The sequence below is a fragment of the Hyaena hyaena genome, unplaced genomic scaffold, assembly GCF_003009895.1.
Source record: "Hyaena hyaena isolate Hyena2069 unplaced genomic scaffold, ASM300989v1 scaffold_156, whole genome shotgun sequence".
Lineage (NCBI taxonomy): Eukaryota > Metazoa > Chordata > Mammalia > Carnivora > Hyaenidae > Hyaena > Hyaena hyaena.
The window spans coordinates 1,162,839-1,288,624 of NW_024080788.1; the positions used below are offsets into that span (position 1 = coordinate 1,162,839).

At 39.0% G+C, this 125,786-nt stretch overlaps 2 protein-coding genes and 1 non-coding gene across 4 annotated transcripts in view; 1 reads left to right on the plus strand and 2 right to left on the minus strand.

Moving 5' to 3' along the window:
- Positions 1-6,321, plus strand: part of GLRX (glutaredoxin) — an 8,581-nt gene extending 2,260 nt beyond the window's left edge. The window contains exons 2-3 of the mRNA XM_039239361.1: positions 2,393-2,512; positions 5,073-6,321. Coding sequence (XP_039095292.1) covers positions 2,393-2,506 — 114 coding nt within the window. The 3' untranslated portion in view covers positions 2,507-2,512; positions 5,073-6,321. The remainder of the gene's footprint in view (positions 1-2,392; positions 2,513-5,072) is intronic.
- A 22,124-nt stretch (positions 6,322-28,445) lies between these two features.
- RHOBTB3 (Rho related BTB domain containing 3) lies at positions 28,446-89,950 on the minus strand. Of its 2 annotated transcripts, none has more exons than XM_039239400.1 (12): positions 89,614-89,950; positions 89,205-89,430; positions 84,443-84,629; positions 75,001-75,152; positions 64,881-64,992; positions 61,320-61,685; positions 53,458-53,570; positions 50,372-50,492; positions 45,439-45,612; positions 42,224-42,390; positions 35,675-35,771; positions 28,446-30,657 (listed from the first exon to the last, which is right to left on the minus strand). In XM_039239400.1, coding segments are annotated over exons 1-12 (1,833 nt in total). In that variant the 5' UTR covers positions 89,616-89,950; the 3' UTR covers positions 28,446-30,541. The 2 variants fall into 2 exon arrangements, with proteins under 2 accessions (XP_039095331.1, XP_039095330.1); XM_039239399.1 differs by having other exon boundaries at positions 75,001-75,155; positions 89,614-89,949.
- LOC120236550 lies at positions 39,467-39,615 on the minus strand. Its single transcript, XR_005529699.1, has one exon. It is a non-coding gene; the product is annotated as a small nucleolar RNA SNORA62/SNORA6 family (small nucleolar RNA).
- Positions 89,951-125,786: the final 35,836 nt, after the last annotated feature.

A 125,786-nucleotide genomic window follows, 5' to 3' on the forward strand; every position in this document is an offset into this window, starting at 1 on the left:
TGGCGTGTGGTGACGTGCGTGCACACAGTAAGGGCCGAGCAGGACTTGACTGATTACAGAAACCTGGGTCTTCAATCAGGCCCTGTACTGAGCAATGGTTTCCGTTTTATTCTGGCCAAAGATCCTAGATCAGCACCTTCATTTATTCTTTCTCGAATGCTCTTCTTTTCTTTAAGTAGATCCAAGTTCGTAGCCCGGATCATTTTCCTTCTCTCTGAAGAACTTCTTTGAATGAGTCTTGCAAGGCAGACCTGTTGGCAACACATTTCCTCAGTCATTGCTTGTGTGAGAGAGTATCTCTCCTTCACTTTTGAAGGAGAGTTTTGTTGTGCACAGCAATTTTTACAACACCGACTACATTCTAGACACTCTACTGGACATTGGAAAACTGTCATGAACAGAACAAACAAAAACTCCTGCCTTTGTGGAACTGACATTCTGGTACACACGAGAAGTAAAACAGTATGGCGGAAGGTGGTCAGTGATAAGTGCTATGGGGAAAAAGTAGGTGGGAAGGGAGGTAGACAGTAGGCAGCCAGGGACAGCTTTAAATGGAGCCATCGGGGCCTCAGTGATGTTAGTAGATCTCTAAAGGAGGTGAGAGAGCAAGGCATGCAGAAATTCAGCAATAGAGTATTCCAGGCAGTGGTTGAACAGCACATGCAGAGGTCCTGTGGTGGTCACGTGTCAAGGACGCCTTTGTGGCTGGAGTGTTGTCGAGTTAGTAGGAAAGTAGGAGGAGAGGAGGATGGAGAGGTGATGTGTGACAGGCTGGGAAGGCCTTTTTAAGCTGTCATAAGAACTGTGGCTTATAAAGCGCAATGAGATTCCGCTGAAGAGTTGTAAGCAAAGGAATAACCCAATCTTCATTTTGAAAGGGTCACTGGTGGCCATGGGGAAAAGTGACTAGGAAGGCCAGCATGGAGGGCTGAAGCTCCGAGACATGTGGAGTCTAGAACAGTTCCTCAGATGAGAAATAATGGTGGCTTGTCCCAGGGACATAGCCAGGGAGGTGGTGAAGAGTTTGGACAGTTGCCGAGCTGGCTCGGAGCAGCCCGGAGTGCAGAGGAAGTGCCTAGCCGGGGCTGGGCCCCTGGAAAGGTTCACCCGGAGAGTAGGGGCCCCAGCAGTAGCCAGCTCGCCTTTATGGTGGCAGTTCACCTTCTACTTCTTGACAGTGAGGGGCTGTCAGGTTCCTGGAAGAGGCGGCTGGGGCCAGGGGGGGAGGGCACAGAGCACGTGTTTCTCCTTCCCCAGCTGAATCAACAGACTGTGGTTCTGTCAACCGCTGCCCCCCACGGTGTCACGTGCAGCCTGCAGTCGGCTCCGCCTGGGCTTCCAGTCACTGCTGTGCTGTGGGTGGTTCTGCTCTTACCTAGAGCGCGTGCAAGGGCAGAGGGGCCTTCCGGCTTTCGCTTCTCTGCCAGATGGCGTGCAAAAACTCTACCCTGTGGACAGCCCGATCCTATTTCAGGACCTGTCTCAGGTGGCTGGGGGCCATTGTCCAGCTTTGGGTTTTTCAAGACCTCAGTTACTGGGGAGGAATAAACTGCTCAGTGTCAACCGGTGTTTTGCCAAACACAATCCCTGAAGCAGCAGAGTCCACATTACTGGAGAACTTGTCAGAAGTGCAAATTCTTGGCCCCAACCCTAGATCTTCTGTATCAGAAACTGGGGCAGGTGGGGAAGGGTTACTACCTCTGTTAAAGCCTATGTTTTAACCAACCCTTCCGGCAGTTCTGATGCCTTGAATGAGTACATATGCCAGAGGTGATACCAAAGCAGATGAACACCCTTGCCCCCAGAACTACAGCACTTAAATATCTTCTGAAAGGCCAGGAATGAAAGGAGAGGCAGATACCGCCACCCCTTCCTGCCACCCCTTCCCCAGCTGAGGACAGAGCTCACAAGAGAGAGGGAGGACTCTAGTATTCTGTGAATCTGAACATCAGACACAGAGATGTAATGCAAATACTTTTCCAGCTGTATTTAGAAAAAACTCCTTCCTGGTTGTCCTGGTTCAGCCTAAGGGCTCAGGTGTGGTCCCCCTAAGGGCTCAGGTGTGGTCCCCGCCTCTGAAGAGACCAGAATTCACTCAGGGTGGGCTGGCAGCAGCCAGCCAAAATTCTTTTCCTGAAATGGGTGTCTGTGGAGTGAAATTTGTAGGTCATGTTGACAAGTTAGACAATCCCATGCACAGCATTATCCGTGTGAAAAACTTTTTGGCTTAAAAACATTCTTTAGTGAATAATTTCATGTTTAAAACCGAGAGGTTGTAAAGTGATTTTAAAAGCTTTGGGTCATGGGAAAATTTTAGAGGAAGGATAAGATGTCATTCTTTCTAACCTAATAATGAAGGGCCTTACATATCTAGCTTGTTTGCTTTCTTTAGGTACCTCGGGTCTTTATCGGTAAAGACTGTATAGGCGGATGCTCGGACCTAATGGAAATGCATCAGAGTGGGGAGCTGTTGAAGCGGCTAAAACAGATTGGAGCTCTACAGTAATTATAGGTGAGTGAAGGGTAGCACGCCCAGCCAGAAACGTTGACAGATGGTATAATTCTACTGCTGTGAGTTTTTTAAAATTAAGTTTACTTATTTATTTATTTATTGAGAGAGAGAGAGAGAGAGAGAATGTGCGCATGTGCACCAGAGGAGGGATGGAGAGGAGAGACAGAATCCCAAGCAGACTCAGCGCCATCAGCGCAGAGCCTGCCACGTGGCTCACAGGGGCTCAAACCCACAAACCCTGAGATCATGAGCAGAGTGAGTGGAGATCTAGAGTTCAATGCTTAACTGACTGAGCTACCTAGGCACTCCTGCTATGTTTTATTATAATCCAGAAAGGCACTTTGGCTAGAGAAAGAGTGATGTGGGGTGATTAAAAGAACTGTCATGTCGTTGAGCTTCCCATTTTACAAAGAGATTGTGTCAGTGGGAGGAAATGTTTTCACTCACCCTTCATTTAACAAATACTTGTTGAGCACTTCCTACATGCCAGACACTGTACTAGGTCCTGGGGATATGGTGACAAACAAAAAGATAACATGGAACATATATTCTCGAGAGGTAGACTGACCAAAAACAAATAAGTAAATAATTCCTGAAACAAATTAATAGAATAATATGATAGAATGAGGAAGGAGGTAGGGAGCCAATTTAGCTAATATGGTAAGGGAAGGCCTTTCTCAGCTGGTGGAGCTGAGACCTGGTTGACAAGGAGACAGCCATGGAAAGATAAAGCCAGAAAGCTTTTCAGGCAGCGGGAACAGCAAGTGCAAAGGTCCTGGGGTGACAAAAAGTATGGAATATTCAAGGAGCAGAAAGCAAGGGAGAACAGATTGAGTGAAGTGCAATGAGAAGGAGTAGCAGCAAGAAATGTGGGTGAGGTCAGGGTGCAGAGGCCATGGTAAGGAATTTGATTATTCTACGTGCAATATGAAAGCAAGGGTTTTTTGTTTTTTGGGGGTTTTTTTTTTGGTTTTCGGTTTTGTTTTGCATTATTTATGTCCACACTGAAATTCAGTTCGATCTAATTGCTTCCCAAACATCAAACCAAAGTTTTCTATAGATGTCCCCCAAAGGAGATCATTTGCTGAATGGAAAGCCATAGAGTAACGAACTCTTGAAAAAAGGAACCAGGGTACTTGTGGGGTCTGACAAGCTCCTCTTTCCTCCAGCTCTTGTTACTGTTAACTAGCTGTTAAGGCCACACGGAGAGACTCCTTGGTTTTTGTCAGTCAAAGGAGACTTTGACTAATGTATAGTTCTTGGACTAAATATTCTTTGAGGAGTATTTATTGCCCATTAATTAATAACTTAGACTTGAGCAAATGTACGAATGTAATTTGTGGTGGTTACTCAAAATAGCAACAGAAGTTTTATTTAAAAAGCTCTGGGGTGAGGCGCCTGGGTGGCTCAGTCTGTTGAGCGGCCGACTTCAGCTCAGGTCATGATCTCACAGTTCGTGGGTTTGAGACCGGCGTCAGGCTCTGTGCTGACAGCTAGCTCAGAGCCTGGAGGCTGTTTCAGATTCTGTGTCTCCCTCTCTCTCTGACCACTTCTGCTGTCTCTCTCTCTCTCAGAAATAAAACGTTAAAAATAAATATAAAATAAAAGTTCTGGGGGCACTTGGGTGGCTTAGTCAGTGAAGAGTCCGACTTTGACTCAGGTCATGATCTCGCAGTTTGTGAGTTCAACCCCCATGTCTAGCCCGGAGCCTGCTTCAGATTCTGTGTCTTCTTCCCTCTCTATGTCCCTTCTCTGCTCAGGCTCTGTCTCTCTCTGTCTCTCAATAATGAATAAATGTTAAAAATTAAAAAAAAAAAAAGTTCTGAAAAATGTAATACCTTGAAATAAAGTAGCCAATATCATAAAGCTCCTAATCACAATTCTACCACATCACCACAGCCAGTGAACACTCCGTCTGTTTGTTAGTTTTCTGGCCTCACCCTGTGTACCAAAGCACTCAAAACCCGGTTAACTGTGCTGCTACATGTATCCTATTCTGGAACACTTTTCAAAAATGTAGGCTTAGATTAAAAAAATAGAAGAGGGGCGCCTGGGTGGCTCAGTTGGTTAAGTGTCCGACTTCAGCTCAGGTCGTGGTGTCGCGTTTGTGGGTTCGAGCCCCACATCGGGCTCTGTGCTGACAGCTGGCTCGGAGCCTGGAGCCTGTTTCAGATTTTGTGTCTCCCCCTCTCTATCTGACCTTCCCCTGCTCACGCTTTCTCTCTCTCTCTCTCAGAAATAAATAAAACATTAAAAAATTTTTTTAAAAAATAGAAGAAAAATAATGATTTTTCTGGGGGAGATAGGAAAGATGACTGACTACCCCAGCTACATCTGTGTTGGGGTGGGGATTCGAGTCCCCCTTATCCACAAAGTTTCTTTATTTGCATTGTCCTTCAGCATTATATGATCTCAGCATTTTGCTGCCAGCTGCATCTCAAGGCCATCTGTAAGAGCTTCGCTTAAATAGCAAGAGTAAATGTTCTGGTAATGAAAGAATAATGAGTGAGATTTACCTTTCCAAGGAAATCCACTTCTTTGTGTTTTGTGTTTCTGGCAGGGCAGACCCCAGGATGATATTCCCCTTGACAGCTGGATGGCATTTCAAATGAAGACCACACTTCCTGGCGGATGGATCTGGGGCTAACAGCCACAGCAACTGTTTGCTTAAAATTCTGAAATGTGTTCACCAAAAAAAAGGGGGAGGGTGAATTTTTTTTTTTTTTTTTGGCAAAAACAGTTTTTCCTTCTTTTGACTCCATATTAAAAGCAGACCAACTTGCCCCAAACCACAGGTCTGAGAAAGTTGAAGGACATCTTGAGTTTCTTCTCCATTGGCCCTTTGGGTTCCAAAAGACCATGACAAGTTATGACTTAGGATTCACTCAACCCAAAAGACGTTCTTTCTCTTGGGCACATGTCTCTTACTGTTCTCCATATGCTAGGACCCCTCGACCTCTAAGCCCGTGTTTCTCAACCAAGATTACTCCAAGTCCCCTAGGATGAATCTATAATTGGTTTCCTGCTATTGCCTCAAAGTTACTTTGTTGAGTTTAACTCGACAGAATTTACATTATGAAAACAATAAGTATTTGGAATGTTCTTTTTCAAGTTATATGTGTCTCCCCAGTCATCCCCATCCCACCCCATCCTATTTTGGGAATCACTGCTTTGAATCCATGTTCTTAACCCTGACAACTCACAAATCTCCTAGAAAATGTTCAACAATTCTGTGAAGGGTCTTAAGGACCCAACTTGGGAAATGCCATGTGAAACATTAAGCACAGTTGCCATTGCTGCAGGGATCAGAGCTATCAGTATAGCAGCTGCAATCATGGGGGTCCTCAGTTGTGTAAGATGGTCATCCAGGCAATCCGGAAGAACCATGTATTAACTGGCCTAGGTTATCGAACAGAAGTCAAATGCAGCATTTAAAATGTTATCACAGAAAACTTGCAAACCCCTTCCCCAAAAGTATGTCTGTAAAAGGGGCCAAATTTGAGAAACATGGTCCTAAATGATGGTCTCTCCCTCCTTTTTTCTTCACTCTGAAAACTGTACAGTTCTTTATTGTGAAGTTTGATCTAGAACTGCAGTATTAATTTCCTTCTGTGGTCTCTAGTGGGTATGGTTAATTTCTTTTCTAATAAATACCCAGAGGTGACAGTGATTTTTTTGCCTAATTCTTTTCTATGTTCCTAGTACCTTAAGGAATGGTATTAATGTAAAAGACAGCAAATTAAAACTTGATTCATGTTTGTTCCCAACCATTATAAATAAAGGCACATGCTATTGTCCTTCATTAAGTACAAATGGTTGATGTGATTTTTAAATTTCACATTGAAATGACAAATCGTTTGAATATATCAACACTAACCTATTGAATAATGTTTCGAATTCAAAAACAGTCTTTTTCATTTCACATTCTCTTTTTCCATTTCTTACCTAATACCTTTCAACCAGATTGCTGTGCATGATTGTGCAGGTTACACACTGCACAACACGGTAAATACCCCTTGGAGATTGTGTAGTATTCAACTTGCATTCTGCGATCCACTGCAGACCATTTGCCCACACTTTCTTTCATACTTCATCCTGAGATGCCCTTTTCTTCACCTTTGATTTATTTTCAAATTTCTCCTTCAAAGTCTGATTTACAGACCATCTCCCCTGCACATACCCTCTCTTCTCACTGCTTTTTGACTGTAAAAAGCTATTACTCTCCTGTATACCAAAGCACTATGAATATAAGTACCTCAAAATTCTCATTGGGTTGAATCGCAGTTAACCCTCTATATTTGTCTTATGAGATTCAGAAATACCCAAAGGGTTTCAACTTAAACATCTTTGTATGCCTGGACTCTAGCACGGAAGATCTATTTTATCAAAGCAATACATGCATGAGGTTTAAAATCTCAAATGATACTGGGGACACTTGGGTGGCTCAGTTGGTTAAGTGTCCAACTCTGAATTTCAGCTCAGGTTATGATCTCACAGTTCATGGGATTGAGCCCTGCATTGGGATCTGCACTGACATTGAAGAGTCTGGTTGGGATTCTCTGTCTCTATCTCTGCCCATCCTCACCTTTCTCTTTCTCCCTCTCAAAATAGGTAAGCTTAAAAAAAGTCCATACTGAAAGTACTCCCGACTCCACCCATCTCACCACACATTTATCAGTTTCATTTAAGCCTATCTAGAAATACTGTAAGACCTATTAGACATATATAAGAGTGTCTAGAATGCATAGCTCTGTTTAAATTAACAGCCATGAATCTGCCTCCTAGGTTAAGAAATAAAGTGCCTATCAGAGAGTACTTCTAAGGTACTGATAAAACACCAGAGAGGCCCATGTGTCCCTTCCCAAAATACACCCTTCCCCCCTCTACAGAGGTAATCACTAGCTCACTTTTGTTGTAATTGTTTTGATGCCTTCCTATGGTTTTCCTCCCTAAATATCCCTAAGTGACACATTTTAGTTTTGAAAAGCGGTAACAAACACAGACCCCAGCTGTGTAAGGCAAGGGCAATATTATCATAATCAGGTGAATGGCCCCAGGAGAAGATGAGCTGAATAGAGACTCCGGGTCCTAGACTGGCTTCAGCTTCCCTAGGAGTTTAGCAGAGGGGTGCCGCCTGAACACAGGGCACCTCATGGTCAGGAAAGCTAGTGTGTGAACAAATACTAGGCATCCTCCAGAAATAGAGTCAATGGAAGGGGTCTGCTCTGCCTTCTCTCCTTCGGAGGCCCAACTCCAGTTGTCAGGAGCAGGTCGAAGCACACCACCTCAATGGGAGTGAGTCATGCCTGTGCCCCCTCTGCTAGCCAAGTGTGTGGTCTGAAGAACAGAAATGTCATCAGCACAAGGCAAGCTGAGTACAGATAAGGATCTGCTTCAGGCTCATTTGGGCACTCTGTGCTCAAGTTAGAAAAAAAAAAAAAAAAGGATACAAACCAGAGAGCCACGAAATGGATAATTATACTGCTCTGGTCTGGGCTGGCTGCCCTATATATCTGGGCACAGCTCTCTCCCCGGTGAAGGAAAGATCTCCTTCACTGTCATTCTGGGTACTCTGTTTCTCTCCTGAGAGGACCTCCTATTTCTCACTCCCCATACATACTTGTTACAGCTAAGCTGCTTTAACAAAGACGTAATATTATGATAGAGGCTTGTTTCTCTCTCTCATGACAGTCAAGAGGCAGGCAGGTGGCTTTACTCCACAAAGTAACAACTAACCAAAGGTCGAATGCACCACTTCTGCTCACATTCTTTCTTTGGTCAGAACTTGGTCTATGGTCCCAGTTAGCTGGAGGGGAGGCCAAAGAGTGGTGTCCCCACTGGGAAACTCCTTGGCCAGTTATAATTCAGAGAGGTCTACACCAAAAGAAAGAAGGGGAGAATGGATATAAAAGGAAAGTTAGAAGAGCGTGTCTTTCTTTTTTTCGTCTTCTTTTTTATTTGGAAAGGCCATATATCCTCCATGGATTTTAAGAAAGAAAATGGGAAGTAAAGTTTGTAAAACCTTGCTTGGCCAACACTGTTTTTATCATACCCTTATATTTGATTGATAGTTCATCTGGCTATAGCTGCTACTTGGAAATCATTTTCCTCCAAAAGTGTGAAGACACTGCTCATTGTCTAATGCTTTTGGTGCTGCTGTTAAGAAGTTAGAAGTCAATCTGATTCTTGAACCTTTATAGATGCCTGTTTCGTTTTCTTATTTGTTCTGTACTTTGGAAGCTTATAAAATCTTCCCTGTAAGCCCTGTGCTCTGAAATATCACGGTGATATGCCTTGGTAAGGGTATTTTATCTTCATTCATTTTGGGGGCTACTTGCAGGTTTGGAGGGTCCATCTGCAATTTTATTGGATTATTTCATGGATACTTACCCCCCCCTCCCCTCCATTTTCTCTGTATTTTCTTTCTGGAACTCCTAGTAGTTGAATATTGACCTTCCTGGACTGGTCCTTTAATTTTTGTTATAGTTTTTTTTTTTCCTCTGAGGGATTTTACTCATCTTTATCTTATTTTTCTATTAATTTTTCTGTTCAGTTTTAATTTCTGATATCATGTTTTTAATTGTCAATAGCTCTTCAGTATTGTCTGAATGTTTCTTTTTTATAGAGTTGTTTTTGTTTCACAAATGCAATATCTTATCTCTCTGAGGTTATTGCCGTTTTTTAAAACATTTTTACTGAACTTTTTCCAGCTATGAGTTTTTTCTTATTTCCCAGAGTTCTTTCTTGTTCTTAGTTGTGTTTGTTTTTTATTTTTCCTCTGTTCTTGTTTATGAATGCAAACACTTTTTTAATCTCTCAAAGATACCATTTATAGTTGTGGCTTATTTATTTATCTATTTATTTATTCATTTATTTATTTATTGAGAGACAGTGTGAGCTGGGAGGGGCAGAAGGAGGGAGAGAGAGAGAGAGAGAGAGAGGGAGGGAGAAAAAGAGAGAGGGAGAGGGAATCTTAAGCAGGCTCCATACCCAGCATGGAGCCCAATGTAGGTCTACATCTTACAACTATGAGATCATGACCTGAGCTGAAATCCAGAGTTGGACACTTAACCAACTGAGCCACCCAGGTGCCCCCAGTTGGGGCTTTTTTAAAAGCTGCCTTCTGATTCTAATGTTGTATCTTTTTCTCTCTGAGTCCCTATTTCCCGTTTCTGCTTTATATTTGAAGGCCATTCAATGTTCTGCTCTGAACAGGTGACATCTGGTCATCTGCACATATTTAAGAATGAGACCCAAAAAACTGGTTAGACGATTTGTGTGCACAGATTGGGCTCGTCAACTGATGACCTTCACCACAGTCTTTGTTTAAATAATACCTTCTCAACAAGGTATCTGACCAACACCCTATTTAGAATTTCACATGGCATTCCTTATCCTTCTTCCTTGTTTTGTTTTTCTTTAAAGCATTCATCCTCTAGTATATTGTATAATTTATTTTGTTTACAGTCTGTCTTCACTAAAATGTAAGCCTCTTGATGCCAGGAAATTGTGTCTGTTGATTTACTGCTCTATCTACAGCATTGAGAAAACTGGCTGTACATAGTGAGCATTTGATAAATATCTGTCAGATGTTTGGATGAATGCATTAATGAATGAATGACTCCATCAATCAATCAATCAATGATCATGTGCAGAGCTCTCAATGGTTAGTTCCTGGGTGTTTTTCTTTTAAGCCGTTCATTTTCCCCAGTGTCACAGCTGGGGCGTCAGGTCTTGCGGCCAGGTGCTGGCTGCCCAGCAGGGGAAAGGCATTTGGCAGTTCCTGGGCCAGTGTGCAGTGTCTCATGTCCTCTCCTAGTTTCCGTCAGCTCCTGGCTGAGTAATTCTGTGTGATACATAGGGAGAAAAAGGACTATCATCCAAAGGGCACTGAGACGTTGGTACAAGAGGTTGGCAAAGAAGGCAACAAGAATAACCAAGCAAAAAAATCAGAGTCAAAGCTCTACTCCTTCTGTTTACTTTAAAAAGAAAGTGATTCAACCCCCTGCACATGTCTCATGATGGCCTTCGGTCTGCTGCTTCCAGCCTGGCCCCTGGACAGGGACATCTAAGAGCCATTCTTCCAAATTCCAGGGCTGTTCAAAGATGGCCCTTATGGGGAGACAACTCACAGGGTGATAAATGGGTCTTCATGGCCCAGACCACACTATTTATATCCCCAGTGAATATTATTAGGCCATTATCTTAACATCTGGTTGTAAGAGAAAGCCATGCACTCTGATTCCCTGTGCCACAACAACTGTTAGCAGATCCTGGGATATATGTTAAAGAACCAGGTTCCTGAAACATTTTAAGTAAAATTTCTTCCCTTTCTTATTAGTAGCAGTCTTTTCTTATTAAGTACATTAAATATTTGAAAGACTAGAATTCAATCTTGCTAATTAACGGGAGAGAATTCTAGCCTGGTCCCTTTAAACACAGGTGATATTTAAACTCAGGTCTATATTTACACACAGATTTCTATTTTCTGTCCTCAGGGGATTTTTCTGGAGAGCTGTGCAGAGCTGAGTGGGAAGAGGAGAAGAAGGGGTGTTAGGAGAGCCAATGAAAGCGCAGAGCTTCGTGTCACCTCTGGGGTTGTCCCTAGTGCAGGCAGGGGATTCTTTATGGCTCTTCCTGCCCACTCAAGGCCCTCTCCTTGCTAGCAGGGTCAAAGTAGCCTCTGTGTGCCTGTAGCTGAGCTCACTCGGGAGAGAGAACCGCCTTCTCAATTTTCTCTTGTGTGCCTCGTGAGGCTTGAAACACTTTATACATAAAATTAAAAGTTGTTTTTAAGGTGGAGATTTCCTATTGTCTTTCTTTATTCTTGAAAAAAAATTTTTTTAATGTTTATTTTTGAGAGAGAGAGATAGAGCACAAGCAGAGGAGGCTTAGAGAGAGAGAGGGAGACACAGAACCCGAAGCAGGCTCCAGGCTTTTAGCTGTCAGCACAGAGCCCAACATGGGGCTCAAACCCACAGAGGTAAGATTATGACCTGGCTAAGCCGAAGTTGGACACCCAAATGACTGAGCCACCCAGGGGCTCCAACTGTGTTTCCTTATTGTTCTTCCAAGTCATCCTGAGGATTGAGCATGAATGTTTTTTAAGACAATGTGCCCTGCCTTCTAACCAGAGGCATCAGACAGGGATCAGAGGATCCACTCTAGGAAGGAAAAACCGACAACTCCTGGGAAGACCAAATCAGAGACTTCGGCTGGAAACTGTCCCCTAGCACCTAGAATGCAATCGCCCTGTGTGGCAAGAGCATGCGCACAAGGCTGACTCTGATTGCCTTTAACCAGCCACCTGTGTGGAAGATGTCACTCACAAACACACTCACTGGATGACCAGAGAGTGCCAGAGAGTACAAGGGAAGAAAAGGATGGATTACAGGCTGCCCTCTCAAAAGGGACGAATGTGAGTAGCCTGAGACAGAAAAAATGTAGGCAAGAGAAATATCCCTTTGTAAGAATCTGAGGAGTGACAGCTATGTGTTCCCTATCATGAGTTGATCTTCAGTATGAAGACTCTTCTCTCCATTGACCATTCTTTGGCTTGTGGAGATTGGACCCTGAGACCTGCAGAAACCTGGCATGGTCTCAGGGCTCTTGAGAGGGTCAGAGAATATCCACAGATATTCCCATTTTCCACAGGTATACACAAAGATGTACTTTTCTATGCATCTTGTTTTAAATGTTTTATTTATTTTTGAGAGAGAGAGAGAGAGAGAGAGAGACAGTGTGAGCAGTGGAGGGTCAGAGAGAGAGGGAGATACAGAATCTGAAGACAGGCTCCAGGCTCTGAGCTAGCTGTCAGCACAGAGCCCGACGTGGGGCTCGAACCCAAGAACCGTGAGATCATGACCTGAGCCGAAGTCGGACGCTTAACCGACTGAGCCACCCAGGCGCCCCTCTCTATGCATCTTTTACTGCATCTATTTTTTTGTAATATTTTTAAAAAGGTGAGCAATTGGTTTACATAGTTAGAAGTTTTTCTTGGCTTATTTTCTTGGATGGCAGCAGCAACACAAAGAATAAAATACAAATTCATTTAAAGGATCACTGCATGTACACAGAATGATCTCTTCAAAGCACTTAATTTACTTTAAAAAAAAAAAAGAAGAAGAAGAAGAAGAAGGCTCCCAGCAGTTATAGTAGTTTTTGACCATTACTGTTTACTCAGTCAGTGGTTAAAACACACCCACTGCATGTGGAGGGGCTGTGGTCTGTCCCATCTTTTAATATTGAAAAAAAAAAGGGGAAGGGAGATGCCTACAAGTTTAGAAATATTAGAAGCTATTGTCCTATACCAAAGAGATGGCTACCACCTGGCTCTCAACTTTCCTACTTACACAGATCAGAATCTAGAAAACAGCTGCAGGCTAAATGTAGTAGCAAACAATGGTTAACTCATATTGAAGTCAGTGCATAATGAATTTTATCCCGTGTTTCCTAGACATTTTTAAAGGGTTATAGAATCTCCCCATTGTCTGGAATAGGAGGATATAAAAGTCTGCATGCTATGATGAAAGCAGCTTAGACAAACCCAGCTGCTCTCACCGGATGGCAAGCTCATGCCAAGTTCATTCCATGTTTTGAACATGTTTTCACTCATGTGATGTTCCCAGTAGCCTTATAACCCTACTAGTGTTGATGAGAGTGCGTGAGGCAAGCTGAGGGCAAACCACAGGCTAACAGCACCCAACACCCCCAGGTGGAATATGTGTGATAATCCTCAGACACTCCTGGCTACCCAAGAACAAAGGAAAGGAGTTTCAGTGCTTGCCATGGTGGTGCAGGAAACAAAAGGAAATGAAAAATTAAATTCCCTTACTGCATTTGCATGCGGCTCATTGGCAAGTCCTTAAAACCGGCCAGGTGACCTCCCTTTAGGAGCTCAGCTGCCTCAATGATGACACTTTGCTAGGGGCAAAAGAGAATCTTGGCTTAGCATTATCTAACCTTGAGAATCCTGTAAGTCTACTTTAACATAAAAAAAATTCCACTGGAAACTTCCTTTATCTCAGCTCCCCCAGGGTATATGCTGGAAAACACACTCTAAGCCCACGGCCCCCTGTTATACATCTGAAGGGTCTTATGACTGAGGTTTTGCTAAATGGTAATAAATGGTGTTTCCCTAACAACAGCTAATCCCTCAAGGTCCTGGAAATTGTGACCCCAGTGCAGCCCTTCCCACCCACAAGTCCGTCCCCATGCTTTAACAAAATCACCTTTTTGTATCAAAGACATCTTCAAGAATTCTTTCTTGGCTCTTGGCTCCAGACCATCCCACCGGCACCCCAAAACTTTGTCACTTTCACCATCATTTCTGTTCTAAAGATACACCACACAGAGAGGTTAAGTAAATTGCCCAGGATCTCTCAGCAGAGCCAGGATTTGAGATCAGCAGGCTCTCTGGAGCACACATGCACATACTTAAAACCTCACGGCCCTTCACTGGGCCCTTCACTGTGAGGAAGACCTACTGGTGTTCAATCAGTCCAAAGGAATGAGTGAAGGGCCTTTGCAGGCCTCTGGGAACTGAGCCACAAAGAAATGATCTGATACTTCTCCAGCATGGCTGTCTCTTAGCTCAGGGTTTCCCAGAACAGTTTCTTCAGAACACTGGCTTCATGCCACATTAATAAATGTTACATGAAGGGTTGTGATGGTCAGATGAGTTTGGGGAATGCTGGGCTACACAATGTGCTGGCCGCAGGAGTTGCACTCATTTTGAGAGTCTATGTGTTTTATCTGCTAAACTTTAAGAACTTACGCACTTGAGAATTTCCAGTGTCCAATTCAATATGTAAGAGGCTTATAAATTGACACTCCATCTCAACAAGTAAAAAGCTGAATAAACTGAAACAGCAACAGTGTTCCTTAGATCCGCAAGAGGAATGAAATCACAGGTTAAATCACTGCCCCCTACACTGGAGAGACTACAGGCAAATACAGAGAATCACAACTGACCAGAGCAGAGAGCTCCATGAGAATTAGTGTCCGGGTAGAGAAACCTGAACTGTTAACTGGTGAATTGCTGGAGGCTCAGTGTGGACAATCTAAGAGTTAAAAAACTCCAGGGGCCCCCAGTCATCAGCCCCTGCCCCCCTCCTTACTTTTGTGAGGTTTGCTTCCTATTGTTCTAAAGAGGTTCTCACAGTGAATATTGGAGAAAAGTACCCTCATGCTTCCAGCAGCGAGAGGGGTGAACAAAAGACCTTTGATATATTCCAGAACATTCTGTTTTTCTTAACAAGGTCTATTCTTGGGAGTTAACTCTTTAACTAGGGCCTAAACTGCTGGGGAAAACCCACCGGTACTCCCTGTAGTCTTCCACAAGGAAAAAAGGAAATACCAGCTCCTCTGGCCATCCTATCCTACTTGACTAGGGGATGACATGTGAAGCTTACAGTCCAGAAGCACAGGCTCACTAAAATCTGATGCCTATCGAAAGGACCGTGAAAGGCTTCCCCTCCCTCCACACATCATACAGCCACATCACTGAAGTCTTATTTATAGCATTTACTCAGTACCTTGTGAAAAAATTATAAGGCATATTAAAAGGCAAAAAGCACAGTTGGGAGAGAGAGAGAAAGCCTCGGAACCAGATTTAGATATGGCAGGGATGTTGGGATTATCAGGCTGGGAATTTAAAACAAGTATGATTAATATGCTAAGGGTTTCAGTGGATAAAGTAGACAGCATGCAAGAACAAATGGCAGTGTAAGCGAAGAGTTGGAAATCCCCAGAAAGAACTGAAAAGAAATGCTAGAGATCAAAAACACTGTAACAAAAATAAAGAATGCCTTTGATGGACTCATTAGTAGACTGACATGTGCTATGGTCTCAATGTCCCTATCTCCCAAATTCACACGTAGGAATTCTTATGCCCAATGTGAAGGTGTTAGAAGGTGGGGCTTTGGGGAAGTTATTAGGTTGTGGAAGTGGAGCCCTCATGAATGGGATTTGTGCTCTTATAAAAGATCGCACAGAACTCACAAACCCCTTCTACCATATAAGGACACAATGAGAAGCCACAAATTAATATCAGACACCAAGCCACAGATCCAGGAAGCTCAGAGAACATCAAGCAGGATAAATGCCAAAAAACTGTCTCTAGGCATATCATTTTCAAACTACACAAGTATAAGATACAGAGAAAATCCTGTAAGAAAGCAGAGGAAAAAACATCTTACCTATAGAAGAACAAACATAAAAATTACATCTGACTTCTTTTCATAACCCACACAAGCAGTAGAGTGAAATACTTAAAGTGTTGAGAGAAAAATCCCATAACTTAGAATTCTGTGCCCTGTAAAGTTACCCTTCAAAAGTGAAAGAGAAATAAAGATTTCCTCAGACACACAAAAATGGAAGGAATTTGTTGTCAATATTCATAACTGAACCAAAAAATAGCAATTTATTCAAAATAATAACTAAATAAATGGGGAGATATTCTATGTTCATGGATAGAAAGAGTCAATGTTGTCAAGGTGTCAGTTCTTCCCAACTTCATGATCTCACAGATCTCACATGATCTCTCATGATCTTCCATGTGGGTTAGAACCCCACAGCAGGCTCTGTGCTGGCAGCTCAGAGCCTGGACTCTGCTTCAGATTCTGTTTCCCTCTCTTTTTGCCTCTCCCCTGCTCACGCTCTCTCTCTCAAAATAAATAAACATTAAAAAAACTTATAAAAAAGAAATCAATAACAGAAAGATACCTAGAAAACCTCAAAATACATAGGGATTAAATAGCATACTTCTAATAACACATCATTCAAAGAAGAAATCTCAAGAGAAATTTAAAATATTTTTGATATATATAAAAATGAAAGAGAAAAATGATTCATCAAAACTTGTGGGATGCAGCAAAAACAGTATTTAGAGGCAAATTTATAGCATTGAATTTATATATAAAAAAGGGCAAAGATCTAAAACCCATCACCTAAGCTTCTACCTTAGGAAACTAGAAGACATTATCAAATTAAAGCCAAATAAAACAGAAGATAAGAAACAATACAAATCAGAGCAGAAATCAATGCCATTGAAAACAAAATCAATAGTGAAAAACAACAAAACCAAAAGTTTTTTTTATGAAAAGATTTGTGAAATCAATATGCCTCTAGCCAGCCTACCTACAAAAAAATTAGAGAGGACTCAAATTACTAATACAAGAAATTAAAAAGGGAACATTACTACAGATCCCTTGGGCATTTAAAGGGTAAAAAAGGAATACTATGTATGACTCTATGCCTGCACCTTTGATAATCTAGATGAAATGGGCCAATTCCTTAGAAGACACAATTTGCCAAAATTCACGCAAGAAGAAATGGACAATCTGAATAGCCTATATCTATCGCAGAAATTGAATAAAAAATTAATAATCTTCATAACAGAAAGCATCAGACCCAGATGGGCTCACTGGTGAATTCTACCAAACAAGTTTCTACAATCTCTTCTGAGCATAAAAACAGAGGGAATGTACTTCCTAAGTCATTCTATAAGGCCAGCATTACCCTAATGACAACATATACATCAGAAGGAAACTACAGATCTATATAATTCATGAACACAAAAATGCAAAAGTCATCAACAAATTATTGGCAAGTCGAGTCCCATAGTGCATAAAAAGAATTATACACTTTGACCAAGTGGATTTATCTATCCCAGATATGCAAGGCTGATTCAACATCTGAAAATCAACTAACATAATCAATCACATTTACAAGCTAAAAGAAGAGAAATCACATGATCATATCAATAAATTCAGAAAAAGCATTTGGCAAACCCAGCAATAACTTAAGATAAAAACTCTCAGTAAACTAAGGATAGAGGGGAACCTCCTCAACTTGATAAACAATATGCACAAAAAGCCCACAGCTAACATACTTAATGGTGACAAACTTGAAACTTTCCCACCAAGATCAAGTACAAGACAAGGATGTCCCCCTCACTACTCCTTTTCAACATCTTTCTAGAAATTAAAGCTAGTTCAGTAATACAAGAAAAGAAATTGAGAGTATACAGATTGGGAGACCCAGAAACTCCTGAAACTAATAAGCAATTATAGCAAATTTGTATAGCAAGATTAATATAAAAAAGTCTATCACTTTCCTATATACCAGCAATGTACAAAAGGAATTGAAATTAAAACCATAATATCATTTATATTAGCACCCCTCAAAAAATACTTATGTATATGTGTAACAAAATATGTAAAAATCTATGTGAGGAAAACCTCAGAAGTCTGATTTAAAAAAAAAAAAAAAAAACTAAACAAATGGGGAGATATTCTATGTTCATGGATAGAAAGAGTCAATGTTGTCAAGGTGTCAGTTCTTCCCAACTTCATATATAGATTCAATGCAATCCAGTCAAAATCCCAGCAAAATTATTCTTGGATATCAACAAACTCATTCTAAAAGTTTCTGCAAAGAGGCAAAAGACTCAGAATACTGAATACAATATTAAAGAACAGGGCTGGAGGACTGACACCATTTGACTTTGAGACTTACAAAGCAAGAGGAATTAAGATGGTATTGTTGAAAAAAGAGACAAGTAGATTAATGGAACACAATAGAGAGCCCAGAAATAGACCCACATAAATGTAGACAACTGATTTTTGACAAAGGAACAAGGGTGATGCGATCAACAAAAATTGTCCTTGAAGCAGACGGTGACAGGACAACTGGACATTGTTTTTTGCACATGCAAAACCAAGAATCTCGATACAAACTTCATAACCCTGACAAAACTTAACTCAGAATGGCTCACAGGCCTAAATGTAATATACAAAGTTATAAAACTCCTAGGAGATAACATTGTAGAAAACTAGATGATCCTGGGTTTGGGTATGACTTTTTATTTTTTTATTTTATTATTTATTTTTTATTTTTAAATATTTTTTAAAATTTATTTCTGAGAGAGAGAGAGAGAGACAGCATTAGCAGGAGAGGGTCAGAGAGAGAGGGAGACACAGAATCCGAAACAGGCTCTAGGCTCTGAGCTAGCTGTCAGCACAGAGCCCAATGCGGGACTCGAACCCACCACCGGTGAGATCATGACCTGAGCCGAAGTCAGATGCTTGGCCGACTGAGCCACCCAGGCGCTTCATGTATATATATTTTTTAAATTTTTGTGAGGGGGGATGACTTTTTAGATACAACACCAAAGGCACAACCTATGGGGAAAAACTGATAAGCAGGACTTAATTAAAATTAAAAATTCTGTTCTGTGAAAGACACAGTCAAAAGAATGAAAAAGCAAGCCACAGATTGGGAGAAAATATTAGCAAACAGTATATCTGATACAAGACTGTTACCCAAAATATAGAAAGAACTCTTAAAACTCAGTGTTTAAAAAACAATCTGATTTTTAAATGTGCCAAAGAACCTAACAACTGCTTCACCACAGAAAACATACAAATGGGCAATATGCATATGAAATGATGCTTCACATCATCTGTTATCACAGCAATGCAAATTAAAATGAGATACAGCTACACACCCATTAGAATTGCCCAAATCCAGAACTGCCGGGAGCCACACCAGCCTCTCTGGATGGCAGTCACAGCAAGGAAATGGCAATGTTTGCACAGCTTCTGCCATGAGAAATGAAGACTAATATCTCCTTCTGCTACTACTGGCTCATGTTGGAAATGAGCCTGCTGGTATTGACCAGGCCTCACAATATTCCATATCAAACCCATATTCTGAACACAGTTACCTCATAGGAAAAGCATTTTCCTGCCTTCACAAAAGAGACTTTAGATGAAAGCTCTATGGGCGATTGTCAAAAGGCTCTTCCTATGGGCCTTGCAGATCCAAGACTTAGATAATAAAGGGGGTTAAGAACACAAGAGTTACTATTGAGCCTGGTCCCATATCAGAAGAGCCTAATTTATAGTTAAAGTACAGATAAATACAGAACATAACTTACTAATTGGTGATGTATGGCAGTCCCTTCCTCAAGGCCTACATTCCACAAACACCCTCCCTTACACTGGCAACTGGGATGATGATTGGTAAGAGTAGCTAAAACATAAACCCAGGTGCCAAGACGGACACATTTAGGGCCCCCATGAGGACTTCCACACACAAACCAATTCAGAAACATTCATCCTCTTGAGAGCCAGACGGAATGACTCCTAGCTTATCTATATACAACCTAACCTATATGGCATCCTGTCTTTCACTAAGAGCATCCTGTTATTTCCTTGGTTGTAAATTCACCATGACTGGGATAATTCTGCAGTTGATATCACAAAAGACCTCTCATTGTAAGAAATTACTTTTCTCTGACCTCATATGGTTGTTGAACCTTTAAATAAAGACACCAAAACCGACAGGACAGAGATGCCTGCCTGGTGATCAGAAAGAATCTTGGGGCTCTCTCACTCTCTTTCGCCGACACCATCCATCCTTCAGGGACCCCTGGACCTGTCGGAGCCGGCGCGGCCTCCGACACAGAACACTGACACCACCAAATGCAGGTGAGGATATGGAGTGAGAAAACTCTCAATTCATTGCTGCTGGAAATGCAAAGTGGCCCAGCCACTTTGGAAAACATTTTGGTGGAGTCTGACAAAACTAAATATACTTGTAACATATAACCCAGTAATTACACTCCTTAGTATTTGCCCACAGATGAAAGCTGATGTCCACACAAAACCTGCACATGGATGTTTATGGCAGCTTCATTTATAATTGCCAACATTTGAAAGCACTCAAATGTCCTTCAGTAGGTGGTAGTGAAAATAAACTGTGGTACATCTAGAAAATGGAATATTACTCATTACTAAAAAGAAACAAGCTATCAAGCCATGAAAAGACGGAGGAACTTTAGAAGCATATTACTAAGTAAAAGAAGCCAATATGAAAAGGCTATGTATTATAGGATTCCAAATATATGACATTCTGGAAAAGGCAAAACTATGAGGCAATAAAAATAACAGTAGTTGCCAGGGGTTGCAAAAGAAGAATGAATAGGCAAAGTGCAGAGGACTTTTAGAGCAATGAAACTATTCTGTATGATAGGATAATAATAGGTACATATTATTACATATTTGTACAAACCCACAGCAAGTACAATACCAAGAATGAGTCCTAATATCAATGTAGGTTCATCAATTGTAACAAATGCACCACTCTGGTGAGGGATGCTGATAATGGCGGAGGTTGTGTATGTGTAGAAGCAGGGGTATATGGGAAATCCTTGTACCTTCTGCTCAGTTTTACTGTGCACCAAAACTAGCCTAAAAAACAAAGTGTATTAAAAAAAAAAATATGCTCTTAGCCTCACCAAATCCCACCTACATACAAACTTACAACTCTCCCTTTACTGAGCTATAGTAAGAGGGCAACAAAGGAGAAACAGCCTTCCTGGGAGGCATCTTCAGCTTGGAGGGATGATGAAAGGTAGGTCACTTAGGGTCATAAGTAGGTGGGCTCAGTCTGACACTCTGGACCACCCAGATGTACTAGGTCAACATGTGTGATGTGTTAGACATGAAAGTTTGATTTGTCCTGGGCATTAGCAGCAGAGCAGTGGCAGCAGCATGGAAAGGCTCTAAGGCTGTCAAATCTCCCCCAAGAGACACCCATACAGATGTGTGAAGACGCTGCCAGCCCTCATCAGGCTGGCAGCTTTACCTCAGAGCTTGTCAGAGCCTGTAATGTACCAACGTACATTTTGAATTTGCAAAGTAGTAATAAAGTACCCATTACTTCTCAAAGCTTTTAACTAGCAGTCCCTTCCTCAAGAAGCACCTCTCAGATTTTTTTTTAAGAGTCACCAGCATTGAGAATGCTGATTTATTACTCTTTCACTTCCCTCCCCTAACTCATGTTGCAAATTCTCATGTGCTTTTCTGTGCATTGCATGTAAAGGATGCTCAACTGGTACGTCACTTCAGTGGTATCTTCCATGTTAGTGTCCTCTACCCCATTTATGGCTTTAGCTGATAAGTGACATAAGTCCTGAAGTTCTCAACAGTGACACAAAATAGTTTACAGTGGTTACTAAACCAGTTGGAAAACATTTTTCTAGCTACTCATGTTTTATTTTCTTTCCTTCCTTCCTTCCTTCTTCTTCCCTTCTCCCCCTCCCCTACTTAATTCTTTTCTGCCTTTTCCTTTCCTTCTTTCTTCCTCTCTTGTTTTTATATGACTTTATTTAGGCATATTTTATAGCCCATGTAATTCACTCACTTCACTTGTATAGTTCAGTGAAAGAAGGTTCATCAAAGTTTTAGAGCTCCTGGGGTGCCTGGGTGGCTCAGTTGGTTAAACGTCCGACTCATGATATTGGCGAAGGTCATGATCTCTAAGTTGTGTCCTACAGCCCTGAGTCAGGCTCTGCACTGACAGTTCAGAGCGCTGCTTGGGGTTCTCTTTCTCTCTCTTTCTCTCTCTCTCTCTCTGCTCCTCCCCCACTCGTTCTCTCTCATTCTTTCTCTCTCTCTTTCTCAAAATGAATAAACATTTTTTTAAATAGCATACATAAATCTTATGAAAACTGAAACTGAGAAAACTAGTTATTTTTCTCCAGCTTTAAACTTATTAAAGTAAAAGTAAAAGTAAGACTTCCAAATCAGGAGGAGGAAGAGAAAAGAGCTGAGAAGTCCAAAGTAAGCCCATGTGATGGGGACAGTGGTTACTCAGTAACTCCCTGCCACCTGTGGTAAAAATTCCTGGGGCCCATAAAACTGGTTTAACCAAACTTTGTCCTTCTAGGACCTTCAGTTTAAAGTAGATTATTTATGATTATGCTCCAGTGTTGTTTCCAATTCTTACAGGACAACTGAATACTTTTTTTAAAAATCAGAAGATAAAACAAGGTAGATCATTTTCAGTAAAAAATGTATATTGAGAAACTAGAAAAATCTGTCATTGTAAACAAACTAGATCTAGGGACTCACATATCATATTTAAACTATTTCAAGAGTACACATACAGACCATGTCTAAGGCCTTCTGGAAGTTCATTTTGCTTTAATTCATTGAGAAGTCAGAGCCCTGTATCATCTCTTGGGTAAGAGGGTCAAAGGCCCAGCACACAGCATAAACCCAGAGAAACCCTGAGCTCAAGAGGAGACTGGAAGGCCAACAGTTGTATGAGGTGAGGCCTGCAGGCCTAGTGTGTGACCCTGAGTGTCTGCGTCCAGCCTCCCTCCCCTGACTCACCACCCTTAAACCCACCCCCCACCCCCCAGTCTCTGCTCTGCCTGGCTGCCCCATAGGCCAAGGCCTCAGGGTAAACTGTTGGCTTTTGGTCAAACTCTTGCGAAGCAGAAACAGAAAAATGAGGAAATGGTGACAAAGCTAGAAAAACTATTGAGAAGACAGAGGAGGGACTTGGGTCTAGAGGTCAAAGTTCAAACTGATAGAGGAGGGGGAGGAGGCTGGCCCTGGAATAGTCAGCTGCTTCAGACCGAAGAGAAATGGAATTGTTTAATGAGTTCCCAAAGTGTGTTCTGTGGACTAGCAGTATCAGCATTGCCTAGGAACTTGTTTCAGATGCAAAGTCTCAGGCCCCAACCATGACCAGCAAAGACAGAACTTTGGAGCTGAGGCCCAGCATTTTGCTTTTCAAAGCCCTGCAGGTAATTCTGGTGACTGTTACAGTTTGCGAACAACTGATTTAATGAATTACTAAGTTAAAGGTACTGAGACCTCACTCAACCCCCCCTTAAATGGTCTTGAGAACAAAGGATGTAATCCACGACACCTTTGTATGAAGGAAAAGGCTGTATTAGTTTCCTACTGCTGCTGTAACAATGGTCACAAACTCAGTGGCTTAAAATAACACAAATTTGTTTTCTTATAGTTCTGGAGGTCAGAAGTCTAAAATCAGTCTGACTGGGCTAAAGTTGTCAGCAGGGCTGGTTCCCTTTGAAGGCTCAGGGGAGAATCCCTTTCTTTACCTTTTTCAGCTTCTAGCGACTACCCTTCTCCCTTTGCGCATGGCCCTTTCCTCACCTTTAAGTCCCTCCTCCCTACATTGCCTCCTGTTGTAACTTACTGTACTGCCTCCCTCTCATAAAGGCACTTGAGGTTATCAGGGACTCATTGAGGATAATCTCCCCATATCGAGATCTTTAACTTAATCACACCTGCAAAAATCCCTTTTGCCATGAAAAGTAACATTCTCAGGTTCTGGGTGCTGGGAGCCACACTGGCCTCGCTGGATGACAGTCACAGCGAGGAAATGGTAGCATTTGCACAGCTCCTGCCATGAGAAACGAAAACTGGTATCTCCTTCTGCTACTACTGGCTCATGTTGGAAGTGAGGCTGCTGGTATTGACCAGGCCTCACAATATTCCACATCAGACCGATATTCCCCACACAGATTGCTCATAAAGGAAAGGCATGTCCCTGCCTTTTCCAAAGAGATTTCAGATGAAAACATTGTGGATGATTGTTAAAAGGCTCTTCCAAAGGGCCTTGCAGATGAAAGGCTTACATAATAAAGGGGGCTTGAGTCTGGTCCTGAGACAAAGGGCCTAATTTAGAGTTAAGGGCAGATATCTACCCCCACCCAATTGTTTCTGCTTGGGGCACTAGCCGCCTCCCCCCAAGGCATTTATTATCAAGTATTTGGAGTGACTTATTCTGGCCTTGAATATGCTGATTGCTCCCTGTGAAGGAACCTATTGAGGAACTCCTTCTTTTGTGATTATGGGAGCAGAGGTGTTTCCTGAAAGACCTGTTTGATCTCTGCTCACAGAGAAGTAACTTCACCCCTTTATGCTAAAAACATTGTCTGTTATACTAAAGATACCTTCCTTCCCCATAGGATAAGCATCTAAATCCCCTACCTCAATCACTATTGATAAAGGTTATGCAGGAGTCTTCTACAAATCTATGTTCTGGGAAATTCTTACATATCAAAGAAGTTTGTTATCAGAAATCATTGTCTAAGGCAAATGCCATTTCTGTGCCATCCCCTAAACATTTAATGACAAAATAAAGTTGAGCCCTAGTCAAGAGTGGAGATGCCTGCCTGGTGACCAGAAAGGCTCTCGGGAATCTCTCACTCTCTCTCTCTCTTGCCCACACCGTCCATCCTTCAGGGACCCCTGGACCCTGGCTGGAGCCGGTCTTCAACATGTGGGGTTAAGAATGTGGATATTTGGGGGGGCGGGGGGAGTCATTATTCTGTCTACCACAGAGGAAAATGAGAATGTGCATTTTCATTGCTCATATTCACATAAGTAAATACTGTAATGATGCCTAAGAAACTAATGTGAGTGATTACCTATGGGGAATGTGGGAAATAGGATAAAGGGAAAGAGATGGGAGCAAGGGCTCTTTTCCCAAAGTATATTGTTTATGTTGTTTTCAACTTTCAACCCCACAGACATGTTACCTGTTAGAAAAAGTTAACAATAAAAAAGTAAAAAGAATGAGAAACTGTTGAATAACGCTTGGCTGTTGAACTGTTCTGTTTGAACATGGGACGTCAGAGACTTAACCATGGCAACTCTGGGATCACAGAAGTTGTAAGTATTAAGAGAAAGGTGTTCTAGTGGTGATGTGGCTGCTAGAGGAAAAAAAAATAAAACAAAAGGACACTCATTCTTGGAAACAAAAATAAGAGGCATGAAGAAACAAGATAGGCATAGATGAGGGACTAAGCTCAGCCTCTAAGAACATCAAGCTCTGACACTTCAGTAGGACAACCAAGAGTTTGAGAACAGAGCTTCACCACCCAGGGAAATCACTTACATGCAGTTATAGGATCATCTGCATGCAAACATGTGCAGCACTGGGAGCAGTTTCCCCTCTTATTCACAACAGAAACCTCTCTGTCCCCCCAGCTCATCTTTCTGCTGACCTCCAAAGGTGACTCCCAGGCAGGTGTCACCAGGATCATTTTGTATATGTTCTGCATCCCTCTCAATGGTCCAGCACTTCTCACTCTTTCATTCTGTTCATCAAGTCCCCAGAGAGTCAACCACAATGGTGGTTCCAAGTCCCACACGCCAGTTAACTCTGGCTACCCCTGACACAAGACAAAGAAAGCCTCAAGTGTGAGGGTATTACTCACTTGCATTAACAAGTTCTTGATTATTGTTCCAAAAGAAGCAATCTGGCCTGTTTAGGGCTATTTATTTCACAGAGTCTATGTCAGTCCCATGCTTATTGGAGGGTTGGGAAGGTGGTCGTGAAGAATAATCAAGACATGGTCCTTGCCCTTAAATTATAGCCAGAAACCACCAATATATTAGTATCTAAAATGCAAAATGTGCCATAAAATGGGCATGAATAAAGAGCTAAGGAAAGACACATGCAGAAGCAATTCATTCTTACTCACAGGCAGAAGCAATTCTTGAGTCCTACAGAGCAAAAGAGATATGATATGTAAGTGGGGTTTTACAGGATCTGCAGGAGTCTGCAAAATGTATAGGGAATGGCAATCCAATCCAAGCCATGGGAAGAGTGAGTGGTGTGCAAGTACATAGTCGATGCGGCTGGATTCCACGTGTCCAGGCAGAATGGATGGGGCTAGTTATGAAAGGCCATGCAGGCCGTGCAGACTGTGGAAGTTCTTCTGTAGGCAGTAGGGGTCATCTGGGAGAGTGTGTTGCCAGGTCATATTTGTGGGAGGACCATAATTCCAGGGGAACTGTAGAGGCCTTTATTTGTTTAGTAGACTTTACTGGCAAGTTGGTGACTTGGGGAGGAATTGTATTACATAACGCACACTCCGTTTTCACATTATGTTGCCTCATCTTTCTTCTCTTCCTATCTGACCTCCTTGGCCATGGAAAGTTCCACACTTTTTTTTTTTTAATTGAGATATGGCTGATATGTAACATCATTATTAGTTTCAGGTATACAAATAATGATTCAATATTTGTATATACTACGAAATGATCACCACAGTAAGTCTAGTTACCATCTATCACCACACGGTCACAATATTTTTCTTGTGACTAGTTTCCATAATTTGCATTACATCCGATGATGACATGTTATAACTAGAAGTTTATACTTTTGGGCTTCCCTTTGCCCTTTTCACCCATCCCCAATCCCCAGCCTCTACCTCTGGTAAACACCAGTCTGTTATCTGTATCTATGAGCTTGGTGGCTTCTGTTGTTGTTTAAAATTCCACATATAAGTGAGTTCGCATGGTATTTATCCTTGTTTCAATTAACATAATGCCCTTAAGGACTATCCATGTTGTCACAAATGGCAAGATTTCATACTTTATGGCTGAATAATATTCCACTGTGTATATACACTACATTTTCTTTATCCATTCATTCATTGACACTTAGGTTGTTTCCATGTCTTGGCTGTTGTAAATAATGCTGTAATGAACATGGAGGTACAGATATCTTTTCAAGTTGGCATTTTCTTTCTTTTTTTTTTTTTTTTCAGATACTCAAATGTGGAATTGCAACATCATACAGTAGTTCTGTTTTTAATTTTTTCAGGAACCTCTACACTGTTTTCCACAGCAGCTGTACCAATCTACATTCCCACCAGCACTGCATGAAGGTTACCTTTTCTCCACATCCTTGCCAATATTTGTTATCTCATCTTTTTGGTAATAGTCATTCTGACAGGTGTAATGTGATACTTCAGAGTGGTTTTGATTTGCATTTCTCTGATGATGAGTGATGTTGAACATCCTATCATGTTCCTGTTGACCCTATGTCTTCTTTGGAAAAAAATCTCTATTCAGATTCTCTGCCCATTTTTCAATCACATTGTGTTATTTTGTTTTGTTGGTATTGAGACATAGGAGTTCTTTACATATTTTGGATATTAACTCATTATAAGATAAATGATTTGCAAGTATCTTCTTCCATTCAGTGGCTTGCCTTTTCATTTTGTTGGAAAGTTCCAAGTTCTTAACTCTATTTTATGCAGAATGGCTTCTTATTTCTCAAGTCTTGGCCCCAGCCAACACTCAAGCCCACCGGGCTCACTTGTGTGCTAAATAATTACCAAAGCATTCTTCTAAATAAAAGCAGTTATTTTGGTAAGAGAAATGCCAGCACCAGCTGTTAAAGGCAATATAATTTTTTTATCTCATCATGGGCATCAACAACATAAGGGAAATTATCTGTGAAACGTAATTATGCTTGAAAAACATAGGCAGTATTCCCAAATTTATTTCAGCATTTCAACATCCAAGGTAAAATAACTGCAGGACACTGTGTTAAACTTGTTTTAAAAAAAGTTTATTTGTTACAAAATGTTAAATACTAAAACTAAAAACATATAAATCCAAGTCAGGCTATATTAAAATACACACATACCCTTCTTAGCAAAATTATTAAAGATTGAGTTAAACAGATGCTTTAAATAAAATAAAGTACTCTTGAGGAAATTTTTTTTCTAATTAACTATGTCAGTGTAGTGTAATTTTTAAAATTACAATTGAAAAGTTCATTTGCCTTAGAAATTAAATTTCATCCAATTCTTCAGTTTTCTGCTACTGTCCAATATGAAGCCACCATGCTGGCTTGGACAGAGAGAATTTCAGTTACATTACTGAAACATCTATTTTATAAGCCTACTCTCTTATAATATGAACAGAGAGTAGTCAGAAGTATACAAAGGGTTATATAAGGTGGAAACCTGGCCCACAAAGAAAAGGCCTTAGTTCTACCACACAGTATCTTCTCTAATTAAAATGATTGGTAAATATGTTGAAGCAGAGATGAGCACAAAGCATACATTTGTCTAGAAATAATCTTTCAATTAAAAAAATTCAAAAACAGCATTCATTTCTCCAAGAGAGCTCATAAGTATTTTTAAATTTCTTGTTATTTTAAATTGAATTAATTCAATTTCAAAGGTTAATTCAAAGGTATTGAAAACTCTAGGTTTAAAAACTAATTTGATTACTGTTCTGACTAGCTCTGAGGAGCCATGACATCAGTGTGTTTGAGTCACTCACACAGGTGGGAAAGAACTTTCATAATAAAAACTACATGCTCAATACTCCAGAGCACCAGCTTCAATCCTAACTCCCACTCAGGTCAAACAACCTAAAAAGTATCTATGGTCTTTGTAAATGTTAGACAGTAGTTTCGAGAAATACTTTATTTTGCTTTAGAACTTAATATTTTTTCAATTTTCTAGATTAAAAGTTACTAATTTAGAATTTTAAGTGCTGTAATTCACACAGGGGTAAAACTACACTTAGGAAGAACATAAGACTATCATTGTGTTTTAAAAGACTTTAAATATGAATTTCTAGATATCTACTATAGTATTTATTCTTTACAATGCTTATCTTTGCCAAACGGGATTTGCCAATAGTTGATTAACTCAACTGATCAAAATGCAAAAAACATAAAATGCATTCCAGTAACCTTCATCAATACAATCTAATTAAAATCAGGTTTCTTAGAAGATATATATATATAGGGCATTTTTACGGTCTTACTCTAACAGTGCTGATATACATCCAAGGACTAACTGTATAGTATTATGTCTAATACTATGGTATAAAACTGTTTAATTAAACCTTTGAGTAGCTGGAAAAACTAGGTGTCCTCGAAAGTCATTAGGAATAAAAAGAAAATTATATACCAATACGGAATTACAAATGAAAATGATGTTGACAGTAAATAGTAATCTGGTATTCCATCTCTCGGCTTGTGAGCTTCTGATGTAATTATTTCTGTTGACATGTGATACAAGAGAAACTATAATCCTATCCTAGTACTAGTTTCTCTACATGTAATGAGTCTGATTTATAGCCTTTCTTTTAACTTACTAGGTTATCTTGAAGGACAAGGTTTAGGCTACTCCTCATTAAATAACCTTCGGTCCTCAGAATTCAAACAATTCAAGCTGCTGACATCCTAAGCTTAGTAAGTTATTAAAAAACTCTTGAGTCTTTGATTACAAATTCTCTAGAAAGCATCTCTTCCTATGAGCATCTTTATAAATGTGCATTAAAGCCACACCGGTCAGTCACTTTTACTCACATCCTGGTCTCAGAATGATCAAGAAAGCATTTGTTCAGCTGTTACGGAGCCAGAGCTGTGAGTGTTCCAACACGGAGACAACACAAGGCACGCCTCCCTTGCCCATGGAGGTGGCAGCAGAGGCCCTCAGTGATATAGACTTCCTCAAGGATGGGAAACCCCATGTGATCTTTTCCTTCCAGCAAGCCTCCTTCTCTTCCCTTGATGTCAATGACTCTTTTTTGCTTTCAGAGAGAATGACGTTTGAGCATGAAAATACAGTACATATCCTACCAGGAGATGCACATAATTTGGGGGCCTAGTGCAAAGTGAAAATGCAGAGCCTTTCTTTAAATATTATTAAGAATTTCAAGATGGCAATGGCAGAGCATTGAACCAAGCATGGGCCCTTGTGACTACAAAGGTTACATGGCCTTACAGCCAGCCCTGTGTAGGTTCTCCTGCCCAGTCAGAATCCAGAGAGGAGACAAGGTGGCTCAGCTGGGTTATCCACAGAAAAATAATTTTTTTTTCACGATGGTTCAAAACTTGTTAGTGATTTGAAACCACATGGCATTTCACTTTCAAAATTCCATGCAACTTTCTATTTCTTAAAATTTCAGACTGATCAGCTTTACCCTAGATTTTTCATTATTGAAATAGTCCTACTGGGTCTTTAAAATGCCCTTTATTTTAATAGAACAATTAATCAGACATGATGAAATTTTAAAATTAATCCTACATGATTTTTTTTCTTAATTTAAACATTTCTTAACTGGGAAGGGTACTAGTATCACTAAAGCAACAGGGCATCTTAAAGGGAAAAAGTAGCTGTACAACAGCTTTATAGACTAGGGTGATGATGCCTTAGTTTTAGCCTACAGTATATTTTGTTCCCTTTTAAGATCACAATAGTAGTTTTTTTTGTTGTTGTTTTGTTTTTCCAGAGAACAAACACATTGAGCTGTATGGTAATTATTTTTAACGCCCATATCGGTTTCAGTCACAGAATCTTACTGGAACACAGAGGTATCCCATTCCTCTTCATAATAATAATAATAAAAAGTGTATGTATATAAAAGCTCTGGGTTACATTACTAAGCAACGACATTTCCGGGAGTGAATATACTTCCTGTATTCCGCAAGCTGCTTCAAGTACATATTCGATGGCCATCTGTGCTTTTCAACAAAACTGCGTTCTTCCACTAAAATTTTTAGAAAAAACAATGTTAATTGCAAATACTTTATTTTGGATCAAGTTTAGATAGTAACTATTGATTCCTTATTTAATCAACGGGATCCAAGTTCTGCTATACATCCTCGGCCTTTCCCTCAATGCTTCCAAAATTGTTTAGCACAATTTTGGTTAAATCAGTCATCAGGATTTATATTATGTGATTTACAATAATATACATCTTGCCCATGGCTTCATCAAGTAGTATTTATGTTCCTTTCTTTACCCTCCCAAATAAGACTAATTTTTCTTGGAGAGGATAACAGACTTGGTTTTCATTTAGTTAGTTTTCTTTATAGCTGACTTTTCCTTCCAAACTCTTTAACATCCACTCAATTCCATTCTCCCCCAACCACAGTCACTAGATAATCTAACCACTCTGGTACCAGCTGCCGGTCCTGTGGTTGCCCTGGAGATCTCCCTTCCTCAGAGCCCTGCCCTCAGGGCTCAGAGAGCCCTCAGTGCCCTGCACCCTCTTGCCTTCTAGGCCTGCTTCATGCTTTTGCATTGGATCCCTCCACTCTTAGACTCTAGGTCCTTCATTCAGTTTATTTTCTAGTTTTAGTGAAGCACAACCTTTATTAGCTCCCTGAAAAAAGGGGTACATATGAAGTATTTTTGAAGCTTTGCTTGTGATGCAACATCTTGATCCTCTTTATCCTATTATCATACACAACTGATAATTAGGTTTGGTACAGAATTCTACGTTGAAAACTTCCCTTAGGATGTTGAAGACAGAATTCCACTGTGTTCTAGTTTCCAAAGTTATTGAAAACTCTACTACCATTAAGATTCATAGTTCTTGGTAAGTCCTCTGTGTTCTTTTAAGAGTTTTAGATTTTTCTATTTGTAGTCGGTGTTCTTGCATGTCCCAGTGATGGGCCTTGTTCACTCAAAAAACCGAGCACTCAGCAGATCCTTTCAATCCGAAGAGTTGGGTCCTTTGGTACTAGGAAAACTCCTTGAATTATTTCTTTGCTAATTTTCTCTCCAGTTTTATTCTGTATTAACTTCTATTACTCAGATACTTCGTCTCCTGGACTGACCCCAGTTTTGTTTTTTTTTAACTTCCTCTCTTGTCTCTTTAACTGTTTGTCCTGCTTTCTGGGAGATGTCCTTATCTTTATCTTTCAATTCGTATGTAGTTGTTTCAACTCCTTTATTTTTTGTTTTATTTTCCAAGAACAATTTCTTATTCCTGTATTGTTTTTTAAATTATGGTAGAACACACATAGCATAAAATTTATTATCTTAACAATTTTTAAGTATACAAATAAGCACATTCACACTGTTGTGCAACCAATCTCCAGAACTCTTTTCATCTTGCAAAACTAAAACTCTACATCCATTAAACAACTCTCCCCTACCTGTCCCCACTAGTCCCTCACAATCATCGTTCTACTTTCTGGCTCTATAAATATTGTTTTTTAAAATAACACTGTATTCTGCTTTATGGATTTATGTCTCTTATTCTTTCAAGATATTAATTTTATAATTTTTAAAGGGTTTTTTTTTTCCTATTCTTTGTTCCTCTAAATCCTTTCTCTTCTGTTTTTATTAATTTTATTTTGGTTTTGGTATCTATCTTCCATATTGGACACTGCCTAAAATACCTGCAGATCCTCGGATGTCTCCTTACATTTAAGAGTGAGATATTAGAAAGCTGTTTGGATATCTTGTGGTCATGAGAAGGACTTACTGACTGGTGGAATAACTGAGCAGATACTTGTTGGGTTCACTGAAAGAATTCCCAAATGAACGTACCTATAAATTTGTTCTCTGAGACCAGAGAAAGATGGTTCAATTTCATGCCTAGAGTATAGGAGTCAAGGTGGCAAACACCCAGCTTCCAGAAATTCTAGGAAGAGGCTGGAGGCTTACTGTACAACATGCACAATTACACATGACTCCTTAAGTTTTCAGTCTAGCTCCTTAAACCAATCTCAGCTATACCTGGAGTTTGTGATTCTATGACTTTTTTGGTTTAATTTCTCCAGGAATAAACCTCCCATTCCAGGATGATGAGGGAAAAGGAGTTGCCTGCCTGGGTGGGATGGAGTGCAGCAAAAGCTTCTTCATCAACTTTCAACTAATTCTACTGCTTTCAGCCCCAAGCCTCATTCTGCTTTCTGAAATACCTGGTCCCTGAGATTTCTAAGGCTTCTTGATATTCTGCTGGGTGAACCAGCTTGTTTCTCATAGTATTCCCATCCGTGGGTACTTAGATTTCCTTCTGCTAAGTCAGTTCCCACTTCTCCATCTACTGTTTGACCTTATATATCATAATTCAGATTAATGAGGACCTGATCCAGGCTGCAGGACCTGGATATAAAGAAACAGTCTAGCAGCTCAAGGAAGTTAGTTGTAGTTTCATTACGAAGAAAAGAAGACCTGAGACTACTCCCTCAGTTACAATTTAAAAAAACAGAGAGAAAAATTATCACAGGTGAGCTCTGGCAGCCAACAAAAACTAAAATAAGACCAAAAAACTTCGTAATATATAATATGTAACATAATATTGGGCTAAATTAAACTGTGGGAATAATGAATCCATAAATGTCAAGGGTAACTCATATTCTTGTGTATTGCTATTTGTTTTCAAAAGAGTCCAGCATATAAAATGTATCTAAAATTTAAAGCTATTTGACTAAGTTTTGTTGCATCAATGCCAGCATTAACATAACATCTTGTCTACTCTTACTTTTCAATTTCTAAACAACCCCAAAGAAGAATTCTTACTCAAGAGAAAAGAGTTCACATAATTCCAATAATAATTTGATACTTTTCTGAAACCAGAAATGGGAAATTATTTAAGGGACCTGTAAATTGATGGTGACAAGAACCCTTCCAACTTCAAGTGACCCTGTGAAAGAGTTGAAGTATAAGGCAACAAGGAGGAGGAGAGGTGACTAGGATACTCTGGAGGGGACATGCTCCTTTAAAAGGGCAGCTACTTGCTCAGTTCCAGGTTGTGGCCATGTGGGAAGAGGGGTCCAGAGTAACCAGATCTTCCAACTTTTCAAAGAAGCCAGAAGTGTGTCATGTTACAATTTTTACATGGTGACCACTAAAAAAAAGTAACCCAAATAAAACCGCTGACAAACTATATTCAGCTGCATTCAACCCACAGATTTCTAGTTTGTGACTACTAAGTTAGACTAGCAAATTCTCCCTTATCCACCAGAGGCTTTGTTCACTGCCTACAAGGACACACCACAGCAGGTCCTGAACATAAACAGGTATCAGTGAATCAGAACACTCCTGATACCTTTTTAACTCCCATTCAAGGATTCTAAGACCATCACTGACACAGCCTCATCTTCTCACCCTGCCTTCTCAAAGGACACACTGGAGTCCTGCTTCTCACTCTGCCAGGCAGTCATAACATAATTCACAGTCAACTGTATAATAAAATAAGATAAAAATGTATAACCCAACAGATTTATGGAGCATCTTTCTCCTAAGGATGTTAATAGTACTCCATGTGTGGCACATTTCTATACAAGACAGTAAGTGGAAAATAATCTTATTCTTTTACAAATGAAGGGGACCTAAGGCAGCATGATGAAAGTGGCTCTAAAATCACAATATTCGTTCCTTTCACTTTGAATGGACTTCTTACAGAATAACTGTATAAGAATGTCTCTGCTAACACCAAGAAGCATGCCTTATCTTTATGAATGGAATGGTTTATTTCTTTCTTGCACAAAGTATACGGTTAGTAAATATGTATATTCGACTTCAATTTATTATGTTGCTCTACTGCACTAATAGCTAAATTCTATGTAAGGCTCCCAGTAGGCATACAATGTTTTTGACTAACTGAATCTATCTGCCAAAAACAGACTCTGTGTTTCCCGGTTTTCTAAACTGTGCAAGAAGCTGAAAGAAACCAGGGATTTTCAAATCTGTTAGCAGCAGATTATCTTTTAGAAGTAAAATTTTATGGAAAACTCTAAGATATAAAAGCAGGGGCATCCATGAAGTACAAATTTCAGCCTGCTCTTCTTTCCTTCTTCCCTCAGCTACTCCCTGGTTTCTGCCCCCACCTCAGAAAACCTTCAGGCATCTATCTCCAAGGACGTGTCCCTGTTTAGAGTTTGAAACTACTTAACTAGGTGATCTTTAATTTCCTTTGCCTTTTAACTTGATTACTCCTTGAGCCTATTCTAGGTAACATGAGGAAAGCACTGTATCTAAACTGTTACTCTGATGACTATTTTGTTCTCATTTTCTTTTTTCTTATGCGGCACTCAGAAGCTCACACTTTGATTGGTTTTTAATGTTTATAATTTACCTTACAGATCACATTATATATACTCTCTGTCGGGAAGTTTTGCAACATTCATCAATAAAAAACCTGTTATTCCCAAGTAATTTAATGGATTCCTATACATACTTAAATAGATACAGATATCAGAACAATAGAACTGATATAAACACTAAATGATAGTTTCAATTCTTTCACAAAAAAAGCCTTTTGAAATCTGTACTATTTAAATTTTGCTCCTGACTTAGGTGATTAAAACCAAGATCTCATTTAATCACAATCAAATGCCACCTGAGGTCACCTTATCTCTCTACTTCAGAAAAAAAAGGTGCATTTAAAAATGGATGGAAGCTATAAAACAATCATTAGAAAACTTCTTGTGTGACATAGGTCAAGCTACTTGTATAGCCAGCTGATTCTAAGGTAGAGAGTCCTCAATTACCACACTGAGTATTTTTTTTGTAAGTGCTTCACACTCTGTGCAGAGCCCAATATGGGGCTAGAACTCACCATCCTGTGACAAGACCTAAGCTGAGTTCAAGAGTCAGATGCTTTACCAACTGAGCCAGCCACCCAGGAGCCCCTGCACTATTTAAAGAAATGTATGACGCTTTTTTATTTTTACTTTTTTTTAAACAACTACTATCCTACAAATTATGTCTCAAATGTAAGAACCAAGAACTCAATTTTCTTCTCCAAATGGTAACTGCCAACCTACCTGAAAGATCCTGAAACTCAGGCTTTTGGCTGAAGATGAGGTAGTTCGTGGCGATGAAATGGAGCAGCCAGGTTGAGAGGCACTCGGAGTGGTGAAACTGCAAGAAAAATGAAGCGTGAGACCGTGCAGGGCACGACAGCCATCTACAGGGGGACCAGGCTGGGAGCGCAGTCTGCGACAAGAGCCTCACTGTGCGCTCACTGTGGCCGTGTTTCGGGCTGCTCTGAGAGCAGAAAGGAAGGGGGGAATGACCAACATGTAATCATAAGATTACAGCCGTGAAGAAACCAAATCAAATGGACAACAAGCTCCTGCTGCTGGAGCGGCTAAATGCCTGAAGCAGAGGCACCCACAGCAGGGGTTAACAAGACTAGCTAAGGCTCTGGGGGATTTGGTTTAAGCTTTTAATCTAAGATCCCAGCCTTCACCAACTGCACTTCTGTCTGGGTTACAGAGACAAGATTATGGTTAACAAAGGTACACACTTGGCCAAATCTGTACACGTTCACCTGAGGAGCAAACCTAGAAAACACCGTGGAGGAAACGTCATCAACCTAAGGGTATGGGTCTCAATGTATACATATTTCTCTGAGAAGGTTATGTCTGAACAGTTGGTTTTAACTAGGATGTTCTGTGACAGTGAACAGCATTTCCAGCACATTTCTCATTCTGAGTTTCAATAGCTAATGGAAGGGAAACTTGAAGCACCATGGCCATGACATCTTAACCTTGGTGCCAGTCCACTGAGATCCCTCTAACCACTCAATTCAGATTACAGTAACTTTGTGGCAGGCAGCTTCGATACAGGAGTGTAGTTCTGTTTGTTATTACTGCGGTAAAATAGATGTAACATAAAATTTGCCATTTAACCTTTTTTAAGGTCATCAGTGGCATTAAGTACATTCATGTTATTATGCAACCATCACCACTATTTCCAGAACGTTTTTATCATCCCAAACTCTGTAGTCAGTAAATAATAACTCCTCTTTTACCCCTTCCCCTAAGCCCTGGTAACCACTATTCTTTTTTTTTTTTTTTTTTAAATATTTTTTATTTTATTTCTAGGAGACAGAGAGAGACAGCGTGAGCAGGGGAGGGTCAGAGAGAGAGGGAGTCACAGACTCTGAAATAGGCTCCAGGCTCTGAGCTGGCAGTCAGCACAGAGCCCGACACGGGGCTCGAACCCACGAACTGCGAGATCATGACCTAAGCGAAAGTCGGATGCTTAACCGACTAAGCCACCCAGGCGCCCCAGGTAACCACTATTCTATTTTCTATGATTTTGTCTATTCCAGGTAACTCATAAACACTGAATTATACAGTAGTTATGCTATCTCTCTTTATTTTACTTAGTATAATGTTCTCAAGTTTCATCTATGTTGCAGCATGTATTAAAATTCATTTTCCTTTTTTCGTAATGTTTCTGACAGAGAGAGAGAGAGAGAGGCAGTGCAAGCAGGAGAGGGTCAGAGAGAGAGGGAGACAAAGAATCTGAAGCAGGCTCCAGGCTCCGAGCTAGCTGTCAGCACAGAGCCCGATGTGGGGCTCGAACCGACGAACTGGGAGATCATGGTCTGAGCCGAAGTCGGAGCCTTAACTGACTGAGCCATCCGGGCGCCCCTCATTTTCCTTTTAAAGCTGAGTAATATTCCACTGTATGTACACACCACATTTTATTTATTCATTCATCTATTGATGGACATTTAGGTTGTTCCCACCTTTATGCTAAATACAGCTCTTTTAAGAAATTCAAAAATATAGGCAAGAAGTAATGAGAAATTGAAGAAAAATTTATAATCTTAAATCTTAAGGAAGGAACTCAAGTATTGCTCTTCTAAAAAGTTATAATGTGGGAATATTTTCACATACAAATTCACAGGTCCCTCTGATTTCCATTATACAAAATCACAATTTCTGACACTTTTCATAAGACATTTTAATTCAGCTAATCCCAGGTCACATTTTAACAATTTTAATTCACCTTATCTTTTAGCTGACAAATGTGAGTGATCTTAGAGATGGAATAAGAATGTGCAGCTATTTTTTTTTTTTTTATTTTTAACAGAAGCCAGCAGCGCTATCAGAGGATTAACCCAAAGCAGATAACCTAGAAACAACCTAAGTTCAGAACATCACCTAAGGGCTGTGACTTTAAATAGAAGGAAGATCATTGAAATGAATAGCTGGCTACAAAAACATGGTTATAATGCAAAATTTTATTTTTGACCAAGATTTGAGATGTCACAATTACAGGCTCTTAGCAAGAGACTGAATGCATTTTACTGTAAGAACTACTTTTTTGGAAGAATATGTACTAACCTGAGAAAGCAGGCTTAAACTGAAATAAATAACAGAACAAAAATACTATAAACCAAATGCTATAGCATTTAATAGTTCTGTGAAGAATAATAATGGTGGAGAAAACACCCAGAAACTCACAAGGAAAAGGCCAGAAACCAAACTGGTGGCCTGAAGCAGTCAAATATTAACACATAAATCATAAGTAAGATACTGACTTTAAAACTTTAATATTAGAGTTAACAGGACTTCATAGGAATCATCAACATTTGGCCAGATAGGATTTAAAAGGGAGTAGAGATAAGGAGATCTTTACCTCACATGAGAGAAATTAATCTAATTAAGGGAAAGAAGCTTCTCTTAGATGTTAAAGAGTTAAACTTGATGGACAAATCTGAACCTGAAGGTGGAATTACTGTGATGAACTGAGAAAGGTTAGAGGGCCAAAGTCATAGAACACCAAACTGCTCCACCCCATGGAAGGTATGAAGGATGCTTTCTTGATAAACAGTACAAAACTAGCAGAGATGACAACAGAGTATTCAGAAACTGATTATTCAGAAATCTACTCAAAGTCTAAGTCTATTAAAAGTTTTAGGGCGCCTGGGTGGCTCCGTCGGTTAAGCCTCCGACTTCGGCTCAGGTCATGATCTCACAGTTTGTGGGTTTGAGCCCCACGTTGGGCTCTGTGCTGACTGCCAGCTCAGAGCCTGGAGCCTGTTTCAGATTCTATATCTCCCTCTCTCTCTGACCCTCCCCTGCTCACGCTGTCTCTCTCTCTCTCTCTCAGAAATAAATAAAACATTAAAAAAAAGACAGTTTCTCCTTCTATTAGTCGGAGAAACAATGAAGGAAAGGTTGAATTACGACCAACAGTATGAACTGGTTGGTAAACTAAAGCCTCAAACTAGGAACTTCAAAAGAGAACTGAGGAAGCGAATTATCCTATTACCTTGGATTTGTAAATCGCCAAATTAGGAACCACTAAGAACAGAATAAAGGAAGACTGGTAAATGGGGACTTAATCCTAGAAAATAGAATAGTCTTCAGAAACAATGAATAGAATTTAAAAAGAGCTGATATCTTACACTTTTAAAATTGAAGATAAATAAATAACGATAATTGCATAATCAGGAAGCACAGAGTCAGGGAGAATTTCTGACAAGGCAATCATCAGTGACACTGGTGAGGAAACATGCATACGTGCATGTGTGCAGGAGGCACCTAAAAATCCATGGGACCACACAAGAAGTTGTCTGAACTGACAGGGTACTACAGGAATAAGGAAAGAGAAGCTTGTGAGACAAGTCTGACAGACTTGTTAGAATAGTATGAAAATAACACATCAGAAATGAACTGAGGTTGTGGAAGGAAATATTAGAAAGAATAAAAAATAGTTTTTAAACTAAATTTAGAAGGTATTTATCCCAAACTCAATGTAAAGATTATTACAAAGAGAGATCAAGGTTAATATTTTTTTGTTTTGTTTTGTTTTCTTTTAACTAGAATTACTACCAAATTCTACTCATTGGGCTAGAGACCCTTGTGGTGTCGGCAAAAGACTTGCGCCTCATATAGCACACTGCACTTGTAAGTCCATTGGCCAGCCAGCGGCTCAGCTTTGAGCTCTAACCATGTGCAAACGGTTACTCAGTTTTTCTAATTTGTTTTTATTTTTAAAATTAAATACGTAAGATGTTTATAAAAGAAAGAAACTCCAAAATAGTTAAGGAGAAAGTAAGAAAAGACCAGATGCTTTAAATGAATTCCCTTCTACACCCAGAAATATACACATTGCTTAATGAATTTGTCTCAACCTGGGGGCAGGCTTTTAATTGTCAAGAGTCTGTCCTTGGCCCCATTATGTGGCTCTGTTTTAGCAACCTGAAAACAAAGTTGTTACATTTTTCTAATTTTGGATGTCAAAACTGATCAGGATAGCCAATGTGTTGTATGCCAAATAATATTTTACAAAGTCCGGACAGTCTCCAATGATGGATCAAATATATTCCTGTAAAAAAGACCAGAAGGTTCAGCTTACTGCAAGTTCAATATACACCATTATATTCCATGACTGCTGTCAGCCCTGAAAATGTCATAGGGCTGGGGATGGAATGGTAGAATAACCAAGGATAGGTTGACACATCTGGATACATTTCTTGCTCCAAGGAATAAAAGGGTGGGAATGAGGAAATAGCAGATTTCTGGCTGGAACAACATCTCCAAGTTCCAGAAGGAGAGTTCCAGAGCCAGACCAAGTTTATTTATAGATGTGGCCCAGTCCTTTGTCAGATTCATATTCTAGGATCTTTTGCCGGGAGCCACACCGGCCTCTCTGGAGGGCAGTCACAGCAAGGAAATGACAATGTTTGCACAGCTCCTGCCATGAGAAACGAAAACTGGTATCTCTTTCTGCTACTACTGGCTCATGTTGGAAATGAGCCTGCTGGTACTGACCAGGCCTCACAATATTCTATATCAGACCCATATTCTGAACACAGATACCTCATAAGGAAAAGCATATTCCTACCTTTACAAAAGAGATTTTAGATGAAAGCTCTGTGGATGATTGTCAAAAGGCTCTTCCTATGGACCTTGCAGATCCAAGACTGAGATAATAAATGGGGGTTAAGGGGCGCCTGGGCGGCTTAGTCGGTTAAACGTCCGACTATCGCTTGAGTCATGATCTCACGGTTCGTGGGTTCGAGCCCTGCGTCGGGCTCTGTGCTGACTGCCAGCTCAGAGCCTGGAGCCTGTTTCAGTCTGTGACTCCCTCTCTCTCTGACCCTCCTCTGCTCACGCTGTCTCTCTCTCTCTCCTGAAAATAAATAAAACATTAAAAAAAAAAAAAATGGGGGTTAAGAACACAAGAGTTACAATTGAGCCTGGCCCCGAGACAAAGAGCCTAATTTAAAGTTAAGGTACAGATGAGGGCAGAACATAAGTCATTACATGTATTTTTGCTAACTGGTGAAGCATAGCAGTCCCTTCCTCAAGGCCTACATCCCACAAACCCCCTCCCTTACACCGGCAGCTGGGATGAGGATAGATAAGAGTAGGTAAAACATAAACCCAGATGCAAAGACTGACACATTTACGGCCCCGATTGTGCTTGTACATTCAGCATCAAGGAGAAGGTTTGCTCAAGCAACTTAGGAACAAGCCTAATATACATTCTTCCTCTTGTGATTAAAAAATGTCTAGAGGCCTATCCATGCAAAGTAAGATAAGTTTGTTAGTATCTTAATCTGGGGGACTGACGTCAAGAATATGGGGAGGTTCTGCAAGAATACTTTTGTAAAGCCTGTTTCTGTACACCTTCCGTTGATCAAAGCATATTATTACAAATAATTAGCCCCTGTAAAAATTCTGTCTTCTGATGTCATGTTATTGTTGAACCTTAAAATAAAGACACCAAAACCGACAGGACAGAGATGCCTGCCTGGTGACCACAAAGAATCTCGGGGCTCTCTCACTCTCTCTCTCACCGACACCGTCCATCCTTCAGGGACCCCTGGACCTGCCAGAGCCAGCCTCCAACAATCTTTGTACCTGCAGTTACTCATAATTAGCTTAACTGTATAAATGCTGTTCCCTAGAATGTGCAGGAATACAATCCTTAAAAATAAAATGGCTCGAAGCTTGGAAGAAGCCAGAAAGTACAGTGTGCTGCAGTGACTATCAACTCAAATGTTTTTACTGAATATATTCAATGATACCACGAGACAGATCAATAAAAGGCATTTGAAAGGATTTATGAAGTACATCCATACCTCCTACAAACAACTGGGAACTTCAAAACATGTCCATGAAGTAGAAAAATGGGTGAATGAACAAATAAATGAATTTAGCCTAACCATCTCTATCAGTGTGTACAGACCAATTATATCATTTTTCTTTCATGAACCCTAAGATGTGATTGGGGGAAATTCAAAGTAATCTATTTCCTATAATGCTTATATGGCATAGTAAAGCAACATACTCAAATGACTCTAATACAGGCCGTCATTAGTTGAAACATTTCCTATCAGCAAATTCAACCTCCTCAGAAAAGGACCGTGTAAAAATCATATTCTTCAAAATTGTCTAGCCACAGAAATTGCCATGAGAGCACTTTACCCTCATTTCGCCAAACTTCCAAACTAAGACAAACACTAATAAGTCTCTTGATAAACAGAAAAAAAATTTTAAAGTAGAATTTTTAGAAGATTTTTTTTAAAATTAAACAACCAGATGCATAGGGCCAATTACCTTGGCTTTTTTTAGCAGGTCAACTATATCCAGGTTCATTGAGGCCAGTTCCCTGCTCGGCATGCTCTGCAGCTGTGTGATGATGAACAGCTCGCAGATGTGCTGCAGTCTGGACACCTGATACATCTCAGCACAGATCAGGAGACACATAGCCTGAAAAATGCCAGCTGATGATGGAGGAGAAAGAAGAGAAAATGGACAATGAAGCCATTTCTTTTATGACCTGAAACAAAATAACAAAAGGCAAAACACCACCACCAACAAAAAAATGCTGACTGTATCATCCAAGGTATAATAGAATGCACAGAAAAAGCCGTGAGGAAGTGAGTCAGCATTATACACTATTATGCCATTTTAGTTATCTTTTTTAAGATTTTAAGTAATCTCTATGCTCAACACTGGGCTTGAACTCACAACGCTGAGATCAAGAGTCACACGCTCCACTCACAGAGCCAGCCATGCACCCCTATTAGGTCATTTAAAAAAAAAATTAATTTAAGGGGTGCCTGGGTGGCTTAGTCGGTTAAGCGTCCAACTTTCGCTTAGGTCGCGATCTCGCGGTTTGTGGGTTCGAGCCCCGCGTTGGGTTCTGTGCTGACTGCCAGCTCAGAGCCTGGAGCCTGTTTCAGTCTGTGACTCCCTCTCTCTCTGACCCTCCCCTGCTCGCGCTGTCTCTCTCTCTCTCTCTCTCTCCTAGAAATAAATAAAACATTTAAAAAAAATTAATTTAAGCCTTCACACTCCAAAGTGAATCTTTTCAATAATTTTTTTAAGTTTATGTATTTATTTTGAGAGAGAGAGCACCAGCAGGAGAAGGGCAGAAAGAGAGGGAGCGAGAGAATCGCAAGCAGGCTTCGCAATGTCAGCACAGAGGCCCCACAGGGCTCCATCTCCAGAACTATGAGATCACGCTCTAAGCCGGAATCAAGAGTTAGGTGTTAAACTGACTGAGCCATCCAGGCGCCCCCACTGTTTTCTGGTTTTGCTTGTTCTCTTAATTCTTCAGACTAGGAGAATCTACAATTGCCCTTAATAATCAATTCTAAGGCTACTGTGTAATTCTTTCAGCTAGCTAAACTAAACCCTTACACATTTTTCTTCTTCCGGCTTTAGTCCCAGGTTTGTTTGTTTTTACTGTGGCAAAACACACAGATCATAACATTTATCATCAACCATTTTAAAGTGTACAGTTCAGTGGCATTAAAGTACATTCACATTGTTATGTAACCACCATCATCGTCCTTCTCCAGAAGGTTTTTCTTCTTCCCAAATTGAAACTCTACACCCATTAAGCAGTAACTCCCATTTCCCCCTTCCCTTGGCCCCTGGTAATCACTCAGGTTCTTTATGCTTTTTTTTTTAAAAAGTAATTATTTATTTATTACTTTTTAAAAAAATGTTTATTTTTGAGAGAGACAGAGTATGAGCAGGAGAAGGGCAGAGAGAAAGAGGGAGACAGAACCCAAGCAGGCTCTGAGCTATCAGCACAGAGCCCAATACGGGCTCGAACTCATGAGTTAGCACTTAACCAACTGAACCACCCAGATGCCACTTTTTTTTTTTTAAACTCTTCCTTCTAAGTGATTTTTCCGGTAATTCTCTTTCTAACCCCTCCTTAAATTCCTTGCATTGTTTTGTAGCTAGGAACCAAGAAAACTGCATGATCAATACTTAACATAATGATTAGATTACCTTTCTTTCCCAGTGCAAACATTTTAGTATCTGATCTACGTTTTGATTATTCATTTTGACTCACTTTCTCCCCATACCTTTTACCAATTTTTAAAGTGCTCTGTCCAATAGTTAATAGTGTTTCTCTGAGCATTTTTTGTAATTAGCAAGAGAAAACCTATAATTTGAATCTTCAATTACTCTAGTGGGAGGATGACTGAGAAATTAAATTGTCTTATTTTAAATCTGGGTCCAAATTTTTATTTAATATACAAATTTGGCAGTTTTAAAATAATAAAATAAACAATAGCACACATTCTGATGAGAACTGATGCTTTCACTTTTATTAAGCAAAAAGGATAAGCCAGTCTTTAACACTCACAGTAGCAACTGTAACTGGCTCCACAGTACTGTATATAGCTTGCTGCAAGACCAAAATTAATTCAGTTAAAAAAAGGAATTTCTTTTTTTGATCTTCTAAAACCTTTCACTAGAGGGCTCATGACTTGTTTAAAACAAGAGATTTTAATGACAAACTTGGAAATCTTCCAAATCTAAAAATGAAAGCAATAAATCTGAAGAGAGGGATGGTCTGAAATGTGTGTTTTCTTTTTATCTTTGCTAGAGTGCCTGGCCAGGTTCTATAATCAAGGTCATGGGATCCTGAATGAAGTAAACCACGGGAGATTTACTCTGGTCCTGTTTGTGGTGGGAGCCATCTGGTGGCCAGAGGATGAAGACTAATTAAAGGGGCTTCCACACCTGCATTCCCAGGCTCTAGGCCTTTTGAAAGGATTTTGCAATTTCTCTAAGGCCCCCAACCCCTACCCTCCCAACATCCCCCACACACACTGCCACCACAGCTGGAAAAAACCTGCAAGATATGTTCCAGCTTGTAGCTGCCAAAGATGATTAGTTCTTAGTCAGAGATAGTCTTAAGTCAGTGAATAGGGAAATAAATCCTATAGTCCACCAGGTATCCTAAACTTCTTAGATAAAGCTTTTGGAGAAGTTAGCTTAAAGAGATTATGACTTTAAGAGAAGTCAAAATAAGGCCTTAAAAAACGCTACATTCTCTGAGCCACAGAGATGACTAATGGGGGGAGGTGTCTCAGAATATCCAAAGTCCTTAAAAGTACCTCAATCAGAAGTTAGAGCCATAAAAGCAACTACCTAACCTTCTTCTCTTTATGGAAGGATAGTCCTTCAAGAAGGTCTCTGTCCCAATCTATAGAATTATAGTAGTCACTGGGGACCATCAGTCACCTCCATTTCTAGGGTGCCCACAGAATCGCCACACTATTGGTGTCGGCTGGGACTCACGCCTGAGTCTGAAAGCCTGAAAGAGGTACCCAACCACTGTTCCTCCACTTGAACTGACTGAAAATTCATTGTTATCCCAATACCACCTCCACCTGATTAGCACATTCCATGATGTCAACTGTGATAAGTCTTACGCAAAAACAAATTTCACAGAAAGTAATTTATCAAGTGATAAGGAAACAAGGAATCAGGAGATACTCCCCAATATTTATGCTGCTCACCTGGGCAACAGGAGTCTGTGTATAGATATTCTAAGAATGACAAGAAAGTCTCTTTGGAAACACCATAAACTGGAATCAGAACACTCTTTGCTTCCATGTAATTCCCATTAAACATGGCTGCCATCACTTCACAACGGGCCACCAGGATGGCCCTGTGCGCTGGCACTGTTGTACCTGCAAGGTTCAAAAGGGAAACAAAGGTAAGTTACATAAACATGCAGAGTTGTTATTCTAGCAATTTCCCTTTAGTTAGAGTGGCTTTGTGTGATGCACAGCTAAGCTGATGTCAGAAAGCAAATTTTGGAGAGATGATCAACATTAATCAGAAGCTTTTTAGTTTTTAATTGAAAAACAAAGAGTTCAAAAGTTGACTTTGAAACCAACAATTAGAAGACAGGAAATTAAGACTGGCAATTAATTGCTACTTAGTTCATATTTTCTGAAGACAGAAACATTGAAATGAAATATTTTGCTTCCTATTTTTATAATGAAGCATGTATCCTTTACAACTGGCTTGAAATTCCATCACCCATTTATACCTATGTGCCTCCCAAGAAAACACTGCCATTACCCTTCTTGGACACACCTGGCCAGGCTTCCCCTTACCAGAAACAAGAGCCTGTAGAAAGTGAACTATCCCTCAGCCTAAGCAGTCCATGTGTCACAGCAAGTATGGTAAAGGGATCTTTTGTGGAGTCATTTCAGACCTTATGGAAGAGTTGGACAGGGATGACCTAGACCCCAGGTGTCTCTCCAGTGTACCACCTCCTCAGGGAACATTGCTACTTCTGGGAGAGCCCAGAGCTCCTTGAACTTTTAAAGGCCCCTCAGCCCATACCGTTCACTGAAGCTCAGCAGACTAACCTGGCTGTCTAGTGAACGCCTGCTAATGTCTGCAGCTACTGTGCCATGGCACCAAGGCTGCACCAGGTGGCACGTGGGTGGAGAAGCAACCACCACTCCCACCACCTTAAGAACCCACGAATCCACGGCAGACCTCAGTTCAGTCTAGATCAGTTTCACACACCATTTTCGAGCACCCGCCACATGCCAATCAGTGTGTTAAGTATTAAAGATACAAAGATGAGAAAGACAAACCCACCCTGCTTTGGGGCAGTCAAGGGTTTAGTTTGGTGCAAGACACCACAGCCGGTGTGAATGACAAAGCTTTCCAAAAAGTAACACTATGCGCCAAACCACTCGTTCTGCCCAAGAGTCTTCACCTATCCATCCTTAAAATCTCCTACCTCTCCAGAGCATATATTCGTCTCTAAAATATTTACAATGATTGGATTCTTCAGCCTCTCTAAGTCCAAACAAGACACTTTCCGGTTCAGAAAAGAAGGAAAGAGTTCCACCTAAGTCCAGTGACTTTCTCCAAAGCCAGTAATCCCTTACAATTCACAAGCAATGCCCAACACTGCCAGTTCTGAGTTCAGCGCTTGGAGCTATGATTTGCACAAATGCACCTCCCACAGGAGCAGGGAGAAGAGGCTACATACAGTGAGCACTGCTACTGGGTCATCACGCACCTGCTAGCGGGCATCATCCCCTCTTCGTTCTTTCCATTCCCTGCCCTTTTACCATTAGGCGGCCTGCCCTCAATGGAACAGTGTCCACTGATGGGGATGACCGGTTTCCATGATGAAGCATGCTGAGCAGCTCTGTGCACAGCAATTGACAAAGAATTAAAACAGGTCATGCAATTGGACTTAGAATTCTAAGGTTTTGAAATCTCAAAGTAGGGTACTATTAAAGAAAAAGAAAAGGCTGGGGCGCCTGGGTGGCTTAGTCGGTTAAGCGTCCAACTTTCGCTTGGGTCATGATCTCGCGGTTCGTGGGTTCGAGCCCCGCGTCGGGCTCTGTGCTGACTGCCAGCTCAGAGCCTGGAGCCTGTTTCAGTCTGTGACTCCCTCTCTCTCTGACCCTCCCCTGCTCACGTTGGCTCTCTCTCTCTCCTAGAAATAAATAAAACATTTAAAAAAATTAAAAAAAAAAAAGAAAGAAAAGGAAAATTAGAAGCATTGTTTAATTTTATAGCCTGTTATTTGGGTTGAGAGGAGGGATTTAAGATTGACCCAAAATGCCAAACGGACAGGAGAAAGAATGGGGGAAGAATCTGACATGTAACCTTGGAATTTTAACAAAAAATTTCCATTGACAATATAGTTACAAGAGAGTTACAAAACCAGCAACAAAACACACATTAAGACATTTTCAGCCCATTTCAAGCTTGGAATTTGGTTTGGACAACTGCTATACCTTCAGTTAGGAAAACCACAATTTCTGTTTCTCACCTTTTCAAACTACTGTTTGGTATTATAAATTGTTCTATTGTGAAACTGTAACACAACACCGCAGTACAGTCACATTTTTCAACACAGTATATAAACTGTATAAATATAGAAACACTGTATAAAATATGCTGAATGAACACAATCCAGTTCTATTATACCAAACAGCAATAAGATAAAGCTGAAGAATTAAAGGAGAAAAAAAAAAAGCATCAATTTTCTAGTTAAAAGATAAACATGTTCTTTGAAAATGTCAAGGCCTAAACTATTCCTTTTGTAGTAGTTAGTTTTGGTTACAGTTTTAGAAACTTAAAATAATTGTTTTAATGTTTATTTTTGAGAGAGAGAGAAAGACACACTGTAAGTGGGGGAGGGACAGAGAGAGAGGGAGACACAGAATCTGAAGCAGGCTCCAGGCTCTCAGCTGTCAGCACAGAGCCCCCTGCGAGGCCTGAACTCACAAACTGTGAGATCATGACCTTAGCAGAAGCAGAATGCTCAATCAACTGAGCCACCCAGGTGCCTTGAAACTTTTTAAAAGAAAGAATGTTTAAGAGTGATATAAAATTTAAAAGCCCAAGTTTTCTAATAACATAGATTATCAAAGATCTTTGTTTTTATTACATATTAGAGTAAAATCCTACATTTGTCATGCCTTCTTCATATCATTTCTTCACTATTTCAAATTACATATGAAGTAATTATCTTCATATATTACTTTCCAAGTTTCAAAAATGAAATTTTTAGAATGTTTTTGTTTTACTCTGAAAACAGGAAACTTGTCTAAGACAAGAGAGATTTAGAATATGTACCATCAGGCCTTTCAATATACCTTTATAGTAATGTACCATCTCAATTCTCATGACCACTCTACCAGGTAGAAGTGAGTATCCCCTTTTTACAGGCAAGGGAACAAGGGAGCAGATCTAAAGTAAGGCAGCCACACCAGTATGACAAATATGCACCTGCGCAAGATCCCAGCCAGGTCTTTCTAGTCTTGGCCACTACCACCTCCATAAGCTTAACACAAAAAATGACCTTTTAGAACCTTACGGTTCACCTTCATCACTCTAGAAATGAGACTTGAGAACACAAGCCACATTACGTGACTGGCCTAAGGACACATGCTCCTGGGAATGCAGAGCCAAGGCTAAAGCTCGAGTTGCAGACCTCAGGCTCAGCCTTCCTCCTGAGGGGACAACACTGTTCCCTTCTGCACACTAGAGCTCCCCTCCCCAAACTCTTCAGAAGGTAAGCTCGCTTCTCCTCCTGCAGGTGGCCAGATGACCGAGAAGCCCTTGCTAGACCCTGCTTCCACCCATGCCTGCTTGTCTCAGCTCCCGACTCTTTGGAATGCCTTGGTTTGTGAGCTGAGGAGCGACAAAGGGCAGCCCAGGAGCTGAGCATCAGCACAGCCCACAGCGGGCCCTCCCACACCGGCCTCCGCACAGGTAGGGGCCACAGGCAGGTGCCTGCAAAAGGGCTGGAAGGTGAAATTGTGAGGGAAAAGCAAGAGATTATAAGGGGAAAGAATTCTCCACAGCACTGCTTATTTCTTTTCTATTAACATATGCTTTCATATGTTGTATATTCCTTTTGAACATCTCTTCAGTGGGTTACATTAACATGATGTTTGGTGTGAAGGCCTCCTAGGCAAATTAGAAGCAAATATGGTCTCTTGTTAGCTTCCCCACCCAAATCACTCTTTATGTATTTCAAGGTCACTCTTACAGTCCCATTCTCAATGCTTCATGGTCACATTTCAAACAGCGCTGACTGTAGCTTATCTGAAGGCACTTGGGAAAGTTTCCAATTCACTCTTTGGCTTGGCAAGTGGCCAAAGTTAAAAAGGCAAGTGACTGTTAGCTGCCTTCCATTTCTATCATAAAATTAGCATTATATCTTGCTTTTGGTAATAGCCCACCTGAAGTTCTATTTAATACATCTGGAAACAACCCCTAGCCTTCTTGCAGAGTTGAAGGTAACTGACAATTCATTTTTAAGATTATGCTTTTAATCTACTCAAGTAGCAAAATTATCCAAGTGAATAATCAATAATGGGCATTAAAACAACTTGTTATTAAAATTAGGTAGCATTATTTTCTTACAGAGATAAAAACCAGCTCTCAGTTGCTCTGGTGATAATTCTCAGAGTGCTGTGAAGAATAAGTGTAGCAATATCTACCAATGCCTAATGTAAGCCGGGCATAACCCTCAATGCATAGTTAGTTCCTTTTGCTAAAATAAAAAGAGAACTGAACCAGTGACAGGTTATATAATGTAAAGAGGGCTGATTTCAGATGATTTAAGAACTAGTGTCTTAAAGAAATACACAGATAAAAATATAATGAGGTGATGTTACAATTCACTCCACTGCATGCTCGCCCATAAAAGTCAATGGAGTGTAAGGTAAGGGTAAAAAAAAAAAAAAAAAAAAAGTAGGAAACTATAAATTTCTTTCCTTATTTTAACAACATATTGCATTTCCCTAAATTCTGCTGCAATTTGGTCAGTATTAATCTACATCTGCATTAGAGAACAGTCGTTTCTTCATTCAAAATATTCAAAGCTGAAATATAAAGTTAGGTTAGAAAATAAGAAATAAAATGAGTAATGAACTTTGCAAATTTGAACCATACCTTGTATTTCGAAGACAACATCAGCAAGCATTGGTTTATTAAGGAAAAATTTCAGGGAAGTGTTATAAAACCACAGAGGTTTTCTGGCTTGATAAGTTTTGCAGTTCCTTAGACAATTTATCTAGAAGGGAAGACAAAAATACAAAAAGAAATGTACAATATGCTTTGATAATATATATAGGTTGGTTAGAGGATCTGGAAAACTGTACTGAAATGTTTGAAGAAACAAGGATTACCTAGTCTATGGCATCTCTGATCCTAGCTGTCAGGGGAACGTGCCCTCAAGAATGACATGTGCTACATAAGAATAAGCACCACTGCCCTGTCCAGTGTTCTCAGCAGTGAGTGAACCGGCTAAGTGAAAAATCATTTTGCTGGCTGAGACATGTGGGGTCCCAAATCCACGCAGACCTCTGCTACCTAAGAAACAGACAATAGTCCAACCTCCTATGAATGCCTAATAAAATATGTTTACAAAAACAACCTGTGTGTTTATTCACTAATTAAGAAGGTACACACATAAAAATTTAATTTTAACTTAAAATAATATGTATTTCCCCCATCACATCATGGTCTACTAGGATCAACATTAAAATACCTGAAAGTAATGAATTGATTCATTTCCATCTTAATGTATAATCTTATAATCCTAAATGTCTTTTTACCCATAGCTGGGATTCCTGAAATCTATAAAAGGTTGCCTGGATCTCTGATCCAGAGTTTCAGAGAACCTCTTCCATGACTGCACCTATCTGCGCTCTCACATCTGCTTAGCCTAGATGGTGGCCTCCAGTACGAGCGACCGTGTGACTTAGCAATCTCCAGCCCATCTCTACCCTCCACCTAGGATTTGGTGCTTGGTTTATCTTTCAGACAATCCTTTGTTCCAACCCCAGAATTCAAGAGCCAGCCCCTTTCCCTTACCCTTCACCCGTTTCCCTTGCTGAATCTCAGGACTTCTGCCTGGGTCAAGACTCTGACCTCTGCTTAGCTATCTAGGGAATACAGAAAGCTTTATCCCAAAGAAATAACCAAGCATACAACTGGAGCAATAAGAATAAATGGCACCTATTCTCCATCCTGGATTAATCGACTACGGTGGGAAGTTAAAATCTTTGGTAAGAGGAAAACAAAACTATTATCCTTACTCACAAAAAGAAAGAAATCATTCCAGAATGATTTCCATGAGCAAGGCAGAGAAGCAAAACAGGATCATACAAATCCTAGGCCCATACCATCTATTCTCAGATCTGTACACAACATACCTTAATTCACATCAAAGGAACTGGTGGAGAGGACTCAGATGGGAGCCACACACGAAGCAGAGCAAGTCAGAGAGCATCACAGAATTTGAGAACTTAGCAAGGGCTTCAGAAATCATCATTTATACCTCATTGTAAGAAAGTCCTGAGGAGACCCAGGGATAATTCATGGCCAACTCACAATTTAAATGTACATTTCCTGATTCCTAACTCAGGATTATATCTCTGTGTTATACTCAGTGAATGAGAGAGACCCTTATCCCAGGAAAGCACAGCAAGAAAGCACAGAACTCTTCTCTCCTCCTATGCAAAGGAGGAAATTTAGTTCAATATCATGGAATCGTACAGCTACCACCTCCTCTTCCCCAACAAAAATTCATTTTTTTTTTTAACCTCAGTACTCAAAGGAATGACTGTGTTCGGAATCACAACCAAGGAAAGGCTTGGGTTTAGAACAGAAGGCAACACTTTGTCCTAACCATTCATATAAAGGTTATGAGTCTATATATCATGAATAATATGTAGATATATATTATATATGGATGAATGGATAGAGATAGATAATAGAAAGAGATAGATAGATAGATAGATAGATAGATAATCTGTATAAACAGATTCCTGTGTTATCTATGCCTTGAATTTGAAGAAAAAAAAAATAGAAGGATAGTTGTTTGGACAGAATGCTGATAAACATACATTTTCACTGATCTATAAACAAGTAATCTAGAGAACTTTTGAAAAACAGAATGCAGGCTTATGTGAACATTTCTACAAAAGCGTTATTTAGTTGTCTTAGACTGCAAGACAGCTACCACTTTGCCATAACTCTGTAGAACTGGGCAGCTTCCGAATACCAGCTTCAGTGTGATAATCAAGAGAAGTCTTGCTTCTTAATTCCACATTACTTTGTTTAAAAAATTTTTTCCATTTAAATAAGTCAGGAATCTTCATTAAAAGCTAGTACAGTTTTAACATAACAGCTTAAAAAATAAAATACTAACCTAAAACATCATTAACTTAGGTTATAGAATTGACAGTCATCTGTACAAAAAAATTAAAGGAATAATATTTTATCTCACATTTAACATGTCTATATTCTGCTAGGCATTGCATATAACTTACCTTTTTAACTACTGTAGCCAATTTGTTTATCACAGAATCTGAAATAAGAATACACTGGCTAAATTGTATAATTTGTTGTCTTAAAATAAACAAGTTTATTTTTAAGGCCCTTCAGACTCTGCAGTCTAAGTGACTGGAGTTTTAACATGCACATGTTTATGACTCGATACAAAGTCTGCATTTTATAACCTTTGATTTCACTTATAATTTTAAACCTATGTAAGATGAGAAACAAATCCTTAACTGTCCACCTGATCAAAGCAATTTCTCGGGACTCTTGAAAAGAGTACACAAAAAAACTGCCTTGCTCCAGAAAACTATCTGAACTTAAATTCTGAAAAGCAAGAAAGCATGCCTTTTAACAAGCTTAACTATAACTGGACAAATTCAACAGCGCTTCATTCTTGACATAGATTGCATATTCCTGGAGCTCTAGGGGAAAGTTTCAGAGTATGGAATTCACAAGTCAACATTTTAAAGATATGACTCACACATATTTTAATTCTTATGTGAATTAAAATCTGAGATAGTGAGAAATAATACAAGTTTGTGTTTAAAATATTTAATGGCAAAAACAGACGCAAGAAAACATATTTATATACTATTGACTCTTCTAATGACTCAATATTATTATCACAGTAGTATATCTGTTAAAATTCAGAGAACATCAATGTAAACTGATTTTCAATAAAGTAATTTTACCTTCCCTGGTGTTTTCAAAATGCATTTCACTTTCTCAATTACATTTGAAACATCCCCAGAATCTTTCAATTTCTTCCTGATATCTTCTTCCAATTCTTCCCACTGAAAAGCACCTGTAAACAAATTAATATATGTTGGATTTTTAGGTTAAAACAGGAAGTACTGAAAGTAAATCTCTTATTAGATATCATGGTTCCTTCTTTTTTTAGTATTTGCTTTTAATTTTTCTTTACCAAATATATATCCTTGTAATTACATTAATACTTTTAAACAATTCTCACATTTTTAAAAAATCACTTTGCCTTCCCCTAAGGTATTTCTCCAAACCTGAAGTCTTCCTCCCTGAATAGATGCCACCTCTTTATAATAGACAGTCAGCTAAAAATGATAGCAATGCCCAGAATATCAGTGGCCATCACAAGTAGTCCTTCCTACACTCAAATTATTTACTTGCTCTAAGTAAGAAAGCAGATGGGTTTTTTCCCCCAAGATTGAATTAAATCATACTAATCATGGATGGTAGTGACTACCATCAGTTAAAGAATAAGCAGCAGGAACAGAATGCATTCAGAAGGTCTCACACATTGTCAGGGTCAGATAAGGATGTTCTGTAGCCAACTCTACAGAACCAACCTGAAGAAGAAAGGTAAATAATGACCTGATGAGCTAAATGACCATGGCAGTGGAGAAAATCACTGCACTTGGTCCCCCCTCTCCTTGTGCTCACCCCAAACCACTTCCAAGCTATCTCTTCCTAAACTCATTTCACATCTGTCTCACACTGTCAGCCCCTTTCCTCTGTATCTTACAAAATTCCTGTTTGATGGTCAGCAAAAGTTCACCTTTCTCTTAGCACTCTCTTGCTTGGCTTATAGCAGTCTCCGATCCAGCCTACCTGCTCCTCCATGGCTTTCTCCACATTGAATCGATCCCAGTACTCAATGCTGATAAGTTCCCAAGAGTATTATTCTGATGATGATATCTGAAGAAATGACCTCTATCTTTGACTTACAGAAAGTCCTAACTCCTTAAAATATAATTCACTACGGTGTAGTGAGAGAGGGCATGTTGAGAAACGCAGGCTCTGGTTTTATCTCTGCCATTACTGGTGTGACTTTAAGGAACTCATTTCACCTCTAGGTAAGCTGAAATCCTTTTCTACTTGCTCACAATCTATTTCTTCTGATGTTTCCCTTTATGTATCCAGAACTTTGCCAGATGCCTCCATAGACATTAGGGACGGGGAGAGCACATGATAAACATTTACTGAACGAATGAGATTGGGCACTTGCAGCCAGCCTGAACAACCAGATCCAAAGTTGTTCTGAAGAGTCAGCTGATAGTCCAGCAGCTCTCAGGCATCACTACAGTTGAGTTCTGCGGCACTTGGCACTCTTGAGTATCTTTAAACTTCTCCTCACCTGACCTTCATCATTACTACAATGTATCCTGAGGAGAGAGGAAGCAGGAAGGAGAGCGCTGATCAGGGCAATCTACTACCTCTGTGGTGTAAAGACTCCCACCATGGCCACACTCAAGCCACCAACATGACATCACAGAGCACAGAGTTGGGCATACACATAATCGGCTCTCACAGGCTGGTGCCAGACAGCTCCAGCACATCACTGCTTCTTCCTACCTTTGATGCTCTTTTTCTGACTTCACTGTCAACTTCCCTTCCTCTTCAAATTTTCAAAGGTTTGCTGTCTAGAAAAGTCCACGGTTTTTGTTTTCATTTTCTACACTAAGGATTTTTAAATTTAAAGTCACATACTCTTTGAAAATCTGAAATTCTTTGGTCTCTTCTGAAAATTTCCCATGCACACATAGACATTACAGTCCATATTAAAATGTCAGAAGTAGAAGAACTTCTGAGAAGCCAAGAGACCCTGGCTCAAAAGGATTTACTCTGTGCCAGTGATTCTCAACTATAGCTATGTATTACATTTACCAGGAGATCTTTTATAAAATGTCATTGAGGAAGTCTCATTCTCAGACCAATTAAATTAGAATTTCTGGGGCTGGGCTGAGACATCATTTTAAAAGCCACCCCCCTCCCGCCCCCAGCGATTTTAAGGTGCACTCAGTGCTGACCATCACTAGGCTCTTTCTTTAAAATTTTCATTCATTACCAAAACCCAGGATCAGTGGTATGCAGCAAACAGAGGGTCATTTTTATTGTCTACACTCATGCATGCTAAAGGAGAACACAGATATGATCTATTAAAAATAAACTGTATTAAACTAATTAATACTTACACAGTGTCTCCATTTAGAATATTATCTGAGAGAAAGCAAGTCTATATACATGGGATTAGTAATAGGTAAATCCCTATAGACCACTCATTTGTCTGACAGTAAACACAGAAGGATCCAATAACTAAAACTGAAAGTAAGAATAGTTCACAGGGCACTCTAAAGATTGGGCTGTTCTTACAATCAGAAATGCTAATCGAGTCATCTTTGACACGTTTTGTTCCAATAAAGCAATAATCCTTATACTGGGATTTCTTTTCTTTTTTTTTTTAGTTCTGGTGAAAACATTGAACATGATATCTATCTTTTTGACAGAATTTCTTAACAATAGCCATGATATTGTACAGAACTCTAGAAATTATTCATCTTGCATAACTGACTGGTATTTTCTATTTAGCTGACCTCTCAGAGCACTGACTGACTTAGGTTCTTAGAGAGCATGGTATACTCATGCATACAAGCTGTGTTTTGGGGCAGTGTACAAAAGAGCATACCACAGAAGAATTCCAAGAGCTAGAGGATTCTAGGCAAGTTGCAGATGAAAGCTCATTTCCACATGTTCACTTGCTCTGGCAGCATTTCAGTAAGTGATGTGAAATTCTAAGGGCCATCTGTGATAGGAAGAGCCCAGAGCAAAATTCTTGAGGCCCTTACATGTATTTCAGTTCCTAACCATCTGAAACTGTGTGAGTCAGAACTTTGCAAGCATTAAGACTATCAAATATGGTTAAGAATGTCAGAGGGGCGCCTGGGTGGCTTAGTCGGTTAAGCGTCTGACTTTCGCTTAGGTCATGATCTCACGGTTCGTGGGTTCGAGCCCTGCGTCGGGCTCTGTGCTGACTGCCAGCTCAGAGCCTGGAGCCTGTTTCAGAGTCTGTGACTCCCTCTCTCTCTGACCCTCCCCTGCTCACGCTGTCTCTCTCTCTCTCTCCTAGAAATAAATAAAACATTTAAAAAAAAAAAAGAATGTCAGAACTGTATGCCAATAAAGGATTCTGGGCTGATGAAGACCCAGAAACTACTAGCCTCACTCCTTCTCTTTGAGTATTAGTCTTTCAGTACTTATATATTGTTAGCTGTTATCCAACAGAAAATTAGCATATGCAAAACACATACTTTTCCTGTGTCTATTTATTTAGAAATTTGAATAGAAAAATAAACCATAGGCTTCTGTTAACCAGATATTAAACAGACTCTTACTAAAAGGAGAACCCAAATATCCATGGTGACATAATACATACACAATGTCAAATTCCTAAATATTAAAAATATTAAAATTTAAAAAATCTTAGAGAAAAGACTTTCTTTGTAATTTTGTTTATTAAAAAAATCAGGAGATAGATTTAATATGGTTTTTCAGTCCATGTTTACTCATAGCAAATATTCCTGAGCTTGCTGGGTCTTGGGTCCTGCCTCTGCATTAGCAACCAACGGACACACATACAAATGGCTCCTGTCTTCACTGTCCCCCAAATATAACTGGCGGGTAGGTCGGGGCTTCTGTGAGGAAACCATTGCATAACTAGGTCTTAAAACTTGTGCTCGGTTCCAAAGTTGTAAAATACTCAACAGCAGCAAGAAGAACAAGCAAAACAAAACACCCAATAAGCCTGTCCTCTTTAATGAAGTCTCAAAAATGTAGGCTTAAAGTTTTTCTTTGATTTGATAAAAAATATTTTCTTTTTTTCTTTTTAATTTTTTTTAATGTTTTATTTATTTCTAGGAGAGAGAGAGAGAGACAGCATGAGCAGGGGAGGGTCAGAGAGAGAGGGAGTCACAGACTGAAACAGGCTTCAGGCTCTGAGCTGGTAGTCAGCACAGAGCCCGACGCGGGGCTCAAACCCACAAACCGTGAGATTGTGACCTAAGTGAAAGTCGGACGCTTAACCGACTAAGCCACCCAGGTGCCCCAATAAAAAATATTTCCTAAATAAATGGTAACAGGGGTGACTGGGTGGTTCAGGTGGTGACCCGACTTCAGCTCAGGTCATGATCTCACAGTTCATGGGTTTGAGCCCCGCATCGGGCTCTGTGCTGACAGCTCAGAGCCTGGAGCCTGCTTCAGATTCTATGTCTCCCTCTCTCTGCCCCTCCCTAACTCATTCTCTCTCTCTCTCTCTCTCTAAAATGAATGTTAAAAAATTTTAAAATAAATGGCAACGTATGCACAAAGACCATAGGATGAAATAAAACGTCAGTAAGTGCTTAGACATTTGAAATAGGAATTCTGTTGATTTTTTTCTTGTAACAAATTTTCTCCATTTTTCAAAATTGACTTTACTGTACAAATACAGCTTTATAATGTCTTTTTAAACATAATAAAACTTTTGTTTGAGTCGGAGCTTACATTCTATAAATAAAGAATAGGTAATAGTGAAACATTCAGTTTTGCTTCTCCTCAAAGCATCAGGGTCTCCCTGCAGCCCCAGGTCAATGGCCTGTGGCCCAGCTCTTACCGGACACCACCTCTTCTCTGGGCTCTGACATACAAAGAGAGATCAGAGCAGAAATGCAACAGCTCGGTGTCAGGTTAGGAAGCCTGTGTCTGAATCGGTAGAGGGCTTGTAGCTTAGCAAGCTCCTCCTGCCACAACTGAGGGCGGGGGCTACAACACAGCACTGACCGCTCCAGCTCCGAGGAGCTCACATCAGTCAGTATGGCTGTCCCCATTTTAACTTGGGGCCCTCAGACTGATAACTGGACTCCTCTCAGCCCCTGGCTGTGGCCGGCACTCAGTTCTTCCAAGAGCAGGTGTTGCAGCTGCTTACAGTCCAAAGTCTTAGCACTACCTGGGAGACTGTGAAATGCAGAATCTCATGCCTCACCCACTGGCCCTACTGAATCAGAACAGACACATTAACAAGGTCCCCAGCTGATGTGCATGCATATTAAGTTTGAAAAGCACTGGTCCAAATGATAGACAAGCACCAACCACATAATATCAGAATAATGACCTTCCTGAGGTTGATCTCCAAAGCAGTGTAGCTTCCTTACTAAACTCCTGTCCAGCCTCCTCTATTCCATCCCCGACTATCACCAGAGATGACCTTGCCCAAGCCCACACTGAGAATGCCTAAAATTCTAGAACAGCTTCTACGGACAGCTTACACCTGGCTTGCCAGCCTCGTCTCCTGCAAGCCTTCACCTCTTACGCTATGCTCCAGCCATGGGAAACCATGTGTGGTGCCTGGAAAATAGCAGTTCCTAAAGATTATATTTTCCTTAGTGCCTATTTCCCAATACATTAATTTCTTTCAAATAGCATCGGAGTGAATGCATAAGGGGGTTGAGGGATGGGAAGAACTTTTTTCTTTTCCTTGTTTTTTTCCATCTGTATGTATTAATTTTGCTACTAAAAACAAGCAGGTTTTTGGAGATAGCTGGAAATACAACTAGCTCTTTTACTGCTACCTTATCAAAGAGGATATAACTAACTTCAAAGTGCTAATGTGCCTTCAAAAGTATTCAACAGATATTAAACTTGCTGAATAATTTCAACAGTAACATTATCGAAAATCAAGGCAAAACACTTCCTTCATAGTTCTCTAAACTTCATTAAAGACTTTTTCTTTTACCATGTAAACATTGTGGTTTTTCAGAATCAGCCTTAAATTCTAAACTGTGAGACTCAACATTTAAACATAAAAATCTGGAGTAGTAAATGAAGTCTAACTAGTGTGGTTTATTCATATGATGATTCATAGCTACTAGAGTTTACTCATTAATTCACCCAACACAAAACCTGCCATGTTGGAAGGCACTGTACTCTGTAGGAGTGGTTATTTATACCTTTTCCAAGCCAATATTCATTAAACAATGGACTGAATTAAGACTATCATTACCATTCTACTCCTATGTATTATATGCATATACAAATATGAAGATTTTTAAAAACTTTTTTAAAAAGCAATCTCTACACTCAACGTGGGACTCAAACTAATGACCTTAAGATCAAGAGTTGCATGCTCTGCTGACACTCAGCCAGCTAGGCACCCCCATATACATCATTTTAATCCACTTAAATCTTCATGCTGCAACTGCATTTTTCAAAACCATTGATTTTTATTTTAACTTACAAAATTATATAACCACAGCTCAAATGAAAACAAGTAAAATCTTATTTTAACATCAATTATTTCAACTGAAGGCTATCCAAAAGTTTCTTACAAATATGGAACAGCACTTTCTTTATTTGCAAACCTTGACAAATTTATCTGTCCCTCATTCTGAAGTCTAAAAATAGATCATAAATGTTACTCCTGACACATTTCCAGAGAAGGAGTGACCTGAACTTACTATTTCATGAGTACATGATTCCAAGTGGAAAATTAAAGAAGAGAGATCTCGGAAAATTTTTAATTAGATGCTTACTTTAAAAATCATTTAACACTGGGGCACCTGGACCTGGGTGGCTCAGTTAGTTAGTGTCCAACTCTTGATTTCACCTCAGGTCAGTTGTGAGATCGAGCCGCACACTGAGCCCCACATCAGGCTCCACTCTGGGCATGGAGCCTGCTTGGGATTCTCTTTCTCCCTGTCTCTCTGCTCCCCTCCCCTGCTTATGCTCTCTCTCTCTCAAAAATAAACAAACAAACAAACAAATAATCATTTTATATCAATTCTTTTCCATTCTTATATGGGAGATTTAGATGCAACACCTTCAATTCATTGGCTAAAATGACTCATATAAAATATCTATTTTTCTTTAAATATAGCTACTACAGTATTTAAAAGGAGAAGAAGAAAAAAAACCAGATAAGCTCAATGCTAAAAAGATTAAGTGCACAGTAAGAGGAAAAAGTAAAATCTAAAATAGTCAAAGTTGGTGAGGCTGGATGGCTCAGTTGGTACAGGATGTGACTTTTGATGCTGGGGTTGTGAGTTCAAGCCCCACACTGGGTGAAGAGATTACTTAAAAATAAAATAGTTAAAGGGGCACCTGGGTGACTTAGTTAAGTGTCAGACTTTGGCTCAGGTCATGATCACACAGTTTGTGGGATCGAGCCCCGTGTCGGGCTCTGTGCTGACAGCTAGCTCAGAGCCTGGAGCCTGCTTCAGAGTCTTTGCCTCCCTCTCTCTCTGACCCTCCCCTGCTCACACTGTCTCTCTCTCCCTCTCAGAAATAAATAAAAAACATTTAAAAATTTTTTTAAATTAAAAAAATAAAATAAAGTTGATCAGATCTCAGCTTAAACTAACTTTAGATACTGTTTCCAGTTCCTAAACTGAATGTAAGGACCCTGCTAATTTCTCTCAATTCCCTCCAAAATCTAAGTAAAACAGAAGAGGGAATAATAAACAGCCAGGTTTTAAGATGCAGAGATTTATTTCCATTCATACTTTGAAAATTTTGTTTCTTTAAACTAGATAATAAATTCTTGTATTTTCACATTTTAGATATTTAAAACCCAAGCAAGTAAACTTACAAGGAAGATGGAAAGTGTGAGCCAATTCCTGTTTATAAAGTAAATACTCTTTTATGTATAATCCTTACCTCAGATGGTAGGAAGAAGAGAAATGTGAAACTAACAAGTACACCTGAGGACCCCAGGTACACTTCACTTCAGAAGCTTACGAGAACGTAGCAGAACCATTTAACAAGGTACCTGAATAAATGAAGCGCAGAATGTCCGATAAACAAGAACAGAAGAGGGCGTCCTTAACGACAACACGTAATGGTGGGTTGCCTGGAGAATCCTGGCTAGCACCTGGAAATGCAGTATCTCTGTTTATAGCAAAGAGGTCCTGGGTGGTACGGATGATACTGGAATCCTGAATGTCAGTGGGACTCTTCACATTGAAAAGCAGCATGAAAACATGGCTTACGGCACAGAGAACAATCTTGTGGGCCTCGGCAACTTCCTTTAAATCTTGGTTGTAAAATACCACATCCACACACTGGCAGCAGAACAGCAAATTATTTAAATCAGAGTTATAATGCGATGCTTCAGCCTTTAAGACAGGCATTTTTTCTATTTCAAAAAAGAAAACAAAAATGATAAATTATTCTTGAGGTCTACAGACCCAAACATTTCAGGTTCCTTTTAAACACAATGAAAGAATTCTTTTTTAATATTATTAAGTTGAGCCATATGAAATTGCCAACATATGGCCATTTTTGACCTACAAAAACAAGCAGTTTAATTTAACTTAGCCTAATTATAAACATATATAAATTACTCGGAGTTAAAAGTCACAGAAATATTGTAATTTTTATAGTGAAAGTAAAAATTGTATTAATGCCATAAACAGCAATAAAATAGTACTTCTCACTATATGTGTGTCCCCAAATAAGATATTTCTACAAATACTGAATTTTAGTATTGGTAGTTAATATTCTTTACTTTCACCTGATAAAACATTCAAACAAATTATTGAATAAGTTCTGAAGAACTTAACCTCACATTTAAAGTCCTTTTCCTCTCGGGGTTGGAAATGGAGGGGAAGGAAATTGTTAAAATTAAACTTCAAATATCAACCTCTCAAAGCCAGGGCTCAGAGTCCTGGACTCCATTGTCTGAAACCGTCTTGACCATTTTATTTTGATCCTAAAATTAATTTTTGTTTTCTTCCTGGTAAGACAAAAACCAGCTTTTTCTCCTCAGCACACCTCAGGTGGAATGCTAACTAAACTCCCCAATTTCTAAAAAAGGATGTAACCTTCCATTTCCTAGTCTGATCACTAACAAAGACAGATTAGCCCTCAGTCAATTCAGGATACCCCTAAAGAGGATCGTATCCTAGGCCCTCATCACAGACTCGAACTACAGAATGTCTGCTGTCTAGCTTTTATCCAAAGCTGAGCCAAGGAGAGTGTCATCTGGAAAGTGTTGCCTGAAGGATATGCAATCTTCTAAATCAGTAGAAGTCAAACTTCTTTAGGAATGACAATTTTTTCCTCTAAAGCAAATCCCCAGTCTATAAAACAGATAATAACAAGGTAATTTGGTGGCTAGGCTCTTCCTGAACTATACCCCACTCATCCTTCTCTCCACTGCTTCAGACAGCTTCACAGACCCTTCATGGCTAAAAGCAATCTGAAAGCCACATGCCCCAGAGCCCAGGATCTATCCTTAGAACAGGTCAGCACCAGAACAAATGTTCAGAGTGATAGCTTACAGAATGGCACAAGGAATAGCCTGTCTAAACTGAGGCTGCGTTTGCTGATGGGACACTTCTGAAGGCCGTGTCTACTACATGGTCACCTACTATCCCCAGCAAGACCCACATGACAAATTTATTTTAGTCATAAATGGCATGAAATGCTTTGCTTTCTCAGAGGAACTGTTGTGTTTTCCTTCCTGGAATAATAGGAATGAAGAAATTATCTATCTATATACATTGTTTATTTGACTATTCCCCACTCATCTTCTCATCCAGAAAGTATTTAGAGCAGCAGGCTTGCTACACAACAGACAACGTCTCCTCTCACTTTTCACGCCAGGAAGTTCAAAGCAAACGTGTATCACTCATGATTTGTATATCTGCATTAAAAAAACAAAAACAAAAACCTGGAATTGCCTTCCCATACTAATTTATTATTTTCTTGATTTTTAATTTATATTGATTTACTTAACAAATACTTATAAAGTACCTGCTTTTTATTTTTTTATTTTTTTAAACTTTTTTAAAAAATATTTTATTTATTTCTAGGAGAGAGAGAGAGAGAGAGACAGCGTGAGTAGGGGAGGGTCAGAGAGAGAGGGAGTCACAGACTGAAACAGGCTCCAGGCTCTGAGCTGGCAGTCAGCACAGAGCCCAACGCGGGGCTCGAATCCACGAACCGCGAGATCATGACCTAAGTGAAAGTCGGATGCTTAACTGACTAAGCCACCCAGGCGCCCCAAGTACCTGCTTTTTAAAACAATATCCATAACAAATGGATCTCAGAGAGTACTATTATTCTATTTCTATCACAAAATTAGACAAAAATTTTGGGGCATCTGGGTGGCTCAGTCAGTAAAGCATCTGACTCTTGATTTCAGCTGAGGTCATGGTTTCACAGTGTGTGAGTCTGAGGCCCGCGCTGGGTCCTGTACTGACAGTGTGGAGCTTGACTGGAATTCTCTCTCCCTCTCTCTCCCTCTCCCTCTGCCCCTCCCCTGCTCGGTGCTTATGTACACTCTCACACTTGCACTCTCTCTTTCTCAAAATAAATAAATAAACATTTTTACAAAGGCAAAAATTTTGATAAAATTTAATTTTGAGAAAAATTGTATTTATTTATTTTTAACTTTATTTTCCTCTAACCTTGTGTTATGAACATTTTCAAACATTCAAAAAAGCTGAAAGAATGATACTATAAGCACACACATGTCCTTCAATTAGAATCTGCAATTATTAATTTTTTGTCATGTTTGAGCTGCCTGGGTAGCTCAGTTGGTTAAGCCTCTGACTCTTGGTTTCAGCTCGGGTCATGATCTCACAGTTTTGTAGTTTGAGCCCCATGTAAGTCTCTGTGCTGGCAGCATGGAGCCTGCTTGGGATTCTCTGTCCTTTCTCTACCCCTCCTTGCTGGCACTGTCTCTGTCCCTCTCAAATAAATAAACTTAAAAAAAGAAAACATTTTGTCATGTTTGCCTTATCTCTAGATAGGCACACACTTACACATTCCTATTGCTGAACCACTTAAAAGTGAGTTGTAATCATCAGGATACATCAGCTCTAAACGCTTTATTCACTTCCAAAAAATAAGGACATTCTTCCATTAATCACAGAACCATTACCATATAGGAAAATTAACAACAATTCCATCATCTCATCTAATTTCACAGTCCATATTAAAATTTTACCCAACTGTCCTAAGAGTCTTTTAGAGGTTTTTATTGAACCAGTATCCAATCAAGGTTCATACGCTGTATTTGGTTGTTATTTCTCTTAAATTTTAATCTAGAACAGCTCTTCAGCACATACACTACTTTTTCAAGAATCTACAGATTCAAGTTTAAAACAGCATTCCTCAAAATGTGATCCAAGTGCCACCTGTTTCAGAATCACCTGGAAACTTATTTTTAAAAGCAGTTTCCAGGCCCTTCCCAGATTGACTGAAATAAGAATATCAGGTAAGTCCTCAACATACTCAAATTTGGGAATAATTGCTCTAAGAGTTGTGAAGTGATTGATAATAAGTCTCAATCGAATATGTAGACATTGGTTAATAAATGCACCTGGTTGCTCAAGCTGAGGTGGTCTAATTCCATGAAACGAGTTGCTCATTTTCCTTTTCTTCATTTTTTCACTTGTCTTCTGATTTAAGGCTTGAATCATAAAATACTCCAACTAAAACATAAATCAAATTTTAAGTAAAGCTTCAACACATAAATTATGTATCTGACATGATTATTTGTACCCCAAATCACATCTGCTAAATATTCAAATGCTCATACCCTCTACATGTACGCTTTAGCAAACACTGGTAAACAATTTTTTTATTTAAAAAAAATGTATCAAGGAGAACAGACTGTGCCTTGTCTAAGCATAAATAAACTATCCATTCAAGAAGGAACTGTTCATTCTCTTGAATAATCAAGAAAGCCAAGCAGTACAACGTGAGACTGTCAATAACCGTCTCGTGGGCGACCGCAACCGTTATATAATACTAGAGACATTCAAGGCAGGACAGACCTGGCTCTATGTCACAGATGCTCATATCAACTAGGGCTGTTTACATATGTTTTATTCTTTTCATGAATAAATCACTTTGAAATACATCCTTTATATGAGAAATTACAAATCCTAACCACATACACATGCACAGCTCCCACCCTATGCCTTGATGCTGTGAGGCTTGGGGCAAAAATACAAACGGGTCCACATACCACATACACAAATATTGAAACTTTGTAAATCAAGAAAACAAACTATTATGTAAAAGATATTCTATTCTGCTTTGACAGAGGTATCATCATAAAAGGATATAAGGCCAGGTGTGGATTTAAATTCTCAGACAACTCAGAGCTTCATGTAGATGTAGCCCAAGGAGAACTGTCCTCTAACCCCTGGGTGCCAGTACTGCCCCTTCTTTTCGCACCCTCTGCTCCATCCCACGCCTCAAGCAGCTTTATGCATACAAGTAGATATCCAAACTCTGCTCTCCCCTCCCCCATTCCTCATAAGCAGTCACCCTTCGGCCATCTTTCAGACCTAAGAACATATATGCTAGCAATGCAGTCCACCTTCAGAAGGACTCCACAGTATTCTCCACGTACCATGCAGTCCTACCATTGTAGAGTAGATTCTGTGGGCTAAGTGGGGACTCCAAATGCCTACAGGACCCAATAAATGCCAGTGCAACAGAGCAAACAAATCCCACATATCCAACAAGCTATTTGTAGACACAGTTTCTATGGATACTTTCAAGTTGCATCACTTAGGAGCATATGAAATATACTCATTGGCCTTGGAAACAGACTGAGTGCCACTGGTCAGAGAATTCTGGGGTCCTGGGTTTTGAAACATGGTTACGACACTGTACAACAGAACCTTCTGCTCTGTGTTGATGGAAATGCTCTGTAATATCTGTGCTATTCGATAGAGTAGCCACTAGCCACATGTAGCTACTGAGGACCTGAAATGTGGGTAGTACACCTGAGGAACTGAAATTTCTTTAGTTAAATATAAACAGCCACATGTGGCTAGTGGCTACCATATTGGATGGTGCAGGTCTAGAAGGTGCTACCTAGCTCCAAGTGGGCATACCCCCTTGGCTCCATCATCTCGTGCCATATGTGGGTACAGGGATGGGGTGCAACTGGAGGAGGGCCAGATGGGGCTCCATAAAGTTCAAGGGCATATACTCCTCTTGCCCAGGTCTTCATTCTCGACTCTCAAACACAAGAGTTTTCCTTCTTCCTTTTTAAAATTTTATTACTTTATAATATACTCTACTGTCAAGCTGGCTAACATATAGTGTATACAGTGTCCTCTTGGTTTCAGGGATAGATTCCCATGATTCATAGCTTACATACACACCCAGGGCTCATCCCAGCAAGTGCCCTTCTCAATGTCCATCACCCATTTCCCCTCTTCCCTGCCATCCCATCAATCCTCAGTTTGCTCTCTGTATTTAAGAGTCTCTTATGGTTTCCCTCCACTATTTTTTCAAATGCAAGATTTTAAATGCTCCTTTCACTCTGACATTATCATCTCCATCTATATTCCTGCAAATACCACAATTTTTTACAATCTCAGCTATACTTCACTATTCAAGAATCTGAAAAGGGTCACTCTGACCTTATTTCCATATTCTCACTAAGTCTTAATGAAAAAATAAATTGTCATGTCTTTCAACCAACCTTGACCACATATTCAATCCTTATCATGCCTCCAACCCTAAATGGAGCACTACGTGTTAGGAACAAAGAGAAACAAGGAGGACGAAGAGGAAGAAGCAGAGAAAGTGGGAGTTGGAGGTGGGAAGGGTGACCATGAGAATTTTAGGTTCGGGAAGTGGAGCAGAGCACAAAGGAGATCTACATACCTCAAGAGAACCAGCCCCCTCACCTTCAACAAATGAAACCAAACTATCATTTTTCCCCCCACCTCCATTTCCTAGGTATTTCAGGGAAATGTAAGATTCTCAGACTAAATTAAGATTTTTAAAAATCCACTACAATATTAGATTTGAGTCACGTGTACCTTTCTACCCCTTTATACTTTTATTTGTCACTGTAAATAAATAAGAAAAAAGTTTCTCACAGTCATTGATAATATCAATATTATGAGCATATCTTCCTTAATGCTGCTACATTACTGTTTCTTTACATTACGGGGTTGAAAATAGCCACTTACACATGATAGATATGAGGACCATTTATACTTGGTTCTTATTTTAACACTGTTTCTTATTTGGAGTTTAGTAACTTCAAAACAAATGAAATTTCTATAGTCATCTGTGGAGACCTCAACATTTGGACACAAATCTACATAATGAATAATCTGCCATATTGGAAAGAGTACTTGATGAAGAGCTGGGGACCTAATGGAGAAGTCCAAAGTGCTTCTGCTCAATGTTGGGTTTACACTGGTTTAAACCTCTTATCCATGTTTACCAAACTTGTCTGCTGAAAGGAGTCACCTGTTAGAGAACTGAAAGGATAGTTCCAAAGGCAGTTTTAAATGGCACGACTCCGGGAAGAGGCAAGATGGCAGAGATGTAGGGAGCTCTATACATTTCATTTGCCTGCATCTCTCAAACACAGAAGACCTGAAGCCATAGGACACTGAACCGCAGGAGTCTTGGAGGAAAAGAGACAGAGTCCACTAAGAAGACAGTCTCATAGGTGCGTGATTGAGAACTGAGGAAGATAAAAACGGGCAGGGACCTGGAGACACAGGTCCCCCTCCATTGAGAACCATGGAGAGCCATGGAGAGACAAGAGGAAGAGAAAGAGTGGCTGAAACTGCTCATAGAACTGTCACTGGAGAAGAGAAACCTCGGCCTGGGATGGAGAGGGATCCTATTTCTAGCCATGGTGCTTTCTTTTGGCTGGGTGCCCCGGTACCAGGTGGCACCAGGAGAAACTGCTCTGCTGCTCTCCCAGCTCAATCCCAGGCCAGGAAGTGGCCTGGACTGCAGGATTATATTTCGGTCAGTATCATTAAAGTGTGTGGACTAAGATCTGGAAACGAGGAGGGGATTGGGACATAGAACACAGCCCACTTTGGCTACGCCTGCAGCACAGGGAGATCGGACCCAAAAGAGTGATTTGCAATGCTTGGTTTGAGAAGGAACTGGGGCGCCACCATTTTTCTCCCCACAACCACCAAGGCCAGGCACCAGGGAGTGGCCTGCTAGAACGCAGTAGAGGCGAGACCTGCCTATACCAAACCACGTCCATCTGTACTGGAGAGCTGCTTTTTTTATTTACTGGAGCCTGGGGCAAGACCAACATTGATGCACTGCAATCATTAATTCTAGATCAATTCTTTCTATTCAGATATATTTTCCCTTGTCTCATTCTTATCCCTCCCCTCCACTGAATTGGGCACACCGGTCATTGGTATGCTTAAACAGTCACACTTAATTCATTCTCTAGATGCATATTCTACACTTCCATTGTTACCTTCCTTTCTCTCTCTGGAATAATCAGACTATATAGTTTCTTTGGATAACATTGTCTTTGTTTCTTTCTCCTTGCTTCCTACCATATTCACCTCTTTCTCTGAATTAATCCTCTCAGTCTCTCTGCCTGGTCATCATCCAATTTCGCTTCCTCCAAGCTCTGTCATTTCTCTCTCTGCATATGCTCTTCCATCAGCACTGTATACACGTAGCTGGGAATTCTGGTTTTATGCTTTTAGACTGTCTTTCGTCTTTTGGTTTTTCTTTCTTTTCTTTCTTTTTTCTTTTTCTCTTTTGGTATGCTTGTTTGTTGGATTTCTCTGTACATGTGTGTGCCTTTGTTCTCTGTGTGTTTGTCTGTCTGTTTTCCTTTCCAGGGCTACCTCAAGAAACAAGCCAAAGTACACATGGTGGAGAGTCCCAATACCACTATGAGTAGGGAAATAAAATAACCAGTCTCAACAAGAGAGACCAAGAGACACCATTCAAAGAACACTTCCTGAACGGACAGGCCTGGACAGTCAATGAGCCTTCTTTAATATAGCAGTACTCACAGGTGCAGAGCATATAACAAGCTTTTAAAACTAACAAGAGACAGAAAGCTAGCCAAAATGATGAAACGGAAGAACTTTCCTCCAAAGAAATTCCAGGAAGAAATAACAGGTAAAGAACTGTTCAAAACAGATATAAGCAACATAACTGAACAAGAAATTAGAACAAGAGTCATAAAATTAATCGTTGGGCTTGAAAAAGGCATAGGATACACCAGAGAAGCTACTGCTACAAAGACTATGGACCTTAAAAATAGTTGTGATAAATTAAAAAATGCTATAAATGAGGTGCATAATAAAATGAAGGCTTCCAATGCACGGATTGAAGAGGCAGAGAGGAGAATAGTTGAATTAGAAGACACAATTATGGAAAACAAGGAAGCCAAGAAAAAGAGAGATAAACTGATCCAGGAGTACAAAAGGAGAATTCCAGAACTGAGTGATACAATCAAATGGAACAATATCCTTAACATAGGAATTCCAGAAGAGGAAGAGAGAGAGAAAAGTACTGAAGGTGTACTTGAACAAATTATAGCTGAGAACTTCTCTATCTGGGGAAGGAAATAGACATTGAAATCCAAGAGGCACAGAGAACTCCCCTCAGATGTAACTTCTGCACAACATATCATAGTGAAAATGGCAAAATATAAGGACAAAGAGAGAATTCTGAAAGCAGCTAGGGATAAAAGGGCCCTAATATACAAAAGGAAACCTATCAGAGTGCTTACAGACCTATCTACTGAAACTTGGCAGGCCAGAATGGAATGGCAGGAAATCTTCAATGTGATGCACAGAAAAAAATATGCAGCCAAGAATCCTCTATCCATCAAGCCTGTCATTCAGAATAGAAGGAGAGATAAAGGTCTTCCCAAATAAACAAAAATTGAAAGAATTCATCACCACTAAAACAGCCCTAAAGAAATCCTAAGGGGAACTCTATGAGGGAAATGTTGCAAGGAACACAAGGTACCAGAGACCCTGCTACAAGTAGGAATCCTACAGAGAACACAATGACTCTAAATCCATATTTTTAAATAATAACACTGAATGTAAATGGACTAAATGCTCTAATCAAAAGACAGTGTAGGAGAATGGATTAAAAAAAAAAACAAAATCCATCTATTTGCTGTCTACAAGAGACTCATTTTAGACCTAAGGACACCTTCAGATTGAAAGTAAGGGGATGGAGAAATATCTATCATGCTACTGGAAGTCAAAAGAAAGCTTGAGTAGCCATATTCATATTAGACAAACTGGACTTTAAAGTAAAGGCAGTAACAAGGAATGAAGAAGGGCATTATATAATAATTACAGGGTCTACTCATCAGGAAGGATAACAATTATAAATGTCTACCCACTGAATTTGGAAGCACACAAATACAGAAAACAATCACAAACAGAAACAATCTTATGGCTTAGAATGTGCTAATTACAGGGGGCTTTAATACTCCACTTACAGCAATGGATAGATCAACTAGACAGAAAATCACTAAAGAAACAATGGACTTAAATGACACATTGGACCAGATAGATCTGACAGACATATTTAGAACTCTACATCCTGAGGCTATGGAATTCACTTTCTTCTCAAGCGCACATGGCACATTCTTCAAGATAGATCACATGCTGGGTCATAAAGCAGCCCTTAATAAATATAAAAGAACTGAGATAAATGCACACTTTCAGATCTCAATGCTATGAAACTTGAAATCAACCATAGGAAAACGTGTGGAAAACCTCCAAAAACATGGAGGTTAAAGGACACCCTACTAAAAGATGAATGGGCCAACCAGGCAATTAGAGGGAAATTTAAAAGTATATGGAAACAAATGAAAATGAAAATACAACAAACCAAACTGTTTGGGATGCAGCAAAGGAAGTCCTAAGAGGAAAGTACATTGCACTCCAGGCCTATTTCAAGAAACTAGAAAAAGCACAAGTACAAAATCTAACAGCACACCAAAAGGAACTAGAAGGAGACAACATGAGCACCTCAAACTCAGCAGAAGAAGAGAAACAGATCCAAAAAAAAAATAAAATAAAACAAAAAACAACAGCTAAACAGATCAATGACACCAAGAGATGGTTTTTTGAAAAAAATAAACAAAATTGATAAACCTCTAGCCAGGTTTCTCAAAAAGAAAAGAGCACCCAAATGGACAAAATCATGAATGAAAATGGATTTATTACAACCAATCCCTCAGAAATAGAAGCAATTATCAGGGAATAATATGAAAAATTATATGCCAACAAACTGGACAACCTAGAAGAAATGGACAAATTCCTAAACATACACCCTACTAAAATTCACACGGGAAGAGATAGAAAATCTGAACAGACCCATAAGTAGTGAAGAAATGGAATCAGTTATCAAAAATCTCCCAATAACAGCCCTGGGCCAGATGGCTTCCCTGGGGAATTCTACCAGACATTTAAAACAGAATTAATACCCATTCTTCTCAAACTATTCCAAAAAATAGAAATCGAAGAAAAACTTCCACACTCATTTTATGAAGCCAGCATCACTTTGATTCCCAAGCCAGACAGAGACCCAGCAAAAAAAGAGAACTACAGGCCAATATCCTTGATGAATACAGATGCAAAAATCCTCAACAAGATACTTGCAAATCGAATCCAACAGCACATAAAAAGAATTATCCACCAAGATCAAGTGGGATTCATTTCTGGGTTGCAGGGCTGGTTCAATATACGCAAATCAATCAGTGTGATACATCACATCAACAAAAGAAAAGATAAAAACCATATGATCCTGTCAATAGATGCAGAAAAAGCATTCGACAAAATATAGCATCCCTTCTTAATAAAGACCCTCGAGAAAGTCAGGATAGAGGGAACTTACTTAAACATCATAAAAGCCATCTATGAGAAGCCCACAGCTAATATCATCCTCAACGGGGAAAAACTGAGAGCTTTCCCCGAAATCAGGAACACGGCAGGGATGTCCACTCTCACCACTGTTGTTTAACATAGTGCTGGAAGTCCTAGCATCAGCAGACAACAAAAGGAAATAAAAGGCATCAGAATTGGCAAAGATGAAGTCAAACTTTCACTTTTCACAGATGATATGATACTCTACATGGAAAACCTGACAGATTCCACCAGAAGCCTACTAGAACTGATCCATGAATTCAGCAAAGTCGCAGGGTAGAAAACCAATGTACAGAAATCAGTTGCATTTTTATACACCAATAATGAAGCAAAAGAAAGAGAAATCAAGAAATTGATCCCATTCACAATTGCACAAAAAACCATAAAATACCTAGAAATAAACCTAACCAAAGATAGAAAAGATCTGTATGATGAAAACTATTGAAAACTTATGAAGAAAATTGAAGAAGATACAAAGAAATGCAAAAATATTCCATGCTCATGGATCAGAAAAATAAGTATTGTTAAAATGTCATTACTACCCAAAGCACTCTACACATTCAATGCAATCCCAATCAAAATTGCACCAGCATTCTTCTCAAAGCTAGGACAAACTATCCTAAAATTTGTATGGAACTACAAAAGACCCCAAATAGCCAAAGTAATATTGAAGAAGAAAACCAAAATGGGTGGCATCACCATTCCAGACTTTAGCCTCTACTATAAAGTTATCATCATCAAGACAGTATCTTATTGGCACAAAAACAGACACATGGACCAATGGAACAGAATCAAGAACTCAGAATTTGGACCCACAAATATATGGCCAACTAATCTTTGACAAAGCAGAAAAGAGTATCCAATGGAAAAAAGACAGCCTCTTTAACAGATGGTGCTGGGAGAACTGGACAGCAACATGCAGAAGAATGAAACTAGATCATTCTTTCACACCATACACAAAAATAAACTCAACACGGATAAAGGACCTGAACGTGAGACAGGAAACCATCAAAACCCTAGAGGAGAAAGCAGGAAACAACCTCCTTGACCTCCACCGCAGCAATTTCTTACTTGACACATCCGCAAAGGCAAGGGAATCAAGAGCAAAAATGAACTACTGGGACTTCATCAAGATTAAAATCTTCTGCACGGCAAAGCAAGCAATCAAGAAAACTAATAGGCAATCAATAGAATGGGAAAGATAGTTGCAAATGACATATCGGATAAAGGACTAGTATCCAAAATCTATAAGGAACTCACCAAACTCCACACCTGAAAACAAACAATCCAATGAAGAAATGGGCAGAAGATATGAACAGACACTTCCCCAAAGAGGACATCCAGATGGCCAACAGACACATGAAACGATGCTCAGCGTCTCTCATCATCAGGGAAATACAAATCAAAACCACATTGAGATACCACTTCATGCCAGTCAGAGTGGCTACAATGAACAAATCAGGAGACTCTAGATGCTGGTGAGGATGTGAAGAAATGGGCACCCTCCTACACTGTTGGTGGGAATGCAAACTGGTGCAGCCCCTCTGGAAAACAGGGTGGAGGTTCCTCAAAAAATTAACAATAGAACTCCTCCCTGACCCAGCAATAGCAATGCTAGGAATTTACCCAAGGGATACAGAAATGCTGATGCATAGGGGCACATGCACCCCAATGTCATAGCAGCACTTTCAACAATAGCCAAATCATGGAAAGAGCCTAAGTGTCCATCAATGGACATTCTATACAATGGAATACTACATGGCAATGAGAAAGAATGAAACCTGGCCATTTGTAGCAACGTAGATGGTACTCAAGGGTGTTAGGCTGAACGAATAAGTCAGACAGAAAAAGACAGATGCCATATGTTTTCACTCATAAGTGGAATAGGAGAAACTTAACAGAGGTCCATGGGGGAGAAGAAGGGGAAAAAACAGTTGGGGAGAGGAAGGGAGGCAAACCATTAGAGACTCTTGAATACTGAGAACAAACTGAGAGCTGATGGGGGTGAAGGAAAAGAGGAGGGGGGTGATGGGCATGGAGGAGGACACTTGTTGGGATGAGCACTGGGTGTTATATGGAAACCAACATGATAATAAAATATGAAAGAAAATAAAAATAAAAAACTCAAAAAAATATGTAAATGGCATGACTCCACAGTATTCTCCAAGCACTATGTCGTCCTAAAATTTAAGGGTAGATTTTGTGGGCTAAGAAGGGCCTCCAAATGTCTGCAGGACCCAATAAATGCCATTGCAACAGAGCAAATAAATCCCAGCTTCTCACATATTCAACAGCAAGCTATTTACAGAAGTATTTTCTATGGATATTTTCAGGTTGCATCACTTAACAGTATATGGACTATTGCTGATGCACATACAGAGGAAGAAAAATAATTCTTTTCAAATAGTAGATATAAATGAAGAACTTTCAGGGCCCAAACGTTCAGGTTATAAGGCTCAGTCAACTGTATGAGGCATACTAATAAAATTGACATCACAGGCTTGTATAAGTAAACATGAATTGATATGTACAACAAAAACTAAGCAAGTGTCACCAAGTGGAAAATTCCAAAATATTTTATTAGACAATAGAAAATGTTTAATTTGGAGAGAAAAATAAAATTATAATTTGACTCTGACAAAACCTTTCTTCTACTTTCATTTTATTTCTCAAAGTTAAAATCAACCATGTTTTCAAAACTAAAGTTCTAACTGAGGTTCTAGAAAATAGCTACACAGTCAACCTGACAAGACTTTAATTTACATAACAGGGATTACCACTTACCACTCCTCCAAAATACTTTCCTATGTAGAAGTCATCAAGGCTGTGCAGTTCAAGGTAGGTGGCTCCTAGTTCTTTAGCAAGTTGGATCCCTTCGGTTGTACTGACACAACTCCCTCTGTCTGAGGTACACAGCGGGCATGTACAAGGTAGTTCTTCTGAGAAAATAAATACAAGTAATGAAGAGCTTTGAAATTAAACAGGAAAAAATATACATAGGCAATCTGAACGTTAAACAAGAAAGTATGAGCTCATACAAGAACCACAGTTCAGGGACAGTTTAGTACATCCACTATCCGCTAGATTCTGAATAAGAAGCATCAATGTTAATAGAAAGGTCCCCAAAGTAAACAAGCTCTAAGTGCAAGAAGAAACTATATTTTGGAAGAGAAGTTAAAAATAAGTGAATACGTATTACCAAGGCTATTATAGTAATTAAACCAATCAGCTAGTAATGGAGGCCATGTTTCTTTTTATACAATCCTGACATCTTGAGTATCACTACAAATTTACCAACTTGATTGCCCACAGAAACTATGAAAAACAGTGGGTTGGGTCTTTTTGTCTTTTCTTTTCTTTTGTTCTTTCTTTCTTTCTTTTCTGATAAACTTGAAATATATTCACCAAATTGATTAGATCTGAATTTTCAAGGCTAAAAACTTGTTACTCTCTTTGGAGATTTTATATAAAGTACATTCTTATTAACTCAAACATTTCAATTAAACTCTGAAGTATTCAACTACAAAGACCAAATTCAATCAGTTATCTTTATCTTCAAGATTTAAAAATCAGGGGTGCCTGGGTGGCTCAGTTGGTTAAGCATCTGACTTCGGCTGAGGTCATGATCTAGCAGTTCGTGGGTTCAAGCCCCACGACGGGCTCTGTGCTGACAGATAGCTCAGAGCCTGGAGCCTGTTTCAGGTTCTGTATCTCCCTGTCTCTCTGACCCTCCCCTGCTCATGCTGTCTTTCTCAGAAATAAATTTTAAAAATTTGTAATAAAACAATTTGTAATAAAAAATATTTTAAAAATCACAAACTAAAAGAACAAAACATTTTTATTAAAAATGTGAACTATCCCAAGAGTCATGGTTGTACCACATACAGATCTATGGCTGGGAAGGTGGTAGATCAACCTATCTATAAGAATAATCCTTAATAAAGTTAAAAATGTATGTTCAACTGTGGATGCATCAACTAGCTTTGTTTTGATTCATGACACATCAGATATGTCATTGTATAAAAGGCAGCCAGGTCAAAGGGGGATAAATCTACTTCTAGAAATGCATTTTGTTATAGATTAGCTTCCCTAGGGAATCAGACTCTGCAATGGAGACTGGTGTGTAGGAGGTTTATTGGGGAGAGGGGTCTTGCTCTTGGGATCAAATGGGTTCAGGGGTGAGGGAAGTGGGACTCGGCAGAGAAAAAAACTTGACCTGCAATACGGCAACAACAAAGATCTCAGCAGATCCTACTGGGAGGTCTGGAGCTCAGATGGGCCTTTAAAATGGTTCCTCATTTGGGGGAAAGACAGCTGGCCTTTGTGTCCCCATATCAATTAAGATAAAGAGTAATTAGATGTGGGCTGCCATGGACAGGCCGAACCTTGGGTAAGCAGCTTCTATCAGCACAAGGTAATTCTCAGGCCCTAGAAAGGGACTCAGCTGTGGGAAATCAGCAGCCAACAGTTTGGTAACTGAGGGAGGAAGTAAGGTGGCCTTCTAAGGATACTTGGGCAACTTTCCAAAGCATACATAGCAAAATCCTTACCCATGACCTGCATATAGATGGAGCACATATATATACATATGGAGGGTACTTTAAGGATATTTAGTGTATGTGCCTGCTATGTACATGACTATTAATAATTTTAGGTTGACTGAAAGCATTTTAGAGCTCAGAGACCAGGAATTTACATCCTCCTTTAATAGAGGAAAAAAAGTGAGGCTCAGGGAAGATAAGTGACCTGTCCCAGTCTCCTGGTGTGTCAGAAATGGAAAAACAATGATAAAACTGTTAGTTACTCTACCTGATAAGATAAAAATTTAGTTTGAGTAAAGAATTACTGAGTAAAGATATAGTGATTTAAAAGTTACGTGTGGGTTCTCAAAATTAAGCCATGAATTCTGAGTTCTTGCTTTTATGTTTTCGAAGATCATTTTGGTTTTGGAGCACATAAAGTTTTGATACAGAATTTAGCCTAACTTGAAAAATAACACAGTGGTATTTCACATTCTTTACAAAGATTGACAAACAGTGCCTTTGATTTTCTGAAGACAGAGGCCTTCTTATGTCTACAAAGCTCTCCTTATGTTGATGGAATGGGGTGAGTGGGCAGACCATCTTATTAAACTGTATTTCTGAACAAAAATAAAACAAAGTGTTTCAAGTGGAAAATTAAGTGAACATAATGTAAAAAATGTTTAACAAGTAATCTTGATTTCAAGGAAAATCCAACTAATTTCAGTTAACCCAACTGAGTAGGTTTTCCGTTGTGTGTAGCCATGACCCTTACTGACACATATGCCTAGAAAACTCCTCTTCGCATCTCCCTGTGTCACAGAACACCTCTTTTTGTTCATATGCACCCAAAAGGAAAAAATGTCTCATCATTATGTGTTGGCCATAGTGGGAAAGCCAACAAAACGTTTATAGAATAAGTAAACCTACATTAAGCATTTCATCAGGAACAATTAGAGGACCCAAAATAATTTTAAATTGTGGTGCCTTCTTCACTCCTGTGAGCCTACCTCAGGGTCACAGGAACTCCGTGAGTCAGTGTTAGACTTCTCATTAACACTGTAGTCTTTGTTCATTTTCTTATGTGATAGTCTTTCAAGGTGTTATCACAAATGTCTATTTTTGAAAGCAAACACAAAGTAACTCTAGCATTCAAATGAACTGCATCTCTTTCAAAGCAGTGGCTTTCAGAACCTGAAAGGTGATTCTTATACAATGGTGCCAGTGCTTAAAAGTTTTAGAAATCCTTTTAAGAATTCTAGCTTAGCAGGGTGCCTGGGTGGCTCAGTCAGTTAAGAGTGCAACTTTGGCTCAGGTCATGATCTCACGGTTTGTGGGTTCGAGCCCCACGTCGGGCTCTGTGCTGACAGCTAGCTCAGAGCCTAGAGCCTGCTTTGGATGCTTTGTCTCCCTCTCTCTCTGACCCTCCCCTGCTCATGCTGCCTCTCTCTCTCTGTCTCAGAAATAAATAAAACATTAAAAAAAATAATAAAAAAAAAGAATTCTAGCTTAGCGATGTACTTGGCTCTATCAGAATTTCAAAAAGAAAAGAAGATAGGATGCCCATTTAGGGGAGCTCAAGGCTATGAATACCCCAGGCATGTTCAGAAAAAAAAATTCTGTTTTAGAGATAGATTCAATATTTAGTAAAACGCCAAAAATTTGTTCAAAGCCAAATGTGATGAAGACATACACAGTCAAGCTTGTCAAAACACAAAGGAAACAATGAGAATGATTGTTTTTGCTGAACTATTTCTAAAAAGAGCTCGAGAGAGGAATTACCAGAACACCCACCACAGCCACATGTATTGCAAGGGACTAGCGGAGGGAAGCAGTACTAGTCCTTGATCTGAATATTAGATTTAGCTTGGTAGTTACTTTGCAATCACATCTATATGTGAAATTAATTTCATCTTGTTTAAGACCACTCATTCACTACATGAACTAATGTTTACTGAGCACCTATCATATATCAAATAAGAAATCTAAAGATACACGGGGCACCTGGGTGGCTCAGTCTGTTAAGCGTCCAACTTTGGCTCAGGTCATGATCTCGCGGTCTGTGGGTTCAAGACCCATGTCGGGCTCTGTGCTGACAGCTAGCTCAGAGCCTGGGGCCTGTTTCAGATTCTGTGTCTCCCTCTCTCTCTGCCCCTCCCCAACTTCTGCTCTGTCTCTGTCTCAAAAATAAATAGACATTAAAAAAAAAAAAGAAATATAGAGATACACAGACAAATGCTCATGGTCAACTGAGCCAAAAGAGATAGGAGTGCATAGAATTATAATAAATAGTAAAATAAAGGTGTACAAAATCACCATGGGAACAACAGAGAGGAAATTAACTCTGCCTGAGGGATTATGGAAGGCTTCACAGAAGAGGCAGTGATTTACTACACAAGGATGAAGTTGCCATGCAGATGACAGGAGTTGTGCAGAAGGGCACTCGAGTCAGGGGAGGGGAGCATTTGCACAGGTCTGGATGTGAGGAAAAAACACAACACGTTAGCTTCCAGTTTCAAAATAGCAAGCTAACCTCACATTGCAATCCTGAGAATTCTCCCTGAGAAATCACAGAAATGATTAAATAAAGAGGGGAGGGAAAAGAGAGGAGGAAGTAAGAAAGGAGGGAAGAATAAAGGGAGGGGCTGGGGAAGGAGGAAGGGAGACATGGATATACAGTGACACTCCAAAATTAAGAGGAGAGAATCTCATCAGCCCAGAAACTATGAGTGCCTAAAAGCTGAAGGCAGATGGCATAGGACCAAAGAGGGAAAGTGAGGCTCAGGAGACAGGTGGGAAGTCATGCACTGGGCAACATCGAGAGTACTCACTGCTCAGTGATGGGGGCACAACAAGGAGGCCCAAGCACAACCGAGTGGAGATTAGTTGGAGACCACCAGGTAGGCCTGCAGATCTCCTATGAACTCTCTCTCCTACCCTGACCCCAGAGAGCATCTGGGCAGAGGAGGAGAAAGGCATTAATCCAACAGAGGATCTAAACTGAAAAACTAGGCAAATTAAAAATATCCAGGGGTGCTTGGGTAGTTTAGGTGGTTGAGCATCTGACTCTTGATTTTGGCTCCGGTCATGATCCCAGGGTCATGGGATCGAGCCCCAAGTTGGACTCCATGCTGAATGTTGACACTGCTTGGGATTCTCTCTCGGTCTCCTCTCCCCCCCATCCCGCCTGCTCACATGGGTGCACACACATGCATGCCCTCTCTCAAAGTAAATAAACTTAAAAAAAAGAACTATCCAAAATTTAAGAAACATCCATACCATGAAATAAAATCTCATCAGATGAAAGGACTTAGAATGCTCCCCTCAAAACAAGACTTAATAGATAATCAAAACAGAATCTTAAAATAAGTATAATTAATTGAGAGAGGTTTTCTTCTTAAAGTATTTACATTCTTAAAACAGGAAGAAGAAATTAACCTATTAGAGATCTTGGATATGAGAAGCTATTGAAATTTTAAAGAAGATGTAGTGATGTAAAAGAGGAGAGATGCAACAGAAGTAATTTGTGATCTGGGAAAAAAGACCAAAGGATTTTCCCATAATACAACACAGAGAAATAAAAGGTTAGGAAATATAAAAGGAAGATAAGAGAAACAGAGGAGAGATCCAGAAGTCTCATCATCAGTCTTATAAGAGAACACAAAAGACAGAATAGAGAAAATGTAGGGAAGGTGATATCTGAATAAATCATGAAGTTGAGACTTCTAAAGAAAGACATTAGGTTCATTAAGCGGTTTCGTCCGACAGGTACATAAGACACAAAAGATTATGCTCTACAAGGCTGAAGCAGTAGTCAGGAGCTACATCATGAAGAATCTTGTATTTTAGGTAGGACTTACAAGAGAAAATTGTTGAAGTGAGATACAAATACTGGATGAAAATAAGGGTATCAGTGGGAACCCATAATTAAAAGAAATATATGGCTCCATTCATTGAAAGGGTCTTGAAGCAATGACACTTAAAGTTATGAGCACCCCTAAAGCCTGGATCTTGGTTTCTAAATATCATTGCTCACCAAATAGAACCCGGGCTTCCTGAAGAAATTGATTCCAGGGCTGGACCAGGCAGTATAAGGTCTACCTGGAACATCTTATGTCAGAAAATAAGGAAGCACTCAAATATTAATTGGAACTAGATTAAAATGACTTCCTTCATACAAATTTGGGGTAATATGAGCAACAGAAAGAATAATGAGAAGATTATAAAATATGGAGTTTAAAAAAACAAATCCATGAATCATAATGATTCTAAAGGATGTGGGAGCAGAGAGAAGGGAAAGCTCTATTTACAGAAGAATACCAACTAATAAGTGTAGGAGGAATGACAGAAAATCACTATTTTGCAATCACAATGATCCCAATTGAAGGAATTATGCAAAATAATGGGCTTAGATTCTTTATAAATGTCAATGTTATGAAAGATTAAAAAAAAGCTGAGGAACTGTTCTGGATTTAAAAAGACTAGACAGACATAACAATTAAATGCAATGGGTAGTCCTTAATGATTAAAAAAAAAAAAAAAGAAAGAAACAGCTTTGGAACAACTGGGAATGTGAATATGGATTATATTTAAAATAATAATATAATAGATAATAGTAAGTCACATTTCTTGAATGATGTTTGCATTATAGTTGATAGAATGGCCCTGTCTTAAATAATACATGCTGAATTAATTAGAATTGAAGAAATCCCATAATTTTATAATTTACTCCTAAATGAAAAAGACAGAGAGAGAATGTGTGTGTGTGTACGTGCGTGTGTGTGTGTGTGTGTGAGCGCGTGTGTGTACGTGCGTGTGTGTGTTTGTAATCTCTGGGATTCATTGTTCTCTTCTGGTCAATTTTCTTAGGTTTGAAATTTTACAAATAAAAGGAAAAAAGAAGAGCGTTTTTAAGGAATTTAAACGCAATGGCTATCATGATCTGACTTGTATTCTAGGATGTTTATTCTGAGATTTATATCAGAAAGAAGCAAGGCAAGAACAGAAGACCAGAGGTCAATTTACCATAAAACAGATGAATCCTTATCTTGTGGGTCCTTTCCAAAGCTCTGGGAGAAACCTAAGCAATAGATTCTTTAACATATTTGTTTGCTTTTGTAAAATTTGCAAAATAAGATATTCTAACTATGTCTGGTTAAGACCACTGGCTCTTTTCCATTCCAATTCCCTTCACCTTCCATCAGGCAGCTCTGGAGTAATGACAGGGATTTTTTGGGATGCTGCTAATGGGACTTGAAATTTAAGTTTAGTGAGATATTATTTGTGGTTTGCAGTCACTTCCTTGTACAGTTAAATGTTTGACAACTGTCTCGGTACACGAATAGCCTTCCGGAATGCTTCTGTCACCCAATGTGCAGACGTGTTTGGCGTCTTGAAGACAAAGATGCCAAGCTGAAAGAGGAACACAACACAAACTATAATGCCCAGCACTGAAAAGATGTGAATAGCAAAGAAATACGCTGGAAGAAAGACTCAGTCTCATCTTCTTCTCTACGGAGAAAAATAACAACAGCAGTTATCTTAGGAAGAAGTGGTCAAAGATTGCACAGTCAGCAAATATAAGGAAAATTAAAGAAAAGTCAAGCTGTTAAATAATAAAAATGTTTTTGCAATGTTTGTGGTATTTGACAGCTTTTTAGATTTGCAACTCATCATGCTTCCTTTTCTCATTCTAAATATTCCTGAGTATGTGTGTTGTAGTTTTTTTCCTGACAAGTACCTCTAAAGTTGTGTAAGTTTCAGGCCCTACAAAATCAGGAACTACCCTTTGAGGCCAAAAAGGCCACTATGACAGATAATTACATGACTAGGATCTGAAACCCAATGAAGAAAAAGAGAAAGCACTGAGTTTGAGGTTTATTTGAAATGTAAAATGAAAATGGCTCTTTAGTCAACCAGATATGGGAAATGGGAGGAAAATTGGGTTGGATGATTCTAGTTTGGGTGAATGGAAGGGTTTGACATCATTCACCAAGGCAGGGAATTCAGCAGAAAAAGGAAGATTCTGTGGAGATACTGGTTAGGAGAGAGACTAGAGGCAGAGAAACAGACTGGGTATTCATCAGTGTCTATAGAGGGAAAGGTAAAGCAACAGATTAACAGATTCAAGGTCAGCCTAAACAGCAAGAAGTGAGGCCAAAGGATGGAATCCTGGGCAACAACTAGGGCTGTGTTGGTTCAATATGTGTATGGAGCGGGGGTGGGATGTTGACCAGTAAGAAGACAGAGAATTAAAACAACCAAGAAAAAAAAGTAGCTTTTTTAAATGAAGGGAGAGATGTGTTTGAATAACTTCAAAGAATGAACTGTTATTAAAATATAAATCAAAGGGTAAATTAAATGTAAATGGATATCAAATTTGGTAATAAGCATATAACTGGTAACCCTGGGTGAGAACAAATGCAGTTTAATTGTGAAAGTCAGACTGGAGTGGACTGAAGAATAAATGGGGAGTCAGGAAGTGGACTCAGGAAGTGTGGATGACTTTCAAGAGGCTTGCAATAAAAAGAAACTTAGGGACATAGAAGGGATGTGGGGTCAAGGAAGGGTGAAGCCTGCTTTATTTGTGTCTTCTAATGCTAAACATACACCTACTCTACAACTATGACCCCAAATCCCATTCATGGGAAACAACTTAAGAATCAATAAAAGGAGAATGAATAAATAAATCACAGCACATTCACACAACTGAAAAATATACAGGAAAATAACAAACTATAGCTAAGTGCAACATGGATATATGTCAAGAATATTATGCTAACTGAAATTAGACACAAGATACTACATATGGAATAATTCCATTTGTATAAAGTTCTAGAATACGTAGAACTAATCTAGACTGTTAGAAGTCAGAATAGCAGTTATCTCCAGGGAGAGGTGGTATTAACTGCAAGGAAGCATGAGAGAGCCTTCCAAATGGAGGCAAATGTTCTCAGCCTTGACCTGTGAGGCAGCTGCATGGATGTATGTATATGTAGAAAGGCATTAAGCTGCACTCTGGGATTAGGGAAATTTACATCTTTTACTTTCCTATACCTCAATGAAAAGGAAAAAAGAATCGATGAATAAAATTTTAAAGATCGCATCACTGAGGAAATACCACTAAAAAGAACTATCAAAATACCACCAAATCAAAGTGAATTCCAGGTTGGCCCTAGGAGATCTGACAACGATTTGCGTAGTAGCAATGCTGGCACTGGGTGACCCAAAGGAATCCAGCGGCCTCGGAGTCAACACTCCTCTCTCTCAGGTGGTGTTGACACTGACAGTGTATTATACAGCTCACTCATTACCAGCTACCTACAAATCCTGCACCTAAGCCCAATTCCTTCTGCCGACACTCTATCCTTCCCACTGGACAGAGCTTTAGAATGTCAGAATCTTCCAGGACTCAACGCCAGCCTCATACTTCTCCTATATCAAAAGAACACAAGTACTGACTTCCTTCACTACTGAAGAACAATTTAGAACACAAATCTGTACCCATCAGAATCACAGCAGCAGTCAGTGACACTTTCCTTTGAGGTCTCACTATCATATCCTGCGATGAAGACATTAACAGCTGGCATTGAACGCAGTGATTTTATTCTTCCCAAAAGCCCCGTATTAATCATTAATAAACTTAGCACCATTTAAAATTAACATGGTACCTGCATTCTTATCATACAAAAAAATTAAATACTTACCATTTTGTCTGGTGCCAACAGCAGCAATGATTACAGGAACTGAATTTAAGGCCCTTTTAATGACTGGAATATAATTATCCTTTACTTCGTGGAATGAAAACTTGTCATTTACGTTGTATTTGATCACAATGATGTCGGCACTCCCAATAAGATTTCTAGAGGTATACCAATCACTGTCAAAAATGTCCTAAACCAAAATGCAAAGAGCTCTCTTTAGTCTACTGGTCTTCAAATCAATCATCAAGTGCAATGTAACACAATAAAATTTTTGCTACAATTTTCAGAATTCATAAAAAGAATTTATTTTTAAACAAGTAACTACCTAAAATTAAAAATGTTTGAAACCTACCAACTCTTCAATTTTTATGTATTCATTCAGGCTAGACAACAGTGTAGATGTACTGTAAAACAGATCTAGGAATCACAGTCTATCTGATGAAATAAGCAATCTCTTTCAACATTTGTAGTTTAAAATAGGCACTTTTGTTTCAAAATTATGCCATACTTTTATCACCAAAGAAGTGTAAAAATGTTAACACTATGGCATTAGATGCCAGAGCATCAGGATGAGTAAGGAAACTTCAAAGGATTTTCTGTGACCCAATTAGACACTGCAGGAGTGTTTAAGTGTTGAAAATGGCAATGCATTATGAATTCTGTGGAGTTCCATATATTTTATTCATATTTTCAAAATTTATAATATACTTTTCAACTTTATCCATCCTTTGGGCCATACTGTATATGTATAGTGTATGTGTGTACATAGTAGGGACGTATGTTTCATAAAAAGATACTACGTATCATACAGTGTAAACATGGTAAAGAATAGATTTTCAATTCCTGTATTTGGCTTATATAAACTAAAAATTCAGGATAAACCTTTCAATTTTTAAATTTTTACTTTTGGACTACAGTTAATAATACTTCTATATAGAATCAGGGCCAAAAGTAGTTTATTATGAACCCTTCTCCTTAAAAACTTTAATACTTTAAAAGTATCTTTCAAGTTTTTTATGGGAATAGTAGCATCAGAAAAATATGCTTATACATCTTAATACCACAGCTAAGTATGCATTAGTATCTTTTTTTCTCATATTCTAGTTAACTATTAATCATTATTTGTCCTTTCCTGTGGCCTTTGCTACGTATTTCCAGGATACAATATGGCTAGATTAAGAAAATAGTCAGATGTGGCTAACAGGTCCAAAAACTGTTGGGCTATGAAAGTTTGCACTTTAAAATATGAGCCCCAAGCAGGGTAATAATGCTGGAATCAATCCGTCACAATCCATGTGACAGACCTTTTATCCTATGATGGAAAATTCTGGAGAAGTGTTACACACCAATGCTCTTAACAGAGAGAGCTGCTTCTCACCAGTACCTCCACCATCCCCAGCAAAGCCTCTCCCAATTTCCTATACCCACCCCAACCTACCTTTTTCCTAAGAGTACTCTCAGAGTAATAGGAACTGCAAAATGTTTGGATATGAATAGCCTATTGAAAGTGGGAGCATTGAAAAAGGAAGATTAAAAAAAAAACCAACAAAGAAAACCAGGCAAACTATGGGGATATAAACACCAAAGGCAAAGTCTTAAACTTGAAAGAGGGTAGAAGAGGGGGGAGAAGGGAAGTGGGACACAGATCAAGAAAATGTGAAGGCTTCCCAGCAGAGCTCTACACTCATGCTCATTTCCAAATCCCAAACCACAAACTCATTCAGTTCCAAATGTATCTGTTATAGTATCCAAGTTCAAAGTAAACAAGCATAACAGGGTATATAAGTACAACAAAGAAAGAGAACAAAGTCAGATGAATGGTCTTAAAAAAATAACAACTAAAAATAAGTGGGATCAACATTAAACGACCATTTAACTCTGAGAGAACAAATCAAAAGTAACTGCTCTTTGCATTCCAAATAGTTGAAAATTCCAGCATTACTGGAGAAGTGTACTGGGGGAAAAGGAGACATTGAGAGGGAAATGTCAGGAGAAAATGGGTTTTGGCATCATTATCACGTTGTACTGAGGATATAAAGACTATAAATAATTATATCTTTAAAACATCAGAGTATCGAATCCTGCACAAGAGAAGTGTGCATGTATTACCTCACTGCTTTTTGTGGAATATTTCTGGTAAACAGGAAAAGATCTAGAAATAAAATAATGTAACTGCACAAAAAAAGAAGGGTGGGTTTGAGAGAGACATCCTAAATAATGAACTACATAAAATGAACCTGAAACATGTTAATTTAAAAGTGCCAAGTATATATACTGCAAGGATCCAGAGTACGGCCACAATCTACAGAAGAAACAAGAGAAGCACAAACTGTCTCATTCCAATTCCAAGGAAATAACACCACAATCCTAGTTAAACTGTGTGAAAGAGAAAATACTCCCCTAGTTTCTAGAAATATGAAGGAAATCAAATTCTCCCACCCCTTGTAAATCACTTCCAGGATTTCCTCTAGGAGGTTATGCAATGCAAAGCTTGGAGCCACCTTTGGAGAATGGAAATCATCTCTTTTTAAAATAATCTAAATTTTTATAGCAAAACAATTTTATTCTCCTTGACAGTGGGGCTGCAAAGTACTGCCTTGTACTTTCCACTTAGTGCTTCTAAGTACTAACACTACTGCCTCCGTGTACTACATTTGTGAGAATATTGAAAGATGTATAGGAAAACTTTTGCTTACTGTAAGGGAAACAGGGTTGTACTGAAGTTGTAATAAACACCTTACTATAGGAGCTACCACTTGCTGCCTACCTACTGCATGTCAGCTTCTATACTAAGAACTTTACATGTACTACTCATTTACTCTTCAGCACAGCTCTAGAAGGCAGGGACTTTTTAAATTTTATACACAAGAAAAATGAGGCTAAGAGAGGATAACTGACTTACCAAGGAAAATCACTAAGTAGCAATGTGGGGATCCGAAACCAGGCCCTTCTGCTGTCAAAATCCGCGCTCTATCTGCTCTGCTATATTGAATATTCAGTTTCGGTACATTAAGTATCAGCTGATAAATACAATCCACTTGAGTATATATGATGGACTTTCACTTACCACCAAGAAAAGCACCTTATAAACAGAAATTATAAATATATCCCCTTACGTTTGAAGATCATGATAACCCCAAAAAGTGTACCTGGTTATAAACTCAATGCTTTAAACAGGGCCAGAGTCTAAACAAACAAAAGGTTAATATTAGCATAATAAAATGCAACAATCAGTCTGTGGCAAAAATCTAGACTATAGAGGCTTATTTTAATCCATTCATTTCCTACGACACGTAAGATCACAAGTATTGTTTTTTAGCTAAATTATCAACATAAACAGGAAAGAGCTAACAGCTCAAAGAAAAAACAGGAAAAGTAATCCTAACATCCAAATTCAGCTTATTTTATTTTCCCTACATTTATTTACTCTACTCAGTCAATTTGTTCCACTGCCTGTAGTAAAACCAGTAAGTTTTTAGACTGTACTATCTTTCACAATGAAATGGCCAAAGTGAAAAAAAAAAAAAAGTGTTCTGTTTGCTTGCATAGATTCCAGCATTAAGTTCCTTATCAATGCTTCTTATGACTGGCATCGTCACTGTCATAAATGGGAGTTCAATACCACCCAGGTAATGGAAAAACCTGTTTTGCAATTATTTTAGTTCATTAACATAAATATCCTTTAACCGAAAATTTATTTGGGCTATAGTGATCTTTTCTTTCCATAATTTGCATAGGATATTTTCTTATGTATAATTCCATACATTTCTTTAGAAAATGTATTAGTTCCCCATAGCACCTAGTTTTTTAAGATTGCTATTTAAACATAAAATCTCACATAATGAGAATTTATATTTTCTTTTTCAGACACTCAGCTTTCTTCTGTTACAAAATACAATCATTAGCTTTAGTTATACTATTATAACTCCAATACCAGTAAAGAGTCAGAAATTTTCAAGATTAAATGAAAACATTAAGATTATTACTGTTATTGCGTACCCATTACATTATTGTGTACTGAAAATATTTACGTGTCAGAGAGTAGATTCCTTTCTCATTTATCAAACACTCAAGAATCAGATTAGAATTTTATTGACTTTATTACAATTTATTTTAATTATGCAAATTTTAAAGCTTTTTGAAAATTCCAAGCAGTATTATTATTTCTGATTTATGAGCCACTGAAAACAAATGGCTAATATATCAATAATACCTGCATTATTAGAATTAAAAACATGAATTAAAATTTTCAAAGGTGGATAGTAGTGCTTTAAAATTAATTCTCGGTCCCTGTCTCTTCCTTTCCTTTCCAGGGGTCCTATTTCTGAACAGCTTCAGTGAAATTTATTTTTGCTTGTGTGGAGCTTTCAGGGGACTTTATTTTTAGAACACTAATATTACACTATCACCCACAGGGCAGGCATGAAAAAACATTGCTCTCTGCCGGAGAAACTTAGTGACCCCGTCCCTTGGGTTGTCACATTCAGCTGCCAGGTACCAAGGGACAACCTACAGTCGTCAAGTGTTAAAGAGTAAGCGCTCCGACTTCCCACTGGGGCTTTTTGCCTTTCTGAGAGTGTTCTCTGACCGGGCTGCCCCCAGCCCTGTGAAACAAAGGAAAACGAAGATTTTCCCCAAGATGTTTTAAAACTCTACTCAGGTGACCCAGACGGTCACATCCACGAAAGGGGGAACAGGGAGAGGAGGAAAACAAATGAAAGAAAAGCTCCACCAGCCTCTGCACTGAGCAGCTGCCGCCCCTTACCCAGACGGGACAGTCGTGGACCACCAGCTTGACATTCCCAAACGCGCTGGCCTGATACTCGGTGAACACGGGACGTGCGACCGTGCTGCTGGCGTTCAGCAACAAGCTGCTTTCGTCCCCCGAGACCAGCGGGCTTCGCCCCAGGTAAGTGCGGATGAGCCCCGACGGCCGATTGTCCTGGTGAAACGCGTCCCCCTCGTTCCCGAGCGCCACGATGTGAATGGACCTACACGACAGAGACGGGGTGAGGGGGGAGGAGAGGCGCGTGGTCAGCGCGAGGATCTCTTTAATCAGAACAGGAAGTACGGGGGGCAGCGCGCTGCGAGGTGGAGCGAAACCCCCCGCGCTGGGGAGCAAGACGTGCGCCGGGGTAGAGACAGACAATGGCAGGACCGCGACGCGTACGTACATGATTTCAAATCCAAGGGCAGGGCGGCGACTCGGAGAAAAGCGGCTCCTCGCGGCCTCCCGGGGCCAGGCGGCGGCGTATTCCCCCGCAGTCAGCTCATCCCCGGCCGCGTCCCCCTCGCGCGCCTCCACCGCGGCGCGGCCGACGCAGAGCGGGCCCGCGCGAGCCGGCGAGCGAGCGGCCGGGGGCCCGGAGACGTGCGAGTCGGACCGTGTGCGCGCTGCCAGCCAGTCAGGAAGTGCCCGGGAACATCCCGAGCGGCCCGCCGCCGCCGCCGCCGCCCGGGCGCTGCAGCCCCCTCTGCCGCGCTCCCCGGGCCGGGCAGCTGTCGCCTCCTGCTGCCGCTGCTCCTCCTTCTGGCGGAGAGTGAGTTAGGAGGAAAGCCGGGGCCCCCGCCCCCTCGGCGGGCCTGGCGGGCGGGTGCAGCACGTGCTGGCCTTGGGGGTCGAGCGGACGCGGGGGGCGCGCTCCCCGCCGGGGCCCGGGGCCCGGGGCCCAGGCAGCGGCTGCCGGATACAAAGGAGCGGCCCTCGCCAGGGCCCCGCGGAATATAAATTAATAAATACAACGCCCAAGCCGGAGAGCTCCTGGTCGCCAATCCGCCTGCAGCAAGTTTGTTCAACTCGGAAGGCTGTAACCAGAGCCAGGGAAAGGGGGGTGGGGCGGTGAGGCCCCCGCTCCCTAAAGACTGGGGAAAAAAAGAGGCTAGGCAAAGCTAGGCATTCAAGCCCGCTGGCCGCTCTCGCAGCCCAATTTTTTTTCCCCTGTTGGCCTTGACCGAAAGTGTTTTACCACGTCTCCCGCTTTGTCATTTGTCAACATGAACTACAGATGTTTTCTAAAATCATACTTGTGAGAAAAAAATAAAGGCAACATTCATGCTGGGGCAGAAAGAGTTCTTTGTTCACACACCAATTAATTTGCTAATATCGCTTTTGAGGGATTATTTACAATTTCAAGCTATATTTGGCATAGTTTACCAAAAACCGCAGTTTTTTTTTTTTAAGTGCTGGGGTTCTTATTGTGATCATTTTAAGGAGAAGTTACTTGTGAGGTGTTTAACATGCTTAAAAGCTAAATGCTAGTTTACTTGGAGATTTTAAGTACACGTTATGGCTACATATTTAATAATAGCTCCTTAGGCCAACTGAAAAAAAATAACGATCATGCTAATAATGCAAGGATACTTCAGATTCCTTCATGATAACTCACTGAAGTAAAGGTTATGACTGTCTCTGAAGGACCTCAAACAATCTAATGCAAATGAACACCGGAGTCCACCAATACCAAGAAGAAGGGCCCGAGGTTACTGTGGGACTCAGCTTCTCCATAAACATGAAAAATCTCACAAGGGCTCTGTGTTGGCACAGTTCTTATTTATCCCTTTCCTTATTTATTCATTTTGCCCTACTTTAAAATTTCTTTTCTCAAGAGAGCTATTTTGAGGGTATGAGGTACTGAGGCAGGACTGAGGTACTGAGTAGGGCAGTGAAAAGACTACGATAAGAGGCCTTTGGAATGTGAACAGCTTTTGATTATGGGCCCTTGTTGCTCAGCTGGAAGCAGTATAAAATAGTTTCTCATGCTCATAGGGTATAGCAAAAGGCATTACTCATGTAGTCACTGATTTGTTTTTCAATTTTTTTAAATGTGTATTCATTTTAGAGAGAGAGAGAGACAGACAGAGGGACAGAATATGAGCAGGTGAGGGGCAGAGAGAGGGAGACAGAGAAGGTGAAGCAGGCTCCAGGCTCTGAGCTGTCAGCACACAGCCTGATGCAGGGCAGAAACTCACAGATGGAGAGATCATGATGGAGCCAAAGCCAGACACTTAACAGACTGAGCCACCCAGGAGCCCTATCACTGATTTTTTTTTTTTTAATCTAGTTTCCCTTGCCCTAAGTATAATTTCTCTTAGTCTCTAGAACCTAAACCATTCTGAAATATCTCAGAGTAGAAGATCACCTTTTCTTTTGGGTCAATAGAAAATATATTTTCTTGTCAATCCCCTCTAGTAACCACAGGTCAAAAACAAAGAGAAAAAAAATGTGGTATGTACCTGCAATGAAATATTATTTGGGATTAAAAAAGAAGGAAGTCCTGTCATATGTTACAACATGAATGAATCTCGAGTCCATTATGCTAAGTGAAATAAGCCAGTCACAGAAAGACAACTACTGCATTCTTCCATTTATATCAAGTATCTAAGGTAGTCAAATACTAAGAAACAGAAAGTAGAATGGTGGTTACCAGGGGCTGAGGGTAGGAGGAAACAAGAGACTTGTTCAACAAGGGGAGTTTCAGTTTTGCAAGATGAAAAAGCTAGAGATCTACAGCAAACAAGGTGCAAATAGTTATCACTGCCAGAATATATACTTAAAAATGGTGGAGATAGTACATTTCATGTTATATTTTCATGTTTTGCCACAATACAAAAAAGGGGGGGTGGGGATTGGGAAGTGGCAGTAAGAAACATGCATTTTCTCCTCCATTATTGAGTATGTGAGCCAGCTGTGGTAGGCAGCATGGGAGACACTAAGACAGACTCAGGTGTTACCCTTGTAAAACTAAATCTCTAATCAATAGTCACATATTGTGAATACTAATGCACCCAGTCATTTGAATACATTCTGGTTGCTTAAATAATTATAATACAAGCTTATGCATTCAGCAGCAGAGATAGGTACAAAGTACAAGGTTAAAGTTCAGTGAACGTTAAGAAGAGATCTGTGCCTGTGTGTCACCAGAGAGGAGTTTATAGAGGAAGTAAACTGTCTTCGGTGGTAACAGATGAGGAGGATTGCTAGATATGAAGAGGAGGGAGGAGGGAAAGGAAGTTATAGAAAGAATAGATAGACATCATATACAAATCACATGGAAAGGTGTAGAGACATGGAAGATCATGGCTTGTTTAGGAAACAGGAAACAGCAAGAGCTAAAATTAGTGCTGGTGTGTAGATTCCTTTATTACAGTAGGCATAAAAGAGCGTGGTAGAGGCTTCCCAAGAGATTTCAGAAGTCAGACCCAGGGATGCTTAATTATAAATTAGGAATCCCTCTGTATATATCAGAGAGCTCAGCTAGATGCTCACCAAACCCATCTTGTCTTCCAGCACCCATAGCCGAACTACATTTCCCAAAGCTTTTACATGTAGGTAGAGCCATGTGATTCATTCCAGGTAGTAGAATATAATCCCTGCTGAGCAGTCAAGAAAAGTGTGCCTTCTCCACTCTCTTTTATCCCTCTCTCTACTAACTGGATGAAGCCAGGGAAATGTTGAAGCCATGTGTTTGAATTTGTTGGTCTGCTGCATGGAGGACAATTGGGTTCCTGAATGACTGGTTAGAGCAGAGCTGCCTCACAGCATGCATTGTACTGAGACATGAGTGAGAAAATAGATCTTTATTGAGTTAAGCCAGACATTTTGGGGTCAATTATTATAGCAGCTAGTGATAATGATCTTGGCTAATACAAGATCACAGATGGTCAATTTCTTGATATCTTAAAGATTCTTTTCAAAATTATCTTAAGGCTACTTTTTATAATTATTTTCCTCTTATTTACAATTTTCATTTAGGTTATATATATATATAGTTTCCCTCAGTAGCATTTAATAAAAAATTTACTTTTACTGGATTAACAACATTTGATATAAAAAATTGGATTATCATTAGGGGTCTCAAGATCATGGGGAAGCAAGCACCTCCAACCCAAACAATGTTTCCCTATTTTTGCAGTGGAAATGCCACCATTTTATATTCATTCTAATAGACGTTCTTATCTCCAGATATAATGTATCACATAAGAGTGTTAAAGTATGTATGAGATAACTCAGTGAGCTATTACTGGTCCCTAGATCACGAATACTAATATACCTGCCTTTGAAAAATATGCTGATTCTTTAATGACTAGAGAGGAATCAAGAGTTACTAAGAGTAGGTCTGAAGAATTAGGCTTGGCATTAAGATTTTTCCAACTGTGTTTCAAGGAAACTAGTTTTCCATCTGAGGAGGTGGAGGAGTAAGATGCCTACTTACTGAGCACCACCTCCTCCCATCTCAAAGTTAATCAGAGCAGTGTTATTGCCATTTAATTTTATGTTTTATTTTTTTAAGTTTATTTATTTTGAGAGAGAAAGGGAGAGAATGCACCCACAGATCATGACCTGAGCCAAAACCAAAAGTCAGACGCTCAATCAACTTAGCCACCCAGGAGCCCCTAAAAAAATGTATTAGAGTTTCAAGTTTATTTTCAGTAAAAAGAAGGTATTTCTAACATTAAAAAGAACAAAAATTTAAGACTATCTAGAGCAAGGGTTTCTAAGGTGGGGTGCAGAAGATAAACCTGAACCTGAGATTTTGGAATAAAGTATTTGAACTTCTATGTACAAACACATATATTTTTTATCAAAATAGAGGGAAAGAAATCAAGCTTTACTAATACTGAATGTGAGGACTGGCACCTGCACCCCCACATGGTCCATAAGTGGACAGGCACCTGAGGTGCTTTAGGGAGAGGCTGGGAGCACAGCAGCACGTAATACAGAAGAGGCGGGCTCTCTCCATTGTTCCCTTTCAACATACAGCCACAGGTTGCAGTTTCTGTATATAACTAAGTGGATTTATGTAGGATATTTAAGTAAACTAACTGTTACAGCATGGGCCAATGGAGATAGTGTTAATAATGCAAGAATAAGCAACAAAAAGTTGGCTGAGTTGACATTTCTGATGTCCTTTAGAAGCCACATTGTGAAGTAAAAAATGAATGACTTAATCAGATCTGACAAGTTGGCCGTGATCATTGAAATAATAAAGAACATTTGTTTTAAGTAAGAATTTACATCTCCTTTTGCTAACTGACTTTACCCTGTGTTATCATTGTTAATAGATGATGATATTCTGAACTGATTACAATTAGCCAGCCACTTAACTTAAAAACTAGGCATTCAAACATAAAGGGAAAACTCAGCATCTCCAGCATATTTAGTAATGTACTTTTCAAGCCAATAGTTTAAAGAAAATTCATATATTATCAATGCTAAAAAGCCTCTTCTGAGCTTTCATAACAATGAAAGTCAAAAAGCAACATACAATAGGGAAAATAGTTTCCTTCTTGTCAAAATGAAAATGTCTGAAATTATACATGGACCAGGAATGGAAAAAAAAAACACTTCATTTCTTTGACAGCGAATACCTTGAGAATATGTGTATGAAACATTGTTAAAGACCCAAAGACACAAGTTTTGGAACAAGTTACACAATGTGGGAAGTTGACCATAAAGTTAAACTGAAAGCACAGATTTTTTTTTTTAAATATTTTTCTTTATTTCTAGGGGAGAGAGAGAGAGAGACAGCATGAGCAGGGGAGGGTCAGAGAGAGAGAGGGAGACACAGACTCTGAAACAGGCTCCAGGCTCTGAGCTGGCAGTCAGCACAGAGCCCGACGCGGGGCTCGAATCCACGAACCGCGAGATCATGACCTAAGCGAAAGTCGGACGCTTAACCGACTAAGCCACCCAGGCGCCCCAAGCACAGATGTTTTTAATATGTCTCACATTATGGTGGATAGATTCTGTTATGATAGATTGTTTCAGTGTGGTATTTACTACACTGTGTTTCAATAATGAAATACATTTTAAAATGACATTTTTTGTGTGTGAGCCACTAAAGGAAAACTATAGTAGAGAAGATATTCTTTCTTAACTACATCTTGAAATGATATTTTAAATAATAACTGAATTTGTAAAAAAAAAAAAAAAAACAAAACTGTGTTTTTTGGGGGCGTCTGGGTGGCTTAGTCGGTTAAGCGTCCGACTTTCGCTTAGGTCATGATCTCGCGGTTTGTGGGTTCGAGCCCCGCGTCGGGCTCTGTGCTGACTGCCAGCTCAGAGCCTGGAGCCTATTTCAGAGTCTGTGTCTCCCTCTCTCTCTGCCCCTCCACTGCTCACGCTGTCTCTCTCTCTCTCTCTCCTAGAAATAAATAAAAATATTTAAAATAAATAAATAAATAAATAAAAACTGTGTTTTATACAAAAGTTGTGTAAGTGCAATCACCAATGGATTCATTGTTGTGACTAAAAACTTTAAAAAAAAAAAATGAAAGGGAAGATTCCAAGCTAAGGTTACATGAGAACAGCCATGTGAAATTCATTCATGGTACATCTTATAGGAATTTATTCCAGCAAAGAAGTTGGGGCCAGAATACATAGCAACTATAAGATGTTAGCAATGCAGTTAATTTTGTGCAAATGGGACTTGTAGTGAGTTTTTAAAATTTTTTCCTCATTGTGAATTATAACATCTATACACATAAAATTGCATAAAACTTATAAATAATTATAAAATAAACATTCCTAAACATCTCCCAAGTCAGAAAATAGGGTATTATCAGCATTCATGCAAGGGTACAGGCATGTGCACGCATGCACACGCGCACACACACACATACACATCTGGTGCCCCCAACCCCCGTCCCACTTAGAGTCCTCTTCTCTTCCTTAGAGACAATTATCACCTGACTTTTGTGATGATTATTTATTTTTCTATATAGCTTTACCACATGTGCATTCCGAAGCAAACATTTTAGTTTTGCTTCTTTTTGAACATTTTATAAGTGGTAGGTATCACACTGTATATATTCTTTTGTGTCTTGGTTCTTATGATCACCATCATTTGTCAGATTCATTCATGTGAATGTAGCTGTGATTTGTTCCTTTCTTTCATTTTTATTGCTGAGTAACATCCAACAGATATATACACAACCATTTACCTTTCCATCCCATTGTAGGTGCATACGTGGGTTATTTGTAGCTTTTGCCTATTACAAACAAAGCCCCTAGGACCACTCTTATTAAATATAGTGAATATGCTAGGTCACAGGGTACGTGTATGTCCAACTTTTTTTTTTTGTGTGTGTGTGTATGTCCAACTTTTGTAGATGATACCCAATGGACTTCTAAAATCATTTTAATTATTACACTCTTGACTTCAGGGCACGTGAATTCTCCCCTTAATCCTTTATATACTTGAATATACTTACTATATGTCAGATATTATATTAAGTGCTTTACTGACATTGACTTATTTACTATTTATTAATATTTAATATTCACCCTACTGAGTAGTTGTGTTACTATCCTAATTTACAGGAGAGAAAATTGAGGCACAGAAAGGCTAAGTAACTTGCCCACAGTTATACAAACAATGAGTTGGAATTCCAACTTAGTAGACAGGTGCCAGAGTCTGTGCCCTTAACCTACTACCCTATATTGATATTTGAAAATACTTCCTTCATTATGTAATTTTTGTGATGGAAAACATTGCATCTATAAAAACAAATATAGGATTATTTTAACCCAGCTAAACATTTTCCAAATAAAATTTCAAGGGTTTTGAAGCCATTTGTTAAAAATATAAACATTTACAACATCTTCTGATTAGAGTGGAGAAATAGAATCAGTAACATTAGGCAAGTTGGAAATGCATTCAATAGATATTAACGAAAATCTTTACATAAAAAGTAGGGCTGAAAAATAAGTATGATGATTTAGTAACTCAGCTAAGGAAGCAGTTCTTCCATTTAAATCCACTTATTTTCATGAGCTCTTTTCAGAGAAACTTTAAATAAACTGAATGTAAAAGCAGACATCTGCATTGCTGTATCACAAAGTGTTAAACTAAGAGTTAAGACAAATACTGAATTATTGTTCTCTCTAAAAAGCTTTAACAGTAACATTTTACAGTAAATGTATTTTGTATTATTATTAATACAGTTTAAAATTATTTAAAATATAATTTGCTTCATCTTTATTTCATCTACTGAAATGTTTCTGTTTCCATATGTTTTATTGTATCCATTACATATTATGCATGTATAATATATAATATATATAAGGAATATATGCATGTAATTTATAAAGATATTGAGAGTGTGTTGAAAATTCTTTCATATCGGGTACTCAGTCACAAAAAGTTTGGAGGCTACAGATCTGGTAGCCAGGGGCTGTGCTCTAGAGAGCAAACTTAGGAAAATACCATAGCAGAGTCCTGTGCTACTGAATAGAGCATCAGTGCTGGCTGCCGGGTGAGGCAGGCAGGAAGGGAGGAAGGAAAGAGGAGATAGGAGGAGGCAACAGAGATAAACTGCAGACCTACATGCCTAGAAATCAGCCTAGTGCAATATATTTATATTGTCTTAACTTATCTAATGAGAGATAAAGCTTGCAAATTTACACAAAAAATCATAAAATTCAAGATTAGCATTTTTTTGTTTTGTTTTTACAGTGAGAGCTTGCATGTACTTCACATAGAGTAACCTAAGCAGAGTCACATGCCAGTGTCAGTAACCACAGTCAGCCATAAGAAAAGTTAACTTTATTCATTTTATTACCTGGGTAATTCTTCCCAGTGGATTTCTTCTAAATTGCAAGGCTGCAACGCTGTCAATTCTGTTTGGAACGGCCAAGGTGAAAATCCAGAATCTAACTGCCCTAAACTCTTTCAGAAAAGGTCTAACATGTGCATTTGTTTATTTGAATTTATATTAGCCACCCACATCTATCACTGTGTGCAATCGTGTTTTCAAACAATTGTTCTGAAATCGTTCGTTTAACTGTTTTCCAGTTAAAATGTTACTTAAAACTACCAGCGCATGTGTTCCTTTGAACCAGGACTGCTTGTTTCTACCAGCATTTTTCAAAGGATTGAACTTCAAAAAAATCAGGTTGTTCAGCCTTCAATATGTCTGCTCTGTTATTTAATCCTTGCAAAATACATTTACAAGTATCATTATCAAACATTTTTTATTGTATCATTTATTTATGCATATTTGTGAATATTTCTACTTGTAGCTATACAGAAGTGTAATATAAATATTAGATCTAATGTAAATATTAGGTTTAATTAGTATAATACTTTGTTAATAGACCTTTTTGAAAATCTCAAATACATTAAAAGATAGATTTTTTTCAATCTTACTATAATCTGGCTCTAGTGTTAACTATACTAAAAGTTATGTCATTTATGATGGTAGATTTCCCTGTAAATCTGCCCCATCTCTTCTACACCTTATACTTGCCATCTCTGCTATGACCATCCAATGGACATTACCCCAACTGGGCATTTTACAAGGCTACTTTAAAACGTTCTCCTTTTTCTTTTCTTTTTTATGTTTATTTTGAGACAGAGCCTGCACAAGCACTGGTGGGGGAGGGGCAGCAAGAAAAGGAGAGAGAGAGAGAATTCAAGTAGGCTCTGTGATGCAGAGGGGCTGATGAGGGGCTTGATCCCAGGAACCCTGAGCTCGTGACTTGAACTGAAATAAAGAGTAGAACGCTTAACTGACTGAGCCACCCAGGTGCCCCCTCCCTTTTCATCAATGGCTAGGACAAACCAGTTCACCTGACTTCTGCCCTCACACAATACTTCTGATCCTTATTTTTCTCACCTTGCTTTTTACTTTTCATATCCAATTCTATAATTTTGTCTGCAGTGAAAAACTCAATTTTACGGTGAAATTTTCTTGAAACCTTTTTTTTCCCTAAGAAAAGTCCAGCTGGTACCATTAAATATTAAGTTAACAGGTTGCATCCTTGGGGAATAATCCTTTGGCATTCTAACATCACCTAACTGAAGCATTTAAAATTTTCAGCTTATTTAAGGACATTTTTTTTTCTCTTTCTTATGTCTTAATTCTCATGTTCTCCAGAGATCCCCGGGGCATATTCTTACTGACGGTGATCTCCATGGTTCTCTTTAGAGCCCATTCAATGTTTTAAACCTTAATCTGAGGCTTCAGTATTATTTTTTGTTGATATTCTCTCCATTCCTCTTCAAGTTAAAATATCTGGACTTGCATAGTTATTATCATCTTTCTATCATCTTTCTGGTATACTACCAGTTTCTTTCCCTGCTGTAGCCAGATACAAACCCCACTCCCAACTGGTAACTGCCCTTCTCCCTCCCCCTCCCCCCTCACTGCAGGGCCAATACTATTTCTGCTAATGAAGGGACTTGTCCAATGTTCTTCCTCAAGATGCTCTGGTGTTACAAGCTTCTTCCAGTTTTAGGACCGGGTGGGACAAGGGCAATTCAATATACATTAAAAGATTCAGCATTTTCATTCAAAAGCATCTAGACTTTTCTCAGTGAAGTGGTAAGTAGGAGAAACAAAGCAAAGATGCCTCTGGACTAATCCCAGTGGCAATTAGAGCTTCTCAAAGTTTCCACTGAAATACCCCCCAAAAGAGGGGAACTTGAACAACACCCCACATCAGGCCTACACTTAAACCCCTACCCAGACTGCAACCTAAATTCCCCACTGCAGGCCCAGGGCTTTAAGTTCTCAAGTTTTGCCTTTCAGCCATAGTATATTCTTGCTGACTTAATATAAAAATAAGGATTAAATTACTTACTAGCAGGTAAAATTAAAGAGTGTCCATATTTATACTGTGACTCCCTCCCCCCATACTTCCATTTACTACCAAATTGGCAAATCCTAAGAACTCATAAAATTCTGAGGCAAGAAAACTTCTTTCTAGTGAAATCTAGGAAGACATGACATTTTATTGAACTGGTTAGTTAGAAACTACCTTTTTATATGTGAACAGAAACAAAATGATAATCAGTAATTGTTATTGGGATGGTTGCCATGTCAGAAAAAATCCTGTTTCTACTGGTCATTATGTCCAAGTCTTCAGAGTAGTGGGAAAAGTTTATGATTCTGTGAACAAGAAGAATGAGACACTCCGAAATGTGCTACTCTGCCATAACACGAGAAGCAATGAAGTAGAATACAAAGAAAACAAACCAGATCCAAAGAAAAAAAGCAGAGTTTACTTTGCTTTGTTTTGTTTTGTTACAACCGTTTAGTACTCACCGGCTGTAACCTTAAATGGAACAGTCTGTTACTAGGTCACTACTCATGAACAGTCACAAATTATATACACTGTTAATAACTCCCCACTCTAGACTCTAGAGTTTGGAGACACCTTCAGCCACTGGGTTTTATTAACTCACTATGATTTCTAATACATTACTTAGTCGTCCTGCATTAACTGTGATTACAACGATATTTTGCTTACAACTCGGTCATGGTCTCAAAGCTTCTTATTGCAGGAGCTAAAAATGATTTAAATACAGTTGCTGTTCTAAACAACCGAGTTAAAAGTGTCACAGGGAGAGGCCAGCTGGGCCTCTCAGGCTGGCCTCAGGATGATATTGCCTCAGTCAAGTCACATTTTCCAGGGCTCATTCCTCAGGTTTGCAAGTCCAGAAACTTAATTTTGTCAGGGTGCCCAGAGCTGATCATACTCAATGGATGAGTTTGTGCTAACTCAATGCACAAGAGGCCAGTGTAAAAAGCTAAAACACCAATTTGCTCATTTATAATGAGAAGGGTAACTACCAAAAGGCCTAGAAACTTACGACATGTGGCCAACACCTTCTTTTCCCTGTAGGGAAGTCTACATGGGAAGCCTACTATTATCCTTTCAGTTCAACAAACATTTTGTTTTGTTTTGTTTAAGAGAGAGAGGGGGGCGCTGGGTGGCTCAGTCAGTTATGTGTCTGACTTTACCTGAGGTCATGATCTCCTGGTTCGTGGGTTTGAGGCCGGCATCGGGTTCTGTGCTGGCAGCTCAGAGCCTGGAGCCTGTTTCAGATTCTGTATCTCCCTCTCTCTCTGCCCCTCCCCCACTCATGCTCTGTCTCTGTCTCAAAAATAAACAAAAACTATGAAAAAAAAATAAGAGAGAAAGAATGAGGACACAAGCAGGGGAGAAGGGCAGAGGGGGGAAGAGAGAGAGAGAGAGAGAGAGAGAGAGAGAGAATGAATCTTAAGCTAGCTCCATGCCCAGCACAGAGACTGACACTGGGCTCGATCCCAGGACCCTGGGATCAAGACTGATCCAAAATCGGGGCATCTGGGTGGCTCAGTCCATTAAGCGTCAGACTTCCACTCAGGTCATGATCTCACAGTCTGTGGGTTCTGAGCCCCGCGTCAGGCTCTGTGCTGACGGCTGGCTGGGAGCCGGAGCCTGCTTCAAATTCTGTGTCTCCCTTTCTCTCTGACCCTTCCCTGCTCACTCTCTCTCTCTCTCTTTTTCTCTCTCTCTCTCAGAAATAAAAAAAAATTTTTTTTAAACATTAAAATAAAAAGACTGACCCAAAATCAAGAGTCAGATGCTCAACTGACTGAACCACTTAGGCACCTCTCAACAAACATTTATTAGGCACCTAAGATATAGATCATTTTGATCCCAAAGATGTTTTGCATATATAAATAAACAGTTTAATTGGCATTAAGCTAGCAAGTGGAAATTTGTGCCAATTTGAAACTTGATCAATCTTCTACAGTTCTGTCTTCTGATTGGCAGAAGCAGCCTTAGGAGAGACTGATATCTACCTGATGGATTAGCCACAAAGATCATCCAACAGCCACATTTACAAAGCTATCTTTAAATATGGTTCTTAACCCAGAGCTCCAAAGGAATCTAATAGCCCACAGAACTAGATTCCAACCAACTGTGTTAAATGCACGTGTCCTTTACTTCTAGATTCTTATATCAGGGAAAACTTGGAATCTTCTAAACTTCTAAAACTTGGGAATCTTTCAGAGCCAACCTTGCCAATTGGGGCTATCAATATCAGACGCTAATCAATATAGGGCATTTCTAGAGTGAATTCTTGAATTTTACAGCCACTTTAACCTGATATCCTCCTTGTTACAGGCCCAGCTATAACATATCCTGGTAATCTAGATTTGCCCATGCATTTTTTTTCCTACAAAACTTTTCTAATTTACTTTCTGGAATTCCAGTTGGGGTAGGATGGAGAACCAGACCATTATTCCTCTATCCTCCTAAAGAACTGTTCTGATCCAAAGAGCCATTTACCATACTTTCTTCTATCTCTCCACTTGCTGTCATTTACCAACCTCCCAGTCAACCCCAATCTCCACCTCATACATTGTTCACTATTTTTCTCTCTGCTCCAAATATGATCCTTCACGATGCTGATGTCCACATGAGTTACTCTTTCAACTTCTTAGCCTCTTCTTCTTTGGTGACATAAACCTCCACTCCACTTCATCCCTCCTTTTCAATGGCCAGTCCTTAGGCATTATTACTTCCTGCAGCTGTTCCACATCTACAACAATGCTTTCAGATATTCCACAACGTAGGCACACAACCTTCCATCTTCCCATTTCCATCACTCAGTTGCTCCCTGCTCGTGCTCACATACAACATACAAACACTTGATGCTTCCATGTTCTCCATCTCTGCTAGCCCTCTTCTGTCTTCATTTACCATGCTATACATTTGAGATCCCATGGTGCATCTCTTTGTATTTAGCCTCACATCCTTTGTTCTATAGTCTTTCAGTCCAAAACTCCAACCCTGGATCAATCTAGCTGTCTGATTTTTTCTATTCTCATATTTGGATTGCTAAACCTTTCTATAGAAAGTCACCATGCAAGGACGCCTGGGTGGCTCAGTCGGTTAAGCGTCCAACTTCGGCTCAGGTCATGATCACACGGATCATGGGTTCCAGCCCCGCGTTGGGCTCTGTGCTGACAGCCAGTTCAGAGCCTGCAGCCTGTTTCAGATTCTGTGTCTCCCTCTCTCTCTGACCCTCCCCTGCTCATGCTGTCTCTCTCTCTCTCTCTTTCTCTCTCTCAGAAATAAAACATTAAAAAAAAAAAGTCACCATGCAGATTAATGGTGCTACAAATTCATGGTCTCCAATTTCAATGGGACGTTTAGTACTTCTTAACAAATATGGTTATTGTTCTTATTCTCCAGAGTAGTTCAAGCCTTCTCACTCTCTTCTGTCTCAGACTTTGACATCTCTTCCCTCATGTTTTCTGTCCCAGAGAAAAAAGGAAGCTTCATGGGGTGCCTGGGTGGCTCAGTCAGTTAAGTGTTGGACTGTTGACCTCGGCTCAGGTCATGATCTCACAGTCATGAAATTGAGCCTTGAATTGGGTCACACTGGGCATGGAGCCTGCTTAAGGTTCTCTCTCTCCCTCTCCCTCTGCCCCTCCCCTGCTTCTGCAAAGAGAAAGAAAAAGAAATACAGAGAAAGAAAGGGAAAGAAAGAAAAGAAAAGAAAAAAGAAGAGAAAAAGGAAGCATCAGATGGGGAACTGCCCTCAGCTTCCTTCTATAAGCCAACAAATTTGTATGCAGCCACATACATCCCTTTCTTTGTCCCTCAGTCACCGTGCAATAAATAGCCATGATTTTATTTAAGACTGATGCCTCTGGTAGTGCTGTGTGTGCTTCCCCTTTTGACACTGGAGGAACTGCACTCCATCTGTTTCCCCTTTCTTCTCTGGTGTCTTTGACAGTTACCTCTCTATGATTCTATACTGTCAGTATTTAAACATGTCTGAGTCTCTAGCTATTATTTTTTCTTTCCCATTTGGCTGGAAGCAACTTTGTTTTGCTTTGTTTTTTAAAGAAAATATCTTTTAGTCCTGAGTTATTTAATTATTTCACTTGTCAGGACCTGTATGCTTGTCTATAGCAAATTTATAGTGTGTTAAATAGATCATTTTAAGTGCTACAAACTTGCTCACCTGGAAAATGGTTTAGGAATTAAAACTCAAGTATTATACAAGTTCTTATTATTATAAATTGTAAGACATACAAAAGCACATTTTAATGAATAATTATAAAACACCCATTTAACCATCATTCAAATGAGGAAATACCCCAACCTATACATCCCTTCTAGATACTTTCTCACCCTTCTACAGGTGACCACCATTCTGAATTTTATGGTAATAGTTTCCCAGCTTTTCCTTATAAAATTTAACTTTTTCTTTGCTGCTCAGGCCCACTCTTCTCTCTTCTCCCCGCTGCTCTATATACTGGGAAGCTAGCTTCTATGGACTCTATCAACAGGCTCCTTTGGCCTCTGGCTTCCACTTGAATTTCTCAACAGGCAGATCAGATGGAATGGAATGAAACAGGATATTTTCATCCCCTGCCTCCTCTCCTAGAGAGTCTCCCCAAGGGCTAGCTGGTTGGTTTTATTCCTAACTGTGTTCATCAGGGTTAGGCAGAGAAACAGAATCAACAGGGTGTGTGTGTGTGTGTGTGTGTGTGTGTGTTTATACATAATACTGTTACACACACTGGACTGACATATATGTCATATATATATATATATGCCATACCTATATATGAGAGAGGAGAGAGAAAGATTTATTTTAAAGAATTGGCTCATGCAATTGTGGAGGTTTGGGGAATTAAAATCTAATTCCTTCTTGCTTGAAGAAAGTCAGTCTGTTCTATTAAGGCCTTCAATTGATTCGATGAGGTCTATCCATATTATGGAGGGTAATCTGCTTTACTCAAAATCCACTGATGTAAATGTTAATCCAGAATGAATAGGTCACAGGAGTAAAAGACACAGCATAGGGTATATAGTCAATGATATTATAATAGCGTTGTATGGAAACAGAAGGTAACTACACTTGTGCTGAGCACAGCATAACATATAGAGAAGATGAATCACTATGTTGTACACCTGAAACTAATGTAACACTGTGTGTCAGTTTTATTCAAATAAAAAAATGTTTAACAAATGTTAATTACATATTTTAAAACACCTTCACAGAAGTATAGAATAAGTTTGACAAATATCTGGACACCATGGCCCCATCAAGTTGGTATACAAAATTAACCATCATAACAACCAAAGGTTCCTATGAAACTAAACTTTAACTCTTCATTCAACTTTCTCCCTCTGGGTTCACTCTGCTTACCCTTTCCCATCTAAGAATAGTTATGTCTACTGCTGTTATTGACCCTGTACCACTCCCTGTAGCTTTTCCCAAACCCTGCCCACACCTTTTATTAAACAATCTTCCGTTACCTAGCTTGAGAATATCAATACACTACCCAAATGTGCAATCCTAGAAAATAGATTTGTCTGCTTTAGAACTTGATGTAAGTAATGTCATGGTGTATATATTCTGTTGTGTCATGCTTCCTCTGTTCGGTGGTATTTACAGAAGTTTCACCCATATTGTTACATATGATAAGAGTTCATTTATTTTCAATACTGTACAGGGTTTAAATACATGAATGTATCATTATTTATACATCCATTCCAGGGTTAATGAATATAGGCGTTGTTTCTAGTTTTGGGCTATCATAAACAATACTGCTATGAATATTCTTTACATACATCTCTCTCCCTTTCTCTCTGCCCCTCCCCCACTAATGCTCCCACACATGCACCCACTCTCTCAAAAAATAAAAAAAAATAACAATAATAAATAAAAGTAAGCCCTTTAAGTTCTTTAAAATCCACTGGTAATGTTTGTGAAGTAAATTTCTGTATTATAATTTCACAAAAGAAAATTCATTTCTGCTTTAAATAGGCTGTCTTTCCATTAAAAGAATTTATACATTTTATAATATGCAAGCATGAAAAATATTGCATTCAGGGGTCACAAATGAAAAATAAAAGAACTGAGCAATTTAGAGAATAACGAATGCTATTTCCAAGACTAAAACACTCAGATGTTTGCCAAACTTTTTCACTTATACCAAAGTAAGCTTTAGTAAGACTGTATCTCTGTGTGTGTTTCTGTGGTGTGTTTCTGTGCATCTATTGTGTGAGAGACTGTCTTGTGTCCATGTGTTTCTGTTTCTGTGTACATGTCTGTCTGTGAGTGTTTATGCATCTGTGGTATCTTGGGGGCAGGATACAGAAGGTGGCATTTTAGTGGTATAAAAGAAAGGAAGAGATCCATTTCTGTTGGAACCCATCTTCCATTGGATAAGAAAAGAAAAATGTGTTTTTACTGCCTTGACAATAGGTGAAATAACCGAATAATTTTATGCCTGTAAGTTTTAGGCATTTTAATAAAACTTTATTACAAAAATCCATGTTCATTATTGTGTAAGTTTCAAATAAATAAATCTGACCACCCATTGATAACCACTTTATATCCTTCCAGATATTTTATATATATATATATATATATATATATATATACATATATAGTTTTGCAAAATGGGATTACTCTCTGTTTGAGAGATGCAGGTGAGCAAAATGTACGGAGCTCCCTACTTCTCCACCGTCTTGCTTCCCCTGCAAAATGGGATTACTCTCAATAAACCATTTTTTAGCAATGTGACATGAAGTCAACAAATACTTGTTAATGCTATCCCTAAACCATAGCAGAGTACAGGGTATATGGAAAGCATTAAGAAAATATCTGATAAATAAACAGAGGAATCCTTTATGGTTGTCTTTGGTAATACTTTTCCCTTTGGCATGTTTACATATTTATGAACTCTATATGAAGTGAGGATTTTAGACCTTTGTAATATATGTAACAAATGCTGTTTCCCCCTATTTTATACTTAATTTACATTTTTCCTTTTCCAAAAGAATAGAAAGTAATATTTGAACACACAGCTTAATCTCACTGAATAAAAAAGTCACCTGATTTAAATCAAATGGTGCTTCATTGCAACTTTTAAAGAAATAAATGAAGTAAATGCAATATATCGGAGCAAAGTGCTGACTGCTCCTCACTGGAGATTCTGCTCTATTTAAATAGAGATAGGGGAGTGATTTATAGATAGTAGTGCAGAATATGCCCAAAAGCAGTACATTTTTAGGTCAGAAAGTCTTGGTTCTTATCCCACTTCTGCCCCTCAGCAGCTGGGTGATAAGGGAAAATCACTTAATCCCTCTAAGCATCTGTAAGTAAATGGTCTCTATGTTATTCCATCCCTTAAGGAATATTTCCAAAATAGATACTATTCTTAAACATGAGAACAAAATATATCTAGAGCCCCAAATCAGGTTCAGCTTCTCTGCCATAAATTTGATGGTAACATGAGAAAAAATATACGTATCCTGTTTTGTTTTTACCATAATTATTTTAAATACCTGGGTTTTATTGCCTTATATTTAATACTTCTTGCAGAGAAGGATTTTTTGTTTGTTTGTTTCTTTTTTCTCTCTACCAACTCTGTTGACTATAAGCGAGTACTTTATGTTCTTAGTTTCTCCCTTGAGAGAATCTTGTTATCATGAGATGGAACTATTAGTACAGCTGTCAGAGGAAAAAGCTACTGAACGATCCTTTAAATACACTCCATTAATTTTAGTTCAGTAAAAGTAACATCATGAGGCATTTTAGTCCAGTTTTTTTAAACTAGGATATTATTGAATTAGAAATCTAGCTTTACTATAGGCATTATTTATCTCCATTTTATAGATGAGGAAACACAGAGTCCAGGAGATTAACAATTTGTCCCATTTTTTAGGTAGTAGAGCTGAGACATGAACACAGGTTAGCCTGGATCCAATCACTCTGAAAACACCATTCTCCTAAACATATATACATCTTATCCATTCATAGAAACACGCCCTGCTGAACCTCAGCCTGGCAAAAATAAATGCTGAATAGTTACTGTATCTACTTTATTAAAGGGGAATTCAGTGACTTGCAAGCTGAAAGTAACAATCTCCTTTCTCCTGCTGTCCTTCATACTTGCACTCTGTTCCAGTCTCTGTGTTCCACCTCCACTACCTTGAAATTCCAGGTAGATTTTATAGTTCTGTGCTTGCTCAGTAATAAATGAAGTAATAAATGAAGTTTTAGTACTTAGAGTCCAGTCTAGGGTAATAATCCAAACACTAATCTCATCTCACTTAAAACTTTCCTTTCCTAGTTGAGTTTTGCTGGGGGTTGGAGAGTTGGGGCAGCAAGCTCGTACTTAGCTATGTGGCTGTGACTAGCACTGGCACTCTCAGGAGCCACAAATAGTCAAAGGTGACTGTGTCATATGGAACTTCGTGAGGAACCTCCTATTGCATTTCTATCTGGTTTACCATTCTGAGAAGCCCATGGACTTCTGACAGCCTTCACACAACCCCCCCACCTTCAGGTGGAGTCTATTTTGTGAAGATGTTAGGCTGGGTCCCTCCACAGGTACCCATATCTTGTCCACAGCTTGCTCCCAAATAGCCTTCCTTCTCTTTCCTCTTGAACAGAACATGCCCATTTCATTCCAACTCCACTGGTTTTGCTTATTTGCCTCTCCCACCTTTCTTCCTCTCTGCCAATTGAAATGTAATTCTCAGCTAATCTCAACACACACCTTTCCCCATAAAGCTTTTCCAGATTTACCTCTTCCTACAATGGTTTTCCCAGTTTGAAGTCCTAACCACTATAGTCTGTCCAAAAAGAAAAAGTCAATTTTACCTAAGAATATCCTGGGTGAAGCAATAAAAGTGATTAATTTTATTAAATATTGACCCTTGGGTATATATCGTTTTAATACTGTGTGTGAGTTAACAGGAAGTGTGTAAAAAGCCCTTCTGCTGCATAGTGAAATACATGATTGCCTCAAGGAAAAACAAATAGTATACTTGTCCTGACCTGTGACTTGAATTAGTGACTTTTTCCATGGAATATAATTTTCAATTGAAAGAATGACTGACAGAAACTATGGTTATAGAGCATTGAGTGTTTGCTATGGTATTTTCTCAAAAATGAAAGAAGGTTGTCATTTCAAGGAAAACAAGTGACAGTGTTTAACGCCAATGATAAATTTACAACAAAAATTAGAATTTGGGAAAACTTACATCTGGCACCATGAGTTTGACAAGTTGTGGTGGCTACGTAGCTATGTCCCCATATTCTTGGATCCAGTTCTCCTCAAGAGGCGGGGCTTAGTTTCCTACCCCTTGATTGTGGGCTCAGCCATTTCTACTGAATAGAATATAGCTGAAGTGATGAGCTGTCATATTGACATTAGTTTATAAAATGACTATGTTTCTGTCTTAGGTGAGTTCTTTTATATTCATATTCTCTCTCTCTCTCATCATTCATCTGGGACAAGCTGCCAGGTTGTGAAGTAGCCCTGCTACACCTTGAAAACACTCAAGTAGCCTGTGGAAACGTTCACTTGGCAAGGAACTGAGGTTTGCAAGCAACCATGTGAGTAAACTTGAAAGTGGATCTTCTGAAGCCTGCCAAATGGCACATGAGTGAATTTGGAAGTAGTCTGTCTCTCAGTTTAGCCTTGAAATGACTGCAGCCCAGCCAACAGCTTGAGTGCAACCTCTTGAAAGACCCTGAACCTGAACCACCCCCAGCTAAGCCACTGTGTACTCCTGACCCACAGAAACTGTGAGATAGTAAAAATTTATTGTTCTCAGTTGCTATGTTTGAGTAGTTTGCTATGCAATAATAGATGATACTATAGCTTCCCCAAACTTAAAGACTTTTCTGATAAGAGCAGTGGTAGTAGTAACAAAGGGTTTTTTTTTGGGGGGGGGGGAAGTAGGGGAAGATAGGGAAGTTGTTGAATGATGAAACATGTTGATGGAAGGTCTACATACATCAGAGGACCAATATTATCCAAATGATCAATGCAAGGTGTTATGAAATCATGCGCTCGTAAAAGATCTAGTCAAAGTATACAACAGACCAATAAATTTTAATGTAATAGAGGATATGATTTCTATGTTGCAACTAAACCTTTGGGAAACTACCACCTATTGAATGCCGGTATAGGATCAAAGACGACTATCCACACTTAACAGGAAAGAGCATTAACATACTCCTTCCTTTTACAAATACATATCTGTCTAATGCTGGATTTGCCTCATATATTTCAACCAAAATAATGTACTGTAATAGATTAAATTCAGAGGCAGATTTGAGAAGCCAGATGTTTTCCATGAAACTAGACACGTGAGATTTGTGAAAATGAAAACAATATCACCCATCTCACTACATGTTTTATTTTGAAAAACCTATTTTGAAAAATCATTTTTCATAGAAAAGATTGTTATTGCTATTTTAAAATAAATTGTATTAGTTGTATACTATTGTGTCACAGGTTATGCCAACATTTAGCAGCTTAACAGTATATATTTCTTATCTCCCCATTTCTGTGCATCAGGAATCCAGATGCAATTCTTTGGATTCCTCTGGCTCAAAGTCTCTCCCAAAGTTACCTGTATTCAAGGTGTCCCTGGAGCTGCAGTCGTCTTAAGGCTTGCCTGGGGCAGGATCAGCTTCTCAGCTCACTTACATGGCTGTCAGCAGGCCCCAGTTCCATCCACACTGCTGTTGGCCAGAGACATCAGTTCCTTGCTGTATGGGTCTCTCCACATGTAAGTCACAAGATGGCAGCTGGCTTTCCTCAGAGAGAGACATAGAGAGAGAGAGAGAGAGAGAGAGAAAGTCACAGTCTTTCTGTAACCTAACCTTGAAAGTGGCATCCCATCATTTTGGCTATGTCCTTAAAAAAAAAAAAAAAAGTAAATAAATCCAGCGATGCTCAAAGGGCGGGAATTACACAAGGGCATGAATACCACCAGGTAAGAGTCACTGGGGCCATCTTAAAGACTGCCTACCATATGAATTAACAACTATTTTATAAGTTTCTCAGCATTAGTTTCTAATAAGTTATGATCAATAGATACAAGTCACATAAACAGAAGTTTTTGGGGGTTCTCAGTAATTTTTAAGAGTGTAAACAGCCTTTGAGACCAAAAAGTTTGAGAACTGCTATTCTAATAATACAAACATTGGCTTTCCAATTGGTAAAGATTCAGGGGATTTTTTTTTTAAGAGCTGAAAATTCATGTCTTGCTTTTATTATTATTCATAACTATAAAATCTTTCCCCCAAAATGACAGTATTTATAATAGTATTATAAGATACACAGGTACATAGTGAAATATAGTGGCATTTGCCAGTTCATATACAGTGTGTATAGTATTAAGACTTGTAAGTACTATATGTACTGTGTATTTATCACATATCTGAGAATACTTAATTTTTTAAAATATTTATTCAATATATTAAGTGCTTACATTGTTACCAGTCAATAATTGGTGATTTATTATTATTTTGTTCAGCAAGTATTTGGAAAACTCTGGACAAGGATAGTATTAGAGTTAGAGATTTATAAATTTTCTAACAAGAAAAAATTAAGCCAATATTTAGGTGTGATTTCCATGAAACAGAATTTAATAATAAAATGAATGAAGTACAAGACTTTGGGGTGTGAAGAAAGGAGAGGAAGGAGGAAGAGATGTCATAGAGAATAGCCAGAAGTAAAATACAAAATTGCCTCACAAAAGAAAAAGAACACTATGTTAAGAAGTATGGGCTATCACTAGCATCAGATACTTAAAAAGTTCAAAAAGAATGAAGGGTGAAAAAGGTTAAGATTCGGTGATAGAACTTAAAAAAAAAAAAAAAAAAAAAAAAACCCTCACAGGGCCAGAATCAAATCTAAGTAGAAAGTAGGAAAGCTGAGACCACAAAGGGAAGAGGAAACTTTGGCAGGTAACAAAAGAAGGTTGCAAGATCTAAGGAACAGGTCTAAATATGTGCCTTCCTATTGTTTAGTTTAAGCACAGAAGAATCGATAGCATTTACACTTTATGCAAACGAATAAGGGCCAATTTTGAATTGTATTCAATTATATTAAACCAAATGGTTTGATAAACTAAATTTTAGGGGTGCCTGGGCGGCTCAGTCAGTTAAGCATCTGACTTCAGCTCAGGTCATGATCTCACTGTTCGTTTGTGGGTTCAAGCCCCAGGCTGGGCTCTGTGCTGACAGCTGAGAGCCTGGAGCCCATTTGAGATTCTGTGTCTCCCTCTCTCTCTCTCTCTCTGCCCCTCCCCTGTTTGTGCTCTGTCTCTCTGTCTCTTAAAAATAAATAAAAAACGGGGACACCTGGGTGTCTCAGTAGGTTGGGCGTCCGACTTTGGCTCAGGTCATGATTTCACGTCTGTTGGTTCGAGCCCTGCATTGGGCTCTGTGCTGACAGCTTGGAGCCTGGAGCCTGCTTCAGATTCTGTGTCTTCCTCTCTCTGTCCCTCCCTTCCTCACGCTCTGTCTTGCTCTCTCATAAAAATAAACATTAAAAAAATTAAATAAGTAAATAACATTAATAAAAATTTTTCAATAAATTAAATTTTAGAGATATTTCTTTGACTAAGAAGTTTTCTATTTTGTTTTCTTGCCCGAATACTCTAAGTATATCCTTGATTTTTTCCCTCTAGTAAGTGCCCCTAATATCTGGTTTGACCTTGGCCAAACTACAAAAAACTTTACAATACTATCTGTGATAATGTCTGACAATTGCTAATGTCAAACAAAATTTTGAATATCTCTGTTTCAACTCCCTTACTTTACTGATTAATAAATTTGAGGCAACAGATTGTAGTTCCTACAGGTGACCACATTAAGCCTGGCACTAATATCCGGGACCTCTTGACTACTAATCCTGGGGTCCCTTATTGGCATCACATTATGCAACATTACTTTTGATGATATTTTTTTCAAACTTACTACTGGTGTAATTTTAACAAAAAGTTCATACTTTGGGAGAAAGGGTTTGCGGGTGAATAAAACTCTGAAAAATAAGGAACACTGGCTTGACACGAATTGAAAGGTGTTAGCTTTTAGGATTAAATCTTTCTGCTCCCTGGTACTATTTTTGGGCTTCCTAAAACCATCTTTCCTTTTCTTCAAGATGATATATGGCAGGACCTTGTCTCTTGAGCCTTCATTTTCACAGATAAATCAACCACGTTCCGCCCCATTTACTCTTCTCCACAGACTAAACTCCAAACCTCTGGGGGCCAGAGGATCTCCAATTTAAGGCAGGAGCATACTTCTCTGAGTCCGTATTTGAATCAGTTGCGAGGGCTCTAAGCACGCCCGTAATTGAGGGGTGAGTTGGAGGCGATGGTAAGAAAACCCGTCAGAGCCTGCGCCACATTCCGGGGCCTCTGAGAGATCCTAAGTGTTAAAATACCACGCACTTGAGGAACCACCCTACGCTTGGACACCAGGGTCTGTCCCAGGATCCAACTGGCGTAGCTCTGCCCTGTGCGTGACGTATGACGTCACACGTTTGACACGTACCACGGCGACTGCGAGGGCTCGCCCAGAGGCTCACGGTTACACTTGTTTGGATGTGGGAGTAGTTGGGCCTTAGGCTACTGGGTTTTCATTTCCGGGTGGGAGGCCACTGGTGGAAGCCGAGGCTGCGGCCTTCTGGGCTGGGACGGACCAAAGAGATGCTTTAGTAGCGGTCGAACTCCGAGGGAAGGAGGCAGCCTGCACCTGGCACCTGCACCAGCACCCGCACATAAGGCACCACAGCCTTATCCGGACATGCATTTCTAGGTGAGGACGGCCCTCAGTGCCATCAGCACCTTGTGGCGGCCACCCCAGGCTAGCTTCTGCTGAAAGCAGCTCTGTTTATTGAAAGGAGAATGGATTGGGCACCTGGGTGGCTCAGTCGGTTAAGTGTCTGACTTTGGCTCAGGTCATGATCTCACAGCTCGTTGAGTTCGAGCCCCACTTAGGGCTCTATGCTGACAGCTCAGATCCTGGAGCCTGTTTTGGATTCTGAGTGTCCCTCTCTCTGACCCTTCCCTGCTCACCCCCTGTGTCTCTCTCTCATAAGTAAATAAACAAGGTTGGTTTTTTTTAAGAGAAAGAAGGGATTTTTCATCTTTTTTTAAAAAACTGGGTGATGATGAAACTTCAAGAGATTTTGAGCCTTAGTGAAATTATACCATTACCTTGAAAGTAAACTTTACGTAGACTATAAAGGTACTTAGTTTTTAAAAACGTACTGATTTTGCCCCCAAAGACTAAGCAGTAACTATTCAAACTAGTATACATCCCTGACGTCTCAGATCTTTCTCATTTTTTCACGGGAGTTCTTCCTTGGCATTTCAAATGATAGTGACCCTGTCTTCTCTGTATGTTGATCTATTTCATGCACACTATCACATGGGATGACCTGTTTATTTGCTTGTTTATGGTTCTTCTATAATGCATGCTCAAGGAGAGCTGCAGTCCAGTCTGTTGTATTTATCAGCTCCAGCTTCTGGCACAGTGCCTAATGTTTGTTGACTAGATGAAATTTTTTCTGACTCTGGCCACCCAAAGCTGGCGCCCTTCCTCTTACTTGAATAGGTGACAACATTCTCTGTATGTTAGTATTATTGTATTAATAATATTTTACTGTAGTTGTCTCTGAATATGTCTGTGCTACACTACGTGCTCCTTTATTTAGAACAAGGACTTTTATTCATTTTTGTATCCCATGTGCCTGGCATACAGTGGACACTCAGATTTTTATTGAAAAAGTGAAAGCTATCCATAATAGAATTGTTGATAACAATATCTTTTCTAAACTTCTAAGTCCGTCTTAGAGTAGTTCTCCTCTTGTTTTTTTTTTTTTTTCTCCCTGATATTGAAAGCCACTCACTCCAACTAAGAGAGGTAATAATATGTGTGGTGAAAAGAATTCAAATTTTTGAAAAGAGAATCTAGGTAAGATGTCGATGTTGCCATTTTCTGGTTTGGCGATTCTCTAAATCTTTCAGAGCCTGGCTCACCATTTTGTTGATAGAGATAGTAATACTTGTATTCAGTATATATAACCATTCTATTTCTTTAAATAGAATCCTAAAACAAAAAAAACTGGCTTAATACAGTTCAAAATAAAAAGAAAGGGGCCCATCATTCAGTGTATTCATTTTTGGCACTGTTGAATGAACATAATTTTTTTTTTAATAATTACGTAGAATTACATGGAATAGCTAGTTTTCTTTTTCATTTTGCTTGAACATGATTGGTTTGAACAGAGAGATCTGCTTAAGTAGCTGAGTAATTAAGTTATACATTCTGTGACCCTAAGCAAAGGGACCAACATACACAATCTGTATTGTTCCTGCAAAGATTATTGCAGAAGTAGAGAAATCTAAGACTTCTAACCAAAGGCCATAAGAAATGCCAACTGTGAATACTAAAGTGTATTTAATTTGTATTTATTTGCTTTTCTTGACATTCTTCAATTTAGATTGCTTGTTTCCTAGGTGGAAGAATCTATCAAGTAATGTAGCTGCTCAAAAACCCTTATTGGACAGTGACGGCTACAGATTTGATGAGCAATAGGTAAGAAAAGAATGATTTTAATTTAAAACAGATTTATAACAAAATTTTCTAAAACTAAAATAAGATCTATTTTTCAATCAGAGGTATATGTTATATCGTACATAGTTTATTTTTTCAGTTGTTTTAGAGAATGTAGTTTACATTCACTGTAAAATTTGAGCAAGTTAGTAGTAAAAGAAATGACTCTTCTTGGTTCATAGAAAATAGTAATAACTAGTGGATTCTGTTCCACTGGATGTAAGCTCCAGTAGAGTAAGGGTTTTTGTTAATTTTGTTTACCCAGTGCTGAACAGTGAGGGCACATAGTAGGTGCTCAATAAATAGTGAATGAATAAAAGAAGCCCTTTCCCTGTTATTACTAGAATAGCCATTAATGATAATTTTGCCCCAAAAATTGTTACAGGAATTTGCTCATCAGATTATTTCATGTTCTTGCTTTTATTAAATATTGGGAAATCACATATATTTATAAAGTGTTGTAAGACATAAATAACTATAGTACATTCACATTTGTACACATGATTAAGTTTTAGAAGAAAGTAGAGTACTCTTACTTTTGGAATTGTTGTGTGCGCTTGTTCAAATCTTATGTCTTAGTCTCACCCTTCAATATAGCAACCAGTATCCTGAATTTTATGTTTATCGTCCCCTTTCTCTTTCTTTAGTGTTACCACACAAAAGTGTACTCCTTATATATTGCTTAGTTTTCAATATTTTTGAACATTATGTAAGTGAAATCCTCCTATTTTTTTCTGTATCTTTTCCTTATTCAAAATTATTACATTCCTGAGATTTATTCATGATGTCGCATGTAGCTATAATTTTTTCATTTTTACTGCTGTGTAGTAACTATTATGGATATATTATAATTTATTAACTCTGTAGTTAATAGATGTTTGAGTTGCTTACAGTTTTTTTCGTGTTACAATTAGAACAGCAGTAAACATTCTAGTACATGTCTCCTGGTGCTACTGGGGATGTTTCCAGGATTGAAATTGGTGGTCACAGCTATACATGTCTCAGTTGTACTTAATAATACTGTTTTTCAAAGTCAGCATGCCACTTTACATTCTTATTACCACTGCATGAGAATTTCTGATCTCCACATTACTGCTAGCACTTGATGCAAGATGAAAGCAATGAAAAATGCAAGGAAAACTTGACAAGAATGCAATTTGTGGAAGATGTGAACATTTGTGTTTCAGTAACAGAGCTAATAGGCAGACATTAGTGAGCTTTGTAAGAACTGAATAATAGAGTCAATAAACTCAGTTTCTTGTAATGTAAATGTATTTTTACATCTTTTGACTAAAGAATATATGGTTCCTTTGTATGATTTAGGATGTTTATAAAAAATTGGTCATGTATTTGGTCACAGAAGAAACCTTAAAATCAGGAAGGTAGACATTTTATGTGCAATATGCTCTGATTTAAAAGCCAATCGAGTAGAAATAAATAATAATAGAGTATCAAATCTTAATGACTTGGAAATTATAAAACACAATTAAGATTGTTCGTGAGCAAAGAGGAAATCACAAGAAATATTGTAAAGAACTCTTCTTTAAAAAAAATTTATGGGCTAAAGTAAAAGATTTATTTAGAGTACTTTCATTATTGAATAAGAAAGACTAAAAATAAGTAAATTTTATACTTATCTTAAATTCTTTCTGAGTATAAATTAAAGGAGAAAGAAAGATGGGCACCTGGGTGGCTCAGTCAGTTAAGTGTCCGACTGCAGCTCAGGTCATGATCTCACAGCTCTTGAGTTCAAACCCCGTGTCAGGCTCTGTGCTGACCTCTTGCTCAGAGCCTGGAGCCTGTCTTGGATTCTGTGTTTCCTTCTCTCTCTGCTCCTCCCCGACTCATGGTCTGTCTCACTCTGTCTCTCAAAAATGAATAAATGTAAAAAAAATATTTTTTTAAAAAAAGAAAAATGTATAAGATTAGAAATAATATAGCTACAGAAGATTAACATAATTACATTCACCCCTGTGACAACATATTTGAAAATCTTATATAAGAGGATTTTCTAATGAGATATAAATTACTAAAATGGCTCAATAAGAAGAAAATTGTAATATATAAATTAACATATATGAAATGTAAAAGTTGGTAAATCTAATTTTTAAAAAAGAATCAAGACCAAATATTTCTACAGTGGAACTCTAGCTAGCATTTAAAAAAGGGGGGGGGGATTTTCCTATATATAAAATATGCTTCTGATTTTTTCTGAGATTTAAAAAAATGTTTATTTATTTTAGAGAGAGAACGTGAGAGTGCTAACAGGGTAGGGGCAGAAAGAAAGGAAGACAGAGGATCCAAGGCAGACTGTGTGCTGACAGCAGAGAGCCTGATGCAGGGCTCATACTCACAAACCAGAAGATCATGGCATGAGCCAAAATTGGACACTTAACCAACTGAGCCTTCCAGGTACCCCTATGCCTTTGTTTTAAAAAAGGAAAAAGAAAGAAAAATGGATACTTAATAATAGTAATGTTATTGTTTCAGACACCTCTGAAAGATGCAAGCCTTCTTGATTCATAGTCACATAAATTTAGGACTAACCTGTTATGTACAGAATAGAAAGCCAAGGACAAATCTCACTTTATGAATATAATTGCAAAAACTACATATGAAATATGAGCAAATGAATCTAGCAAGATATCAAAGGAATAGTATGCTACAATCAAGTACACATTCTTTTCCAGGAATGCAAGGGTGGTTCCAATATCAGGAAAGCTAATACAGAATTTATTATATGAACACATTAAGAAGAGAAAAAAAAAAAGAAGTGATCCCGCCCATAGATTATGAAATGGAAGTTGATAAAATTCACAACCATTCCCAATAAGAATGAGCAAAACCAAAATGAGCACAGAGGGAAACTAAATATGATTAAGATTATTTAGAATAACATTTGCAATTGGTTTTTTGGTAAAACATTAAAGTGAAATATTGAAGCTGTTTTAATTGAAAACAGTTACAAGATAGGTATTCATTCCATAATCATTATTACTCAACATTGTTTTTGGAAGTCCTAGTGAATGCAGTTAAATAAGATAATAAAATAATTGATATGGACACAGAAAAAAAAAAGACGAAATTATCTTTTTTCCCCTTTGATGTCAGTGAATAGATAGAAAATCTAAGAGATTAGTGGAAATACCAAGTTGGGGGTCAGGGGTAAGGAATACTACTAGACATGATAGATGAAAAACATCAGAGACTTTCCATAACAGAAAATAAAACATACTATAAAATCACTGTAGACAAATAAGTATTATAATGACAGAAATAGATCAGTGGACCAGAATAGAAAGTCCAGAAATAGTTCATATATATGCTTGTATGATAATATTGGCATTTTGTATTAATGAAAGCAATAGTTCATTTAATCAGTAGTACTAAAACAATTTGATATTCAGATGGAAGGAAATAAAAACCTATTAAAAGTGAAAGCATAGAGGGATTACAAAATTTTAAATAAAAAGTTACTTTTTAGAGAAAGAAAGCCAAAGAAAATTTAGGAGACTGTATGTTTAACTTAGGGCCTCAATAGACTTTATTAACAGGAAAACCAGAAGCTTTAGAAAGAAAATAGAGTTTTATTTGACTCTGTGAATATTTAAAAATTTAAAAATGCCTTTCTGATTTTTTACATAAATATCATATTTTAAGACAATTCACTTTTCAAAAAGTTTTTTGAAGTTTTTTATTTATATATTTTGAGAGACAGAGCAAGCGGAGGAGGGGCAGAGAGAGAGAGAGAGAAAGTATGTGTCTGTGTGGAGTCTGATGTGGGGCTTGAACCCACAAACTGTGAGATCATGACCTGAGCCCAAACCAAGAGTTCCTAGTTTATGGTAGTGGGTCATATATTAAAGCCCAGAATATAATTCTGGTATTAGAATATTCTAATAGGGTATTCTTTTCTATGGGGCTAGCAATGTTTTCTGGCCATTCTAGTCTGTACAGCTAGAAAAAAATGCATGCTTAAAAATCATTTTCAATTCTATTTACCATTACAGGTTTTATTTTGTTCTTGTATTTCCTAAGTAGGTCTTTTATTCTCTTATCCTGAAATTCTTGATTCTTAACACCATTAACTAAAAAATGTGTTTATCTTGTACTATAAGAAACATAATATCAAATAATAAAAATTCATATTAACACTACTGAAAATGACTGAATGAAATTTAAAATGTTGTTGTAGTTCTTTCTGTCCTTGTAGTATTCTGAGCTTTGTTTATTTTTTTAATGTTTGTTTATTTTGATAGAGAGCAAGCAAGGGAAAGGCAGAGAGAGAGAAAGAGAGAGAAAATCCCAACCTGTGCTGGGATTCTTTAATAATTCTCTTCTATAATTTCACAGCACAGAGCCTGATGTGGGGCTCGAACTCAGGAACTGTGAGGTCATGACCTGAGCCAAAATCAAAAGTTGGGTGCTTAACCAACTGATCCACCCAGGCACCCCTGAGCTGTGTTCTAAAGTCACTGGACATAAATCATTTTTAGCTGTTGCAAGAAATTTTGATAAAAAGCAATTTTTAAAATTTTTTTTTTCAATTTTAGGGGTTAGTTTTAAAAAATACGTATTTTGAAAGTTTTTACATGTGTATTCTTTTGATTGCTATTGCATTACATATTTTCATTTACTTTACTCACATACTTAATCAATACTATACTTATGAACTTGCTTAACTTTTAGTTTCTATTCTCAGATATACAGAATACTAGACTGTCTGCAGTGAATATACTCAGCATTATTTGCCAAATAAAAAAGCAGAAAGGGAAATCAAAGACAAATGCTCTTGTATATGTTTTCAAGTTCTTATTGATTGAGCTGATAATGAATTATTTCAATTAATTAGGACATGTCACATGAGCTAGTATTCACTATGATGAGTAAAATAAATAAAAATATAGTGCTTCATATGTGGGGGAAAGTTTCCTTCCCATAATATGTGATAAACATTGTGTGTATGTGTGTATGTATGTATTTATGTATATGATGTATCTGATGTGTTTTGTAGCTACTTTATCACTTGGTTGACTCGTGATGAGGTTGTTAATGGTAACATTTTTTGTTCTACCTGAAATATAAATGATAGATTTGAATATATTCATTCAGGAAATATTTACTGTGATATTGTAAAATTGTAAAAGCACTGTCCAGGTTTGGGGAATAAAGCCTTGAGTGAACCAAGACCCTGAACTCATGGAGCTTATATTGTTTGGGGAGAAACGGACAACAAAAAGTCTCATCTTCTCAGCTTCCTACCATCTAACCAATCTCCACGATTCCTTCAATTGAATAGCAGTGTTAACATTGCAGATCCTGTCTCCTGTATGTCTTGCCATTTTACCATAACTATTTGAAGACTTCCATTGAGCTTTCCAAGACTACTCAGTATTAATGGTACCCTACGGAAATAATAGGAGAGAATTACTAAAGAATTTTTCAGAAGAAACAAAATGTTATAAATATACCTATTTTGAAATATTTTTTTTCTAAACTCTATGTATAAGATACATAGCAGATACTTAGTTTTGGTATTCAAACGATGATTATTTACCTTACAGAAGGATTTTATTTAGGATTACTTTTATTTATTTATTTATAAAATGTTTATATATTTATTTTGAGAGAGAGAGATTGGGAGTGGAAGAGGGACAGAGAGAAGGGGTGGAGGAGAGGATCCTAACAGGCTCTGCAGAGTCAGCACAGAGTCAGATACAGGGCTTGAACTCACAAACCCTAAGACCATGGCCTGAGCCGAAATCAAGAGTTGGAAGCTTAACCGACTGAGCTACCCAGGCTCCCCTCTAGGGTTACTTTTACAAAATAAGTTCTCCTGATATTTTTCAAATGGTTTAAGTTAGAAATATCCTGTTGACACACAAATTGTCTCCAATTCTTATTGTAATGAGAAGATGTGTATATTTTCTCTTGTGACCCAGGATTTCCCAAGCTTGGTCAACTTATGATTATAAGTACGATCACAGGAATAAAAATAACCTATACTTCAGTGGCTTCGCTCCACCTGCAGAACTTCAGATCTGTACAAAGGCTTGAATCTTTTCCCTTCCCTCCAAGTATTTTTGGGAATTCCTGAAGTGTCTAATTATTAAGAACAGATCTGGTCAGCTGCCTTGCAGGTAGCATCTGCTTGGCACTTGTGACTACTTCTATGGATACTACTATGTCTCCTTCAGGCACTGTTTCAGTTTTGGCTCTTCTGGACACTGCATCCTCACAGTGCACTCCATTACTAATGCGATGACACTTTCAAAGAGCAAAGATCTTTGGCAAAGTCCTGAAAATGCCTCATTTCCCTTTTTTCTTTTATTTTCTGTGTTTGGGGGGTGGGGGGGTATCCTAATTGTATAGCTAATTTGTGCTCACTGCCTTAAGAAAGCTTAATAAGAGTGTTTATGGCTTCTCTTTCCTTCCACCTACTGTGAATCCCTACTTGATTTGAGATCAAGGTAGATCTGAGTGACATACACCAGCCTGTGCTCAGAATCACTGACAAGTAATTAATTAAGGAACTCTTACTAGACTGGCTTTGCCAGAGCTGGCCATTGTACTTAAATCTGCGTTCTCTCCCAGAAGGATCCTGTAGTCTTGTGTATATACAAAGGCTTTTATCAATCTGCCCCATCAGTTCTCCAACATCAGGACCTCTTAGAGCCTTTAACAGTGGATGTGGAGACCTCTCCTACACACTAAATTTATTGATATAAAAATTTTCACTAGCCTCTGAACAAAGTGATATACTATCATACTTTCAATCATACTTCATGACATAAACTTGATAATTAGACATGAGTGAATAATCATATGGAAACAGTTTTTCTGTAGGACTTTTTAAAATTTATCTGCTTTGTTTGCCATGACATACAATTTTTTAGGCATAAAGAATGCAATAAACATCTTTTTATTAGTATTTTCCTTTTTAAGCCTGTGTATAGCTTTGGGTGATTATAAACTAAATTGTTTTCCATACTTTCTGATAAATGTAGTTTATGTACATAGTTAGATTTTTAAAGTCTCCACATTTTACAAATTCAACGAACAGCAGCTTTTCCATAGTCTTGGGATAATAATCATTTGAAGAAGGCTATGTACAGGTTTCCCCTACTTTTCAAAAGTTGGTGTTATGTCCACTGTACTTTTATAAAAGGCCTGACAGTACTACCCATTTTACTATCTAGAAGAAATCCAAAAAAGATTTTTACTTTTATGTAACAGAGAGAAAAATGAAACTAGCGTGCAGTGTGTGTGTTGCAGTGAGCCATTATGGAGGCCGCACACACCTGAGCAGCAGCAGTGACCCACCGGTCTCCTTCCCCAGAACCATACTCGGTATCAAGCAGCCATAATAGCTTTGGACCATGTGTGTGGGCGTCTGTGCTTTACTTCAGTTGATTTTGTGTATCCTTTAGCAAGACATATCCTAGGATATCAGAAAAGCCAAAGAGAGGTTAATTTTCGGTCTGAAAACACTCAAAAAACTTTACATATATATTAGTGACAATTGCTTCTTTGCTTTATTTCATTTCAGCTTATAAAATGTTTGATAGAATAGGAAAGCTCTTCTTGCTGATAGCAGAGGAAACCTGTATTTGAACTACTTCCAATTTATGCCATCCTAAATAGCCTTGCATTATCTATTTTTATACAAATTATTATTGAGAATTTTTAAAAATTGGGATATATTCCCATGATGGCAGTGGTATTGGTAATATCAATATATTAGTACTGTTTGATATTGTCAGATTGTCTTCAGAACATTCCTACCTCTGACACTTGTTATGAGAATTAAGAGATAAGTGGTGTAACATAGCTCTTAGCACAGCGTTAAATTAATTAAGCAAGGAGGCCTGTTAGATTGAGGTGGCTCCGATCCCTAAACCTGTAAATGCCTCAAGATTATGGAATTTAAATCTAAGGGCAACCTGTCACAAACAGCCAAGAGGCTTTCCAAAATAATGCAGGTCCTTAAGCTATACATAGTCAAGTAAGTTCCTTGCTTTGTTTCCACATCTTCCCTATGAAAGTGGTGGCCCTAGCTACTGTCTGTGGAGAGCCCCTAATCACCTCTGGTGATACCTGATGCGAATAGATTTTTGTTCAAATAAACTCTTAAAATTTTTAATGTCCTTCAGTTTATTCTTTAACAACAGTTACTAATTTGGCCCTCAGTATGTGTCAGTACCCTTCCTTCAGATAATGATTTTTAAAATGATTTTGACATTATTAAGCATTTAATACATAGTCCGAGATGTACATAGTCTCAAAGCATGCCGTGAGCTAGAAGAATATAGCACTGGGACCAACAGAACTCATCCATCTGTGAGGCTGGCACCAAAAGGAGGTGGCTTCCAGTTCAAATCTCCCCTGACTGGGCCATGGATGGTTCTGAAGGAAGTCATTCGAGAGACTTGATAGCTAATACTTGAAATCAGGCATGTAGATCCGTATCATTTGGGTTCAATGTAGGTTTGAGGGAAGAATCCACTTAGGAAGGTTCTAGCCAGTTGCGTGAGAAATGAAAACAGGCTGAAACCCATGTGAACAAGGCAAACTCAGTGGGTGACTTTCACCCAAATTTTGCAAACCTTCCAAAAGCAAAATAGCTGTTGTGTATTTGACAATAGCTGCCATTTGTTGAACATAACTGGTCCATCAAATAATTACTGTCACCTTTTTAAAGATAAAATTTGGGTTTAGAAAACATAATTTGCCCAAGGTTATACAGCCCAGCATGTAGGTGATGGAGTTGAAATTCAAATCTGGGTCTGACTGAACCCCAAAATTCTTCATTCTTAATTAAGCAGATACTGCCTTCACTTAGTGTGTAAAATGTTCATTTTCTTCTAAGCTTTGTACAAATCAAAGATTCTTTTTTTTCATGTATTAAAGCCTTCTAAATACAAGTAATTTTACAAGGCTGACACAAATATTATTTGGAGGTATTTGTAACTGTTTCCTAATTAATTTTTGTAAGTACAAAGCACTCTATTGTGAGCTGTAAAAAAGAATATATTAGTTAAAGAATATAACCATTATTTATTTTGTCTAACATTATTACCTGAAATAACATGATACATAAAGATATAGGTAATAGTGATAATTAAGCAAAACCCAAAACATTATCATATATGGTCACAAATATAAATAAGTGTGGCCAGGTGGGATTTTCTTAAATCTCATTACCCTCTGTCTTTTTTTCATCATTCCTCTTCCAAGGAGAGACTCAGTAGAAAGCAAAGACAAGAAGAACTTTGTTAATATAACACATAGAGACTGGTTATGCCTTTTAGCATGAGAACTGCTTTTCTTGTAGATTTGTTAATTCCAGATTTCATAGGCTGCCAAGGAAGGTGGGAGCCATTACAAAGAGAAAACAAAAACTGGATGAAACTAATTGGAAGCTAGGACATCAAGAGGTGGGCAGATGGATGAAAAGAAATTAGGGGACCAAGGAGAATGGAGAGAACAGGGGAAAAGACCAGAGAGCGAAGATACTGCCAGCTGTTCCCTGGGGTAAATTCTGATCAGCATATAGCTACATAGGATAAATACACGTTTACATTATCTTACAGACCTCCAGTTTGTGTGTGCGTCATCTAATAAGATTTTCTTTCTGGCAGTGGATTGCAGTTTTCAAATATGAGTGGCATAATTATTTTCAACATTAGGGTCATGATGGAGGGAAACATGTTCTGGCAAGGTTAAGAGAAGTGGTTGGGTGCCTTGAAGAGTGTTCTCAGATGAGGACTAAGGACCAAGTGAAAGTGGGAGTCTGGCAGGCTTCACGTGAGAGAAGAATCCTCTGATGAACATTTGTCTTTCCTAGACAGTTCCTGTGAGCAGACCCTAGCACCCACAGCTTTATGCTTGCCGAGGATAATGATCTAGCTACAATTAAATATAAAGGCTTCAAATTAAAATGGGATTTGTGGCACCTGGGTGGCTCAGTTGGTTGAGCAACCGACTTTGGGTCAGGTCATCATCTCAAGGTTGGTGGATTTGAGCCCCGCATTGGGCTTTGTGCTGACAGTGCAGAGCCTGCTTGGGATTCTCTGTCTCCCTGTCTCGCTACCCTTCTCCTGCTTGCTCTCTCTCTCTCTCTCAAAATGAAATAAACATGAAAAAAAAATTAAAATGGGATTTGT

Coding starts and splice junctions, on each gene's coding strand:
- RHOBTB3 (XM_039239399.1), bottom strand. Junction 64,993..75,000: donor GAAAGTATTTTGGAGGAGTG/GTAAGTGGTAAT, acceptor TTTATGTTTTAG/TTGGAGTATTTTATGATTCA. Junction 61,686..64,880: donor ACCTCAGCTTGAGCAACCAG/GTGCATTTATTA, acceptor TTTTTGAAATAG/AAAAAATGCCTGTCTTAAAG.